The sequence below is a fragment of the Bufo bufo genome, chromosome 6 (assembly GCF_905171765.1).
Source record: "Bufo bufo chromosome 6, aBufBuf1.1, whole genome shotgun sequence".
NCBI lineage: Eukaryota > Metazoa > Chordata > Amphibia > Anura > Bufonidae > Bufo > Bufo bufo.
This window is the reverse complement of record NC_053394.1, coordinates 324,141,841-324,286,019: the sequence shown is the minus strand read 5'-3', so window position 1 is coordinate 324,286,019 and position 144,179 is coordinate 324,141,841. Positions and strand designations below refer to the sequence as shown.

Sequence of the window (144,179 nt, the reverse complement as noted above, 5' to 3'; positions counted from 1 at the left end):
CATAGTGTTGTTTTGGATCTGGTCAAGCTGCCAGTTCGGTTGATGTACTGCTCCAAATCAATGCTAAATGAATACGTGCACGGAAAGATCAAACTGAGACACACACAGCAGGGGGTCAAAGCAAGATCTCTGGTTTATTATGGAACAGATGACATTATATAGGGCAGCAAATATAGAACAGGAAGAAGCGGGGGAGGTAGGGTGGCGTATATCTTTGCTATTTGCTAAAAACTCTGTATTTTCTGTCACATCTATGTGCAAGAGGAAGTTCCCCCCTCCCCCCTTCCAGATGGGGGAAGCTGCTTGCTTGAGATGAACAGAAACTGTCTTGAGGCACATAATGAAGCATGAAAGTAAGAGTCTTGTTCTAGGCGTTGGCTGGGTGCCTGGCTGCCATTTTAGCTAAAGTATAGTTCTCAACAAGCAAGTATCCATTTTGTCTCAATATTCCATAACAATGTAAGAGTGCCCCAATCCTAGAGCCATAGTGCCATCATAAATAGTGCCCCATAGCCAGAGCCATAATGCCCCATAACTAGAGCCATAGTGCCGTCATATACAGTGCAAGAGCGCCCCATAACCAAATAGTGCCATCATAGAGTGCCCCATAGCTAGAGCCATAATGCCCCATAACTAGAGCCATAGTGCCGTCATACACAGTGCAAGAGCGCCCCATAACCAGAGCCATAGTGCCATCATACAGTGCCCCATAGCTAGAGCTATAATGCCCCATAACTAGAGCCATAGTGCCGTCATACACAGTGCATGAGCACCCCATAACCAGAGACGTAGTGCTGTTATACACAGTGCAAGAGTGCCCCATAACTAGAGCCGTAGTGCTGTCATAAATAGTGCCCCATAGCCAGAGCCATAATGCCCCATAACTAGAGCCATAGTGCCGTCATACACAGTGCAAGAGCGCCCCATAACCAAAGCCATAGTGCCATCATAGAGTGCCCCATAGCTAGAGCCATAATGCCCCATAACTAGAGCCATAGTGCCGTCATACACAGTGCATGAGCACCCCATAACCAGAGACGTAGTGCTGTTATACACAGTGCAAGAGTGCCCCATAACTAGAGCCGTAGTGCTGTCATAAATAGTGCCCCATAGCCAGAGCCATAATGCCCCATAACTAGAGCCATAGTGCCGTCATATACAGTGCAAGAGCGCCCCATAATCAGAGCCATGGTGCTGTCATATACAGTGCAAGAGTGCCCCATAGCTAGAGCCATAATGCCCCATAACTAGAGGTATGGTGCTGTCATACATAGTGCAAGAACGCCCCATTGCTAAGTGATAGAAATATTTACTAAGTGTGATTAAATATAAGGTAAATAATAATCAATCACATAGCCTGCACAATATAGTTTGGGGGGTCGTAGCACATGGCCGACACTGGTGGTACAAGAACGATATAGTGACCTTACAACATCCTACCTGGATGATGTTCTCAATGGAGTTAACTGTCTGTATGCAGAAACGTTTCTACCTTTCAGCCCCCGCTCTTAAGGATGCCCAGCGCAGCCCTCATGTCTCTGAGGTAATCGCTCAGGAATGCAGCCTTTCCAGCACAATTGGGGAGTTTGTGTAGTTATCTAACTAACCCTAACTGACTACATTACACGGAATATAATAATTAAACCAGATAGAACTAATTAGTACTTCATTATGTATGTAAAATACCCTTACAAGGCACTCTGTTATATAGCGCTGACATATTCCGCAGTGGAGCTCACTATCAGTATGTCCTTGGAGGGTGGGAGGAAACCCCCACAGACACAGGAAGAACATACAGACTCCATGCAGATGTTGTCCTTGGCTTCCTTCAGCCGGATAGCTAGTATCTGATCAGACAGATCAGTGGGGGATCTCCCTTTGACAAATCACAAAAAAAAGTATTCTGGGTCCATGAGTGAAAAAATAAAATAAAATGAATGACTGATGGCTCAATAGGGCAGAGCGGAGAGGTGCGCCAGTGTTCATTTCCTATGCAGTGTGCACCATATTTATGACCCTGGCACAAGTTGTGTGGGGGAATATGGCTCAAATAAAAACTATTGGAATACCCCCCCCCCCCTTCCCCCCTTATGCTAAGTTAGTTTCCTGGACAAGGCTGATGGGGAGATTGAGGAAATGCAGAAGACGCTGAGGCCAGTACAGATGCCACTGGTTTGGAATGGTGTACCCTGCCTTTCAATCAAACGCGAGGATAAATCTGCATGAATCTTTACTTGAACATCGCCACCCAGATGACTCTAGGGGAGGTACATCCACATGGCACAGGTCCGCTGCAAATTTTCCGCATAAAATCCCTTATCTGCTGAAATTCCACAAAAGCCAAATCCCCACTAAGGGCTCATGCACACAAACCTATTTTTTATTCCGTGTCCGTTCCGATTTAGTTTTTTGAGGGCTATACGTGGAACCATTCATTTCAATGGGTCCGCACAAAAAAACGGAAGTTACTCCGTGTGCATTCTGTTTCCGTATATGTCCGCATGTCCGTTCCGCAAAAAAATAGAATATCTCCTATTATTGTCCGCATTACGGACAAGGATAGTACTGTTCTAATAGGGGCCAGCTGTTCCGTTCCGCAAAATACGGAATGCACACGGACGTCATCCGTATTTTTTGTGGACCTGTGTTTTTTGAGGACCGCAAGATACAAATGGTAGTGTGCATGAGCCCTAAATGGTGCAGAAATTGCTGCAGCTCTCACTCCGAATTGGAAAAGGCATAAATTGATGTGATGAAGACTTAAAATCCACCGCACGTCATTGTGGAAAGCTTCTGCAGCGTGCGGAGAAGATGTTTTAAATTAATCTCATCCACTTTGTTGCTAATGTAAATGCTGAGGACTTTCCGCATGCAATTCCGCTGCATAAAATCCGTAGCGTTTCCATAGCATGTGGCTGTACCCGAAAATCTGCGCCCCAGGTCAAGCCATGTGTACACATACCCTTAGATCTTAATTTTCTTCACATTGTTAAATATGGTTTATACACAGTTTACATGGGGGTCTGTTGAAAAAGCTATTGTAAAGCAGCATAACGAGATGGCTGACCTGTTAGGCCTCTTTCACACTGGCGTCATGTTTTTTGCCCGGATAAGATGCGGGTGCGTTGCGGGAAAATGCGTGATTTTTCCGCGCGAGTGCAAAACATTTTAATGCGTTTTGCACGCGCGTGAGAAAAATCGGCATGTTTGGTAGCCAAACCCGAACTTCTTCACAGAAGTTTGGGTTTGGGTTAGGTGTTTTGTAGATTGTATCATTTTCACTTATAACATGGTTATAAGGGAAAATAGTAGCATTCTTAATACAGAATGCATAGTACAATGGGGCTGGAGGGGTTAAAAGAAAAAAATTATAATTTAACTCACCTTAATCCACTTGATCCCGCAGCCCGGCTTCTCTTCTGTATTCCTCTTTGCTGTGCACAGAAATAGGACCTTTGATGAGGTCACTGCGCTCATCACATGGTCCATCACATGATCTATTACCATTGTGATGGATCATGTGACGGACCATGTGATGAGTGCAGTGACGTCATCACAGGTCCTTTTCCTGTGCACAGCAAAGAAGAAGACAGAAGAGAAGCCGGGCTGCGGGATCAAGTGGATTAAGGTGAGTTAAAATCTTTTTATTTTTTTTAACCCCTCCAGCTCTATTGTACTATGCATTCTGTATTAAGAATGCTATTATTTTCCCTTATAACCATGATGCGTGAAAATCACTGCTCATGTGCACAGCCCCATAGAAATGAATGGGTCCGGATTCAGTGCGGGTGCAATGCGTTCACCTCACGCATTGCACCCGCGTGGAAAACTCGCCTGTGTGAAAGGGGCCTTACATGTGCACTTGGCAGCTGAAGGCATCTGTATTGGTCCCACGTGACCACATTGCTGAGAAAAATTATGTGTTAATATATGCAAATGAGCCTCTAGGAGCAACGGGGGTGTTGTCGTTACACCTAGAGGCTCTGCTCTCTTCACAACTGTTGCTCACCCTGCACTTTGATTGACAGGACCAGGCAGCGTGAACGTGGTCACGTGGCTGATTCTGCTTTGTTCTCTGCTTGTCAGGGAAGGGCAAGATTCTCTGCACTAGCATGGCAGTATAGCTGAGAAGACTCCTTCTACAGAGGAAGTAAGAATAGTCTATTTTATCAGCTGCTGGAGAGGGAACGAGATTCATTCTGTCCACAGCCAACCTCTAGTTTCAGCACCAAGGTCTACAAAATTTAAGCCAAAAATAATGAAAAATATATTTCTATACTGATAGTGTTGAGCGAACCAAGTGTATGGGCTTACCGGAGGTAGTATGGCCACTCGGGCCAGCCTCAAAAGACTGACTTAAAACTGCGCCCCCGGCTCCACTAAGCCATGCCCTCGATTAGTTAGGTCACGCCCCTCCCACTCCGCAGCCGACGGGAATTTAAAAAATTAAGGTAAAATCAACTTTGTATCAGCTGTATGGGTGGGAGGGAGGGTGACTTTTTCCCTGCAGCACTGTGCTGTCTGAGCGTGAGCTGTTCAAAAGGATATCCCTGTGTCCGTCCAGGCCCAGCACTGGATGGAGGACAGGGAGTCTGAAAGCTGGACTGTCAGACCTAAAACCGGATGTCTGGCCACCCTACCTGGAGGTGAAATTCGTTATGTCTGAAGTCTCGCGTGACTTCATTGAATAACTTCGGACCTCGATTATTCAACTTAAACTTGTGATCCAAAGTCGGGTTTGGTACCCATTGTGGGGATTCGCTCTGGTAGACAGGGTGTGCGGACGCAGTACAGAGGCAAATTACCTGTTCTTAAATTATACTTCTGTGTTTATTCACACATAAAGCAAAATCAAAACGTCACTTTGCAGTCTTGGTGTTAGTTCACACACAATGGAAAGTCCACATAGCAAAAATCACCTTGTTGGCAGTCCTGCCTTCAGCAGTCCATAGCAGGCTTTTAGGGGGCCCGTTTCTCCTACTCATGGGTCTCAGCCCTCCAGCACGGTACAAGCCTCAGATCCCAGCACACACACAGCTCCAGTGTCAGAGAGGAGTAATCCACCACACCTGGCAGTGCTGGCTGGTTTTTTATAGGCCTGTCAAAACCCGGCCTGGACTGTGTGAAGTAGTCACCCACCCAGCACTTTGACTACTCCCAGTAAGAGCCATCCCGGATCAGCTATTTACAGCCATACTATATAGCAAGGTGTCAAACAGCAACTGCTGCTGACACAGAAAACTGACTCTTACTCTACCGAGGCCAGGAACCTCGGTGTCACATACCTATCATCTACGATGATTCCTTGTACCTTCTTGCACCAAGTATCAGCTGGTACTGAAGCCAACTTCGCATCCCAGTTTTAAAATGGTTTTCAAGTTGAATAATCGAAGTCCGAAGTTATTCAACGAAGTCTCGCGAGACTTCGGACATAACGAAGTTCATCTCTGTGAAGCCCATACATTTGAATGCTGTACGGAGATGGGTCTCATCTGACCAGAACACCTTTTTCCACATGTTTGCTGTGTCCCCTACATGGCTTGTGGCAAACTGTATATGGGGCCTCTTATGGCTTGCTTTAAAAAATGGCTTTCTCCTTGCCACTCTTCCATAAAGGCCAGATCGAGTACACAACTAATAATTTTCCTGTGGACAGATTCTCCCACCTGAGCTGTGGATCTCTGCAGCTCCTCCAGAGTGACCATGGGCCTCTTGGCTGCTTCTCTAATTAGTGCTCTCCTTAACTGGGCTGTTAGTTTAGGTGGACGGCCATGTGTTAGTAGGTTTTCAATTGGGCCATACTCCTTCCATTTTCAGATGATGGATTGAAGACCTCCGTTTGATGTTCAGAGCTTGGGATATTTTTTTTTATACCCCAACCTTGCTTTACACTTCTCCACAACTTTATCCCTGACCTGTCTGGTGTGTTCTGGTAGGTTTTCATGTTGCCGTTTGATCACTAATATTCACTAATAAACCTCTGAGACTTTCAGAGAACAGCTGTAGTTATACCAAGAATAGATTACACACAGGTGGACTCTATTTGCTAATTAGGTGACTGGTCACACTGCATTTTATTTAGAGGTATCAGAGTACAGGGGGCTGAATACAAATGCACGCCACACTTTTCGGATTTGTATTTATTAACATTTTTTTAAAACCATGTATCAGTTTCTTTTCACTTCACACATACTTTCTACTTTGTGTTGGTCTATCACATAATATCCCAATAAAATAAATGTAATTTTGTGGGTGAAACGTGTTAAAATGGAAAGGGGTATGAATACTTTTAAAGGCACTGTATTGGATAACCACTGAGATGCTGCTGTTACATGTAGCTCCAACAGAGGGACTCAAATCCTTGTTCAGGAAAGCCAGGGGAGGAGATTTGGCCCAGACAGCAAGTGTGTAGAATACGCCTCCAGTGTTTGCAGGTTTGTAGCTTATCCAAAGCCCAGTTACCAGAGTAGCCAGAGTGGAGAACCGGAGCTGAACAGACTATATAAAGGACAATATAAAGGAAACTTTAGAACGACCCATTCTTTTAGAAATGTTTATAAAGGCATGCATAGACTGCATAGCTAGGAGCTGGATTTTTATACACCTGTAGCAATGGGACTGAATTCATTGATCAAGAGATGTGTCCTAATACTTCTGCCCAGTGGCGTACATAGAGAAGTAAGGGCATAAACCATTTTCAATGATCCTTGGGCCATTTTTCCACTGTCTCATTTGCTGTTCCTTTAGAGGGTAGAGTTCTGACCAAGTTTTCACCCCAGTAGAAGAGGGGATGATCCCAACTGGGCCCCCTCTTGCCCTGGACCCCATAGCAGTTGCATGCTCTGCCGCTATGGTAGTTACTCCCCTGCTTCTGCCCATATAGTGTATGTCCCTCTTATAGATCCACTCCTGTGTTTGGCTAAAAAAAACTGTATTAAAAACTACAAACAGTGCATGTGTAATTCCAGTCTATTCGTTTAAGTTGTAATACTTGATAATACCACAAGGTGTCACAATTGTTTCATTAATTCTAGCAGCTGCACAATAGAAAAAAAGGCCATTTGTTGACTTTTGTATCTATTACAATGCTGCAAAATGTCGGCATCTTCCAAAAATTTCAACTGAAAGGTATGCATTAGAGCAGGTCTAGAAAATGGGGCACTGGTCACTACAGGTTGTAAGAATCAATCACTAGATACTTTATATAAACATTGACTCAGATTTACTATTGTGTTTTTGCATCAAATTTGGTGCAAATAGAGTGACTCGGATGGGATGCAAGGGGGATGGGAATGATAGTTGTGGCCATGAGGGTAGTACTAGTAATCACAGTTCACAGTAACAATTTCTTCCTCTAGCTGTCCCTGAGGCATTCTCTTTCTTCCCATGGGGCACACCCTGGTATTGGAGCTCCTGCCTGGTGGTAATTGGATTGCCTTTGATGTTAGATGTTGGTCTGGGTGCGAAGCAGGAGAGCAGGTGCAGTGGCTATTGAATGGGGGAGACAGTAGCCTGGCTAGTTGGTATCAATAAATAAGTCTCTCTTTACTAAAATGCAGAATATGAGTAGCAGTACATCTGACAATAACAAGGCACTGTTTCAAAGAATATACAACAGTACAATCCTTCCACAATAACAGCATTTGGACAGCAGTAATGATGGAGGTTATAGTACTCCTTTCCTGGGTCTCTCTCTAAAGACTGTCTCTGCAGAACCTGAGGCATGCAATGAGGTTCTTGGTAAACTTTTGCAATTCCCGTGCTGAGGGATGCTGATTTGAGGTAACGACTGACCAAGCCATCTCCAAATGCGCAAGCAACATTTAATCTGTTAGCCATAAATGTGCACAATACTTTGCTGATTGACTCCATGCATGGACCTGTAAATTCCGATTTCCTTCTCCCTGGAGCACTTTTAATGATAAATTAGCTTCCTTTGATGTAGAAGTCTCAGCCATGAAGGTTTTCTGAGCTTGGGCCCAGCTCTGAGGAGCTTGCACAGGTAGGTCTTCACTGTTCCTCAAGCAGAAATAAACTGACTTACTAATCAGGAGGCAGACACAAGTTCATCTCCTGGCAACCTAAGACGATGAGCCAATGTGTTAACCCTTAATTGTCCATACAATGCCATTGGGTACCCACATATAACAAATCACAGCATTTAACTTTAAACACATTACAGCACTTTGCTGTAATCCAGTTCTAGGGTTCTGCACAAAATGCAGCACAATTTGGCACAAAAAGTCTATTATTTTAGATGTTTAATAGGTTTTTTTTCACAGTGCTTTACAATGGGATATGGCTTAGGAAGATGTTTGCTAAAGTGCAACTTTTTTTCATTAAAGCACTGTGAGTGTTCTGATAAATTTATACTGAACATCTAGTGTTTACCCTATCCTTACCCTTTAGTAGGGACACCTATCGGCTTGCTGTTCTATTTTATCCTATACATTTGTTATATAACACATTACCCTGTGGAATAAAGTTTTTGCAATAGCTAAGCCATCTCCCTTCTCTGTCTCTGTATCAGTCATGGCAGTGGGGCTGTCCTAGCTATTACATGGAGTCAACCAGCCAGCTCACTTCAAGCATGTCATTGGTCACATGCGGGCATTGAAAGCTCCATTTTTGTGACGGATAAACCTAGAAGTGTAGGGTGCACCGATTGGCTTGGACCCTCCCTCGTTGCTCTTAACTATTAATTTGCTTATTCTCCAGAGTAATACAACAGATCACTAAGTGAACGCTATAATTTAATTCAGCTCAGCTAAATCTATAAGACTTCGAAGGGAATTTATCATAGAGCAGAAGATTTTTTATTTTTTGCCTCTTGCTTTCTACAATTTTTTATTTATTTTTTACAAATCTTTTTTTTACAAATCTCGGGAAAATAACTTTAGGATTCAAATTTCTTTGTCTACTGACTACATGTGTACAGTCGTGGCCAAAAGTTTTGAGAATTACATAGATATTGGAAATTGGAAAAGTTGCTGCTTAAGTTTTTATAATAGCAATTTGCATATACTCCAGAATGTTATGAAGAGTGATCAGATTAATTGCATAGTCCTTCTTTGCCATGAAAATTAACTTAATCCCAAAAAACACTTTCCACTGCATTTCATTGCTGTCATTAAAGGACCTGCTGAGATCATTTCAGTAATCGTCTTGTTAACTCAGGTGAGAATGTTGACGAGCACAAGGCTGGAGATCATTATGTCAGGCTGATTGGGTTAAAATGGCAGACTTGACATGTTAAAAGGAGGGTGATGCTTGAAATCATTGTTCTTCCATTGTTAACCATGGTGACCTGCAAAGAAACGCGTGCAGCCATCATTGCGTTGCATAAAAATGGCTTCACAGGCAAGGATATTGTGGCTACTAAGATTGCACCTCAATCAACAATTTATAGGATTATCAAGAACTTCAAGGAAAGAGGTTCAATTCTTGTTAAGAAGGCTTCAGGGCGTCCAAGAAAGTCCAGCAAGCGCCAGGATCGTCTCCTAAAGAGGATTCAGCTGCGGGATCAGAGTGCCACCAGTGCAGAGCTTGCTCAGGAATGGCAGCAGGCAGGTGTGAGCGCATCTGCACGCACAGTGAGGCGAAGACTTTTGGAAGATGGCCTGGTGTCAAGAAGGGCAGCAAAGAAGCCACTTCTCTCCAAAAAAAACATCAGGGACAGATTGATCTTCTGCAGAAATTATGGTGAATGGACTGCTGAGGACTGGGGCAAAGTCATATTCTCCGATGAAGCCTCTTTCCGATTGTTTGGGGCATCTGGAAAAAGGCTTGTCCGGAGAAGAAAAGGTGAGCGCTACTATCAGTCCTGTGTCATGCCAACAGTAAAGCATCCTGAGACCATTCATGTGTGGGTTTGCTTCTCATCCAAGGGAGTGGGCTCACTCACAATTTTGCCCAAAAACACAGCCATGAATAAAGAATGGTACCAAAACACCCTCCAACAGCAACTTCTTCCAACAATCCAACAATAGTTTGGTGAAGAACAATGCATTTTCCAGCACGATGGAGCACCGTGCCATAAGGCAAAAGTGATAACTAAGTGGCTCGGGGACCAAAACGTTAACATTTTGGGTCCATGGCCAGATCTTAATCCCATTGAGAACTTGTGGTCAATCCTCAAGAGGCGAGTGGACAAACAAAAACCCACTAATTCTGACAAACTCCAAGAAGTGATTATGAAAGAATGGGTTACTATCAGTCAGGAATTGGCCCAGAAGTTGATTGAGAGCATGCCCAGTCGAATTTCAGAGGTCCTGAAAAAGAAGGGCCAACACTGCAAATACTGACTCTTTGCATAAATGTCATGTAATTGTCGATAAAAGCCTTTGAAACGTATGAAGTGCGTGTAATTATATTTCACTACATCACAGAAACAACTGAAACAAAGATCTAAAAGCAGTTTAGCAGCAAACTTTGTGAAAATGTCATGGTCTTACCTTCTTGCTGTTCTCCTTCGTTTGACATGTGCTGGCGGCCATCTTGGTTTCTGGGTTTCTTGTAGCCTTCCACCCTGCGGCTCCTCCTTCCCACTGGGAGGAGCTGGATGCCTAGCTCATATATATAGGAGGTCTGTGGCCTCAGTTCCTTGCTTGGTCCTCTTGTGTTCACATGCTTCTAAGACTGCTGCTGCTTCTGGTTCCTGATCCTGGCTTCGTCTGACTACCCTGCTGGTTCCTGATCCTGGCTTCGTCTGACTACCCTGCTGGTTCCTGATCCTGGCTTCGTCTGACTACCCTTCTGGTTCCTGACCTCTGGCTTCGCTAAGACTCTGCTCGGTTTCACCATCCGTTTGGACTTTTGCTTTACAGCTTTATTTTCAATAAAGCCTTCTTATTTTCTCTTATCTCTTGTTGTACGTCTGGTTCATGGTTCCGTGACATTAGGACCAAGCCATGAATTCTGACGGTACAGGGCCATCCTCGCTACCCACGCTGGTTGCCAGACTTGATCAGCAGGATCACCTGTTGGGTCGGTTCGCTGTGGCGTTGCAAACCCTGCTTGAACGCACGGCTCATTTCGCTCCCGTTGCCGATGGGTCGGTTGTCGCTCCTGGGCTCGCTCCTACTGCCGCTCCGGTTGTTGCGCCAGAGTCTACCCCGACACCTGTTGTTGCGCCTGCGGTGTTTCGGGGTATGACCGGTTCTGCCCCTCTTCCACAGCGCTTTGGGGGAGAGCCAACTCAGTGCCGAGGTTTCCTTAACCAGGTGGGCATTTATTTCGAGTTGCTGCCACATGCCTTTCCTACTGAGAGATCAAAGGTGGGCTTCTTGATCTCGCTGCTCTCGGACAAGGCCTTGGCCTGGGCCAGCCCTTTATGGGAGAACAACAATCCGGTGGTTGCCGAGTTTTCCGGTTTTGTTGCTTCTCTTTGGAAGGTATTCGATGTGCCGGCTCGTGCTGCCTCTGCTGCGAAGCTCCTTATGTCCATCAGACAGGGTTCACGATCCGTAGCTGAATACGCCATTGAGTTTCGTACCCTGGCAGCAGAGGTGGGCTGGAATAATGAGGCTCTGGTCGCTGCTTTCTCTCATGGTCTCTCGGATGCCTTGAAGGATGAGGTTGCAGCTAAGGACCTACCAGTTGAGCTCGAGTCTCTTATTTCTTTCCTGATTTTGATTGACACCAGACTCAGGGAGAGACCTTCCTTTAAGGAGAACCTGCGGAGGTCTTCTAACAGATTGGTGCCTACGTTTGCTGTCCCACCCGTGCCTCCCTCTCCTCCCACGCCTCCTGGGGATGACTTGTCTGGGGGTGAACCCATGCAGCTGGGGTTTGCTCGCCTGTCCGAGGGGGAGAGGGCACTCCGGAGACGCGAGGGCCGATGCATGTACTGTGGTCTCGGTGGGCATTTTCGGTTGGCATGTCCGAACCGTCCGGGAAAACGCTCGTGCCTGAGATTCTGTCGGGGGCAGATCTTGGGTGGAGTCTCCTCGTCCCCGGTTTCCCGTGTTGACAAACCACTGATCACTGTTGTCCTCTCCTGGGTCGGGGGCTCGGTGACGACCCAGGCGTTGGTGGACTCTGGTGCTGGTGGTTTGTTCATTGATAGTGTGTTCGCTGCCGCCAATTCCATTCCTCTGCAGGCTCGAGGTTCCCCACTGGCTCTTGAGGCGATAGACGGCAGACCCCTTCTGCCGCCACACGTGATTCATGAGACCCTTCCAGTGGGGATAGCCATTGGTGCCGTTCACAGAGAGTCGGTCTGCCTCCAGGTTATTTCGTCTCCACACTACTCGGTGGTCTTGGGGTACCCCTGGCTCCAGAAGCATAATCCGACTTTCGATTGGAGATCGGTCGAGATCCTCTCGTGGTCACCGCAGTGTGGGGCTAGTTGCATCCATGGGTCTGTCAAGTTGCTGTGTACTTCCTCGGACTCTCTGTTGCCTCCTGAATACGAGGAGTACCGGGATGTATTCGATAAGGTGCGCGCGGTTGCCCTACCTCCGCACCGCCCATACGATTGTGCCATAGAGTTACAATCTGGTGCCGTTCCTCCTCGTGGCAAAGTCTATCCACTGTCGGTAGCGGAGAATGAGGCCATGGAGGAGTACGTGAGGGAGGCGCTTTCACGCGGACACATTCGCAAATCTTCGTCCCCGGCAGCGGCTGGATTTTTCTTTGTGAAAAAGAAGGGTGGTGAGTTGAGGCCTTGCATCGATTACAGGGGTCTCAATCGCATCACGATCAAGAACGCTTACCCGATACCCTTGATTTCCGAGCTGTTCGATCGCCTTAAAGGGGCCACGGTCTTTACCAAACTCGACCTGAGGGCGGCATATAACCTGGTAAGGATCAAGGCGGGCGATGAGTGGAAGACCGCGTTTAACACCAGGACCGGTCATTATGAATCCTTGGTTATGCCCTTTGGGTTGTGCAATGCGCCCGCAGTCTTTCAGGAATTCATCAACGATGTTTTCTGTGACCTGTTGCAGCAGTGTGTGGTGGTCTATTTGGATGACATCTTGGTATATTCTGAATCCACGGAGGCCCACATTCTGGATGTCAGACGAGTGTTGCAACGGTTACGAGAGAACAAGCTGTTCGGTAAGCTTGAGAAATGCGAATTTCACCGATCCCAGGTAACCTTCTTAGGTTACATCATTTCCGCTGAGGGGTTCTCCATGGATCCTGAGAAGGTTTCGGCTGTCTTACAGTGGCCCCAGCCCAGTGGTCTTCGTTCCCTGCAGCGCTTTTTGGGCTTCGCCAATTATTATCGGAAGTTCATCAGGGACTTTTCCATGCTGGCCAAGCCTCTCACGGATCTGACCAGGAAGGGCAGTAATTCCCAGGTCTGGCCGCTCGAGGCCATCCGAGCTTTTGAGGCCCTAAAGTCCGCCTTTGTGTCGGCTCCGATTCTGTCGCATCCCAACCCTGGGTTGCCCTTTGTCCTCGAGGTGGACGCGTCTGAGACGGGAGTAGGCGCCCTTCTGTCTCAGCGTAGAACACCAGAGGGTCCTCTGCTTCCTTGTGGGTTTTACTCCCGGAAACTGTCTTCCGCGGAGTGCAACTATCAGATTGGTGACAGGGAGTTATTGGCCATCGTGCAGGCCCTTAAAGAATGGAGGCACTTGCTCGAGGGTTCGGTGGTTCCGGTTCTCATCCTGACGGACCACAAGAATCTGACCTACCTTTCTGAGGCCAAGAGATTGACACCACGTCAGGCCAGATGGGCTCTGTTCTTGTCACGTTTTAATTACGTGGTCTCCTACCTACCCGGTTCCAAGAACATCAGGGCGGATGCCTTATCACGGCAGTACTCCGAGCTGTCCAGGGAGGAGTCGATTCCGACTTCGGTCATACCTCCGAATCAGATCCTGGCCGCCATTCGCACCAGCCTGACCTCTCCCCTGGGTGAGCAGATTTTGGCGGCTCAATCTGGTGCTCCCTCTGGGAGACCCAACGGCAGATGTTTTGTGCCTGAGGAGTTGCGCACTCGGTTGTTGCGAACCTACCATAACTCCAAGACCGCGGGGCATCCTGGAAAGAATCAGCTGTCCTGGGCTGTTTCACGTCTGTTCTGGTGGCCTTCCCTACGTTCCGACATCGCCGCATATGTAGCGGCATGCTCCGTTTGTGCCCAGAGTAAGTCCCCTCGGCACCTTCCGTTGGGCCTTCTGCAACCCATAGCCACCGGGGAGCGCCCATGGTCACACCTGGGGATGGATTTCATTGTGGACCTTCCTGCATCCCGAGGCCATACGGTCATTCTCATGATTGTGGATCGGTTTTCCAAAATGTGCCACTGTGTTCCTCTCAAGAAGTTACCCTCTGCACAAGAGTTGGCCACGATTTTTGCCAGGGAGGTCTTCCGGTTGCACGGTTTGCCCAAGGAGATTGTGTCGGATCGGGGGAGTCAGTTTGTGTCCAGGTTCTGGCGCGCCTTTTGCTCCCAGTTGGGGATTCATCTCTCCTTCTCCTCGGCATACCACCCTCAGTCCAATGGGGCCGCAGAACGATCCAATCAGGCCTTGGAGCAATTCCTTCGTTGCTATGTCTCCGACCACCAAGACAATTGGGTTGACCTCCTGCCTTGGGCTGAGTTTGCCAGGAACACGGCGGTGAACTCTTCCTCTGGGACGTCTCCCTTCATGGCCAATTATGGGTTCCAACCTGCCGTGTTACCGGAGGTATTCTCTCCCCAGGATATTCCGGCTGTGGAGGATCAGCTTTCCGTCCTACGTGCTTCTTGGGTACAGATCCAGAAGTCCCTTGAGGTCTCTGCGCAGCGCCAGAGACTCCAGGCTGATCGCAGACGAGCGCCTGCTCCTTCCTACCAGGTCGGAGACCGTGTATGGTTGTCCACCCGCAACCTCAACCTTCGAGTGCCCACTCCCAAGCTGGCGCCTCGCTTTGTTGGTCCCTTCCGAGTGCTTCGCAGGGTAAACCCGGTAGCCTATGCCCTTGCGCTTCCTCCCGGCATGCGGATCTCCAACGTGTTTCATGTCTCCCTGTTGAAGCCACTGGTGTGTAATCGTTTCACTTCCTCGGTTCCTCGGCCTCGTCCGGTCCAAGTGGGCAATCGTGAGGAATATGAGGTGAGCAATATCCTGGACTCACGCCTGGTCCGCGGTCGGTTGCAGTTTTTGGTCCATTGCCGTGGTTATGGTCCAGAGGAGCGTTCCTGGGTTCCCTCCGCAGATGTCCATGCTCCTGCCTTGCTCCGAGCCTTCCACGCACGCTTCCCTCAGAAACCGTTTTGTGCTCCGCGGAGGAGGGGCCCTTGAGGGGGAGGTACTGTCATGGTCTTACCTTCTTGCTGTTCTCCTTCGTTTGACATGTGCTGGCGGCCATCTTGGTTTCTGGGTTTCTTGTAGCCTTCCACCCTGCGGCTCCTCCTTCCCACTGGGAGGAGCTGGATGCCTAGCTCATATATATAGGAGGTCTGTGGCCTCAGTTCCTTGCTTGGTCCTCTTGTGTTCACATGCTTCTAAGACTGCTGCTGCTTCTGGTTCCTGATCCTGGCTTCGTCTGACTACCCTGCTGGTTCCTGATCCTGGCTTCGTCTGACTACCCTGCTGGTTCCTGATCCTGGCTTCGTCTGACTACCCTTCTGGTTCCTGACCTCTGGCTTCGCTAAGACTCTGCTCGGTTTCACCATCCGTTTGGACTTTTGCTTTACAGCTTTATTTTCAATAAAGCCTTCTTATTTTCTCTTATCTCTTGTTGTACGTCTGGTTCATGGTTCCGTGACAGAAAACTAATATTTGTGTCATTCTCAAAACTTTTGGCCACGACTGTACATATGCGTGGCTAAATATTTCTTTACACAGATGATGCATTGCCAGATGTTCTGTGCAATCCTACCATAAGGCTTGTGTCACACATTTTAGCAGTTTTGATACCGCGTTTTGAGCCAAAGCCAGAAGTGGATCCAGCAGGAACTATAAATTCTTCCTTTGGCTTTCGCTCATAACACTGTATCTAAAACCTCCACAAAAAGCTGTGTGTAACACCAACACCCTGACGCAGATAGTGCCGCGTGCCCACGGGATGCCACGGGGAACTGGACACCCTCCGGAATATCAGCCTAGCAACGTTTTTTGTCCGGCCGATTCCCGTCATAAATTCTGGAGTGTGATTGGATCCCTGCCACATACCATTATAGTCAATCAGGTCCGACAGGCGTGTGGCACTATCCAGGTATGCTGGATCCAGAGAACTCCGACAGCCTGTTCTCTGCTGGATGTCTTTGACGAAAGTGTGAAACTAGCCTTATAGTATCAGAATATCTAGAATTTTGATGTGGAATTTAGAATTGTCAGAAAATCTATGGATAAGGGGTGAGCTGGATTAGTAAGTTCTGCCGTCTTGGTTCAGTCATATGGCAAGATTTTATGGGTTTTGTGGTCGTCCCACCACCTGGAACTTGGATACCAGCAATTTCCAACCCCAGCAAAAATATTTCTATGGCCATTTATAATTCACAAGAATTCAGATCAGATGGTCAGACTACATGTTATATTAATGCTGTCTGGAAGAGGGTGTTGTAGATCACTTGCTTTAAGGGTACGGCCACACAATCAGGTTTCTGCATGCAGTTTTGGAAGCCAAAATCAGGAGTGAATTTAAAAAAAGAGCAGAAGTTCTATCTGTCCTTTACACTTTCTCTTCTTTCAGATGAACTCATGATTTTGGCTTCCAAAACTGCATGCAGAAACTTGACCATGTGGCCGTAAGACATGTATGATGCCCTCCCCTCATTAATACCCTAAATTTCTACATTTGTCAAAGTCACAGATTTTTAAAGAAGAGATGGTCAACCGATGAGAGGCTCAGTGGGCATACAATCTATCATAGGCCAGTGATCGTGCTCTGAATGTGAGATTGTTACTTAAGCCACAAGGGGTCACTCTTGTGTTACCTGTTTGTTGTTCCGTCTGGCTCTTCTTTTATTTCCTTTATTCTATTCTATTTTGTATTACCCGCTCAATAAGGTCTCTAGAATGTAATCTTTATGACCTTAATTAAAGATCAGAAGGTAGCAGAGGTGGAACAGAGGGACATTAATGGTTAAGTAAGACCTCTGCAGTGTGTGACCAATACTCAGGATTGTTCCACCTCCAGAGCACATCTGCATTTATTAATATACACATTTTAAAAAATGAAATTCCCTTTTACTTGCCCTTACATACCCTGTAGCAGCCATATTTGTTTCTCTGCGAAGAACACCAACAGTGGAAAGCTAGTGAAAAACTAGCTGGTTCCGGAGGCCGAAAATAGTCAGGAATAGATGCTGGAAGATGTAAATCACTTTCTATGAGGAGGACAGGAACTTCTTCATGGTCCTTCATAGCACACAGTCTACCAGAAAGATATAAAGAAGTCGCCCTCACCGAGCAGCTCATCCTGGCACAGGTAAAGAACGGTACAAAACATGTAGGACCGCACTCATGGGCACAACTACCAGGGTAGCAGACATAGTAGCTGCTACGGGTCTCAAAAGCTAAGGGGGCCCATATGAACTCTAACATTTGGTGCAGTTAATAATGAAGTGTATGTAAGATGGCATGAAACACTGAATGCGGCCTCAGGGTTAGCTGTGCTGTATTATTCCTGTATTGTACGTCCTGGGTGCATTATACCTACATGTGACATCACTGTGTGATGAGGAAACAGGTACATGGTGCTCTTTTGTGACATCTCTGTTTTTAAAATACATGTGCTGTATCATCACTGAGAATATCTCTGTATTGTGACGTCACTATGTGCATTTTGCCAAAATTGTGACACCACTGTGAGCATTATCCATGTACTGTGACATCACTGTATAATACATGTGCTGTATCATCAGTGAGAAGTATACCTCTATATTGTGAAGTCACTGTGCATTTTGCTAATATTGTGACACCACTGTGAACATTATCCCTCTACTGTGACATCAATGTGCACCTTATTAATGTATGATGACCTCATTTTCTATATTATGCCTGTACTGTAACATTATCCCATGTGCTTTTTAGGTAAACCAACCATGAGATTTCCGGACCTGCTGATGGAAATGGCCAAAGCGAGGGCCATACCAAGTTTATGTAGGGAAGCTCTACTAGCCGATTAGTGCATGCACTTCAGTAAGTTTGTAAGAGGGTCAGACCATTTGCGAATCTGCAAAATATATATGACATCCATGTGACGCCCGTGTTGCCTCTGTTTTTTGTTTTTTTTGCAGACCCAGTGACTTCAATTGTGGCCAAGAATAGGGTACCAGTGGTGACCTGTCTCCCTAGCAGCATGCTTCTGGGTCAGCTGCCGTACGGGTGACAGGTCATCATTGTGGCCAGTGATTGGCTGCTGCAGTCACGTGACACATGTCAACAGGATGTTGATACCAGAGCATTACAGAGCTGCAGAGATGGCCGGGGAGCAATGGAGCTGGGACCCAGTATCGGGGACCAGGTAAGTATGAACCCCTATATGAATCCCAGCGAGGATCAGCCACTCTTTAAGGTCTTTTTAAATCCTGGATAACCCCTTTAAACTTTACACGATTGTCATTGAAATCAATGAGTTTGTGCAATACATGGACAAACTGGGTCTTCCGGAGATAGAGGTGCTCTGTGTTATGGCTTGCTGGGTGTTGTAGTTTTGCAACAGCTCTATACATAGATAGTAGCTAACAGATTCTAAGTTCAGTAGATATAACAGCAATTTCTTGCCTTCGTTCCTAACATTATCTTCCACATGGTGCTATAGAAATGTAACCTAGATTCCTGCACACAATTCTGCGGTCTCCCTCTGAGAAGTTATATTGAACATTTGTAGTGTCCCACATATGTGTGTATGGTCCACTCCAAATTGTTATATATAGTATGATGTCATTTTTCACTATTCCTTTGTCTATGCTGCTGAATCCATATTATAGGCTGGTAACATGCATTACATACTTCCACCACTAGAGGTCACATCACACCATTTATATAGTGCAGCCACAGGAAGTTAGAGGGGGATAAGGAGTTTGGAGGAAGGAGAGGAGACAGACTTGTCTCTGTTCTCCCGGGCCTAGCCCGGGGAACCAATTTACCTCAACCTTTGAGTCCAAGATTAGGACTATCTGATCATACACTGTAGATTACCCTTCCGGGGTATAAAGTGAATTATCACTTTGAGGAACGCAACCTTTTAAAATAATGAAGTACAGAGTTTGCTTGCCAAGAGGGAGATCGCCCTTGGGTTGCTGGATTACTGAACTATAGACTATTGGCAAAGGAAGATAACTGCCGTTTATCAGGTTTTAGTCACTTTTGCATTAGGTGGAGAGTTTCTAAGCTACAGGCTGCCCACCATAACCAAGGACAGAAAGGCCATCTGTCAGAACACTTACTTACAGAGGATCTAAACTACTATTGAAAGGCTGAGTAACAAAAGCAAGATCAGGAACCAAGTACAAGTAAGAATATCACCTCTACTAAAGTGAGCTGGAGCTAACCTATTCACTTCACCTCAAGGAGCCTGCTAATTTGGATTTGCAGCTTTATCATTTTTCGCCATCTGTATGCAAGACAAAGTGATGATATTGAATGCCTTACTACAGCATTAGTGTTACAGGGAATCAGACATTGCTTATGAACCTGGAGATGTTCATGGTGGTCTCCTGCCCGCCAAATGCCCATAAGTGGTTTACTGTCATTGCTTTGCAATAATTCCTCGTGTATGTGACTACACTGTGTAAAAGTGGAGATGGAGAAATAATTAGTCACCGGTGACAATGAAGCTTTCCCTCCAGATAGACTGCACCTATTGACCTCTGATATTGGAGGCTGGAATTTTGCATTCATGGAAAATACGTTTCTTAGTGACATGACATCAGTGAAGATTCTTTGGTCACTATAAATTCAGTTTGCGGCTCATTAAAAGTCTTATTACGTTCCTTATTCCATTTTTCAAAATGGGACGGGATCTCATCCGAGCTGTTCAATATTTTATAACACTTGGAGATTAAATGTTCTCCAGGCGTGTCGTTTAGTACTGAAGAATTAGTTATGTTTTATCTGTTTGATGTAAACCAGATAGCTGTTAAGTTAGAACTTTGTTTGCAACTCCTCAATGCTGCCAAGATATTGGTACCTAAAATTGGCTCCAACAAGATCCGCCGTCAATTAAAGACTGGATAACAGAAGTCCAAAAGATACGTGATTTCGAGAAACTTAGATGGACATTGGCGCAGAAATTGTCAAAGTATAAAGATATTTGGGACTCATGGGATAAATATTTGACTCCAGAGAAACACTTACAGTTGCTTTCTGATTCAAGTATATGATTCTAGTAGAGTAATAAATGATAGAGTATCTCCATTGTAAGATACTTATTCATGCTATTCAATTAGATGACTGGTATTGTTTTCTTTTTTTCATGTTTTCCCTTGTTTTTGTTTTGTTCCTTCCCCTCCTTACTTTCTCTTCCCTTTCCTCATGTATCACTACCCTTGCCCTTTTTCATATGTTTTGTCAATGCTTTTATTTTCAATATCTGAATCATTTTATATTTTATAAGCCATGATTAATGCTCTGAAGTGAATGTAACTTTGAACATATACTCTGTACTAATATTTTGTATTGATATATTCTTGCTTTTATTAAGAGAATTAGATGAAAACATAGAAACATAGAATGTGTCGGCAGATAAGAACCATTTGGCCCATCCAGTCTGCCCAATATACTAAATACTATGGATAGCCCCTGGCCCTATCTTATATGAAGGATGGCCTTATGCCTATCCCATGCATGCTTAAACTCCTCCACTGTATTTGCAGCTAACACTTCTGCAGGAAGGCTATTCCATGCATCCACTACTCTCTCAGTAAAGTAATACTTCCTGATATTACTTTTAAACCTTTGCCCCTCTAATTTAAAACTATGTCCTCTTGTAGCAGTTTTTCTTCTTTTAAATATTCTCTCCTCTTTTACCTTGTTGATTCCCTTTATGTATTTAAAAGTTTCTATCATATCCCCTCTGTCTCGTCTTTCTTCCAAGCTATACATGTTAAGGTCCTTTAATCTTTCCTGGTAAGTTTTATCCTGCAATCCATGTACCAGTTTAGTAGCTCTTCTCTGAACTCTCTCCAAAGTATCAATATCCTTCTGGATATATGGTCTCCAGTACTGAGCACAATACTCCAAATGAGGTCTCACTAGTGCTCTGTAGAGCGGCATGAGCACCTCCCTCTTTCTACTGGTAATTCCTCTCCCTATACACCCAAGCATTCTGCTAGCATTTCCTGCTGCTCTATGACATTGTCTGCCTACCTTTAAGTCTTCTGAAATAATGACCCCTAAATCCCTTTCCTCAGATACTGAGGTTAGGACTGTATCACTGATTTTATATTCTGCGCTTGGGTTTTTACGTCCCAGGTGCATTATCTTGCACTTATCAACATTAAATTTTAGTTGCCATATTTTTGACCATTCCTCTAGTTTTCCTAAGTCCTTTTCCATTTGGTGTATCCCTCCAGGAACATCAACCCTGTTACAAATCTTTGTGTCATCAGCAAAAAGACACACCTTACCATCGAGGCCTTCTGCAATTTCGCTGATAAAGATATTAAACAATATGGGTCTCAGAACAGATCCCTGAGGTACCCCACTGGTAACAAGACCTTGGTCTGAATATACTCCATTGACTACAACCCTCTGTTGCCTGTCCCTCAGCCACTGCCTAATCCATTCAACAATATGGGAGTCCAAGCCCAAAGACTGCACTTTATTGATAAGCTTTCTATGTGGGACAGTATCAAAAGCCTTACTAAAGTCTAGATAAGCGATGTCTACTGCACCTCCTCCATCTATTATCGAAAAAATCAATAAGATTAGTTTGACATGATCTCCCTGAAGTAAACCCATGCTGTTTTTCATCTTTCAATCCATAAGATTTTAGATGTTCCACAATCCTCTCCTTAAGTATGGTTTCCATTAATTTCCCCACTATTGATGTCAGGCTTACTGGCCTATAGTTGCCCGATTCCTCCCTACTACCTTTCTTGTGAATGGGCACAACATTTGCTAATTTCCAATCTTCTGGGACGACTCCTGTTGCCAGCGATTGGTTAAATAAATCTGTTAATGGTTTTGCTAGTTCAACGCTGAGCTCTTTTAATAGCTTTGGGTGTATCCCATCAGGCCCCTGTGACTTATTTGTATTAATTTTAGACAGCTGACTTAGAACCTCTTCCTCTGTAAAGACACATGCATCAAAAGATTCATTAGTTTTCTTTCCTAACTGAGGTCCTTCTCCTTAATTTTCCTTTGTAAAAACTGAACAGAAGTATTCATTGAGGCAGTCAGCTAGTTCTTTATCTTCTTCTATATACCTTCCTTCTTTTGTTTTTAATTTGGTAATTCCTTGTTTTAGTTTCCTTTTTTCATTTATGTATCTGAAGAATGCCTTCTGGCCTTTTTTCCCTGACTGAGCTAATTTCTCTTCTGCCTGTGCTTTGGAAGCTCTTATAACTTGTTTGGCCTCTCTCTGCCTAATCTTATAAATTTGTCTGTCATCCTCGTTTTTTTTTTTTTTATAATTCCTAAATGCTATCTTTTTGTTTTTAATGATTTTGGCCACTTCTGCTGAGTACCACAGTGGTCTCTTCCTTTTTTTTGCTTTTACTGACAAGCCTAATGCAATTTTCTGTTGCCTTCAACAGAAAATCATCTCATTGATTCAGATTATCATAGCAGACTTTAATATGCTATTTAAAATAAAAATATTTACAAGATTCATTGGTCACGTGGCCCTTTTAAAGTGTAGGTCCACGTTGGATTTATTTTATAAAAAATATTGATAAATTCACCTGGATTTTGGGTATAGAGCTGAGGACATGGGTTGCTAGATGGCCGCTAGCACATCTGCAATATCCAGTCCCCATAGCTCTGTGTGCTTTTATTGTGTAAAAAAACGATTTGATACATATGCAAATTAACCTGAGATGAGTCAGAGACAGGACTCATCTCAGGTTAATTTGCATATGTATCAAATCGTTTTTTTTACACAATAAAAGCACACAGAGCTATGGGGACTGGATATAACGGACGTGCTAGCAGCGATCTAGCAACCCATGTCCTCAGCTCTATACCCAAAATCTCAGTGACAGGTTCCCTTTAAAACCTTCTATCACTTGACATAACTTTTTATTATATTATGGCAGCGGTAGGTCCTGTCCAGGAGGACATAGAGGGTGCATCTGCCACCTTTAAAGGGAATCTGTCACCATGAAAATGCAGTAGGAGCTGAGCAGATTGATATATGGTTTATGGTAAAAGATCCAATAAAACTTGTCATTTATGCATTTAGATACCTGCTCATTCTGGAATTTGAACTCAAGGTGTCAGTCCTATCAGTGACTGACAGCTATCTGTGTATACACAGTCATAGGGAGAAGGCTGTCAATCACTGATAGGACCGCCTCCTTGAGTTCAAAATCCAGTTTTATTGAATCTTTTCCCATAAAACTACAGTATATAACAGTCTGCTCAGCTCCTCCTGCTCTATAATCTGCTGCCAGCTGCTCAGACATCATGTTCAACATCACAGGTTCCCTCTAAACAAGTAGTTGAGATGGGAGACAAAAGATTCCTCATGAAATATACAAATGATGGGCATATGAGTCTGCATGGTGCTCCTTACAGGCCAAGGGCACTCATGTGATGGCTTTTCAGACTGCACTCATCAGGTCCTTTTTGAGTAGGAAATCTTATAAATGCCCTAAAATGAACACAGGTCATATTTTATCAATATGACATTTTAGTGACGTTTTCTAGGGGTGTTGTAGCACTAACACAGTATTATGTGCCCCTTATTGGAATGCAGTGGCCCTAGGGGGTCTTAAGTAGGGGGAACCAGTCTATAATAGGACAACCTCTTAAAGCTGCAGGATTCAAAAGCAGTAAAGAGTCTTTATCAGCATGCTCAACCCTATTAAACCAGGCATATTGCCTGGTAGGGTTGATCATGCTGATTAAAATAATACCTTATTTATCTTTGTAGGGTGCAGCGTTGTAGAGATATGAGGATTTTTATCTTTATGTAAAACATGCAGTTGGAGCACCAAGGGGCGGGATGTAGTGCTTTGAGCACCACTACAGCTATGCCCCTAGTGCTCATTACACTTTCTTTTCCCCTTAGATCGACAGGGCTAATAGCCATGTCTAATGGCGCCTGCGCGGTTACTCACAAATAATCAGTGTTGATATGTTCTATGGAGTCACTGGTGTCAGTAGGATGATAAAGTGCTGTGGCTTTTATGTATGCCATCATTGGTGGCAGTGGAGCCTCGGCTGAGGGGAGCTAGCGTGGCGCCAGGAGGAGAGAATACTTACCTTTCCATCCTGTGTTACTCCACTATGTTTGAAGTCGCTGGATTATCAGTCCACCTGAAAGTGGGGGTGCCGGCCACTTTCTCTCCTTTCTGCACAGCGCTCACTCACCCCTGCAGAATCTCCACTGGCACTGATGATTGCATTCCCGTGACCCACAGCATATTATCAAAATCATGAGTTCCTAGGGGAACACGCTGACATCAATGACTCCATAGAACATATTAATGCTGGACCACCAATGAGTCACAGCGCAGGAGCCATTAGACACGGCTATTAGCCCTGTCAATCTCAGGGGAGCGGGGAGTGTACTGAGCATGAGGGCCATTGATGTGGCAGTGCTCAAAGCTCTCCATCCCACCCCTTGATGCTCCAACCACCTAATTTGAATAAAGGTGAAATTGTCATATCTCTAAAATGCTGCATCCTACAAAGAGAAACGAGGTATCATTGGAATCAGCATGATCAACCCTACTAGGCAGGTAAATGTCTGCCACCATCTTATTATTTTTGTATCTGTGTTTGCCAGAGTTAAGACAGTCACCTGCTCTTCACAAACACACTTAAGGCTACTTTCACACTAGCGTTGTTTAAATCCGGCGTTCAATTCTGACACCGGAACTGCCCGCTGGACCGGAAAAACGTGTGAAAACGGATTACATTTGAATCCTGATCAGGATTTTGATCACAATGAAAAAATGCACGGATCCGCCTTTTATGGACTTTAACTTTTTTTTCACATTTTTCGGGTTTAACATGCAAAAACCGGATCCGGTTTGACTGAACACACAGCGCCGGATCCGGCGTTAATGCAAGTCAATGGGAAAAAGACCGGATCCGGCGTTCAGTCAAAGTGTTCAGGATTTTTGGCCGGAGGTAAAAATACAACATGCTACGGTTTTCTGAAAAGCCTGATCAGTCAAAAAGACTGAACTGAAGACATCCTGATGCATCCTGAACGGATTACTCTCCATTCAGAATGCATTAGGATAAAACTGATCAGTTCTTTTCCGGATTTGAGCCCCTAGGACGGAACTCAGCGCCGGAAAAGAAAAACGCTAGTGTGAAAGCACCCTAAAGGGGTTGTGTTACAAAACATATTCTACATTTTTCAAACCAGCACCTGCATCTCAATACTTTTGTAACTGCATGTAATTAAAAATTTTGTATAGCCAGAGAGCTATTCAATAAAATGTATCAGTATAGCGCCACCTGCTGTTTGTTCTTTTTTATACACTGCTCAAAAAAATAAAGGGAACACTTAAACAACACAATGTAACTCCAAGTCAATCACACTTCTGTGAAATCAAACTGTCCATTTAGGAAGCAACACTGAGTGACAATCAATTTCACATGCTGTTGTGCAAATGGGATAGACAACAGGTGGAAATTATAGGCAATTAGCAGGACACCCCCAATAAAGGAGTGGTTCTGCAGGTGGTGACCACAGACCACTTCTCAGTTCCTATGCTTCCTGGCTGATGTTTTGGTCACTTTTGAATGCTGGCAGTGCTTTCACTCTAGTGGTAGCATGAGACGGAGTCTACAACCCACACAAGTGGCTCAGGTAGTGCAGCTTATCCAGGATGGCACATCAATGCGAGCTGTGGCAAGAAGGTTTGCTGTGTCTGTCAGCGTAGTGTCCAGAGCATGGAGGCACTACCAGGAGACAGGCCAGTACATCAGGAGACGTGGAGGAGGCCGTAGGAGGGCAACAACCCAGCAGCAGGACCGCTACCTCCGCCTTTGTGCAAGGAGGAACAGGAGGAGCACTGCCAGAGCACTGCAAAATGACCTCCAGCAGGCCACAAATGTGCATGTGTCTGCTCAAACGGTCAGAAACAGACTCCATGAGGGTGATATGAGGGCCCGACATCCACAGGTGGGGGTTGTCCTTACAGCCCAACACCGTGCAGGACGTTTGGCATTTGCCAGAGAACACCAAGATTGGCAAATTCGCCACTGGCGCCCTGTGCTCTTCACAGATGAAAGCAGGTTCACACTGAGCACATGTGACAGACGTGACAGAGTCTGGAGACGCCGTAGAGAGCGTTCTGCTGCCTGCAACATCCTCCAGCATGACCGGTTTGGCATTGGGTCAGTAATGGTGTCGGGTGGCATTTCTTTGGAGGGCCGCACAGCCCTCCATGTGCTCGCCAGAGGTAGCCTGACTGCCATTAGGTACCGAGATGAGATCCTCAGACCCCTTGTGAGACCATATGCTGGTGCGGTTGGCCCTGGGTTCCTCCTAATGCAAGACAATGCTAGACCTCATGTGGCTGGAGTGTGTCAGCAGTTCCTGCAAGACGAAGGCATTGATGCTATGGACTGGCCCGCCTGTTCCCCAGACCTGAATCCAATTGAGCACATCTGGGTCATTATGTCTCGCTCTATCCACCAACGTCACGTTGCACCACAGACTGTCCAGGAGTTGGCAAATGCTTTAGTCCAGGTCTGGGAGGAGATCCCTCAGGAGACCGTCCGCCACCTCATCAGGAGCATGCACAGGCGTTGTAGGGAGGTCATACAGGCACGTGGAGGCCACACACACTACTGAGCCTCATTTTGACTTGTTTTAAGGACATTACAATCAAAGTTGGATCAGCCTGTAGTGTGTTTTTCCACTTTAATTTTGAGTGTGACTCCAAATCCAGACCTCCATGGGTTGAAAAATTTGATTTCCATTTTTTTATTTTTGTGTGATTTTGTTGTCAGCACATTCAACTATGTAAAGAACAAAGTATTTCAGAAGAATATTTAATTAATTCAGATCTAGGATGTGTTATTTTTGTGTTCTCTTTATTTTGAGCAGTGTATTTCTTGTCCATCTCACTGAGCTGGTCGAATGCACTCAGTTTAAATTTTCAATTGCCACCAGCCATATGTTCTGTTAGAAGTCGTGACACTTGGGGTGAGAGTTGCAGCAGAAAGGACACCCCCCCCCCTCCCCGAGCTACCAGACAAGATAATCTAGAAGAGAAATCAGAGCAATGAATGGGGAGATCTCTGGATCCATGTGAGGTACAGGGCTGGTTCTAGCTTTGTTAGAAGGAGATTGCCATGTATTATATGATGTCTGATTTTCATTTTTGCCTCAATCATGGCATAACCCCTTTAAAGACGACCTGTCACCTACCCTGAGGTGTATTTTAGTAACTACTTGTATCCCCCTTTTAATAACGACTCTGAAGCTTCTATTCATATGACTCTGTTGTGCCATTCCTCTGTTGTTCTTTTTAGAAATCTATAGAAATTAATTGCCAGCAGTCTACAGTAAAGATCCAGCTGGGCATTACGAGTTGGAGTGTGTCCCTGCACAAGTGCACAGTCTGACACTGGCAGCACTGTAGGGACTATGTAGGGACACACCCCCAACTGGTACCACCCAGCTGGACCTTTACTGCTGACTGCAGGCAATTCATTCATAAACTTCAAGTAGGATAAATGGATGAATGGCACAACATACAGCTATGAGAATAGAAGCTCCAGAATCATTATTTAATGGGGAATACAAGTAGTTACTAAAATACTTACATGTCAGGAGATATAGCAAAGGGTACAGGTCCTCTTTAACCCCGAGTGCCTTGTTGATAAGCTCTTGTGGACTATCATATATAAACCCCTGCTGTGTGCACATGAATATGGTCTTACGAGGAATGATTGAGCACTGGCAATTATTTTGCACAATACATATAAACTATTGTACACTGACGTATGGAACTCTATTGATACTTGATGGTTATACCCTTGAAACGCACATTGCCGTCTGTAAAAATTACCATCCATCCCATCATCACATGTATTTGCTGTCATTCTCCGCCAGCTTTTCAGAAAATGTGTTTTCTATACAAACCCAGTGAAATGGCATTTGCAAAATCCTTCTCGGTAATATTATGCGATACCAGGTTATTATATCTCCATTAAACATAAATACGTGTACAATATACGCGTCCATTAGAGTCTCTGGAACTGAGCTAGCTGAGGGAACAATTAGGCCCGCAGCACGTCAAACGTATCTCCTAGAATCTGTGTTCGCACCTGCAAACATTGTGCATTTCCCGGCAGATTCTTGGTGTGTGCTGAGAACGCGTTTATTGCGTTGTGCTTGGACGGCTTTTATGGGAAATGACTTTCCACTGACTTGTGTCAGCAAATATTTACTGGCTATGGCTGTGCAGCGAGCCCTGGTGTGTATGCAGGCGGTGCAGATGCTGCAGACTCTTAACCGCCCAGTAAAACTCTCCTTCATGCATTGGCCACAATTCACTCAGGGAACTGCGAAAGATTGTCCACAATAAACTATCATGGGGAAAAAGGGGCTGTCTCACTTCAGTAAGTGGCATTTATCATGTAGAGAACGTTAATACAAGCCACTTACTATTGTACTGTGATTGTCCATATTGCCTCCTTTGCTGACTGGATTAATTTTTCTCTCACATTATACACAGTTTATTTCCATGGTTACAGACCACCCTGCAATCCATCAGTGGTGGTCGTGCGCTCCCATGATCCCGGCCACCAAAGAGGCTGACTGATGGATTGCAGGGTGGTCTGTAACCATGGAAACGAGCAGTGTATAATGTAATGTAAAAACGAATCCAGCCAGCAAAGGAAGCAATATGGACAATAACAATACATTAGTAAGTGGCTTGTATTAACTTTCTCTACATGATAAATGCCACTTACTGAAGTGAGACAACCCCTTTAAAGGGAACCTGTCACCGGGATTTTGTGTATAGAGCTGAGGACATGGGTTGCTAGATGGCCGCTAGCACATCCGCATTACCCAGTCCCCATAGCTCTGTGTGCTTTTATTGTGTAAAAAAAACGATTTGATACATATGCAAATTAACCTGAGATGTGTCCTGTACGTGAGAGGAGTCCAGCGTGAAGGAGCCCAGCACCGCCCCCAATCCGTAAACCATGTGGTGAGCATGGTGACGTCAGCACAGGTCCTGCTGAATGAAGATAGCAGGTTCTTCTATCCTTATTCAGCAGGACCTGCGCTGACGTCACCACGCTCACCACGTGGTGAGCGCGATTACGTTTTCAAAGATCCTTTTGCAGGTCCTGCAAGAAGGAGAAGAAAGAAGACGATGCCGGCTGCGCGATCAAGTGGATGAGGTGAGTTATGTTTTTATTATTTTTTAACCCTCAATTGACATTATACTTAGCATTCTGTATTAAAGAATGCTATTATTTTCCATTAGAACCATGTTATAATGGAAAATAATAAATTCTACAGAACACCAAACCCAAACCCGAACTTTAGTGAAGAAGTCCGGGTTCGGGTCTGGGTACCACATTCATTTTTTTCTCACGCGCGTGCAAAATGCATTGCACTCGCACAGAAAAAACGGAACAACGGAATGCAATCGCAGTCAAAACTGACAGAAATTGCGTGCAGACTACTGCGATTTTCCCTGAATGCACCGCATCCGGCACTCACCCGCAATGCCCGTGTTAAGGGGGCCTTACAGAAAAAGGTGCAGCCATATTGCACTTACCTTAAATTTATTATTACTTATCACATTATCATTTTCATAAATTTGGTGCAGGTGAACACAACAACTCCAATCCTTAAAACTGCATGTAACTTCAAATATACCTACAATGAAGAATTCCCTATGTGTTCCAAGCTGGAATGGTGCTTTGAAGACATACAGTATATGAATTATTAGACAGCTAAGGTTACATGGAGCCTGTCACGTTGAACCTGAAGTCTGATCTGTGGGCAGCGTGGCATAGGAGGACCTGAGCAGGCTTCTATATCATTTTGTGGGGAAAAGTGGGGCCACTCACTGGACTTCTAAGCCCAGGATGAACAGGAATTAAATTGAAGACATGACAAGTTTATACTGAATAAAACTATTTGAATATTTGTGGTAGAGGCTTAAGGTAATTGACGAGGAGGAGCGCCCAAACCACTGCCCTAAGCTGGCTGAGTTGTGCCAGGAGCGTGGGTAAGCCTAGAAGTGGGCATACCCTGAAGGGGACTGAGGAGAGAGAGAGAGAAAAGAAAAAGGGGGGGAGGGTGGGTGTGATCTGGAAGCGCCCAGAGGAGGCGGGAGCCGGTGCTTATGAGGGGTCAGACGCCCCTCCCACAAATTCAGGCTGACATATCAGCCTTCCAACTTGTGGTAGAGGCTAATGGAGGAGTGCCCAAACCACTGCCCTAAGCTGGCTGAGTTGTGCGGGGAGCCAGGAGCGTGGGTAAGCCTAGAAGTGGGCAAAAAGAAGCGAGGAGACCGGAATAGCGGAAAACCATTGAATGCGCCTCAGAGCACGAGATTACGAAAGCCTGGGATATCTCGACCTTCGGGTAAGGAATGTACTTAGCAAAACAAGAAGACCGCCACCGCCCCATTTCCGATCACGTGGGCCGGGACCCCCTTCTTTTTGGAAGCAGCCGAAGCTTCCCCGATACGGAATGAGTGACCGGTGATGGTGAGTGGGTCATACCCGAGACCTGACGCCAAGGTCCTAAAATGGGATATAAATTGGACAGAAGACAGGAACCTTCGCGAAAGGCAACAGCTGGAAATCAGGGTGAGCGTCCTGCCGCAGAGCCAACGACTTGACCTCGGAGGAAGGCCCGTGCCGACTAGCTTTGGTGGAAGGTAGATGGAGGACAAAATGGTCCTATGCCCAGGTCAGTTGCTGTCTCAGCAGCCCCTGATGCCTGGAGGTGGCGCGGGTGACTTCGCCTGGCCCGGGGAAACCGCAGAATCCAAGGTACACTGCTGCTCTGATGACTAAGCTGCGAGAGGGCCCAAAAGGATGACCAGGGAGTCAATGGTGGACTGTAACTGGGACAGTGACTGCTGGATGGACATAAACCCCGAATGGACACCTGACGGCTCGGGCTGGTCATCAGCAGTCTATACAAATCCGCCTTACGAGCGGAGGCCGGGTGTGGAAACCCTCTCCAGCTTCGGAATCATCCAACCTCTCAAGGACATAGGGCCCGACCGGCCTGACACCGAAGATTCTGGGACTGACATGGTGACATCCATGTCTGAGCCTGTGACATGCCTGACCTGAAGTTGCTAGAGGCGGCCTGTAAAAGATGTTTAAAGATCCCGACCTGGGAAAAGTGTCGGATAAAAGCTGCCGGCTAGAACCTGGAAGAAAAAGGGAAGAACATGCAGGCTGACCAGACCCCGGACCAAGGTCCGAACGGTGCAAAGTAGATGAAGTGAAGCCCGCGCGCCGGGGAATGCATGAGCGTAGAGCTAGGTCGTGCGGGAGGCAGCGGATGGGAGGACTGGCCAGGAGATGGAAACAGAACTACCAATAGGCGACAAGAGTGACCAAACCAGGACAGAACCACAGGAAGTTTGTGAAGCGACCCCTGAACCCTGGGAGACCGGCGCCGATACTGGGGGAGCCTGAAAAGCGATCGAAATGATGACCCGTGGAGCCTAGGCGACCCGAGGTGAGGACAGGAAACGTGACCCGAAGGAGGGTGATGAATGAACGCGGCCTGTGTGAGTGAACGGGGCGTGCCTAGCCGAGGGGCAAATGTGGACCTGACCCAGACAGAACCTGAAAGTGCGTAAACCGAGATGAGGGCAGCAGGAGTGACGACGGACGGATGGCCGGGACTCCAGTTCCGATACTCTTGCTTGGACGTCAGCCACCGAGTCGACCAGTGAATTCGAGGTGGACTGTAGCTGCACCGGCGAGAGCTGGATAGATGATGTGTCCGGTTGAACCCCGGAAGAGTTTGGGCTGGTCATGAGGAGTTTATATAGCTCTGCCTTTCTGGCGGAGGCTCGATGCGGGATGCCCCTCCTGTCAAGCTTCGCCAGCAACTTTGGAATGGTCCAGCTCCTTAGTGACGATGGACCGGCTTGGCCTGAAACGACTGTTTCAGGGACAGAAAGGCTGTCCCTATCTCAGAGGCCCGAGACATGATTGACCTGTGGAAACATAAATTGCGGAAAAAGGGTGATGGAGTAAAAGGACCGAAAAGGTGTGAGGGCAAAGATATAAACGTACCCGAATACAGACCACCTCCCCGGATAGATGAAGAATCTAATTAACTGAGAAGCATCGACCCGTTGGGCTCGCCGAGGATGTCAGTGAGCACTTACCTGTACAGGACGGACTGGAACCAGGGAATAGGCTAGAACCTGAAAGAAAAAGGGGGACAGGCGAACTTGAGAGTACAGAACGAGGGATGACCCCAGACCTGTTGAGCCAGGCGAACTAGCCAGGATGGGGCGTACCCCTGGAGTCAAATAAACAATTTGAGCGTATCAGATTGGCCATTGATAGAAGAAGGCCACCTGAGCGTACCAGGTGGCAGAAAGGAGAGATGGCGCGTTGCAGCGGCCCGCGCAGGGGGCGGAGGACATTACATGACGGACCTGAGCCAGGTGGACAAAGAGCGTGGAAGAAACCTGAGGATCAGGCGGAAGAGTGGCCCCGTAGGCTGCGCTAGATCCGACAACCCGACTACCAGCTGGTGGAAAGGAGCGAGGAGACTCACGTACCAATTGAAGGTGAGTAGGCAAGGAGGACCTGGGCGTACCAGGAACGAACTGTGCCCTGGGCGAACCAGGGGTTGACAATGTGACAAAACAAGACAAGCGACCGTGCCCAGTGAACAATCAGGGGCCTAGGAAGTGGCTACGGACACAAGGACAACAGTGACCTGGGCGTACCAGGCAGACGATGACAGGCCTGGGCGTGACCAGGTGGAGAAAAGCGTAGAAAGAGTGCCAGGGCGATCCCAGCAAGAGGGAGACGACCTGAGCGTATCAGGGAGGTGGTTCATTTAAAATATATTTTTTTTTACGCAACCCACAAGATAAAATATTACAGGTGCAACTGCCACACCAAACCCCCATACCCGGGATGTCAGCAGGCAGGACCACAGGGTGAATAAAAGTTAAGGCATGCCCCAATGTCGCCCCCTGCCACCAGATATGCGCAGCAGGATCCTGAAAGCGGCTACCTGGGACCCAGCGTGGCATGACCCCCGAAGGAGGCCGAGAGTCCCACCAGCCACTGAGAGAAGAACGGCGGGCCCTAGATGTGGCGCTCGGGACCCGAGCCCCCCCCCCGGGAGCCAGACGCCAAGCGGAGGACCGCAATAGCAAGAATGGGGCCAGGAGGCAGACTGCACATGATGAATCCCACAGAAAGTGAAGAACAAGAATGCTTGACCTGGCCTGGCGTGACACAAACAATGATATACAAAAACAAAGAAGACAGGAAAAAAAATAAAAATAAAAAATTGTACAAACAATATGGCCATGACAAGATCTCCAGGCTGACTGGGCAGCCAACTGAATATCTGCTTAGCGGTGCACTGGAACACAGGGGTAGCCTTACACCATCCAGCAGATCGACAACCAGAACCAGACGGAAACCTGGAATCGCAGGCAGCAGAAAGGCAAAGGGAGAAAGACAAACATCCCAAATGTGTAAGTTAATCACCCAGAATCACCATTCACTTGGCTGTGATCTAAAACCAACCATAATGTCAGTCAATGATTGCACGCAGTGGATGAAGATATGGCTTAGCAAGTGATGAAGGAATGCACTATAATCGGATACTGGCTGCTGGAAAAGACAGGAGCGACCTTGATCTCTCCAAGATGGACATTCAAGAAATGTGGTCATGTTGACAATAACTGTTATACAGGGGTCAATAAGATCAATGTATGTGGATTCAGAGTAAAATGATAGTCTGGTGCTGACAACCCAAATGCAATCTATGGCAGATTTCCAAGCCACATAAGCTAGATAGAATAACCTACACATGAAATAAAAAAAAAAGAAACAGGACTTGCCGATGCAGTGCAACATAGCGATCCACGGCGTGCGTTCCACACTGGAACGCATGCCGACTCTGCGACCGGAAGTAGCGCTGCCAGAAGAACATGGGGGCGCCAGCCGGAGGCAACTTGGTGGAGCAGGGAACGAGGGAAGGAGACTCACCCGACCTACAAGAGACGTGGGAGGCGACGTACGGGCGGTGAGCAGGCCACTTGAGGACTCCAGGTGAGAAAGCGAGGCGGCTCTTGACCCGGCGGCTGTGATCTGGAAGCGCCCAGAGGAGGCGGGAGCCGGCGCTTATGAGGGGTCAGACGCCCCTCCCACAAATTCAGGCTGACATATCAGCCTTCCAACATATCAATCTGCTCAGCTCCTCCTGCTCTAAAATCTGCTGCCTACAGAGCACATTACTGTACATGATTAATGTGACAGGACCCCTTTAAGGCAATATGTAAAGTAAATGTTATAATCAACAAAACTCCTCTGCATAAAAATATGAATTCAAAAACTTTTCGCTCACTACTTGATGAACAGAGGAATCAGAGGAGAAGTTAAATATGAAAATGATATTACAAAGATGCTCAAAGTATTCACGTTATTGACCAAGGGTCCTTTTTACATGGGATGTCATCATTGCGGAAGCAGAAAGTAGAGAACAGCAGGCAGCGCGGTATCAGAAAAGAAGCGGCAGGGGATCAGTGGGGATGCTTTTTTTTTTTTCCTAGCGTATACTATGGTGAGATGTTTTAAAGATTTCTTCTCCTCTAAAATAGTCTCAGACAAGATTTCTCACTGGTTTATATCCCAAAGTTAAAGGGGATGTGCAGTGCAAAGATATTGATAATCTATCCACAGGAAAAGTCATCCATATCAGATCAGCGGGAGTCCGACTCCTGGTACCCCCGCCGATCAGCTGCTTGAAGAGGAAGCGGCGCTCATGCTGCTTCTGCTTCAAAATAACCTTTGCACTGTCTCATCTGCAGCAGCGGCTGCACAGTGTAATTAAAACTGCTCATGCCATTCACTTGAATGGGACAAGGGCTATAATTACACTGCGCTGCCTCTACAAGATCACCAACCCACAGGTCATTTTGAAGCAGAGGCTACTCTTCAATTAGATGATCGGGGGTGGTACTGGTAGTTGGACCCCTGCCGATCTGATATTGATGACGTATCCATTCTGTCTCCATTGCTCGGCTATACCTGGTTGCACTAGCAAAGCAATGATAAAGTCTCCCTGGATTTGTTTAAATAATTTTCTGAGCTGTGTTGCTATGTAGCTGTTTCTGAATTCTGATGGGTTTAATCAAGGTCTGCTTTGTATATCCAGTCAGTTCCCTCATTTATTTGCCTGAGGCTCAGTGCACAGTTCACAGAGCAGCTCCTCATATGGTTCTGTCTGCCCGCTGTTGGTGTGGACCTTGCCTCAGGTCACCTTGTTCCATGTCTGTTGCAAGTCTATTCCTACTTTACTTTGTTTTAAGTTGTTTTTAGTATTTGTAGTACTACATGACTACTGGCTATTCCTGACTATGCTCCTACCTCTTGATGATGACCTTTGACTCTATGCACTCCAGTCCTGTCCCATGTCCACATTCCATTCTTGCTCAAGTGTTTATGTTCCTGCCCTAATCTGGTGTCCATGTTCCATCTCTTGGGTTGTTCCTGTAGTTCGTGTTTCTAGTTCCAGCTCCTGGTTTACCCCTTTCTACACCCCATGTCTGGTCTTGTTTTCTGGCCTGATATCGCGGCTGTCCAGCTACAAAACTATTCTGGGACCTGCAACTTGAGGATCCACCTTCTACATCTCAGAAGGGCTAGTTTCACACCTGCATTCAACTGATTTGGCAGGCTTATCTGGCAGAACGATCATGTCAACAAGATCCTGGACTATTGTACATGAGTAGTAATGCAGATAAAGAGTCCAGATCACTTTTATTTTTTAATGTCCCCGTTCCTCCACTGTCAGCATTAAGGCCTCATGCACACAAACTTATTAACTTTCAGTGTCCGTTCCGGTTTTTTTTGCGGACCGTATACGAAACCATTCATTTCAATGGGTCTGAAAAAAAGTGTGTCCGTATTTACGTTCCGCAAAAGAATAGAAAATGTCCTATTATTGTCCGCATTACGGACAAAGATAGGACTGTTCTATTAGGGGCCAGCTGTTCCGTTCCGCAAAATACGGAATGCACAGGGGCGTCATCCGTATTTTTTGCGGTTTTCAAAATACATATGGTCGTGTGCATGAGGCCTAAAGCTGTGCTAAAATACATTGTCGGGATTGCTGTGCATGAGCCCAGGAATCCTCTTTTTAGTAATGTTTGTATATTTTACACAAGTGGTCTTCTAGAGGTTGCAGTGTCAATCCTGTCTACCAAAGTTCCCAAAAATAACTTGGAAAACCCCTTTAAAGTGTCCACACCTGCAACTTCTATGTCTCTAATGGTGGTGATTAGAGATGAGAGAATTTTTCAAAAGTTCAATTTGGCTAATTTGCTGAATTTTACAAAAAAATTTGCCTTGTGACAAGTTACTTCATCACGAAGCAAGTAGTGGGTGCAATGACAATGACAGGGAGCTGTGATAGCACCGCTCTCCGTCATTGTACCCCTCAGATGCCACGTTCATACATGATCGTGGCATCTGAGTGTAAAAACAGTGTAAAATGAACATAAAATTCGCAACTGGCCGTCCACAGCTATCTTGCTTGAAGATCTGGCGCGAAATCTCGTCATACGTCACCACGCACAAGTTTTCAGCCAAGATCTTCAATCAAGATGGCAGATGGCGGCCCGTGACGAGCAAATGGAGGAGGTAATAATAATTTTTTTAGTTTTTTACACTATTTAAGGTTAAATCAATTCGCTTACATGAAGCACAAGGAAATTAGGCTTTGAGGCAAATCAAATTTATCCTGAATCCTTCATGGGATTTGATTCCCTCATCTCTAGTGGTGATATGCTTCTCGGCACTGTGTTTTAATTCACTTCTATGGCCCTGTGTGTAGTGTACGTGACCGTCACAGCTCCTTTGTTTTTGGGTAGAAAATCGCTGTTTAGCCCGCACAATCTGCTGCCCAGAAACGATAATTTAGGTGCCTGCATGAACTACAGTTTCACCCGATAAATAAGCACCTTTAGAGGGGCAGATTGTTGGGAATAAGTGTTCACAGGAATGTTTGTTCCCAATAATCTACCCGATTATCGGGAAGTCTAAATCCACCTTTAAGCTCAACCACAAAAAGAATATTTTAAACATGCAAAATTCCCATACAGTGTATGCACTGTGTCCCACTTTCCTGCTGCACATTTCATATGTAACACATGCAGAAATTATACCTCTTTATTTTTTGTGTGAATCTGAAATCATACCCTTGAACTGTACCAATATGCCCTGCACCAAATCATGCAGTGCTGCATTGCTTTCTTTACTTCAGCCAATCACAGATGAGGGGAGGGTTTAATACCAAGATCTTTCAGCTGGAGGTTTTCTGATCTGCTTATAAATCTTGCTAAAGCCTTTTTTGTGATTGGGTGGTAGCACCAAATCTTCTCTAAACTTTGGTCCTCTAGATCAGGGATGGCCAACCTGCATCTCTCCAGCTGTTGCAAAACTACAATTCCCAGCATGCCTAGACTGCCTACAGCTATCAGCCTACAGCAGGGCATGGTGGGACTTGTACTTTTACAACAGCTGGAGAGCCGCAGGTTGGCCATCCCTGCTCTAGATGATCTAACAGTACATCATGTAGAGTTTGTGAGAGATATCAGCACATCCAAATGTTTAAAGTCACCACATTTTTTTGCCTAGTTTTGAGTTTACAAAATTGGATGGCAAGTCTGGTCCATTTTGTTTTAAGACTCACTTTTGGAATATTGTAATATTCACTTTTTGTTAGAAAGGTCTCCAGAAAATAAGATGATCATCTAGTCTTATGCTGCTGGGGATCATAACAATCAGTTGTAAACTGTGGAGTAACCTGACAGAATGTGTTACATTTTCTTACAGTGCCTCCACATGGTACCAAATTACATTCAATGGATTGTCCATATATTGTACAGTAATGCTTGGACATTTTTGAGCCCTCCAGAGAAAGTCTTTGCATCCACTCTGGCAAATTGATGGAGATTCCAAATGAGGGACTCTTCTTTATTAACTCAAAATGTTTTTCCAAACCAGACCTGTGAATGTAGCTTCTACATGTATAAGATGACTCAAAAGGACATGTGATCGAACTATCTGTATCGATTAGCTTCCTTTAAAGACCTTTAAACTATAAAAATAAATGATTATAAATGTTACAAACTACAATGAAACACAAAGTGCAGAGAGTACTCTTGTTCTTACATTCAGGAAATATGAATTCACAGTGATCAGAAAAAGTTTTTATTATTTTTACCTTTTTTTTTTTTCCTGGAACATAATCAGTTCCAAAAACATTGTATATTCTGTATGTACTTCTCATGCATTCATGAAAAGACAAGATATTTTCGATGCATGTTTTAATGTGGAAAACAATGTTTTATGACAAAAATGTAGAACAGTGAAAGTCTTTTCTTGTCACAAAGTTTAAGGCCATTTTATATTATTCCACTTAGGAACCAGCAAGTTCCTGTTCTGTTCCTAGACATTTAGCTGATGCAGCCAGAATTCATTTTCCTCAGCTTTGCAGGTAGATTACTATCTAACATTGTCCCCAAGGTTAGCATACCCTGTGTCTTCTTCTGGAGCTGAAGATTTCCAGTAGATTGTGTCATGCACTCTGGTTTCACCTTGAAATATTTCAGAGATGTACTCTCCTCGCTGTCTTCACATGTGGAAACTGTGATCCGTTGTATTTTTAAGGGGAGATCCCCAGTGCTGCATGCCCTCTCTACACTATTGGTACACATTCTTAGTAATTTTCCCTTGGCACTGTCACTGCCTCGACTCAGTTTTTGAAGCTTAGTAGGAAGTAAACTACTGCCGACTTCAAACACATTGAGGTAGTCTAAAGAGCAAACCCTATCCCGGTTATATTTATCACTGCAGACAGAGTTTAGAGGAGAACCTGGGGCTTGTTTCTCTTCTAGTTCCTTTACACTGTAGTATGGAGTTGGGACTTCAAAGGTGGCATGAAACTGGGAGTAGTCCACTCGAAAGAAGCCCTCTTCTAGGGACATAACTGGAAGAAATCTATGTCCCCAAAGCACTTCATCCTCTGTATAAGATGTTCTTGCTTGGCAAGTCATTCCTGTAAGATAATTGACACTTCATTAGATTCATCGAATTCTTTAACATAAATTTAACATATGAGTTAAAGAGGGTTCACTTATATATGACATGTACAGAGAAAATACATGACACATTCAACTTTGTTCATATCTGCATTCCTGTTTCCATTGTTCTCTTCTGAGAGCAGAAAAATGAAAATAAAAGAAACTCTAATCCATTGCATGATGGCCATGAAAAGTACCCAATAGACCCCATTGAGGTCCATCAGGTTTCTGTCATGGAGCCCGGCATGGTGTGTTATTTTGTCCAGGATTTTTAACGGAATCTGGCAGTAGCCTCCAAAACAAATGTGGCTTCAGCCATAAGCCTCATTTACAAGTCAGTATTTTGGTCAGTGATTTCCATCAGTGTGAGTCAAAACCATGATTAGAGCCTCCACAAATATAAGGTATAAGGGAAAGATCTGCGCCTATTCTGTGTTCAGAGCCGCACCTGGTTTTGGCTCAAAATCACTGATGGAAATCACTGACCAAAATCCTGACTGTGTGAATGAGGCATTAAACTACCTTTCCTTTTTTTCCAGCAGGAGCTGTGCTGTGCCTGGTATTCACTCAGCACTAGAGTATTTACATGAGAGGAGATTTACCAAAACTGATGCAAAAGAAAACTGGGTTAGTTGCCCATAGAAGCCTTTTATTTTTCAGAACACTTTTGGAAAATAAAAAGGCGGAAGCTGATTGGCTGCAGTGGGCAACTAAGCCAGTTTTCCTTTGCAGAAGTTTTGATAAATCTCCCCCAGTGTGTCTTTGTGCATGTCTGTCTTGCTGTATAGACTTCAAAGAAGAATGGAAAATGATGTCTTCTCTGCCAAATTATTATGATACAATGAGCTTTCATTACAGCTTATTACACACATTGCAGGACAAAAATGCTGATGAATTATACAGTGAAGTCACTTAGAATTAGTTATCAAACGCTTCATTTCTGCTGCAGATTTCGAACGGCCTTTCATTTCAATTAAAATATATAAAGATTCATCCATAAGTAATAAGGAGTTTATGTAGGACATTATGAGTCTCATCATAAGAGATGTAAAAACCAGAAGATGCTATCTGAAAATGTTGTCTTTGCCTATTATATTCAAAACTCACAATGCTAATAATTTTCTCCATATGGACTCAAATCTCAATTGATATTCAGAAAATTACACTGATCGTTACTCTGGAGTAGGGAACAGATATTTGGTTAAAAGTTGCTATTACATCTTAAAGCCTTTAAATTTGAAATAGTCACTGTACTAACAAATTAAGCATAAATCATTGGTAGAAATATAAGAAACAATATATTTAAAGGCTATTTACTCCTTTGAGGGCAATTTTTTTTATAATTACATTGTACTTATGTTGAGCTAAAATAATTTTTTCACTTGGTCTTTATTAAAAATATGGAATCCTTTTTTTCTTTACATAGCTGAGATGCTGTAGTAGAAGCCTGTGGATTTTTAGTCTTTTCCGTCATCTAAGGAGCAGACAGACTCCTTATCTCAGCTCTCTGCTCTTGTAAACACTCATCAAAGCTCAATCCTTAACTTACTGATAAGAATGTGGCTTAAATAAGTGTTTATGACCTCTTAGTAGTTTAGAGATAAGGGTTATTAGATGACTGGCACAAAGTGAAAGTATCAGCCTGCTTGCTGCTGTATGTCTATGGAACAGCAGCAGTGGACAGGAAGTGGACAGGAAGAGAGAAGGAAGACTGCGCGCACCGTCTCCCGTATGACTTTTTCAGTATTTTGCGGTCCGAAAAAAACAGATCCGCAAAAAATACAGATGACGTCCGTGTGCATTCCATTTTTTACGGAACAGTTGGCCCCTGATAGAACAGTACTATCCTTATCTGTTATGCAGACAATAATAGGACATGTTCAATCTTTGAACGGAAAAACGGAAACAAAATGCATACAGAGGACATTCCGCTTTTTTTGTGGACCAATTAAAATGAATGGTTCCGTATACGGAACGCAAAAAATGGAACGTACACGAAAAAAAAAACGCTCGTGTGCAAGAGGCCTTAGAAGGACATTTTCGTTGCAGCTGACCTTGTAGCAGCAGATGACCCTGGTATACCTATTCATTGCTTCAGGCTGGCAGCTCAGGAGGCATTGAAGATTTAAATTGACCGCATGCGACCACCTCTCTGGGGTGGATAAGAAATATGGAAAAGAACAAACAGCAGGTCACACTATACCGATACATATTATTGAATAGTTCAGTGGCTATACTGAATTTTTATTTACATGCAATGACACATTTATTCAGATTGAAAAATGCTGTATATTTTTCATGGGACAACCACTTTAAGGAGACGTTCGCATGATGGCTTTTTGAGTGAAATTTTTGTGTGGACAGTCAAAAACCCATCGGCGGCCGCAGCCTCTCTGCCTCCAATACATCTCAATAGGAGGCAGTGCTGAGGATCATGGAGCAGCGGCTTAAAGCCACGGCTGTGCTGAGAAGGGACATGTCCTTTCTCAACGTGGCCGTGGCTTTAATCGGCTGTCAACAGCAAAATTCCGCTCAAAAAGCCGCCTTGTGAATGTCCCCTAAGGAAGAGAGGCTTGTATGAGCTTTGCTAATCTTGCTACTTGGATTTCAACTGTTATTGATTTACAGTGGAGAGGGCTTTGGCCTTCACCCTTTTTCTCTGTGTCCAATTCTGTCTTATCCTCCTTATTTGCGCTGGCTAATTTTCTCCATCTAACCACCCCCTCACTCTATTTCTTACCTTATCTCATTGCTTTTCAGTCTCCCTCATTCTGTCTCATATTCCTTGAAGTAAGAATATTACATTATTGATGTGCTTCTTAGCAGAATTAAACTATGTTCTGCTTTTTTTCATCATTCCTTTTGTAGCACGCTGATACAAATATTATGATGCTCTAATTCTTACCTGTAGTTTCCACAATGCCTTCCAGAATAACAACTATCTCAAACTGCTCACTCCTCAGTGATTTCTGTGAGAGATCAAAGAATGGGCTCCGGGGGTTGATCTCATGGCAGATAGTTAGTGGAGAAACTAGGAACAGCTGATCAGCTCCTGTGCCAAATCCAACATCCAGCTCACGTTGGTCTAGCGGCAGGAATTCACCTTCTGGGGTCTGTCTGGACTGAGAGACAATGCAAATATTAAATAAGTAATCATATCAGAAATTCAGCTCCAGTGTGGATGAAAGTAATGAGTAAATTGAAAATGTGTTTATTGTATCTTTTGCAGATGGCCATTTACATTTCATTACAATTCAGGCAAGGGCTATACGGTGACGTACAACTAATTAAAATTAAGAATAAGTTGTAACTAATGATACTAATTGTGGTTGTGTAGAAATCCAGCAGGGTTGGATTTCTGATGACTGTCAGAAATTTTATGTTGCATGTCTACAAGTCACCGTGTAGCCATATCCTGGTTTAGGACTGAAAAGATAATGGGGGTCATTTATCAAGCTGAAATATGCCTAAATAAGGCGTATTTCAGGCGCAGATTGTGGTGCAACGGTTAGTTTTAGGAGTAGAAAAAGGTCTAAAAGTTAGACAAATGGCCGGCGCCTCTTCATAACTTTGTCGATCCACTGCCAGCAATGGGGGTTAATTAAGACCGGCATCTAAAACACCAGTTTTAATAAATGTGCCCCCATATCTCACCAGATAGTACACATTTCGTAAATTTGTCAGCTGGACATAACATGGCAGAACCAGACTTCACCTATCCCCAGGACTTACATTAGGGCTGAATTATACAACAGCTGGACAGCAGAATAAGCAAAAAATATGAAGCATGTTTCACAAAACTATATAAGATATCAAGAGGGCAAGGAAATAGGAATTCACCAATAGATGATTGGAACAGGATGACGATGGTAGTCAGATGATGAAACAAATAAAGTTGGGCATGATATGGTAAACAGATGATTGAACAAAAAGACTATAACTCCTTTCCCTAGATCTGTCTCTCATAGCCTAATACCCGACACCACCAGGACCCAGAGACAAGAAGATCATTCTAAGCCAGGCATCTTCAAACTGCGGCCCTCCAGCTGTTGTAAAAATTCCGCTCAATCCTCACAGTTTGAGGATGCCTGATCTAAGCAGACCTGAACACCAGCAATCATCCAAGGAACATACTCTTGCAGGGAAACTAGAAACAAACAAATGTAATCCAAATGAAAAGAATAAAAACAGGCACTCACCAGCTGGTATGTCTATAGTAGATAATGTTTATATGATAAAATCGCACATAAAATAGAATATAAAATACAAAATACAATGTATCATAAAATCAATATGCACTGGGATCAATGGTCTTGGCACATATAATTCAATCTTGTTCAATCTATATATAGCTAGCAGGATGGATATATTGCTTGGTGACAATATGCTTCAAAGAATACTTGCTTCAATCAGTTAAATTAATAGAATAAACGAAATACCCGCCAAAAATAATTCATATAATTGTGCATATAAGTGATTAGTGAAATCAATATCCTGTAAATATAATAAAACAATCAATATCCTGTGAAAGGAAAATATCCTGTGAAAAATATATAAAATAAAGTGTCCTATGAAAAATAGGATCAATATCCTGTGTAAAAATGTCCTGTGAAAAAAGTCTTCTTATGTGAAAGCTGTGTCCATACAATATATCGCTGATGTGGCAGTATAGGTCAACGGATTTACTCTGTTGGTATTATAAGTTTCAACAGCATACAGAGTCCGCACTCAGGGTTAAGTAAGGCATATATATTAGAGTATAAAAGATGATCGGGTTTTGTAATTGGGGCGTCCCCCTATTTGTAAACTCTCTTACCTTACCCTTTAGAATGCCTGTCGCTTATATAGTTGATGCTCCAATAGTCGCTGGGTCCTTTGTATCTCCCAAAATAGGATCCGATACTTTTAGTTTCCTGCTTGTTGTTTTCTGGCCTCGGCGTTCCACGTGGTCTCCTTGTGTGTCACCGTCCAGGAAGCACTCTGCAGGGTTCGCGTAATCTCGCGATAGGTTGAGCCAGCTTCTCTTTCACTGGCGTTTGGATCTGTATGGAGATCTTATGTTGACCAATATTGGATAGGTCTTTGCTCGGGTTCAGGTGGGTAGTTTTGTCGCTCGCAGGACCAGCCAGACGCGTTTCGAGGGTTCTCCCTCTTCCTCAGTGGCTATAATGCGAGTACTACTACCCTCTTCTTTATATACTCCAGCTTTCAAAAACCCCACCAAAACCCTGCATGGATTTGTAGTGTCCACATTTTACCCTTTACTATATCTTCAATGCATTATGTTAATATATATATCTCTATAAACTCATTTACCTTTATTTATACAACTTATACTTTTTGTTTTTAAAACATTGGTTTTTATAAAAACTTTAGTTTTTAAAACACAATAAACTTAAAACTTAAAAAAACTTAAAGAACGTCATCCTTTGGATTCTTTTACCTTCCTTTTGATCTCTCTATACTAGATTAATGGTATATTTTGGTTAGCATTTTCTTTAATTGAATCTTCCAACTCTCAATATTTGGATCTCTCCATCTTTCTAGTTTGTGGTATAGAGATGTAAGCAATCTAATATCTGCATAAATCCTGAAAACCGCATCGAAAAATCCAAAAACGCATCAAACTCAAAAAACCGCATATGCGTTTTCTATGCGTTTTCGGTGCGTTTTTGTTCCCATATTAATCTCTATTGTCCCATATCAGTTAATAATTTTCTTCCCTATTTGGGGACAAAAATATATGTTAAAAACAAAAAACTGAAAATTTCTTAGAGAAATATTGTTGGATACTTTGGATATCTGGTTCCCCATATCTGTTAATACCCCTTCTCTCTCGTAGGTTCCTTGGACTTTTTCAATATTTGATTGTTGTATAAGGCTCCCTCCCCTTATACAACAATCAAATATTGAAAAAGTCCAAGGAACCTACGAGAGAGAAGGGGTATTAACAGATATGGGGAACCAGATACACTGCGTGCAGAATTATTAGGCAAATGAGTATTTTGACCACATCATCCTCTTTATGTATGTTGTCTTACTCCAAGCTGTATAGGCTCGAAAGCCTACTACCAATTAAGCATATTAGGTGATGTGCATCTCTGTAATGAGAAGGGGTGTGGTCTAATGACATCAACACCCTATATTAGGTGTGCATAATTATTAGGCAACTTCCTTTCCTTTGGCAAAATGGGTCAAAAGAAGGACTTGACAGGCTCAGAAAAGTCAAAAATAGTGAGATATCTTGCAGAGTGATGCAGCACTCTTAAAATTGCAAAGCTTCTGAAGCGTGATCATCGAACAATCAAGCGTTTCATTCAAAATAGTCAACAGGGTTGCAAGAAGCGTGTGGAAAAACCAAGGCGCAAAATAACTGCCCATGAACTGAGAAAAGTCAAGCGTGCAGCTGCCAAGATGCCACTTGCCACCAGTTTGGCCATATTTCAGAGCTGCAACATCACTGGAGTGCCCAAAAGCACAAGGTGTGCAATACTCAGAGACATGGCCAAGGTAAGAAAGGCTGAAATACGACCGCCACTGAACAAGACACACAAGCTGAAACGTCAAGACTGGGCCAAGAAATATCTCAAGACTGATTTTTCTAAGGTTTTATGGACTGATGAAATGAGAGTGAGTCTTGATGGGCCAGATGGATGGGCCCGTGGCTGGATTGGTAAAGGGCAGAGAGCTCCAGTCCGACTCAGACGCCAGCAAGGTGGAGGTGGAGTACTGGTTTGGGCTGGTATCATCAAAGATGAGCTTGTGGGGCCTTTTCGGGTTGAGGATGGAGTCAAGCTCAACTCCCAGACCTACTGCCAGTTTCTGGAAGACACCTTCTTCAAGCAGTGGTACAGGAAGAAGTCTGCATCCTTCAAGAAAAACATGATTTTCATGCAGGACAATGCTCCATCACACGCGTCCAAGTACTCCACAGCGTGGCTGGCAAGAAAGGGTATAAAAGAAGAAAATCTAATGACATGGCCTCCTTGTTCACCTGATCTGAACCCCATTGAGAACCTGTGGTCCATCATCAAATGTGAGATTTACAAGGAGGGAAAACAGTACACCTCTCTGAACAGTGTCTGGGAGGCTGTGGTTGCTGCTGCACGCAATGTTGATGGTGAACAGATCAAAACACTGACAGAATCCATGGATGGCAGGCTTTTGAGTGTCCTTGCAAAGAAAGGTGGCTATATTGGTCACTGATTTGTTTTTGTTTTGTTTTTGAATGTCAGAAATGTATATTTGTGAATGTTGAGATGTTATATTGGTTTCACTGGTAAAAATAAATAATTGAAATGGGTATATATTTGTTTTTTGTTAAGTTGCCTAATAATTATGCACAGTAATAGTCACCTGCACACACAGATATCCCCCTAAAATAGCTAAAACTAAAAACAAACTAAAAACTACTTCCAAAAATATTCAGCTTTGATATTAATGAGTTTTTTGGGTTCATTGAGAACATGGTTGTTGTTCAATAATAAAATTAATCCTCAAAAATACAACTTGCCTAATAATTCTGCACTCCCTGTAGATCCCAATAAAAGTATCCAACAATATTTTTCTAAGAAATTTTCAGTTTTTTGTTTTTAACATATATTTTTGTCCCCAAATAGGGAAGAAAATTATTAACTGATATGGGACAATAGAGATTAATATGGGAACAAAAATCCATAAAAAACGCACCGAAAACGCATAGAAAACGCATATGCGGTTTTTTGAGTTTGATGCGTTTTTGGATTTTTCGATGCGGTTTTCAGGATTTATGCAGATATTAGATTGCTTACATCTCTATACCACAAACTAGAAAGATGGAGAGATCCAAATATTGAGAGTTGGAAGATTCAATTAAAGAAAATGCTAACCAAAATATACCATTAATCTAGTATAGAGAGATCAAAAGGAAGGCAAAAGAATCCAAAGGATGACGTTTTTTTTAGTTTTTTTAAGTTTTAAGTTTATTGTGTTTAAGTTTATTGTGTTTTAAAAACTAAAGTTTTTATAAAAACCAATGTTTTAAAAACAAAAAGTATAAGTTGTATAAATAAAGGTAAATGAGTTTATAGAGATATATGTATTAACATAATGCATTGAAGATATAGTAAAGGGTCAAATGTGGACACTACAAATCCATGCCGGGTTTTGGTGGGGTTTTTGAAAGCTGGAGTATATAAAGAAGAGGGTAGTAGTACTCGCATTATAGCCACTGAGGAAGAGGGAGAACCCTCGAAACGCGTCTGGCTGGTCCTGCGAGCGACAAAACTACCCACCTAAACCCGAGCAAAGACCTATCCAATATTGGTCAACATAAGATCTCCATACAGATCCAAACGCCAGTGAAAGAGAAGCTGGCTCAACCTATCGCAAGATTACGCGAACCCTGCAGGGTGCTTCCTGGACGGTGACACACAAGGAGACCACGTGGAACGCCGAGGCCAGAAAACAACAAGCAGGAAACTAAAAGTATCGGATCCTATTTTGGGAGATACAAAGGACCCAGCGACTATTGGAGCATCAACTATATAAGCGACAGGCATTCTAAAGGGTAAGGTAAGAGAGTTTACAAATAGGGGGACGCCCCAATTACAAAACCCGATCATCTTTTATACTCTAATATATATGCCTTACTTAACCCTGAGTGCGGACTCTGTATGCTGTTGAAACTTATAATACCAACAGAGTAAATCCGTTGACCTATACTGCCACATCAGCAATATATTGTATGGACACAGCTTTCACATAAGAAGAGTAAATCTGTTGATTTATATTGCTACATCAGCGTTATATTGCTACATCAGCGCTACATTGTATGGACACGGCTTTCACATAAGAAGACTTTTTTCACAGGACATTTTTACACAGGATATTGATTCTATTTTTCATAGGACACTTTATTTTATATATTTTTCACAGGATATTTTCCTTTCACAGGATATTGATTGTTTTATTATATTTACAGGATATTGATTTCACTAATCACTTATATGCACAATTATATGAATTATTTTTGGCGGGTATTTAGTTTATTCTATTAATTTAACTGATTGAAGCAAGTATTCTTTGAAGCATATTGTCATCAAGCAATATATCCATCCTGCTAGCTATATATAGATTGAACAAGATCGAATTATATGTGCCAAGACCATTGATCCCAGTGCATATTGATTTTATGATACATTGTATTTTGTATTTTATATTCTATTTTATGTGCGATTTTATTATATAAACATTATCTACTATAGACATACCAGCTGGTGAGTGCCTGTTTTTATTCTTTTCATTTGGATTACATTTGTTACATCGGATGAATAGGTGAATCATCCAAAAAACAGAGCACCTTAACCACATTAACAGATACGGGTGAGCCACGATATAAATATATTTTATTGTAGAAACAAACAAACCAAGCACAAAAAAACGAAACTTGATTAAACCACTGAAATCAAATGCCATTTTAATAGGAATTTAACTAGGCTGGAAGAAGAGGCTGAAAGCATATGCAGAGCTCCGGCACACTAGGGAGCATGGGACTGGAGACTGCAGCAACGAGGTTGGTGGTACCCTGTTTCAGCACTCCCTGAGCCCCTCGTACAGGGAAGGGAAAAAAGCAACCCTTCTTTCCCTTGGGGAATACTCTGGATCGTGGGGTCCTCTGTCTGGTGATGTTTGGGGTGCCCTTGATTTTGGATAGGTGGGTAGTGTGGATGCAAGGCAGGAGGACGGAGGAGCTGAGGGGTACAAGGAGACAATGACTAATCTGGCTTGATTAAGGCAAAAAATTGTCTCTCTTTTATTGAGGTGATGATAGTTTACTACTGTAACTACAGTGTTGATAAATGTGCTGCTCTGGATTTTGCATTGGCACATGAACTTAAAGTTACACCTCTGGTGGACACAATCAAAATGTTTTTCTTTTAACAAGTCTATGGAAGATGTCCATAAAATGGTCACAGTGCAAATACAAGCAGTCAGTTCAGTCCCCACATATATCGCAGAGTTGGCATTTTTCTGTGATGCCCAACTGCAGAGTGCAGTCCTAGAACAGATATCTGGTTCATCTCTGTAGTGTGGCAGGCGTCAGAAGCAATATAACCCAAACCACATGCAGCAAAGTATACAGCCGTAGGTATGCGTTACCTTTCCTGGCCTTCTTGTCCATGCACTGTCCTCTTTAATGGTTCTCAACCTTCTGTAAAAAGTCTGTTTCTCTCTCCCTCAGAAGTTGGTTCTTAGCAGTGTGGTTTTCTGTCAGCTTGAAATCACACAGAGGTGGTGCATCCCTGGACAAATTACGTGTCAGCCTTATACAGGCTTCTGTTCTTTCCTACTTGTTAGCACCACATACTAAACAGGTCCTATGTCTTGGCCTGTTTATCAAGAAATCCCAAACACGTCTTTACCCTTGGCTTGCTTGCCAGGAACTCACCATCCAGGGGACATGGGACTTGTCCACTACCCATTAATTATTACTATGAACTGCCAATTAACTACTTCCTACCTATATAAACCCTTTTGAGATACATTGTGCATAGTAAACTCACATTAGCCATTTGTACCACTGAATATGCATAGTTAGCATCACAGTAAAACTTTCAACAACCTTAGCATTGAACCATAGCAATATCCCTTTGAGCGTGAACTATAGTATTAACCCTTTTAGCAGTCAACCAAAGGGTCACTGCACAAAGAAAGGATTACTGGATGAAACACAAATAGCATGCGCTATCACCAGCAACAAGCTGCATGACACCAGGAGTTTGAAAAGCAAGATAAGCAATCAAGCAAGTCTCTGGATATGAATAAGAGATACTTATCAGTGGTTATGTGACCTAACTGATGGCTCAGCAGTGACACAATTTCCCAGCAATTACTCCAACAACAAACTAAAAGGCAAAAGATGATGGAACAGCAGGAAAACTCCTGCTGTTCAGAACAACCTTTGATCATACGTGGTGGATTTCCTTTTGAGTGAAATGCTGCTAGACTTATAGTTACATAGTTAATACGGTTGAAAAAAGACATAAGTCCATCATGTTCAACCAAGGGATAGGAGGGGATGTGAATCCCTGAAGGAAGTGAGACTCAGATTTCTACACATTTCCATAAGCATTAATGTCATTTGCTTTTAAGAATTCATCTAAACCCTTTTTAAAACTGTCCACTCATCCTGCTGTGACCACGTCCTGAGGAAATCTATTCCACAGATTCACAGTTCTTACAGTAAAGAAGCTTTGACGCTTCTGGAGACTGAACTTTTTCTTCTCCAGTCGGAGGCAGTGCCCTCTTGTCTTTTGAGGGCATTTCATGTGGAACAGTTTTTCACAGAATTTTTTGTATGGCCCATTTATATATTTGTATAGGTTAATCTTGTACCCCCTTACACGTCTCTTCTTAAGACTAAATAAATGTAATTATTTTAATCTTTCTTTATAACTAAGACCCTCCATGCCCCTTATCAGTTTAGTCACTCTCCTCTGTACTCTCGCGAGCTCGAGAGCATCCTTTCTATGTACTGGTGCCCAGAACTGAACTGCATATTCCAGATGAGGCCTGACCAATGCTGTAAAGTGGTAGTATTACATCCCTGCCCCACGAGTCCATGCCTCGCTTAATACATGACAATATCCTGGTGGCCTTAGAAGCAGCTGATTGACATTGTATGCTGTTATTTAATCTACGATCTACAAGGACTCCCAAATCCTTCTCTATAAGTGACTCTCGCAGCGTTACATCCCCTAGGACAAATGAAGCACAGAGATTATTACTACCAAGATGCAGAACTTTACGTTTATCCACATTGAACCTCGATTGGCAAGGTGATGCCCAATCACTCAGATTGTTCAAGTCAGCTTGTATTTTAAAGAACTTTTTCCATAGACCTGTTAAAAGATAAACATTTTGATTGTGTCCACCAGAGGTGTAACTTTAAGTTCATGTGCCAATGCAAAATCCAGAGCAGCACATTTATCAACACTGTAGTTAGTAAATTTGGGGCATCTAAATACCACCCCCAAAAATGCCCCCAAATTCAGGAATGCCCACTTATGGATAGGGCTTGAAGACCTGCCCATTTTCAGCCTGGAACAGCCGATTTTGCTAGGACTGCCTCAGTCCCTGCAAATATGAGGCTGTTGGCAACTATGGCCATGTCTAATGTGTCTGGGCCAAAAATCAGTCACAAATTGGCACATCAAGGGTTTCTACGTTTTTTCCGACATGCTTGACAAGGGGTGGAGGCTTAGCAGATAGTGGAGGGGCATTGTGGGAAAGGGGCTAGTCTAAGATGAGCCATTTTTCTCCAAAATTGTCCCACAATTCTGGAGTAAAAATCTGTCTCAAAATAAGCCAACCAACAGTTGGTATCAAGTCAGAGGAAAGTGTCTTTTCATCAGCCTAAGCCACTGTGATAAATCTGGTGCAGGTTTAGGCAACCAGTCTAAGTTTTGGCCATCTTAAGGACTAATAAATCGGGGCCTATGAATTTAGAGGGTCTGGGTGTCACTGTATGCTCAGCACTCCCTATAAATATTATACCCAGGAGTCCAGTAATGTTTCACCCAGCTTTTTTGCCAATCAATTGGGAAGTGAGCTGTTTTAAGGAGGTTGGTTGTTAGGATTCTTGGAAATCCCTAATTTTAAGTAATCCTAATAGCGATAGGTTTACTTTTAATACTTTTGGATAAGGCTTCGTTCACATCACCGTTCTGGCTTTCCGTTCTCCTGCTCCGTCTAGGAGCAGGAGAACGGAAAGGATGGAAAAGGCACATAACTGACGCCAAGCTGAGTCAAACGGAGCCTAAGGACCCCATAGACTATAATGGGGTCCGTTATGTTTCCGCTCAGAAGATGATTTTTAAGCGGAGACAAAAGTTGTGCATGCAGGACTTTTGTCTCCGCTTAAAAATCATCTTCTGAGCGGAAACATAACGGACCCCATTATAATCTATGGGGTCCTAAGGGCTCCGTTTGACTCAGTTTGGCGTCAGTTATGTGCCTTTTCCGTATTTTCCATTCTCCTGCTCCTAAACGGAGAAGGAGAACGGAAAGCCAGAACGGTGATGTGAACGTAGCCTAAACAGCATTATTTCAGATCCCACTTCAGTTATTACAGTAGAAGTACAGTAAAAGGCTAGATGGTCAATTAGGCCGTCAAAGCCTATGGATGGCCTTGTGGGGAAGGATACCTGCTGTTCTGGTTACCTCCCCTCTGTACTCTTACTGAAGGCTAATAGCAATTCATTCATAACTTCTAGTAGGAATAATAAAGGAATGGCACAACATAGAATCAAAAGAACAGATGCTCCAGAATTGTTATTACGTGGAATGCATAAAGCTATTAAAACAGACAGGTCAGGAGTGGTAAAAGGTCCTCTTTAAGGACGCAGTCTAATTTGAACTTCAGGACGCAAACATTTTTTTTTCCCCCCACATTTCAAAAGCTGTAATGTTTTAATTTTTCTGTCAACATAGTCATTTGATGGCTTGCTTTATTTTTTTTTATAATAGCACCATTTTGGGGTACATATAATGTATAATTTTTAAACTTTTTGGCAGGTAAACTCAAATCACTGTAAATCCTCTATAGTTTTTAGGGTTTTGTGTTTACAGTGTTGTTCTGCAGGTCAGTATGATTATGAAGATACCAAATTATAGTTTTTCTTTTGCTTTACTACTTTTAACAACTGCTTTGTATTGCCATATTCTGAAACCCATAACTTAATTTTTCTGCCAACAGATCTGTTGTGAGCAGCTGTAGTTTTTATTGATACCATTTTGAGATACATGTGAATTTTTCATTTTTTTTATTCAAATATTTGGGATGCAGAGGACCAAAAATGTTAATTCTAGCATTGATAACATTACATTTTAATATTTAAAACATTTTCAGAGGAGGAGCTACCAAGCATGTTTAGTTTTTAATATCAGTTTTTGATGAAGCCACAGCCAGAAGTAGATCCAGCAATGGTTAAAAAGTCATTCCTATATATTTTCCATTCCTCTTGAATCCACTCCTGGCTTTGGCTCAAAACACGACAAAAAAAAACAAAAAACCTGCAGCTTCTTTTCTTTCTCCAAAAAAACGCCATGTGTGAAACCACCCTTCCTTCTTTCAGATGGATAGGGAAGGACTTATCTTTCCCCTTTTTTGCTGGATATGGCTTTGGCTTAAAAAACTGCAACAAAAACAAGAACTGTGTTTTTTTTAGAGCCGCGTGTGAAACTACCCCAAGGGCCCATTCACGTGGTGTAATTAGCCGACAGAATTTTTGAACAGACACTATGCCAGAATTCAGTCGGCGGCCACATGATGTCTGCCTCCCACTGTTTTCAGTGGAATGCAGTGCTGCGGTTTGCGAGCCAGAGGTTTAAAGCCATGACTGTGCTAAGAAGGGGCTTCTTGACGCAGTGTGTGGACATATGGCGCTTGAAGGTGGTGGACATCTGCTTGAGGTTCAGCTCCATTCATTGGAGCTGAGCTGCATGTGAGTCTGTGTCATTCGAAGTGAACAACTGCAGCAACTGAACGTACCCCTTAGGCCTATTGCACACGACCGTATGGCTTTTTCAGTGTTTTGCGATCCGTTTTTCACGGATCCGTTGTTCCGTTTTTTGTTTCCGTTGTGTTTCCGTTTCTGTTCCGTTTTTCTGTTCCGTTTTTCCGTATGGCATATACAGTATACAGTAATTACATAGATAAAATTGGGCTGGGCATAACATTTTCAATAGATGGTTCAGCAAAAAACGGAACGGAAACGGAAGACATACGGATGCATTTCCGTATGTGTTCCGTTTTTTTTGCGGACCCATTGACTTGAATGGAGCCACGGACTGTAATTTGAGGGCAATAATAGGACATGTTCTATGTTAAAACGGAACGGAAATATGGAAACGGAATGCATACGGAGTACATTCCGTTTTTTTTTCGGACCCATTGAAATGAATGGTTCCGTATACGGAACGCAAAAAACATCCAGTAAACGGGAAAAAAAAACGTTCGTGTGCAATAGGCCTTAGGATGTGTTGCTGATTTTTAAGCAAATTTCCATTGAGATTCCACACTGACAACTGCACGGAATGCATGCGGGAAATGTGTCCCATTGTTTTCAATGCTAGTGCACGCCCCCATTTATGCAGCCTCATATTATTTCTACTTGGTTTTCCAAACCATGATAAGAAAGGGCATGCCAGGGGACACTGCTGGAAACCATGGCAGGAGCCAATTCGCAGATTATTCCCATTGAATGGATCCTCTGCATTCATACAAAAAAAAACTCAAGGTTTTTTGCATGGAATCTGTGCTGAAATCCACATCTTAACAAATGCTGTCTGAAGAAGCCCTAATGGTGTAATCAGACATGCAAATTTGGGGCAGCTTTTTGAGCCCAAGCCAGAAATGGATGCAAAAGGAATGGAGCCCCGAAAGTGGTGAAGGGCGCACTGCACATGCACTGGCTCAGCTATATCCGTGAAGTGAATGGGAGCGGTGGCCGGTCATGCGCGGAGCACTCCGAATTCACTTCTATGGGGAGAGCATTTGGTGGTGGCTGGACTGGAGTCCTCCAGCCAACACTTTACCCGCTCCGTTCTCCATATACTGTAGGTGTGGGTCCCAGTGGGGGGACCCGCACCTATCAGACAATGGAGGCATATCCTAGCGATATGCCTCCATTGTCTCAGATGTGAATACCCCTTTAAAAAAATTGGAAAATCTTCAGCTACTCCCTTGGTAAATCTGTGGCTGCATTTTATTCAGATGGGTATAATCTACTCATAGACTTTACAATAATCTGAAAAACTTTACATTATTGGTTGATGTATCAGCAGTAGGTGACATTTGTGTCTGAACTTTAGCTACTTGTATATGATATTTAAAGTCTAATGTGGGAGGTGCAGATAGCCGGCCATATCATGGAAGGCATAAAACCAAAAGAATAGCTCAACTGCACTGATGGCCAAATCTGCAGAGGATGGGCTGCCACCCTGCTGAGAACCAGTTATACTGTACATGGCCAGCTTTACTGAAATAGGTCACCATTCTGAAAAGACCGGATCATAGCAGATAACTTGAATAGCACTGTGCTGGAGCTGAACTTGAAAATCGTGTGTTTCATTTCACATAGGCAGTAAAAGATTAATGGAGCATGAGAAATTTATATCCACCAAAATGTGTACGGAGGGGAAAAAAAACCTGTGAGAGAAATTAACTATTTTCCCTCATGCTATGAGCTAGGCACTTATGAGATGGCGAAGCTGCCAACTTTCAAAGAACAGTCAGAATATTTAAAGACTTGGCTTCAAAATGTTTTTTTCTCTGCTTCTTGTCACGTGGTGTCTCATAGGTTAGGCTACTTTCACAATTGCGGCAGAGTGATCTGGCAAGGAGTTCCGTCGCCGGAACTGCCTACCGGATCCGGCAAAACATATGCCAACTGATGGCATTTGTAAGACTGATCAGGATCCTGATCAGTCTTATAAATGCATTGAAATGCCAGATCTGTCTTTCCGGCGTCATCCGGAAGGACGGATTCGGCATTCCGGTATTTTGAATACTAAAACATTCCTATGGAAAAAAAATGCCGGCAAGTGTACCGTTTTTTGGGCCGGAGATAAAACCGTAGCATGCTGCTGTATTATCTCCGTCCTGATCAGTCAAAAAGACTGAACTGAAGACATCCTGTACGGATTACTCTCCATTCAGAATGCATGGGGATGAAACTGATCAGTTCTTTTCCGGTATTGAGCCCCTAGGACCGAACTCTTAGTGACTGAAATAAATAGATATTCCCTAGCATGAATTTGTTATGGGAGTCATCTGTTAACCCCTTAAGGCGCAGCCAGTTTTTGTTTATGCGTTTTCTGTAATTTAAAATTTTCCATTCAAATAGCTATATAATGGTTTATTATTTGTGGGCCAAGATGTTTATATTTAATGGCACCATTTAATTTACCATAGCCTGTATTGGTAAATGTGAAAAAAAAGTCATTGAAAATGAAAAAAAAAAAAATTATGTGATTCTGCGATATTTTTGGGGAGTTTAATTTTTACAACATTCCCTATGCATAAAAATGAAAACATTATATACTTTCTATTATGTGTCACTACTTTCAAAATATTTTTCTGTCTTCAGCTGTGTGAGGGTTCATTTTTTCCAGAGCGAGCAGTTGTGTTTATTGGTACCATTTTGGGTTACTTTTTATTCAATAAATTTTTAGCTGGCAACATGACCAAAACACAGCTATTTAAATTGTTTTTCCGATACAGCGTTCGCTGCTCAAAATATTTTATTATTTTAATAGATCAGACATTTTTGGACGACAACACCAGTGATGTTTATTATTATTTATTTTTATGTGTAAAATTGTAAAAAGCATATTTTTTTCCTTATCTTTTTTTTAACTATACTTTTTAGTTCTTTTAGGGGACTTGTACCTGCCTCAGACTATGGTCACTGCAGGTGTCTGCTGTTTTATATAGCCAAATATAGGCGGTGTGGAGAGGAAAAAAGGAAGGAAAACCTTTTTACACCCGTGGAAAAAAAGTTTGAAACACGTAACAGGTCATTACTCGTGTAGAGGATAAGGATTAATTCTTATTTGTGTATAGAATAAAAAAGACCTTCACCTGGGTCTATTCGAAGAGCTCGGAGTTTAGGAGAAAACACCTCAGCTCTATAGTGGTGATGTTGGAGATCATAAAATAATAGTAATGATGAAATAATAAAATCAAATGCACTCACTTCACAGGGGGGGCAGTCACCAGGATAAACTCAAGACACCTGGGACTATTTTCCCCCCCAGCCAGGATCGCATGTAAAGATGTGAATAATTGAACGCCGCCTACACACGTGGCTTCTGGTCAATCATTTTATTAATACAAGGCTCAACGCGTTTCGAGGGTCTGAGGCCCTCTTCTTCAGGAGAAATAGATAAATAAATAAATAAATTTGATTACAATAGTATACATATAGAATTGATGTTTAAATATACATACACATACACATATGCATGTATACATATATATATACACACACACACAAAATTGTGTATATGTATGTGCAAGCGTATATACACACCACTACACAACCACACTTATGTGGAGGGAACTTTGCTTCAAAGTCTTCATTGGGTCGATGGGATGGATCATAAAAATATGTATATGGATAGATCATAAAAATATATGTATATGGATAGTCTATAATATATATCAAGTCTAATCATAATATATGAGCACATACACCTAATAGGATAAATAAATAGAGAAAACTCAATAAAACCTTGATAGAAAATATAAAAGATACATAATAAATATTAAATAATAATATATATAAACATTCATATGTAAAATGGTGAATACATATATGCTGTCCAACCAAGGTACAGATATAGATAAAGGATATACAAGCACCTAAAATCTACATAGAAATAACCTAAAATAAAATTAATAATGAGTCCCAAAAAGAGATTAGGGTGATCTCTACTTTCAGGAGTGCTTTAGCAGATTCTGAGACCAGTCTGGAGTCATTGGGATGAGTTACTGCAGTGGAGTATTTATAGTTTGCACGTGTACTTCGATTGTGGTCTCTGGAAACTCCTACTTCCTGTTTGTGTGAATCGAATTAAATCTTTTTCTGATGGTTTTTATTTTATATCTGGTCTGTGATATTTTCTTTTTTTGTATTCCAATTACATGGTGGTCCCTAATTTTATTGTTTTAGATCTACAAACATTCTTTTGAAAGGCATGCTGGATATTTCTAGTTGCGATGCGTTCCACTGTGGAACGCACCGCCATTTACTTCCGGTTGTTGGTATAGGTATGGGAGCTGGATTTAAGAAGTTGATATATATATAGATAAGTAAGGGTCTTTATCTGGGGGGGCGGTTGTGGGGTAGAAGGGAGAGGAAAGGGCCAGCTTCACTCCACTGCGGTGGCTTGAGTTATCCCCACAGTTGGGGTGTCGGCATCATCTGTAACTGCGATGCGTTCCACTGTGGAACGCACCGCCATCTTCTTCCGGTTTCGGGATGAAGTGAGGGGAGGAGAGGCCGGCATCCATGTGGTGGGTGGGGGTATATGCAGTGCGTTTCACCTTGGAACGCAAACCTCTTCCTGGATCGCTATATCATAAGGATATCTAGTTTGTAGGGGGATATATCTTGATTGGATAAAATAATTATGTGAAACAATACTCATAATGAAACATTGAATATAGGAATTGTGGGGTCCTACTATGAAAGAATTATTATGAATAAGGGGTGGATTTTAATGAAGGTATGATGAAAAAGGAGGGGGGAGGGGGGGAACAGGGGAGGGGTTGAACGGCAAGGGTGCCGATAATCATATGTATAGACTCATTTAGGGATATGTATCCATACGTGTAGTAGGACTATATGTAGAACGCAAATGCATGAATTGTATACACCATGGGGAGGTGTGTTACATGTGGAATACATGAAACCAGATATTTGTTATATTTCAATAGTTCACATATTCAAGGGATTCGTTTAAACCAAATGGTGTTAGAGTGTTAAGACAGAAGATCCAGTACATCTCCCTGCGACATAGAGATTGGTAGGATTTCATATCCTTTTCTAATAGTGTGACTGTTAGGCCTGATGGATCTCCCTCATGAAACATTGCAAAATGCCTAGATACACTGTGAGTTGTGACCTTCCTTGTGATGTTCGACCGGTGTTCATTCATCCTTTCACGTGCTGATTGAATAGTACGTCCTACATAGAAAAGATTGCATGGACAGCGTAGAAGGTAGATGACATTAGTTGACCCACAATCTAACCTGTATTTGATGTTGAAGACTTCATTGTTGGAGGGAATGGTTACTTCTTTTTTACCGTCTGTTAGCATGTTACAACATTTACATCTTGTATTGTTGCATTTGAAATTTCCCAAAGGTTTTCTTACAATTTTTTCGATGGTCTTACTTTATTGGGAGGGGCTTCTCTCTATTTTTGGGCAAGAAGGGGCTAATAGATTCTTCAGGGTTTTTGCCCTTCTGAATATAAGAATAGGTTTCGGGGGAATCAGTTTACCCAATATGGGGTCTTTTAGTAGGATTGGCCAATTTTTTGTTAAGGTCTGCCTAATAAGGGAATGTTGTGAATTAAAACGGGTAATTAGACTCGAACCTTGAAACTTGTCATTATTTTTTCTTTTTTCTAGTGTGGAGAATTTTGGTTTGGGTTTAAGACTTTCCTTTTGTGAAATTTGGTATATTCTCTTACTGGATTCCATTAATAGTTTTTTCGGGTAACCTTTTTGTTTGAATCTTTCCTTTAGTTCCCTAACCTGGGTCTTCATAGTTCGGTCATCTGTGCAGTTTCTTCTGATCCTTTTCATTTGACTGTAAGGGATGTTTCGCTTCCATTTGGAATGGTGACAGCTCCTATAGTCAAGAAAACTGTTTGCATCTACACTTTTGAAGTGAGTCTTACTGATGATTTTCTTATTTTTAATACTAAGGTGTAGGTCTAGAAATACCACCTCAACTCTATTTTGTTCCATAGTAAAGGAGAGATTCCAATGGTTGCCAGACGAAGATAATATCGTCTATGAATCGACGGTAGAACTTGATATGTGGATGTGTCAGCAAGCCAAATTTCTGTTCGAATGCTCCTATAAAAAGGTTCGCATAGGATGGGGCAAATTTAGTGCCCATTGCTGTTCCCTGTGTTTGAATATAAAATCTTTCATTGAATGTGAAATAATTGTGTTGAAGTATAAATTCAATTGATCTGAGAAGAAATTCTTTTTGATGATCTGGCATGTGGGCATCTTGACGTAAGGTCTGGGAGATGGCAGCAATACCTAAAGTATGTTGGATGTTGCTATACAGGGCTGAAACATCAAGGGTAACCCAGATATAATTCTCCTCCCACTGAAAAGATTCCAAAGATTCTATGAGGTGTGATGTATCTCTTATATACGATGGGAGCAGGGGTACATACTTCTGTAGATAACTATCTACATAAGCAGAAAGGTTAGCTGTTAGACAGTCCACTCCTGAGATAATTGGTCTCCCAGGTGGGTGTTGAAGATTTTTATGAATTTTGGGCAGAAAATAAAACCTAGATATTGATGGATGTGCAGTTTTTAAAAAAGATCTTAGTTTCTTATCAATAATTCCACCGGAATATCCTAAGTCTATTAGATCAAATAAAGATTTCTTGAAGGCTTTTGTTGGGTCCTCTTTTAGTAGTTTATAGTATTCAGAATCTGATAAGATTCTTAGGGATTCTTTTAGATAATAGTCAGTATTCATAATTACCACCCCTCCACCTTTGTCTGCACTCTTTATAACAATTTCTTTATTGGCCTTAAGGCTTTTTAGGGCTTTCTGTTCATTCGAATCTAGATTTTTTCGGGGTATTTTTGAATACGGATCACCTTTTCTACTGTCTCCTTTTTGTTCGGTAATTGCAATCTTTAAGTCTTCCAATATTATATTATAGAAGCATTCTATGTGGGCTCCCCTGCTCTCTAAGGGGTAGAAAGAGGATTTTCCCTTAAGATCGCATGGGATGGGTGGACAGCTCTGGGTGGAGGGTTCTAATGGATCTTCCACTCTAGTTTGTATATATGTTTTACCTGCAAAGTGCCTTTTAAGGGTAAGTTTTCTCATAAATTGATTTAGATCAACAAAAAATTCAAAAGGGTCTATTGTATCTGTTGGGCAAAAAGAGAGGCCTCTACTTAATAATGCTATCTCATTTTCTTGTAACATGTGCTTGGACAGATTAAATATCCCTTTGGATCTTTCTGAGAGGCTTCAAGATGGTGACTGGATTAAGTGGGACTGCTTTTCTTCTTCCGGGCTCTTGACTTCTTTTTTACTGGTGTTTCTGCGTTTTCCTCCTCTACAACCTCTTGGTCGGAAATGGGTCTTTTTCGGGTGGTTACCACAGGTGAGTAGAATTGTGTGATCTTCATTGACCGAAGGTTCTGATGGGTGTTTGTTATATTTGAATCGATATGTGTTAGTAATGGACTTAGGAGCTGTGCTGCTTCCCAGGTTTTTCGTAAAGGGATTAAGGGGCTCTGGACTTTTGTTGCTGTTGGCGAGATCCGGTCTAAAAAAGGACTTTCTCCTAGGTTGGGCGGTAATGCCCAAAAATTCTCGGGACTACTGATGGATACTGAGTGTGTAGAAATGTCGATGGATGTGGATAAATGGATAGACTGTGGCATAGATGAAGGGATGGGATGTATTTCTACTATCTGTGGTTTAATGACTAGAGGTCTCTTCGGTGAGGGCGGTAAGTGTGGTTTATATGGTCTCAGGTCACCCAATGGAGTGCCATAGACAGGTTTTCCTTCCTTTTTTCCTCTCCACACCGCCTATATTTCCTCTACAGTGGGCAAGGGCAATCCTTGACCCACTGAAACACTTGAGCTGCCTATCTTGTTTCATAACAACAGACGAGCATAACTCCATATATACATATATATATATATATATATATATATAGTTCTTGATAGAACCCACCTCCGCCCCCTGGCGCCTCTGATAGCCTCTACTCTAGGTACCTATTTTGTAACTCCTGGTCTGCTTCCAAAACCAGGTAGTTCAAATTGTACCGTAATCCTCTTTTTGTATTTCTACATTTTGTTTTATATAGCCGGCACCTGCCGCTTATGGAGAGAGCTTAGCACATGAGCCTGCTCCATACAACCACTTGCATATGATGTACAGGTATGTCATATAGCATTAAGGGGTTAAACGGGTATTCACATTTCAGTAGCACCCATAGAAGTGAATGTGAATAGCACAGCAAACCACACTGGTTCTGTAACTTGTCAGATAACTCATATTCATCTATATGGGAGTTACAGAAATGACATAGCACCCTGAGCTTGGTTGTTTCTGTAAAACAGTTCACCTGTCGCTACCTTAACCACCTCAGCCCCTATAGCTTAAACACCCTTAATGACCAGGCCACTTTTTACACTTCTGACCTACCCTACTTTCACCGTTTATTGCTCGGTCATGCAACTTACCACCCAAATGAATTTTACCTCCTTTTCTTCTCACTAATAGAGCTTTCATTTGGTGGTATTTCATTGCTGCTGACATTTTTACTTTTTTTGTTATTAATCAAAATTTAACGATTTTTTTGCAAAAAAATGACATTTTTCACTTTCAGTTGTAAAATTTTGCAAAAAAAACGACATCTATATATAAATTTTTCTCTAAATTTATTGTTCTACATGTCTTTGATAAAAAAAAAAAATGTTTGGATAAAAAAAAATGGTTTGGGTAAAAGTTATAGCGTTTACAAACTATGGTACAAAAATGTGAATTTCCGCTTTTTGAAGCAGCTCTGACTTTCTGAGCACCTGTCATGTTTCCTGAGGTTCTACAATGCCCAGACAGTACAAACACCCCACAAATGACCCCATTTCAGAAAGTAGGCACCCTAAGGTATTCGCTGATGGGCATAGTGAGTTCATAGAACTTTTTATTTTTTGTCACAAGTTAGCGGAAAATGATTATTTTTTTATTTTTTCTTACAAAGTCTCATATTCCACTAACTTGTGACAAAAAATAAAAACTTCCATGAACTCACTATGCCCATCAGCGAATACCTTGGGGTGTCTTCTTTCCAAAATGGGGTCACTTGTGGGGTAGTTATACTGCCCTGGCATTCTAGGGGCCCAAATGTGTGGTAAGAAGTTTGAAATCAAAATGTGTAAAAAATGACCAGTGAAATCCGAAAGGTGCTCTTTGGAATGTGGGCCTCTTTGCCCACCTAGGCTGCAAAAAAGTGTCACACATGTGGTATCTCCGTACTCAAGAGAAGTTGGGGAATGTGTTTTGGGGTGTCATTTTACATATACCCATGCTGGGTGAGAGAAATATCTTGGTCAAATTCCAACTTTGTATAAAAAAAATGGGAAAAGTTGTCTTTTGCCAAGATATTTCTCTCACCCAGCATGGGTATATGTAAAATGACACCCCAAAACACATTGCCCAACTTCTCCTGAGTACGGAGATACCACATGTGTGACACTTTTTTGCAGCCTAGGTGGGCAAAGGGGCCCACATTCCAAAGAGCACCTTTCGGATTTCACCGGTCATTTTTTACACATTTTGATTTCAAACTTCTTACCACACATTTGGGCCCCTAGAATGCCAGGGCAGTATTACTACCCCACAAGTGACCCAATTTTGGAAAGAAGACACCCCAAGGTATTCCGTGAGGGGCATGGCGAGTTCCTAGAATTTTTTATTTTTTGTCACAAGTTAGCGGAAAATGATGATTTTTATTTATTTTTTCTTACAAAGTCTCATATTCCACTAACTTGTGACAAAAAATAAAAACTTCCATGAACTCACTATGCCCATCAGCGAATACCTTGGGGTGTCTTCTTTCCAAAATGGGGTCACTTGTGGGGTAGTTATACTGCCCTGGCATTCTAGGGGCCCTAATGTGTGGTAAGTAGGTAAATGACCTGTGATATCCGAAAGGTGCTCTTTGGAATGTGGGCCCCTTTGCCCACCTAGGCTGCAAAAAAGTGTCATACATGTGGTATCGCCGTATTCAGGAGAAGTTGGGCAATGTGTTTTGGGGTGTCTTTTTACATATACTCATGCTGGGTGAGAGAAATATCTCGGCAAAAGACAACTTTTCCGATTTTTTATACAAAGTTGGCATTTGACCAAGATATTTATCTCACCCAGCATGGGTATATGTAAAATGACACCCCAAAACACATTGCCCAACTTCTCCTGAGTACGGCGATACCAGATGTGTGACACTTTTTTGCAGCCTAGATGCGCAAAGGGGCCCACATTCCTTTTATGAGGGCATTTTTAGACATTTGGATCCCAGACTTCTTCTCACGCATTAGGGCCCCTAGAATGCCAGGGCAGTATAAAAAACCCACATGTGACCCCATTTTGGAAAGAAGACACCCCAAGGTATTCAATGAGGGGCATGGCGAGTTCATAGAATTTTTTTTTTTTTGGCACAAGTTAGCGGAAATTGATATTTATTTAATTTTTTCTCACAAAGTCTCCCTTTCCGCTAACTTGGGACAAAAATTTCAATCTTTCATGGACTCAATATGCCCCTCACGGAATACCTTGGGGTGTTTTGCGGATCCGATCCATGTATCAGTGGATCCGTAAAAATCATACGGACATCTGAATGCAGCCTTACAGGGGGGTGATCAATGACAGGGGGGTGATCAGGGAGTCTGTATGGGGTGATCACCTCCGTCATTGATCACTCCCCTGTAAGGCTCCATTCAGATGTCCGTACGTGTTTTTCGGATCCGATCCATGTATCAGTGGATCCGTAAAAATCATACGGACATCTGAATGCAGCCTTACAGGGGGTGATCAATAACAGGGGGGTGATCAATGACAGGGGGGTGATCAGGGAGTCTATATGGGGTGATCACCCCCGTCATTGATCACCCCCCTGTAAGGCTCCATTCAGACGTCCGTATGCGTTTTGCGGATCCGATCCATGTATCAGTGGATCCGTAAAAATCATACGGACATCTGAATAGAGCCTTACAGGGGGGTGATCAATGACAGGGGGATGATCAATGACAGGGGGGTGATCAGGGAGTCTATATGGGGTGATCAGGGGTGATCAAGGTTGATCAAGGGTGAATAAGGGGTTAATAAGTGACAGGGGGGGTGTAGTGTAGTGGTGCTTGGTGCAACATATTACTGAGCTACCTGTGTCCTCTGGTGGTCGATCCAAACAAAGGGGACCACCAGAGGACCAGGTAGCAGGTATATTAGACGCTGTTATCAAAACAGCGTCTAATATACCTGTTAGGGGTTATAAAAATCACATCTCCAGCCTGCCAGCGAACGATCGCCGCTGGCAGGCTGGAGATCCACTCTCTTACCTTCCGTTCCTGTGAGCGCGCGCGCCTGTGTGCGCGCGTTCACAGGAAATCTCGGCTCACGCGAGATGACGCGTATATGCGTCGCTGAGCCCAGGGCTGCCACCTCCGGAACGCGAATCTGCGTTAGGCGGTCCGGAGGTGGTTAAAGGGGTTCTGCAGTTCTTTTAAACTGATGATCTATCCTCTGGAAAGATCATCAGCATCTGATCGGCGGGGGTCCGACACCCGAGTCCACCGCTGATCTGCTCCAGCAGCGCCGCGGCCTTCTCACTGTTTACCGCAGGCCCAGTGACATTGCGACTAGTATCACTGGCCTGGGCGGGGCTAAGCTCTGTTCACTTGAATGGAGCTTAGCCCCGCCCAGGCCAGTGATACTAGTTGTGACATCACTGGGCCGGCGGTAAACAGTATTTTACTAGAGCTGGCAGCCCCTTGCATTGAAAAAGAGAACCCTCAAGGGGCAATATCTTAGGGCACGTACATATTGCTCTTGCTTCCTGCAGCCATTAGAATCTCAAACATTGCTGACCACCAAAGCTGTAGGGACCAATAGATGTAGTGGATGCATTGAAAGTGACTCGATTATGGTAGACAAGATCTCGAGGAACTCCTTGCCAAACAAAAACTATTTTATAAGATATGTCATCAACTGCAGGACGTCTGGGTGATCTATTTGATTACCTGCAGATGTGGTATACAGTACGTAGACAAAACAATCAGGGAATTGTTAGCATTAAGGATCTTTTGCGAGATATCAGAAGAGAGGATGATACCCCCATGGTGCATCATTTATGAGATAAGCATGGTGGGGATGTGAAGGTCCTCAGACTCCAAGGTATCAAACAAGTGAGGCAATCACCTGGAGGGGGTAATGATAAAAGAGTACTCTACAAAGAGGCGGAATGGATATTTAATGGGAGTCTGACACTAGCGATGTCCCTGTCCAACTGTTTGCATAGACACATAGCTGTAGTTCACCTGTTTTGCTTTTGTTGATCTAAAGCTCTGTTCCCGAGTTATGATACTTTTCCCTAATATACAAGTTAGGCCTTTGGCCCAACAAGGGCATCACATTGCTCTTGTTGCTCCCAAGCTCTACTTCTTTCTGTGGTCAGCACCTCCCTCACTGCTTTGATAGACAGGCCCAGGCAGTGGCAAAGCAGTGAGAGACAGGCTGGCCACTCTGGCAGAGTGAGGGCGCTGCGCAGGCGGGCCATCAGCCCTGACTTTTTCATCATTATTTACGGCAGGAACTGGTGTCTACAATGAGTGACATCTATGACAGCTCCGAACTGCCATAGATTTCCTTCCAGCACACGGAGAGCCAGAGGAGGCAGGGAGGGCCTGTGCCTTGTCATAAACTCCATGCCTCGTCTGGCAGCGCAGGCGGTATAAAGAGCAGTGTAGCACACGCCGGCCTTGAGAAGTCATTGTTTTGTGCTTTTACTGTTCTTTCTAGGCAGTGAATTACATCGCGACTTTGGCCATGTTTATGTGCTGTGTAGCACTGCGGCCCTGTCACAAAGTTGTCATGTAGCTCCAGCCTTAGCGCTCTTTCAGTAAAGCGAGTTTTCCGTCCAGATATGATGCGTGTGGTGAACACATAGTATCTGGACTGAATCCTGACCCATTCATTTCAGTGGGTCTGTTTACATGTTTTTCACGCATTGTCATTGCCTTCGGGAAAAATCTCAGCATCTTCTATATTGTGTGTGTGAAAAATAGTGCGTTTTTCACACAGCTCTGGCTCCACAGAAATGAATGGGGCTTGTGTGAAAAACGGAGGGCAACCAGAAGCAAATGTATTTTTCTCTGATGGTTGCTAAGAAATGTAGACTGTTATTTTTCAGTTTTTTTTCACGCATGCAACCTGGATACAATCCGGATGGAAAAAACACTGAACACAAATGCAGAAAAAACCCTGATTCAACTGTGTTTGCAGAGCAGGAAGTGCTATGCGCTTCCTGTTCCGGCCCGGCGGTCATGTGACCGCCGTGACCGGAGAGTGCAGGAGCTGTGTGAGGTCTTTCAGAGACCTCGATCAGCCCTGCACTGAGGCTGTACAGCGCTGAATTATGCTGTACAGCCTCTCTGGGGGGTGCATTTCTTCTGTAATTGGGGCTACTATGTCAGCCCCAGTTACAGGAGAAATCAACAGTGAAAAAAAAAAGAAAAAGTGAAGTAAATGTCCCCCAGAGGTCTTGTATGACCTTATGGGGGACAAAAAGTGTAAAAAATAAAAAAATAAAATAAAAGGGTTGAAAAAATAAAATAAAAAAAAGTTTCACATGTAAAAAAAAAAAGTCCCCAAGTAAGGAATAAAAAAAAATAATTTAAAAACAGAAAAAATAAAATAAAATAGACATATTTGGTATTTCCGTGTCCGTAAAAACCAGCTCTAAAAATATCACATGACCTAACCCCTCGGGTGAACACCGTAAAAAATAAACTGTGTCAAAACAAGCAATTTTTGTCACCTTACATCACAAAAGGTGCAACACCAAGTGATCAAAAACGTGTATGTCCCACAAAATGGTACCAATAAAACCGTCACCTCATCCCGCAAAAAATGAGCCCCTACATAAGAAAATCTCTCAAAAAATAAAAAAAACTATAGCTCTCAGAACATGGACACATTAAAACATAATTTTTTTTTTCAAAAATGCTATTATTGTGTAAAACTATAATAAATGAGAAAAAGTATACATATTAGGTATCGCCACGTCCGTAACAATCATCTCTATAAAAATGTCACTTGACTGAACCCCTCAGGTGAACACTGTAAAAATAAATAAATAGAAACTGTGCTAAAACAACCAATTTTTTGGTCACCTTGCCCCATAAAGTGTTATAATAAATGATCAAAAAATCATATGTACCCAAAAATAGTACTAATAAAACTGGCACCTTATCCCATAGTTTCCAAAATGGGGTCACTTCTTGGGAGTTTCTACTGTAAGGGTGCATCAGAGGGCTTCAAATGGGACATGGCATCTAAAAACCATGTGGAGTTCCTTTTCTTCTGTGTCCTGCCGTGTGCCCATACAGCAGTTTATGACCACATGTGGGGTGTTTCTGTAAACCGCTGAATCTGGGTAATAAATATTGAGTTTTGTTTGGATGTTAACCATCGATGTGTTAAAGAAAAAATTGGATGAAAATGGAAAATCTGCCAAAAAAGTGAAATTTTAAAATTTGATCTCCATTTTCCTTTAATTCTTGTGGAACGCCTAAAGGGTTAAAAAAGTTTGTAAAATCGGTTTTGAATACCTTGAGGGGTGTAGTTTCTACAATGGGGTCATTTATGGGGGTATCCTCTATGTAGGCCCCACAAAGTGACTTCAGACCTGAACTGGTCCTTAAAAAGTGGGTTTTGGCAATTTTCTTAAAAATTTGAAGAATTGCTTCTAAACTTCTAAGCCTTCTAACGTCCTAAAAAAATAAAATGACATTTCCAAAATGATGCCAACATAAAGTAGACATATGGGGAATGTTAAGTAATAAATATTTTATGAGGTATCACTTTCTGTTTTAAAAGCAGAGAAATAGAAATTTAGAAAATTGCGAATTTTTCAAATTTTTGGGTAAATTTGGGATTTTTTCATAAATAAAGGTGAAATATTTTGACTCAAATTTATGACTGTCATGAAGTACAATGTGTCACGAGAAAACAATCTCTGAATGACTTGGATAAATAAAGGCGTTCCAAAGTTATTACCACATAAAGTGAGATATGTCAGTTTTGCAAAATTAGGCCTGGTCAGGAAGGGGGCAAATGGCCCAGATGGCAAGTGGTTAAAGTGAATGGGCTTAGGCTGCAATACCCAGCACAGCCACTATACAAGGCATGGCGCTGTGCTTAGTATGCTGTGAGTAGGCTGCAGCCCTCACCGGCGTCTTCAGATGGTTGATCAGCGGGTTCTCGGTTGTTAGACCCCCCACTGTTCAGATAATTGACTAGGTTATCAATATTCTACTTCTGGAAAACCCCTTTAATATGGACATATATGGGTATTGTAACCCTCCAGGAAATAAAAGTCTTCAGAGATGTACAGTAGATGACTGATACCAGGATCTAATAAAAATAAGCATTTTCAGATTTTAATATCAAAGTTCATGGTAGAATATAGAGACGGATATTACTTTACTGTTAGCTTACTGAAAAATGAATCAAAGCGCAGAAATAACATAGAATACCAAGTTATTAAAATGGCTGCAGAAAGCCTCCTCCGGCCTGCCTATGGGCCTTGTGCCATCAACACTGAAGATTCATCTTCTTCCTGTACTGTAGTTATTATTACTATGAACAGATGCAGATATTAAGATTACAGTTTATTGGAAGCAGATAGTTGACATGAATCCGCCGGCTTCACGTTGTCATGCTGACAGATGGAAAAAAGGGCAAAAATATAAGATTAGTCTGATTTTCTCATGCTGGCTGAAAGGCCTCAGGCACATGCAGTAGCACTGAGCTGCAGGCCAGTGGCGTAGAGCGGGGGGGGGGGGGGGGGGGGGCAGGGGTGCGGTTGCCCCGGGCGCCGGACAGCAGGAATTTCAATGAGGGCAATGGGAGCCTATGGCTCCCGTCCCCTCCGTCCTGCCTCATATGCTTCAGGCCACCAGGCCTGAAGCCTATAAGGCAGTAGAGCGGCGCAGGATATCGAGATTACCTCACTGTGACCTCCCACGCCGGGTCTCGCGAGATTATGTGATGATGCGGCGCAGGAGGCCACAGTGATGTATTCTTGACCGCCTGCGCCGGGACGCGCGATCTCAGGCCAGAAGCAGTGATGGAGTGAGGAAGAGAGGTGAGTATTTTTTTTATTCATATAAGTACCCTAAGGAAGGCAGCACTGGGGGCACTATGGAGGAGGGGGGCATTATGAATACTACAAAGGAGGAAGCATACCAATGTAGGCAATTATGTAGAAAGAATGGGGACCATTCTATATCACAATACTAATACAGAGGGGTCCATTATAATAATAATAGTACAGAGGGGGCCATCATAACACAGAGGGGGACATAATAATAATAATAATACAGAGGGTATCATTATAATAATAATAAAGAGGGGGTCATAATATTATTATTATTATTATAACCCCCTCTGTATTATTATTATTATTATTGCCTCCTTTGTATTATTATTATTATAATGACCCCCCTTTATTATTAGAATGGCCCCCTCTGTATTAGTATTGTGATATATAAAGGCCCACTCTGTATTATTATTATTAATACAGAGGGGGCCATTATATATCACAATACTAATACAGAGGGGGCCATAATAATAATAATACAGAGGGGGCCATATGCCACGGCCTTTGGTGTGCGCTGTGACACTTATGCCACGCTTGCTGTTGCCTGTGGCAACGTGTTGCTGTTTCAGCATGCGGGGGCAGTGTCACAGCCTTTGTGGTGTGTGCCGTGACATGGTTGCCTTGCATGTTGTTGCCTGTGGCAACGTGTAGCTTTTTATGCTGGTGTGTGCACTTCCCCTTTCAGTTGTTTCCTCCTCTGTCCGGTGCTGGAGGGGTTAACTACCTTGTTGGGCGTGGTCACTAGGTGCTTCATCTTACCTGTGGCTAGAGGCCAGGAGTCAGTGGTATTCCAGCCATGGTGTGTGTTGGAGTTATGCTCCTGGTCTTCATGTTTCATCTCCCAGAGTGAGGGCCTCCTAGTGGGACATCGAGGTCTCCAGCAATGTCTTCCCTCCCTTACATGTGTTGTATGTTTGGTGTGGGGTTATGATTTGGTGTGTTGTAATGTCTAGCTTGGTGTTCCTTGTCTGGTATGTTTGGTGATATCTTCCAGCATGGTTGACTGACTTCCTAGCCTGTATGCAGTGCCGCCTGGGGCTGCCATGCACCTTGAGGCATGGGGGTCCTGGCGGAGTCTGGTGTGCTGGATACCTGTGTGAGTTGCTGGTACGGTGTCCTGTTTGGTGTTAGGGCTCCAGTACGTATTCACGGGTTCCAGTCTTGGTGGCAGCGGCAGGTAAGTGTGTCGTCTTGTTTTCTTACCTGCCGATTCTCTTGCTGCATATGGTCTTTTCCTTTCCCTGCTTCTAGTCCTTTTGAGACTTCTTTTCTTCCGTGTCCTGGAAGAACAGGGCACCTCTCCTCAGCTCCTTTGTGAGGGATTCTCAGGGCATTAGGTATCCAGGGTATGAGCCGTCCTACCATCCAGGTCCGCTCATATGGTGAGGAGTTAGGGCTAGGTATAGGGATGCATTAGGAGGTGACCTGCTCCCTTATCCTTGTGTTCAGGCCTAGTTGCTTTCCTTATCCCCCAGTCATCGTACGGTGGGGGGGGGGGGGGGGGATTTTCCCCACTCCCCATCGTGACATAATAATAATATTATTATTATTATTATTACAGAGGGGGCCATTATAATAATAGAGGGGCCTTGTTACTGCTGGGGGCACTATAGAAGGCCTTATTTTTACTAGGGCCCTATAGGGGCATTTTTATTTAGCACATATTAATGGGGATGCTATTGGAGGTACTCTAGGGCAGTGTTCCTCAACTCCACTCCTCAGGGCCCACCTGCCAGTCACGATGTAAGAATATCCCACAGAATGAATATCTGAGGTAAGTCCTGATGCATTGATACTAATTACCGTATTTTCCGGTGTATAAGACGACTTTCTAAGGCCTCTTTCACACTGGTGTCGCCTGTGAGGGGCGGATAGGATGCAGGTGCGTCGCGGGGAAATGCGTAATTTTTCCGCGTGAGTGCAAAACGTTTTAATGCGTTTTGCGCGCGCGTGAGAAAAATCTGCATGTTTGGTACCCAGACCCGAACTTCTTCACAGAAGTTCGGGATCGGTGTTGTGTAAATGTTATTATTTTCCCTTATAACAAGTAAATTAGGGATGGAGGGGTTAAAAAAAAAAAAAAAAAAAAAAGATAAAAAATTATTAAAATCACCGTGGTGATGGACCATGTGATGAGCGCAGTGACGTCACCACAGGTCCTTTTCCTCCGAGGTCATAAAAGAAGAAAGAAGAGAAGCCGGGCTGCGCGAACAAGTGGATAAGGTGAGTTTAATAATTTTTTATCTTTTTTTTTTTTTTTTTTTTTTTTAACCCCTCCATCCCTAATTTACCATGTTATAAGGGAAAATAATAATGATCGGGTCCCCATCCAGATCATCTCCTAGTAACCATGCGTGAAAATCGCACTGCATCCGCACTTGCTTGCGGATGCTTGCGATTTTCACACAGCCCCATTCAATTCTATGGGGCCTGCGTTGTGTGAAACGCACAATATAGAGCACGCTGCGATTTTCACGCAACGCATAAGTGACGCGTGAAAATCACCGCTCGTGTGCACAGCCCCATAGAAATTAATGGGTCCAGATTCAGTGCGGGTGCAATGCGTTCACCTCACGCATTGCAGCCGCGCGGAAAACTCGCCCGTGTGAAAGAGGCCTAATACTAGAAATTCTCTTCAAAAGTCAGGGGTCGTCTTATACGCCGGGTATAAGGCAGCACAGGGGAGAAGGAAGCAGTCCCTCCCTCCCCCCTGTGCTGCCCGCTGCCACCAATGATGAGAGAGGGGCGGAGGAGGGGCCTGTGGCTTATTTATCGCAAAAAAACTATTTTATAGATCTACAAATTATACACCGGGGCTGTCGCCGTTTTGTGCCCAGCCGAGCCCCGAATTCTGGATACCAGCGCCGCTCTTAATTTATTCATTGCACTTCTGTTTTTTTATCTTCTGAAGCCGCTCGTAATCTCGCGCATGCGCAGTTAGTTGGAGCACTCGCTCGTTCTTGCTGTGAGGGCGGAGGAAATAGGAGACAGCGCCAACTAACTGCGCATGCGCTAGATTACGAGCGGCTTCAGAAGATAAAAAACTCAAGTGCAGTGAATAAATTTAGAGGGGTGGCGCTGGGATCCAGGATTCGGGGCGCGGCTGGGCACAAAACGGTGGAGGCACAGCCCCTTGGGCACAAAGGTACTGGTAATTTGCATATCTATAAAATTGCTTTTTTGCAATAAATATGGTAAACCACAGGTGGGGTTAACAATAGTACAGTATATGTTTTATTAGAACAATGAGATTTTTATTTAGTGTGCGTTGGAAGAGGGGTAGTCTTATACGGCATGTATAGCCCAAACCATATATTTTAAATGGAAAAGTTGGGGGTCGTCTTATACGCCGGAAAATACGGTATATCACCTGCTCAATACTAAGGAAATTCTGAACACAGGACCGGCAGGTGGTCCCTGAGGACTGGAGTTGAGAAACACTGGTGTAGGGAATGCTATTACCATTGAGGACAGTTTGGGAGAATGGTATTATGGGGGACGATCTGTCTGGCTCTACCACAGTATTGGAGGTAGCAGCAGGATGACAGTGTTGAGGCATCAAATGGGGGAGGACGATAGTAAAATGAGGAATCAAATTTTTTTTTCTGTGAAACTCTGCAGAGATGAGACACGGCTGAAAGAAGGTGTCATGGCGGTCTTATCTCTGAATGAAGACGCTGAGGAAAGAATCTACATCACAATCACAGGAGATGTCACTGGATGTAAGAGGTATTTGCTGCTGTATTCTACTGTATATTTTGTAGCAATGTATGAAATGTCCATCCAAATATGTGTACAGTAGGGTTGAGATGGATACAGAATTTGGCCCACACTGCCTCAGCCCGGCCCCAGACTTCAGGTCACACTGTGTGTGTTCTGAATTCTGGGTCCTCACACCCATCTACTGCATTATCCGTACTCAGAGTTATCGCTGTGTTGTCTGTGGTGTTATGTAGGACTGCAGGTGACATCTATTACACTATCTGTACTCAGAGCATAGGCGTGCGCATGGGGTGCGCCTGGGCACACCCTAATCAAGCCAACTCGAGGTTCTGTCAGGGCCGGGAAGTGCTGAAAGCGCTATACTCACCTCCTTCCTGGTCCTCGGCGCTCCACTGTGAAGGCTGCGCACAGTGTGAGGCCGCGCTGTGACCTCACACTGTGCGCGGCCACACAGCAGACTGTACAAGAGGATTACCGAGAGCGGGCGGTGAGGAGCAGCGGCGTCCGGAGCAGGAACGGTAAGTGTTTTTATTTTATTGGGGGGCTGAAGAGGGGCATTTGAGGGGCTGAAGAGTGGCTGCTGGGGGGCTGAAGAGGGGCTGCTGGGGGGCTGATATGAGGCACTGGGGGCTCCTATCTGAGGTCTGATTGGGGGTCATTCATATTGGGGTCTGATCTGAGGTCTTATTGGGGCTGTCAGCTAAGGTCTGATTGGTGGTCTGACCTCAGGTGTAATGAAAAATATTTTTTTCTTATTGTTCCCTCTAAAACCTAGGTGCTTCTTCTGGGCCGGAGCGTCTTATAGGGCAAAAAATACGGGCAAGTTTAAAAATTATTTCTTCTCCCTTCATTATATTGATAGTGCGAGTCTGTATGTATGTATGCAGAGTGTATTTGTGTATACAGGTAGGTATGTATGTGTGTGTGTGTGTTTGTGTATATAATATACCGGTATACGTAGTCTAGGTGACAAACTAGTGAAATCAGATGTTGGGTCGTCCAGAGTAAGGCCTCGTGCACACGACCGTGCCGTTTTTTGCAGTCCGCAAACCACGGATCCGCAGAAAACGGAAGCCGCCCGTGTGCCTTTCGCAATTTTCAGAATGGAACGGGCGGCCCATTGTAGAAATGCCTATTCTTGTCCGCAAAACGGACAAGAATAGGACAGGTTATATTTTCTTTGCGGGGCCATGGAACAGTGTAACGGATGCGGACAGCACACAAAGTGCTGTCCGCATCTTTTGCGGCCCCATTGAAGTAAATGGGTCCACACCCAAGCCGCAAAAAATGCGTCTCGGATGCGGACCACAAAACTGTTGTGTGCATGAGGCCTAAGTTGTAGCACCTACTGTGGTTCTACCCGAAAGGGTTGCTATCCGTGCCACAATTGTGTCAATTGCCCCCTTCTGATACGGGGAGGGTCCTTTTTGAATCCTGCTTCTGGTAAAACGATTAGAATCCAACAGTACTTGACGTGCGACTCGACATTTGTAATATACTTGCTATCATGTCCGTGTAATATGTGGTATGTTGGGGAAACCACATGGGACGTTAAAACACGTCTAAATCAGCACAGATACACAATCAGGAAACGGAAATTAGATTTACCTGTATCCAAGCACTTTAAGGATGCAGGACATACTGAGTGAGATCTAAGATTCAGAATACTGGAACAAGTACCAATGCTTAGAAGGGGTGGTGACAGGACTATGCGATTGAAAAGGAGAGACTTATATTGGATCTTTAAATTACAGACTCTTAAACCTAGGGGTCTTAATGTTGAATTTAAGGTAATATGAACATCTCCCCTTTCTTGAGTTCCTTCCTCTAATTTCTTGTGAGGTTTTTACAGGTGCAACATTATTATTTATTTAGGTTTTTAATAGTTTTTTTTCCTGTCTTTATACAGATGAATATACCAATGTTGATATTGATGGATTGCCTCCTTGGAAGCCAGAAGACAGCAGGACCAGACAGGCTGATGCGGATATATTTTTTCCGTTTTTTTTATGTATATAATTGTATGGGGACATGGGATGCCACAATTGGGAATAGACCCTATTCTTATTAACATGAGGCTACAGACTCATCGCCCATCACCCTTAGGGGGCTTTTGACGCGGGGGGAGGAATGACGATGAGGGTGATTGCCTTGGATTTAAATGTAAAGCCTTTTGAGGATGGATGTCATTTTCAAATATTGGGCAGATTTGTCCAGGACCAGGATGGGGATGCGGTGTCATGTCAAGGTGACACCAGCATCCCTTGATCCTAATAGGGTGCAGTGTCCTCTGTCGGGTTGGTCCCTGGAGGGGACTCTGTGCCCCCTGGTTGTGAACCTTGCCCCGTCTGGTGTGATGAATGTACCATGGTGAATCTAACATTGTGAGGATATCACCTGGATCCTATGATATACTGTACAAGGGCTGTGACTGAGGGTAAAGGTGGTGATGCCCGTTCCTTGATTTCAGCCTACATTCCTCTATAGGGTTAATAGATTTTAGTGAACAGAGATGGAGTGTGTGGCGGTCATGTGCCGCGATCATGTAATTTTGAGAAGCGCATCCAACTCTTTGTGGGCTGGAGTTTGCGCAGTAACATTTTACTGCCGGGTCGCCATCTTGGTTGTGGTATCGTATGTCCTCCATGTGAAACATAAGTCTCGCGAGAATATAAGTATTTGACGCCTGCGCAGTGCACCTTATGCAATGCCGACTAGGTCCTGCCGTCTTGAGCTACATGTGAGAGATCCTGTAACTGCTTATTTAATTTTAATCACACAATTATGTACACCTGTGGTTGGACTTATTACAGTTAAGGTTATTTTACTATATGGATTGCGCTAAATGTAATTTTATACGGAATATTGGCACTTTGCACTTTATGTATGACCTTCATGGAATTCTTGATATGGAATCATGTACACTTTTATGAAATTATTTCTAGAATTATGTATTTTGACACAGATTTTTTTTTATTATATTGAGATTTAATTATAATCACTATACTTAAAGGGGTTATCCGAGTTATGAAAAAAAATAATATAGCACTGAATATCTGAGCTAAGCAAGTTTTATGCAAAAAATATATATATTTCCTCATTTCCCTGGTTCTTTTCTGGCTCTTTGTTTACATGCAATAAAAACAATCTCTGCCCCTCCCCCTGCACTGCCAAGGGAGTGAATACAAGAACTGCCCTGAGTGACATGTCTGCCTGCTGGGAGACTCTGCAGCTTGTTGTATGTGTAAGACTACAAGTCCCAGCTGTATAATGACACTGCTAATACACACAGGATCTTCCCCCTACCTGTAATGCTTTGCAGAACTTCTCTTTCAGCTCCTGTGCCCAGCATTTGTCTCCTCACTGCCTGCAGCTACACAGTAAACACTTCAGCCCTGAGTCTGTGCAGCTGAAGGGGTTAACAATCCTAGCAGAGAGCAGAGTGAAGGGGGTGTGGCCAGCAGTGACGTTTCGTTTACAGGCTTGTAAACGACCTTTATCAAAGCAGGGAGAGAAGCTGACATCTCAGGTCATGTGACCCTCAGTGAAATCTGAGAAACCAGCCACTGGAGATAAAGTGAGTGAACTGGAAAGCTGTTATATTTGCCCAGTTAGGAACATAGAAAGAACAAAAAAATAACTCTGACAACCCCTTTAATGATGTATGCTATAAAAGTACCTGATTTTGCACATTGTAACATGGCTTGACAAAGGCTCCATAGAGAGAGCTGAAACATTGCTGTCACATGGGTTAATAAATCACCAATTTTTTTTCACTTATTTCTAGTGCTGCCTTCGCCTTTTTTCTATGTAATAAACCTCTATAATGACCCCCCCCCCCAATTCCTGGGCCCCTCATATAAATTATACTTACCCTGCTCCCCGGTACCCACGACGCTCCTGATCCCCACACAGCCGCTGCATCTCCCCAGACCTGCTGGCCTGTCCCTGCCAACACCACTCCCACTTTTTTAGACCTGGCATGAGCAGAGAGAAGTCGCAGATTGTGGCGCAAAGGACCTTTGCGAAGCAATCTGCGCGAGAAATACACCTTAATTTACGAGTTTTTAATACTGATGACCTGTCTTTAGGATAGGTTATCAGTATCTGATCAGTGGGAGTCTGGCAGTGGCATTATATTCATTGGCAACAGGGCCCTAGGCACAGGCCAGTTCTATTCAAGTGATCTACAGTACCAAGTACAGCCACTTTCCAATGATTGGCATTGTGTTTGGTAAGCTGCAAGGAGGCCCCGGCACTCACTAGAGAGCTGCAACTAATTCAAACAGCTGATCAGTGGGGGTGTCGGGTATTGAACCGCCACCGATCACATACTTATCTGTATTAATCACTCGGAAAAAACATTTAAAGAATGACCTAAAATAAACCACCCCAGGGAGGCGTTGATCCAGCCACCAAGTAGTTGGATATTGTAACATGTATTAGTCAGGTCCATAAATATTGGGACATCAACAGGATTCTAACATTTTTGGCTGTATACACCACCACAATGGATTTGAAATGAAATGAACAAGATGTGCTTTAACTGCAGACTGTCAGCTTTAATTTGAGGGTATTTACAACCAAATCAGGTGAACGGTGTAGGAATTACAACAGTTTGCATATGTGCCTCCCACTTGTTAAGGGACCAAAAGTAATGGGGCAATTGGCTTCTCAGCTGTTCCATGGCCAGGTATGTGTTATTCCCTGATTTATCCCAATTACAATGAGCAGATAAAAGGTCCAGAGTTCATTTCAAGTGTGCTATTTGCATTTGGAATCTGTTACTGCCAACTCTCAAGATGAGATCCAAAGAGCTGTCACTATCAGTAAAGCAAGCCATCATTAGGCTGAAAAAATAAAACAAACTCATCAGAGAGATAGCAAAAACATTAGGCGTGGACAAAACAACTGTTTGGAACATTCTTAAAAAGAAGGAATGCACCGGTGAGCTCAGCAACGCCAAAAGACCCGGAAGACCACGGAAAACAACTGTGGTGGATGACCGAAGAATTCTTTCCCTGGTGAAGAAAACACCCTTCACAACAGTTGGCCAGATCAAGAACACTCTCCAGGAGGTAGGTGTATGTGTGTCAAAGTAAACAATCAAGAGAAGACTTCATCAGAGTAAATACAGAGGGTTCACCACAAGATATAAACCATTGGTGAGCCTCAAAAACAGGAAGGCCAGATTAGTTTGCCAAATGACATCTAAAAAGTCTTCACAGTTCTGGAACAACATCCTATGGACAGATGAAACCAAGATCAACTTGTACCATAGTGATGGGAAGAGAAGAGTATGGAGAAGGAAAGGAAACTGCTCATGAGCCTAAGCATACCACCTCATCAATGAAGCATGGTGGTGGTAGAAACATGGCGGGGCATGTATGGCTGCCAATGGAACTGGTTCTCTTGTATTTATTGATGATGTGACTGCTGACAAAAGCAGGATGAATTCTGAAGTGTTTCGGTCAATATTATCTGCTCATATTTAGCCAAATGCTTCAGAACTCATTGGACGGCGCTTCACAGTGCAGATGGGCAATGACCCAAAGCATACTGCAAAAGCAACCAAAGAGTATTTTAAGGGAAAGAAGTGGAATGTTATGCAATGGCCAATCAATCACCTGACCTGAATCCGATTGAGCATGCATTTCACTTGCCGAAGACAAAACTGAAGGGAGAATGCCCCAAGAACAAGCGGGAACTGAGGACAGTTGCAGTAGAGGCCTGGCAAAGCATCACCAGGGATGAAACCCAGAGTCTGGTGATGTCTATACGTTCCAGACTTCAGGCTGTAATTGACTGCAAAGGATTTGCAACAGGGTATTTATTAAAAAGTGAAAGTTTGATTTATGATTATTATTCTGTCCCATTACTTTTGGTCCCTTAACAAGTGGGAGGCACATATGCAAACTGCTGTAATTCCTACACCGTTCCCCTGATTTGGATGTAAATACCCTCAAATTAAAGCTGACATCATGCAGTTAAAGCACATCTTGTTCATTTCATTTCAAATCCATTGTGGTGGTGTATAGAGCCAAAAATGACTGGACTGTAACTGTCTTTTATCTGCACTGAAAAATCAAGGTAACATTTTAACCGAGCTGGAACTTTTTCTCTTTTTATAGAGCCAAAAATGTTACAATTGTGTCGGTGTCCCAATATTTATGAAACTGACTGTAGGTGCTCTCTGGTTGGCATTTGCAAGGAGATAAGATGGTTGTGTAGTTTCCACCAAAGTAGTGTGTGTAGATATTTGTACAGCTATGCGCCTGTTCCAGACCAAAACGAGTAAGGTGATCCTGGGTAGGCAGTGCATTTTAGAGCAAACTGCTCTGTGTGAAGATGGGTAAAGTAAGAGATCCACTGGCCAAGGCAAGGGTGACAGAGATCTCCCTACAGTCATTTGTGTGGCCTAAGAAGTCTGGGAAGATGCCAAAGAGTGAAAATCACCCCAGTAGCAGAGAGATGCAAAAGGACAGCCATAGCTCCTATTCAATTGCTAGGTTTGTACCCTAAGGGAACCATTATGCTTTATTTGCCTGTATGGCAAGAATGTAACCAGTAAGACTTGTGCCTCTCTGTGAGAATTTTACTCTAAAAAGTTGTGTTATCAGATCTGGAGATATGCAGTAAAAACTGTTTATCTTGCTTTTTCTGAGATTTTGGACCTCTTACAAAATTACCTGTTAATAGACTGTTACCTTAAACTTGTAGGGTTTGCTGACCCCTGTGGTGTTCAACTTCCAACGGCAGTAGGGAACCCTGTGATCAGTTTAGTACCAGAGAAGCCTTCTATTAAAATGAGATTACGTGGACAGCCTGTTTAATTCTTTATTAGAGTCCAGCTCTTTTGTATACGGAGAATATGTCTCACGGATGTAGTAGGGGAGAACACCAAAAGACAAGAAGGAAGGGGAAAGACACTAGGCCTCACCGCTAGGGAAGGAAATGGGTCGCCACCTATAAAACCCTGCTCCTGGCCCTAACGCCTATCTGTATAGGCACCTCTCGATTGTAGAGATGCCCATAAACAGGAACCTAGAAAACCCTGGTGACCCTCGGATGCCCTAAAGGTAATGATTGGGCAGAGACAACCCGTTCCTTCCCTGGTGAAGGAACCAGGGTCTCGCTGAGGCCTAGTAAACAACCGGGGGGCGGGGAGACAAAACAACTACCGGAACACAACTTCTGAGGACGATGGATGAACAGGACTTCAACAAGTACCACACTCCAGCTCTTCCAAAACCAAATGAAGCTATGCAGAGCAAGGAGTGATGCGTAAAGTCAGACTAAATAAGGGGACGCAAGGGTCACATGATCCACACCTGAACAGGAGGTGTGGACATACCAGAAACACACAGACAAAGTGAAACCAAAAGAGGCTGTCAGATCACTCATATGCAGTCAGTTTTTCAGGCCTTCCCCCCCCCCCCCCACCTTCTACGGGTGACCTCCGGGCACCCAGGACCAACCTTATCAGGATGAGCTCTGTGGAATGCTCTCGTTAGAAAACTAGTATTAACATCGGTCGCTGGAACCCACATCCTCTCCTCTGGTCTGTACACTCTCCAATGATACTGGAGGGATCTTCGGAGAACTCGGGAGTCCACAATCCTGCTGATCTGAAATTCTAAATTGCCGTCCACCATGACAGGAGCAGAAGGTAAGGAGGACGGCTCAACAGGTTCGACACATTTCTTTAACGATTTATGAAATACGTTATGGATTTTCAAAGCCTGAGTAAGTTCAAGATGGAAGGCTACAGAGTTAAAAATGGCAGTAATCTTATATGGACCAATAAATCTTGGGCCCAACTTCCAAGAAGGTACCATAAAGTTTAATGTTTCTTGTTGACAACCACACAGAATCACCCACTCTCAGGTCCGGACCACTCATACGTCTTCTGTCAGCCACACGCTTATACCTATTGCCCATCTTTTTCAGGTTATTTTGGATTTTCCGCCAAATAGAACACAAAGTAGAGAGAAATCTTCCTCCTCAGGAATGCCAGAATTTTGAGCACCAGAAAATGTACCAAACTGTGGATGGAACCCATATGCCCCAAAAAACTGCGGCTTATCAGTGGATTCCTGTCTATGGTTATTTATAGCAAACTCAGCTAACGACAAAAAAGAAGACCACTCTTCCTGATTCTTTGAAACAAAACATCTCAAGTACGTCTCCAGATTCTGATTAGTGCGCTCCATCAATCCGATCAACTGAGGATGAAAAGCCGAAGAGAAGGACAATTGTACACCCAGACAAGTACAGAACGCTTTCCAGAATCTGGAAACAAACTGAGTCCCTCTATCGGACACCACATCAGAGGGAATGCCATGTAGTTTCACAATGTTATCAACAAACACCTGTGCAAGAGTTTTAGCATTGGGTAGACTAGGTAATGCAATAAAGTGTGGCATATTACTAAAACGATCGACAACCACCAGAATCATGGTTTTTCCCAAAGAATTCAGTAAATCTGTTATAAAAATCCATGGACAAATGGGTCCAAGGTTTGGACGGGATGGGCAATGGAAGCAGAGATCCGGAAGGCCGAGTATGTGTCACCTTAGCACGTGCACAGGTACCACAGGCTGACATATAGTCCTCAATACACTTACGCAACCCCGGCCACCAGAATCTGCGAGAGATGAGATAGACAGTCCATCTGCTCCCAGGGTGCCCAACAAGCACCGTACAGTGATGTTCCTCGAACACCCTGTGACGTAATTCGGAAGAAACAAACAATTTCCCCGGAGGACAAGAGTCCGGAGTATCCTCCTGTACCTCCAACACCCTGGCCTCGAGATCAGGATAAAGAACGGATATGACTACCCCTTCAGATAAAATGGGACTAGGGTCATTAGACTCACATTCCCCCCCCCCCAGGAAAGCTACGCGACAAAGCATCCGCCTTGATGTTCTTAACCCCAGGGCGGTAAGTGACGATGAAGTTAAATCTGGTGAAAAACCATGACCATCTGGCATACCTTGGGTTCAGTCGCTTAGCCGACTCCAGGTAGGCCAGATTCTTGTGATCCGTAATTACCGTAGTAGGATGAATTACTCCTTCCAACCAATGATGCCATTCCTCGAACACCAACTTAAAGACCAGCAATTCCCTATTCCCCACATCATAATTCCTTTCAGCAGTTCAGAGTATTTTAGAGAAAAATGCACATGGGTGCCATTTACTGGGTGAAGGACCCTGTGACAAGATTGATCCTACCCCTACCTCGGAGGCGTCAACCTCAACAATAAATGGCTGAGACACGTCCGGTTGCACCAGAATAGGGGCAGAAGCAAAACATTCTTTCACAGCAGAAAAGGCCTCTAATGCCGCATCAGACCAAATAGAAATATCAGCACTCTTCCTAGTCATGTCTGTTAAAGGTTTAACCACCGATGATTAGTTCAAGATAAATTTACGGTAGTAGTTGGTAAACCGCATAAGCACTTTCAGATTTTCGGGTCGATCCTAGTCGAACACGGCACGAACCTTCTCGGGATCCATATGAAAACCTGAGGATGAGAGCAGGTACAGTATTTTTCGCCCCATAAGATGCACTTTTTCTCCCCCCAAAATGGGGGAAAAATGCCCCTGCGTCTTATGGGGCAAATGCTGGCAGTACGAGCGAGCATGGGAGGGACTGGGAGGAGCTGGGGGCCGGCAATAGCGGCGGGGCGGTGCAGTCACTGTAGAATGCAGCTTCTGTAGAATGCCGGCAGGCCGGGCGGGACGGCAGCGTAACTCCGTGATGTCACGTGCCTGCGCCACCCACTTTATGAATGAAGCAGGCGGCGCAGGCAAGTGACGTCAGTGAATGATGCGCCGGCCTGCCTGCGTTGTACAGAAGCTGTTAGGATGTACGGTACTATTAGGAGTGAGGGGGCATGTGTAATCACTTTTAATTGAATAAGACACTTTTATATTTGTATACTGGAGCGGCGGGCAGAGGGGGGGGATCTGTGGATGGCACAGTTAAGGGGTGGGGGGTCTGTGGATGGCACTGTTATGGGCTGGGGGGGTGTGTGGATGGCACATATATAACAGTGCCATCCACAGATCCCCCCTGTAACAGTGCCAGCCACAGATCCCCCCTGTAACAGTGCCAGCCACAGATCCCCCTGTAACAGTGCAAGCCACAGATCCCCCCATAACAGTGTCCGTCATCCACAGATCCCCCCATAACAGTGTCCGTCATCCACAGATCCCCCATAACAGTGTCCGTCATCCACAGATCCCCCCATAACAGTGTCCGTCATCCACAGATCCCCCCATAACAGTGTCAGTCATCCACAGATCCCCCCATAACAGTGTCCGTCATCCACAGATCCCCCCATAACAGTGTCCGTCATCCACAGATCCCCCCATAACAGTGTCCGTCATCCACAGATCCCCCCATAACAGTGTCCGTCATCCACAGATCCCCAGTAATAGTGCCATCCACAGACCACCATTAGTTCCAAACCCACCAAAGCAAACCTTTTGGTTAAAAAAAATTTTTTTTCTTATTTTCCTCCCCAAAAACCTAGGTGCGTCTTATGGGGTGAAAAATACGGTAACCCAGAAATTGCACTTCCTGTACAGCAAATACACACTTTTCCATCTTAGCATACAACTTATTCTCTCTTAGGATCTGTAACACCTCTCTCACATGATCTTGATGAGTCTCCATATTAGGCGAATAAATTAGTATGTCATCAATGTATACAGATGATGAAAGATGTAATTGACAAAGTGCTGAAAAACCGCAGCATTGTTTAACCCAAAGGGCATGACCAGGTTTTCAAAATGACCCTCAGGGGTATTAAATGCGGTCTTCCACTCATCCTCCTCCCTGATCCTTACCAGATTGTACGCCCCCCCTCAGATCCAATTTAGATCCGGAATTAAAGGAAGGGGGTAAGGATCACGGACGGTAATACGATTGCGCTCACGGAAGTCCAGACATGGCTTCAGGGTACCATCCTTTTTCTTTACAAAGAAAACCCAGCAGCCACTGGAGACTTGGATGGTCTAATATGTCCCTTTGCCAAACTCTCGGTGATATACTCTCGCATGGCCTTTCTTTCGGGTTCCAAAAGATTATACAACCGAGATTTGGGCAATTTAGCCCCGGGAATAAGATTGACGGGACAGTCATACTCCCGGGGCGGAGGCAACTCCTGATTACCACTCTCAGAGAACACATGAGAAAATTCTGAAATGAACGAGGGTACAGTTTTAGTGGTAACCATAGAGAACGATGCATTAAAGGGGTTGTCCCGGATCGTCACATCACTGTGATAGAAACTGCACTTCCGGATGAAAATTTGTGAGATAAAAAAGGGCCATTAGAAATGTCTGGTAAGGGAAGGACAGGCATGAATGTAATATTTGGGGACCCTTGTACACATACACCAATGTCCCCAATCTCGGACAACCCCTTTAAGACAGTTGTCCATGCAAAAAATCACTCCAATTGAGAATCTGTCTCGATTGCCAGTCGATGGTAGGGTTATGTTCGCTTAACCATGGTAGACCTAACACCAACGGAGCAGGCAGACCCTCCAACACATAACCGGAGATAGATTACTGATGAAAATCACCTACTCTTAAATGAATGTCATTCACTACCTGCGACAGGCATTGGGTGAGAGGTGCTGAGTCAATTGCAAAGACAGAAATACTTTTCTCTAATGCATTAGTAGTCAACCCGTGAATGCGAACAAACTGTCCATCAATCAAGTTAACTCTTGCCCCACTGTCGATTTTCACAGTTTTGGACTCTAGCGCCACCTCAGCAGACAGGAGAAAACGGGTACTACCAGTAGGTTTTCTTGTTCCACACCAACAATAGTAATTTGGGGATTAAACGTCTTTATCTTTTTGTTTACACCTTGATGCTGCAAGTACGGACAAATATTCACAAAATGTCCCTTCTTGCCACAACAAAAGCAGACCCAAGCTTTTGTCAGTAGTTCCAGGAGTAGCTCCTAACTGCATAGGCTCACAAGGCGCAACCACCAGCGTCTCTCCACCATAAGTGTCAAAAGAAGCAGTACCCCTGTTGGACAGCACGTCCTAAAGGTGAGGACCCCTAGGTCTCTCCCTCAGGCATCTATCAAGACGTACAGCAAGGTACATAGCTTGTCACGAGTTGGAGGTCCCAGGAGAGACCACCGCGTCGTCATGCAATAAACAAACGGAAATCAGGTACAGACACATAAGAGTTTATTGCACAAACAGAAACATGGAAAGCAGCACAGATAAAACATGAGCTCTATGTACCGTCAGCACAGTGGGAGAAAACCCCCACTGCGCCACTGTCTAGTAATACTCCAGAGGGGCGTAACTAAGCAACTCCTGGTTTTCACTAGAGCCCTAGATGGTAGGGTTAGACTTAGCCGCAGGAAGTTGCCAGGGTCCACTCTGGAGCGCGAACTAGACAGTGACAGCAGGGACGAATGGACAACAGGTACCAGAAGGTACCGACGGCACATAGGCAAACATAACAGACAGGTAAATACAAAACAGGGCAAATAATAACACAAGCAGGAGTTCATGCAAGGGAGCAGGAGTGGCAATGAGCAGAGAAGGACTTGCTCCACCAGTAGTAAACTGCATGGCCTTGTCATGCCACTCTGCTGCAAAGGCTTGCTGAACACAGACAAATGAATACAAAACAGGGGAACTAATAATACGAGCAGGAGTTCACGCAAGGGAGCAAGAGTGGCAATGAGCAGAGAAGGACTTGCTCCACCAGTAGTAAACTGCATGGCCTTGTCATGCCACTCTGCTACAAAGGCTTGCTGAACACAGACATCAGAATAAACACAAAGTAACTAAAACATAACAGGCAGAACAGATAACAGACAGACGACGTTAATGAACAAGTAGGGAAACCCACAGAGCACAGACAGACAGACACGGATCCCATGGGTCAGCAGCATGGGAGAGAGAGTACAAACCAGGAGCAGGACAAGACAACACACACCAGGAGAGCTGACATAGAACTGAGGAAACCTCAGCCTTATATACAGGTTCCATGGGTGCAGCAGAGAGACCACACCCATGGAGCAGACAGAGGATTAACTCCTAATAGGCACACAGGGGAGTTAACCCATAAAGAACCACAAATGACACAGGAACGGAACTTCAGCGAGGAGTGCCGAACAAGCAATGACGGAAGGTCACAGCCAGAGATAGTGGCTGTGACACTCCCACCCCTCAAAGCCCCCCCCCTCTCCTCCCAAACAGAAAGGGGAAGAAGTGGGGCAACAAACCAAACAGAACCAGGCAAAGGGACAGAAATCAAAGGGGTGACGAGGTACAAGGGCAGGAACACATACGACGACCGCAACCAGCCCAACCCCTGAAAACCAGCCTACACGGAGGGTCCGCAGCCAGTACGCCAGGGGAAGATAGCCAGCCAACACGGCATACACGTCAAGTGAACCGCACCAAGAAGTTACCTCCCCCTCCACTCTCCCTCTGGAGAATGACATGTCTGCCAAGAACTAATTGGTCAAACATGCTGACACCCCCTTCCAGAGGATTGGGACCAGGAACAGGAACCAGACAGGAATACAAAGAAAATCTGAATCAAAGGGCTACTGAGGTACACAAGCAGAACACATAAGACGACCGCAGCCAGCACGCAGCCCCTAGCAACCAGCCTACACGGTAAACGCAGCCAGTACGCCAAGAGGAATGCAGCCAGCCTACACGGCCACAAAAGTCATCGTGAACTGCAGTGTGCTAACACCTCCCCCTACACTCTCCCTCTGGAGAATGGCATGTCTGCCAAGAACTAATTGGTCAGACATGCTGACACCCCCTTCCGGAGGCCCAGGACCAGAAGCAGATGCCTGCGCCGATAACTGAAAACACGGCCGTAGGCAGAACTGCAAGCTAAAAAGGTTACACCGGACGTCGCCCCTGGCAACCAGCATACACGGAAAACACCGCAGCCAGTACACCAAGGCAACCAAATCCGATACCTAAAGGCAGCATAACAAGGGAAAAACAGAATGCACACACACCACAGATAAGCAGAAAACAGAACAAAAAAAACTCTGTGAAAGTTCACTTGTTCATTCTGTCACTGTAACGGTCACGTCCACACACACACAGGGGAAAGGGTAGTGACCACTGCGCTCCACCCTCACCCCTGGCCCTGCCTACTTGCCTCACGAGTCCTGATGACAGGGGACAACTGGACGGCAGTCCCTAACTTAGGATATGTGCAGGGAAGACAGACAAGACAAAATACGGAACATGAACGGACCGGGTCAGAACCAAGAGAGCTACGCAGTACAACGGATAAAGCAAAGAATGGTCAGGAGAAGCCGGGGTCAAATACCAGGAGAGTAGCGAAGTACAAGAGGAGTCCTAAGAGAGTAGTCAGGTGGGAGCCGAGGTCACAATACCAGGATGTATGCGCAGTACAGGAGGAGCAGGCAGAGGATCGTCAGGGAACAGGATCAGGTAAATATTCAGTAGTCCAACAAATAGCCAGGAACCTAGAAATTAATAGGCAACCTGTAGCCAGCAGGCTGCCTGTATTTATAAAGAGACATGATAAAATGACATGGGTAAAACACATAAATAAATGATGCCATAGACATGGTTAGGAGCGGAGGACAGAAAAAGAGACACCACCCTGGGAGCAAGAGCACACGGATCTAAAAGACATGGTACAAAAAGAGTGTAGGGCACATGAACATCAATGTGAAGTCAATGCTCAAATCCATGTGCAAGATACAACTAAAGTAAAGTACCAGGTGAGCCACCTGTCTGACTAATGAACACCTCTGTATAAATAATCATTGGTGTGCAGACAGCCAGTATGCTATGAAATTATTGTGCTGCAGACCAATGAGATGTAGAGATGGATAACAATAATGAAAGTAACCAGAGGGAAACAGCGGGAGACAGGAACTCACCAGAAAAAAGAACCGTGTGCCAGAACGACCAGGGTGGCGCTACCCCAACGCGCGTTTCGGCGTACCTTCGTCAGGGCACAATGAGCTCCGTTTTCTTTGTTTCTGCCATTTAGCTCGGGAGCTTTTTGCCGAGTTTTATCTTTGTGTGTCCCCATTGGGGGTACTTTGGGTGGACAACGTGTTTCCGCCCTTCTCCTCCCCCTTTTTTGGGACACCCTGGGTTTATTCTATGTTTCTTTGCCTGTATTTATAGTGGGGAGTGAGGGTCATGTGACGTGGCCAGCGTCACATGACCGACAGACCAACCAGTCGAGCACCGAGTGATCAGCTCGGCGCTCAAGGCAGACTAGGAGCAGGTAGCCACCCAGCTAGTAAAGCCGCCCTGGGAATGAGGTCAAACACAGAACCTCATTCCAAAAGCTAAGCAACAGTTCTGCGGGCAATGGGGGACCGAGTGCACCTTCGGACCCCCGTGACAGTCACGAATTGGAGGTCCCAGGAGAGACCACCGCGTCGTCATGCAATAAACAAACGGAAATCAGGTACAGACACATAAGAGTTTATTGCACAAACAGAAACATGGAAAGCAGCACAGATAAAACATGAGCTCTATGTACCGTCAGCACAGTGGGAGAAAACCCCCACTGCGCCACTGTCTAGTAATACTCCAGAGGGGCGTAACTAAGCAACTCCTAGAGCCCTAGATGGTAGGGTTAGACTTAGCCGCAGGAAGTTGCCAGGGTCTACTCTGGAGCGCGAACTAGACAGTGACAGCAGGGACGAATGGACAACAGGTACCAGAAGGTACCGACGGCACATAGGCAAACATAACAGACAGGTAAATACAAAACAGGGCAAATAATAACACAAGCAGGAGTTCATGCAAGGGAGCAGGAGTGGCAATGAGCAGAGAAGGACTTGCTCCACCAGTAGTAAACTGCATGGCCTTTTCATGCCACTCTGCTGCAAAGGCTTGCTGAACACAGACAAATGAATACAAAACAGGGGAACTAATAATACGAGCAGGAGTTCACGCAAGGGAGCAGGAGTGGCAATAAGCAGAGAAGGACTTGCTCCACCAGTAGTAAACTGCATGGCCTTGTCATGCCACTCTGCTACAAAGGCTTGCTGAACACAGACATCAGAATAAACACAAAGTAACTAAAACATAACAGGCAGAACAGATAACAGACAGACGACGTTAATGAACAAGTAGGGAAACCCACAGAGCACAGACAGACAGACACGGATCCCATGGGTCAGCAGCATGGGAGAGAGTACAAACCAGGAGCAGGACAAGACAACACACACCAGGAGAGCTGACATAGAACTGAGGAAACCTCAGCCTTATATACAGGTTCCATGGGTGCAGCAGAGAGACCACACCCATGGAGCAGACAGAGGATTAACTCCTAATAGGCACACAGGGGAGTTAACCCATAAAGAACCACAAATGACACAGGAACGGAACTTCAGCGAGGAGTGCCGAACAAGCAATGACGGAAGGTCACAGCCAGAGATAGTGGCTGTGACATAGCTGCTTCCAATGACTCAGGATTTTCATGAAAAGCCGTGTCCTGCAGTCTCTCAGAGAGACCCTGACAGAATTGGTACGGAGAGCAGGATCATTCCACTCTGTATCGGTAGCCCATCTCCTAAATTCAGAGCAATAAGTTTCTGCGGAACGTTCTCCCTGCCACAAACCCCGTAACTTGGTCTCGGCCTGAGAGATCTGAGTCATCGTAGATAAGACCCAAGGCTCTAAAGAATTAATCTACCGACCGGAGGGACGGTGATCCGGTCGGCAGAGAAAAATCCCACGATTGGGCGTCCTCTTTAAGCAACAAAATAATCCTACCCACACGTTGACACTCATCCCCAGAAGAGTATGGATGCAGCCTAAAGTATAATTTACATGACTCCCTGAACCGGATAAAATTGTCACTACCCCCTGAAAACCTGTCCAGGAGAGCCACCTTCGGTTCAGGGCAGGCCTGGGACCCACCACCGGAACCAAAAGTTTAGCCGGTATTTTGTCAGGTCCAATTCCTCCACGCCAGACGCGTTTCGAAGGTTATCCTCCTTCTTCCTCAGTGGCTCAATGAGCCACTGAGGAAGAAGGAGGATAACCTTCGAAACGCGTCTGGCGTGGACGAATTGGACCTGACAAAATACCGGCTAAACTTTTACTATTTGCTGGACTGAGAAAGCGCTTTCCAAGGATAAATGAACCGCGGTTTTCTTTGGACACAGTGCAGCGATTGACGGGTGAGATTCAACCACCATTGCTGATCCAGACAGGTGGAACACCTACTTTAATCAAGGAAATCCGATGTGGATTTGCAGCGTGACATAGCTAGCGCTCTCGTTTACAGCCGGACTTGCACAATTATAACATTAGTCTGCACAGTATTCTTATCAAGCAACAAGGCAGCTTTTGATTGTGCTGCCCAAAGGCAAGTCCACCCTGAATCCACACCACGTTGGACGCCACGGTGGAAATAGCAGGACTGTACGTGAGTAAACCAACCTAACACTGCTACATCTATATGTACTGCTGCTTAATTATTTTACCGCATCCACTGCAATAGCGCTGTTGAATCCAAAGCTCGCCTAATCAGATATCTGCTGAAACCTAGTGTACCTCTAGGAATTGTGTGGATTAAGCCGATTTCCAGGTCACTTGTTATAACACTACAGAAAGACTGAACTTTAGGAATAGAACTACTAGTGGGACGAAGTATCCATATAATATTGCAGACTCTCCAGAGACACTTTATATTTCTAGTTCTATTTTTATTTTTTCACACTTAAATGATTTGAGCACTGTTATATATATATACATATACTATTGATATATTTATCTTCCAGGTATCATCACCCAATGCACTATTATGTTATTGCTTTGTAACATCCATCATCACTTCTGATTTAATGTTTTGCCAGCACCTGGTACTTATATTCACTTGTTGATATATTTATTTTTACTTTATCTGTGGAGACTCATTCGATATTAGCCACTGTTCTAGCTAACAGAGGATAACAAGTCTGCTAGTCCATATATAGTCTGAATAGACTTTGTTCAGTTACACAGTCTGACCAGTCTCTGTTCCACTCACACTTGCTGGACCGGATCCCCGGTTCTCTATCTACTAGTTACAACAGTGGACTTATATTTTATATTTTATGTGAGTTTTATCTATTTTAATACCTATTTTGGGGACAAAGCTCTGTTTAGGTTATATATTATCATTTGTGTATGGTGACATTGTATATTTCGTATACTGTCATCTATTCGTACATATATATTGTCATTAATAAATTACTGTCGTTTTGCTTGAGTCGCTTTGCCAACTCTGTGAACTAGATATATGAGTGCCCATCCTTTTTATATAACAATTGTTCTTTGGTGACCAGGGTACAACATCTATTTGGTGCACCTTGCCATCTTGAGTCAGAGGTGAGCCGTCCTTTACCTTTCTTTTACTCATAAAACAGGAACTGACTGTACTTCACGTACAGCCTCTTTTATTCACAAACCAAAAACATAGTACTGCCAACAGGGTTTTGAAATACAACCAATCAATATGTTACAACACATACAATGTAAGTACAGCAACCAATCGTTCACGCCCCCAGAGGACCAGAAGGGAGACTGCGACACAGGACAGATACAACATATCCCCACAATGCATCATGGTTTCCTCCTCTCTGTCCCGGAGACAACCGAGGAGCAATCAAATTATCTCTCAGGACAAAGGGAAATCGCCAATACACATGTGCAGACAACAGGACAGACATCACCATTTAAACACACAATGGGACAATGGCACAATAGAAACACACCCAGCATTTTCCTCCCAAGCTGACAAGTTACACTTATTATAAATTGTTACAACTTTTGTGAGTTTACATTGTCCATACATATAACTTACATCAATTTAAACAGTATAACTTGGGGACAAACCTATCCAAAATTCACTTGAATAGGTTCAGGGGTTTAAAAGTTAGTATGGGCCATAATCCTGAGGCAAGAGGCTGGTAAACAGGCCTCTCCAAAACCCAGTGGCGAGGTTGGTTTCGCCACACATCTCCCCCTCCCAGGGAAGACTAACCAGATACCTGACCCCACGGTCAGTACCTGAGTTAGTCTGGCAGTCCAACCACAACCCAATACTGGACCTGTTGAATCTTGGGGCCTGGCTCTGTTCTGTATGTCCGCAGCTGTTGAGTGGGCATCTGCTACTCCTTGCTTCCTTGTGGTTCTCCAGCTTGGAGCTGTAGGTACTTGGTGGGCAGAGGCCGACTGCGCTCTGCCCAGATGCCAGCTCTTCCGCTGGGGTAGCCTGTGGGAAGTCCGGCTCTGGAGAAGAGGATAGGGGAGGGCAGAGGCCGACTGCGCTCTGCCCAGATGCCAGCGCTTCCACTGGGGTAGCCTGTGTAAAGTCAGCCTCTGGAGAAGAGGATAGAGGAGGGCAGAGGCCGACTGCGCTCTGCCCAGATGCCAGCTCTTCCGCTGGGATGTGGTCAGGGAATCCTATCCCCAGGACCTTGTTGCAGATCGGCTGTGGAGAGGAGGAATCGCTTACCTCCTCCTCCTGGCATTCCTGCAGGGTTGGTGGGGGATCTGAACCGGCCGTCCAGCATCCCGGTAGGCCTGGTGCAGAGACCGCGGTCCCATCTGCACCATCGGAGTTAGGGGTGCTGTCCCCCTGTGGTTGGGGAGAGAGATCAGTGGGTATCGCAGGCTCATCCCCTGCCCCCAGAACTCGGTTGGGAAGTACCTGGGAAGGGGAGGGCTCGCTTACCTCCTCCTCCTGGTATCCCTGCGGAGATGGCTGGAGATCTGGACCGACCGTCCAGCATCCCTGTAGGACTGGTAGAGAGACCTCGGTCCCATCTCCACCTGCCATCTGTGGGTCCTCCCAGGACCAGTCTGTGAGGTCCCTCAACATTTGCGAGTAAGGACCACCTGCGTCCACACCTGGCAACTCCGGCTGCTGTTGAGGGTCTGGGCCAGCTGCCCAGCATCCCGGTGGAGAGACCTCAGTCCCGTCTCCACCTGCCTGTTGTGGTTCCTCACAGGACCAGTCTGTGAGGACCCCTACCTCTGTAGCTGGTACTGAAGCAGGGGATACTTCAGTCGGGTGTTCCCAGCTGTAGGGTTGTAGGTCTGGGACTGCCACCCAGCTCTCTGGCAGTGTATATTGGGACCGAATTGAGCTGAAGAAGTATTGGTAGTCCTGCTCCAGCTCCCACTCCTTTGTCACTAGAGATGCCAGGTCTTGTCTCACCTCTCTCGCTGTAGCCCAATCATGCATAGCCTCCCTGTAGTCATAGATATCCCAGAACCGGGACCCTCCAGCATCTCCGAACTCCGGTTCTGCGAAGGCCTCAAACAACAGGCCAGGGCCATCATAATTCTCACCCTCGGGTCTGTCGTGCTCTGCCATCCCGGGGGAGTGCCGAATCACATATCACCAGAGTGCCTGGTAGGCGTCATCTAGCCAAAGCTCCTTCCATACCAGGCTCTCCAGTTCTGTCACCCACTCATTCAGGGGCTTCTCTCCCAGAAGGGGCATTCGCAGGGCCACTCGCATCCGCAACTGCTGTTCCTCACTGGGGAGACACTCGCCTTGCCGCCGCTGGGCATTTTCCAGGGCATCATACCAGACGCCTTTCCGGACTGCATCCCTCCAGTCCGGGTCATCCTCCTCCTCGTAGTGGAACGCTGTTCGAAGACTAGTCGATTCCATCCTGCTGTAGCCAGGGGCGCTGTACGGATACTAGCGTTACCCTCAATTTAGTAAATCCACGAACGGTGTCTCCGAGCTGCTTCTCCTCACACTAGGACGCCATCCCACTGCTTGCCACCAACGTAACGGAGAGGTAGCACGATCCACAAGGTCTCCGCTGGTAGACAGGAAACAGGAGCAAGCTCTTACAAGAGCTTATACTCAGGGGAGTATTGTGATATAGAAATCCCCAAGAGTGTAGTTATTCCATCCCCCAAACAGGAGCCAAGACTTCATGAAGGTATAAAACAGGAACTGACTGTACTTCACGTACAGCCTCTTTTATTCACAAACCAAAAACATAGTACTGCCCACATGGTTTTGAAATACAACCAATCAATATGTTACAACACATACAATGTAAGTACAGCAACCAATCGTTCACGCCCCCAGAGGACCAGAAGGGAGACTGCGACACAGGACAGATACAACCTATCCCCACAATGCATCATGGTTTCCTCCTCTCTGTCCCGGAGACAACCGAGGAGCAATCCAATTATCTCTCAGGACAAAGGGAAATCGCCAATACACATGTGCAGACAACAGGACAGACATCACCATTTAAACACACAATGGGACAATGGCACAATAGAAACACACCCAGCATTTTCCTCCCAAGCTGACAAGTTACACTTATTATAAATTGTTACAACTTTTGTGAGTTTACATTGTCCATACATATAACTTACATCAATTTAAACAGTATAACTTGGGGACAGACCTATCCAAAATTCACTTGAATAGGTTCAGGGGTTTAAAAATTAGTATGGGCCATAATCCTGAGGCAAGAGGCTGGTAAACAGGCCTCTCCAAAACCCAGTGGCGAGGTTGGTTTCGCCACACCTCGGATGCCCTAAAGGTAATGATAGGTCAGAGACAACCCGTTCCTTCCCTGGTGAAGGAACCAGCGTCTCGCTGAGGACTAGTAAACAGGGGTGGGGGGAGACAAAACACAACAACCGGAACACTTAACTTCTGAGGATGATGGATGAACAGGACTTCAACAAGACCCACATTCCAGCTCCTCCAAAACCAAATGAAGCTATCCAGAGCAAGGAGAGATGGGTAAAGTCAGACTAAATAGAGGGAGGTAAAAGTCACATGATCCACACCTGAACAGGAGGTGTGGACATACCAGCAACACACAAAGTGAAACCAAAAGAGGCTGTCAGATCACTCATGTGCTGCCAGTCTTTCAGACCTTCTAACACCTGTCACAGGTATAAAAATATGGCCCTCCAACAATTCTAGTTAACTTAAAGTATATCCTATGAAATTATTGTTGAATATAAAGTAAAGACTGATATAAAACTATACATTCATATTGATACTGGGCTAAATCAGCTTTTGACCCTACAAAAAGTATATGGACGATCTGAAGGGGACTTGTATTTGAACAGTGAGACAAAATGAAGAACTGTGCAATCAGTAAATGAGCCTGGAGTTATGGCTTCCACACTAGTGGGTCAGACATGTCGCCTGAATGGAGATCAGGCTAATTCAAAAACATAATGTTTGGAATTAAGAGGATGGTGGGAGGCCTACAACTGAGATGAGAAAGCAGGTGTTTCCTTGTTCATTAGGGTATGTGACTGGCAAATAGGAACCCAAGCATACATGTAATTTTGTGCTGAAGAAAACAATGATCAGCTCACCATGGGTTAGGGTTGGTAGGAGTGAACTACAACCATCGCGGATCCATTATCCTTTAAGTATGAGAAGTATGAATGCTCCTCAGTACGCAGTGCACCATGAAACCAAATTCTGAGACCATGGAAATACATTTATGGATAGAATCCATCTGACATTAGGGCTTGTTTTATGAATTTCGTAGCAGTCACCTATGGACCTCAATGTCTAATGGACACCAGCTGTTATCTCTGTGGAGGCTGGAGATAAATAGGAATTGTGTCCCACAATATGAAAATAATGCTGAGAATGAAAATAAATGATGTACAGTGAGAAGCATTGTTATATTTCAGGCCCTAAGCATGGCTTCAAATGGGATGAAGCATTTACAGAGCTGTCAAGGGCCTTATCATTGCATTGTATGAGATTTGAGCTGTCAGGTGTAGCAGTGATCCTGTTGACTGCCGCTGAGAAATGATCTACAGTAAATGTAAAGTAGGACATTATTTTTCATAAAATGAATCAGAGCTGACAACGCAGGAAGAAAATACTACCACACTTTACTGTATTCTAATAATACCACATCTTCTTGGATGTCCACAGTAACACATGTACTGGCAAATCAGCTGACAAATCTTCACAGTCAACTACTGTATATGGTGCCACAGATTGCTACTACAAGAGGTTAATCACGACTAAAATATTAATTTAATGTTGCTGAATTAAATGTTGTGATTTGTTGTTAAGGCACATATTTCTTTATGCACTATGTATACCGAAAAGCAATGTATGGGCAATATACTGTTAACACTGGCAGATTTAGTAAGGTTACCAGAGTGATGGACTTTGATCACCCCCTGGTTAGTTAGTCAGTGTTTTAGCAGAAAGGAGTTACAGACAAGGCCTACATGTGCAAGACCCTGCAAACTCAGGCAAATTCCAAAGAACCTTTATCTCTAAGGCTATAGCTGCTAGAGAAGATACTTCAGAGTACCCCTGAAAAAAGAGAACAAGCAACTTAGAAGGTCCAGAACCATGAAGGCCGTGCAAGATAACATCAGTAAGGTATTACTCATTTATAGCATGAAGACTTTAATGCTGTGGAAAGGGTTCATCGCTTCCGGCACCCACCACATTTTGAGATGAACTTGCCATCTAAATCTAAATTCTGCACCCCTCATCCCTCAGAAAGAGTTGACTAGAACAGAGTAACACTTCTTTTGTTATTTTGGAGAGACTGAAAAGTGCTCCAAGTGGTTAGGATATATATTTTGTAAGGGATCATGTACTTGTGGTGGGGTCAGCAATGACAGACTCTCAGACTCCGGGGGTTAAAAGTCCAAATAGTGCTTTATTTGCTCCTCAGCACAGCGCAATTCGTGGCATCCAAGTAAGGGTCCATTCACACGTCCGCAAAATGGGTCTGCATCTGTTCCGCAATTTTGCGGAACAGGTGCGGACCCATTAATTTTCAATGGGGTGCTGTCCGCATCCGCATTTGTGGATCCGCACTTCCGGAACCACACTTTCGTTCCGCAAAAAAATAGAACATGTCCTATTCTTGTCCAAATTGCGGACAAGAAAAGGCATTTTTCTATGAGAGTGCCGGCGATGTGCGGTCTACAAAATGCAGAATGCACATAGCCGGTGTCCGCAAATCACATACAGACGTGTGAAAGGACCCTTAACAGTCACTTGGCTGAAGCTGCAGCACATAACACAAAAAACATCAAAATAAAACACTAACTAGACAGGTTGTCTCTTTGTCACCACTACAGCGCAGTTCACACAGGGAGAATCAGGATCAGAGAGCTAGCAGGTCAGCTAGCTTCCCAGGCTTTCTGACACTGACTGACAATCTGAGGCCTGATTTTATTTCCCATTAATGATCCCAGCAGTCACATCTGAGATCACCTCAGGCTAGGGGAAATAGCCATGCGCCGAGTTGGAAGGGTGTGGACTGGTGGATCCCACTTCCACCTACCCACCAGTCCAAAAAATGGAGCCCACAACAGAATCTAACCAAACCTGTCTCAGCAAAACTACATTTTGCTGAAACCACTACAGCTTTCTGGATTTCATTTACTTCACCTAGCTGAGGATTCTGGGTGAAATATACACTTCCAGCACTTTACCGTACACCTTACCACTATATATATATATATATATATACACTGCTCAAAAAAATAAAGGGAACACTTAAACAACACAATGTAACTCCAAGTCAATCACACTTCTGTGAAATCAAACTGTCCACTTAGGAAGCAACACTGAGTGACAATCAATTTCACATGCTGTTGTGCAAATGGGATAGACAACAGGTGGAAATTATAGGCAATTAGCAAGACACCCCCAATAAAGGAGTGGTTCTGCAGATGGTGACCACAGACCACTTCTCAGTTCCTATGCTTCCTGGCTGATGTTTTGGTCACTTTTGAATGCTGGCGGTGCTTTCACTCTAGTGGTAGCATGAGACGGAGTCTACAACCCACACAAGTGGCTCAGGTAGTGCAGCTTATCCAGGATGGCACATCAATGCGAGCTGTGGCAAGGTTTGCTGTGTCTGTCAGCGTAGTGTCCAGAGCATGGAGGCGCTACCAGGAGACAGGCCAGTACATCAGGAGATGTGGAGGAGGCCGTAGGAGGGCAACAACCCAGCAGCAGGACCGCTACCTCTGCCTTTGTGCAAGGAGGAACAGGAGGAGCACTGCCAGAGCCCTGCAAAATGACCTCCAGCAGGCCACAAATGTGCATGTGTCTGCTCAAACGGTCAGAAACAGACTCTATGAGGGTGATATGAGGGCCCGACGTCCACAGGTGAGGGCTTACAGCCCAACACCGTGCAGGACGTTTGGCATTTGCCAGAGAACACCAAGATTGGCAAATTCGCCACTGGCGCCCTGTGCTTTTCACAGATGAAAGCAGGTTCACACTGAGCACATGTGACAGACGTGACAGAGTCTGGAGACGCCGTGGAGAACGTTCTGCTGCCTGCAACATCCTCCAGCATGACCGGTTTGGCATTGGGTCAGTAATGGTGTGGGGTGGCATTTCTTTGGAGGGCGCACAGCCCTCCATGTGCTTGCCAGAGGTAGCCTGACTGCCATTAGGTACCGAGATGAGATCCTCAGACCCCTTGTGAGACCATATGCTGGTGCGGTTGGCCCTGGGTTCCTCCTAATGCAAGACAATGCTAGACCTCATGTGGCTGGAGTGTGTCAGCAGTTCCTGCAAGACGAAGGCATTGATGCTATGGACTGGCCCGCCCGTTCCCCAGACACCTGAATCCAATTGAGCACATCTGGGACATCATGTCTCGCTCTATCCACCAACGTCACGTTGCACCACAGACTGTCCAGGAGTTGGCAGATGCTTTAGTACAGGTCTGGGAGGAGATCCCTCAGTAGACCGTCCGCCACCTCATCAGTAGCATGCACAGGCGTTGTAGGGAGGTCATACAGGCACGTGGAGGCCACACACACTACTGAGCCTCATTTTGACTTGTTTTAAGGAAATTACATCAAGGTTGGATCAGCCTGTAGTGTGTTTTTCCACTTTAGTTTTGAGTATGACTCCAAATCCAGACCTCCATGGGTTGAAAAATGTTATTTCCATTTTTTTATTTTTGTGTGATTTTGTTGTCAGCACATTCAACTATGTAAAGAACAAAGTATTTCAGAAGAATATTTAATTAACTCAGATCTAGGATGTGTTAATTTTGTGTTCCCTTTATTTTTTTGAGCAGTGTATATATATATCCTAACCAAACTCACTTCTGTGGAAGCTGAGCTTAATAACCGTCTCAGACCTCCACCGATACAATATTGATGACCTATTCTGGGGATAGGTCATCAATATTAGAAGCCTGGAAAACCCCCTTTAACTAAACCTGTTGATGATATATTTGTACATGCCGCACTAGTAATGAATGTGTAAATACTTGATGACTTTTGGTACAGTGTGTTATGGATAGCCCACCCAGGCAGACAGATAGTCCACCCAAGTCTGAAAAGCAGCACCCCATTGCAATGCATTGTGGGGTTAACCTCTTCAGCCCCCAGTGCTTAAACACCCTGAAAGACCAGGCCACTTTTTACACTTCTGACCTACACTACTTTCACCATTTATTGCTCGGTCATGCAACTTACCACCCAAATGAATTTTACCTCCTTTTCTTCTCACTAATAGAGCTTTCATTTGGTGGTATTTCATTGCTGCTGACATTTTTACTTTTTTTATTATTAATCAAAATTTAACGATTTTTTTGCAAAAAAATGACATTTTTCACTTTTAGTTGTAAAATTTTGCAAAAAGAAAAATACATCCATATATAAATTTTGCTCTAAATTTATTGTTCTACATGTCTTTGATAAAAAAAAAATGTTTGGGTAAAAAAAAAATGGTTTGGGTAAAAGTTATAGCGTTTACAAACTATGGTACAAAAATGTGAATTTCCGCTTTTTGAAGCAGCTCTGACTTTCTGAGCACCTGTCATGTTTCCTGAGGTTCTACAATGCCCAGACAGTACAAATACCCCACAAATGACCCCATTTCGGAAAGTACACACCCTAAGGTATTCGCTGATGGGCATAGTGAGTTCATAGAACTTTTTATTTTTTGTCACAAGTTAGCGGAAAATGATGATTTTTTTTTTTCTTACAAAGTCTCATATTCCACTAACTTGTGACAAAAAATAAAAAGTTCTATGAACTCACTATGCCCATCAGCGAATACCTTGGGGTCTCTTCTTTCCAAAATGGGGTCACTTGTGGGGTAGTTATACTGCCCTGGCATTCTAGGGGCCCAAATGTGTGGTAAGGAGTTTGAAATCAAATTCTGTAAAAAATGACGAGTGAAATCCGAAAGGTGCTCTTTGGAATATGGGCACCTTTGCCCACCTAGGCTGCAAAAAAGTGTCACACATCTGGTATCTCCGTATTCAGTAGAAGTTGGGGAATGTGTTTTGGGGTGTCTTTTTACATATACCCATGCTGGGTGAGATAAATATCTTGGTCAAATGCCAACTTTGTATAAAAAAATGGGAAAAGTTGTCTTTTGCCAAGATATTTATCTCACCCAGCATGGGTATATGTAAAAAGACACCCCAAAACACATTCCCCAACTTCTACTGAATACGGAGATACCAGATGTGTGACACTTTTTTGCAGCCTAGGTGGGCAAAGGGGCCCATATTCCAAAGAGCACCTTTCGGATTTCATTCGTCATTTTTTACAGAATTTGATTTCAAACTCCTTACCACACATTTGGGCCCCTAGAATGCCAGGGCAGTATAACTACCCTACAAGTGACCCCATTTTGGAAAGAAGACACCCCAAGGTATTCCGTGAGGGGCATGGCGAGTTCCTAGAATTTTTTATTTTTTGTCACAAGTTAGTGGAAAATGATGATTTTTTTTTTTTTTTTTTTTTTCATACAAAGTCTCATATTCCACTAACTTGTGACAAAAAATAAAAAATTCTAGGAACTCTCCATGCCCCTCACGGAATACGTTGGGGTGTCTTCTTTCCAAAATAGGGTCACTTGTGGGGTAGTTATACTGCCCTGGCATTTTCCAGGGGCCCTAATGTGTGGCAAGTAGGTAAATGACCTGTGAAATCCGAAAGGTGCTCTTTGGAATATGGGCCCCTTTGCCCACCTAGGCTGCAAAAAAGTGTCACACATCTGGTATCGCCGTACTCGGGAGAAGTTGGGGAATGTGTTTTGTGGTGTCATTTTACATATACCCATGCTGGGTGAGAGAAATATCTTGGCAAAAGACAACTTTTCCCATTTTTTTATACAAAGTTGGCATTTGACCAAGATATTTATCTCACCCAGCATGGGTATATGTAAAATGACACCCCAAAACACATTCACCAACTTCTACTGAATACGGAGATACCACATGTGTGACACTTTTTTGCAGCCTAGGTGGGCAAAGGGGCCCAAATTCCTTTTAGGAGGGCATTTTTAGACATTTGGATACCAGACTTCTTCTCACGCTTTGGGGCCCCTAAAATGCCAGGGCAGTATAAATACCCCACATGTGACCCCATTTTGGAAACAAGACACCCAAAGGTATTCAATGAGGGGCATGGCGAGTTCATAGAAAAAAAAAAATTTGGGCACAAGTTAGCGGAAATTGATTTTTTAAATTTTTTTCTCACAAAGTCTCCCTTTCTGCTAACTTGGGACAAAAATTTCAATCTTTCATGGACTCAATATGCCCCTCAGCGAATACCTTGGGGTGTCTTCTTTCCAAAATGGTGTTATTTGTGGGGTGTTTGTACTGCCCTGGCATTTGAGGGTCTCCGCAATCATTACATGTATGCCCAGCATTAGGAGTTTCTGCTATTCTCCTTATATTGAGCATACAGGTAATGAGATTTTTTTTTTCCGTTCAGCCTCTGGGCTGAAAGAAAAAAATGAACGGCACAGATTTCTTCATTCGCATCGATCAATGTGGATGAAAAAATCTCTGCCAAAAAAAGAAAAAGGAGGGGAAAGGCGTCTGCCAGGACATAGGAGCTCCGCCCAACATCCATACCCACTTCAGCTCGTATGCCCTGGCAAACCAGATTTCTCCATTCACATCAATCGATGTGGATGAATAAATCATTGCCGGGATTTTTTTTTTTTATATATACAAAGTGTTTGCCAAAGTATATGAACACCGCCACCTCCTCAGCTCATATGCCTCGGCAAACGTATATTTTACTGCAGAGGAGAAATCTCGTCTTGCAGCGCCGCATACACCGACTTGCGTGTAATCTGACAGCAGCGCAATGCTTCTGTCCGAATGCACATCAGTGCTGCAGCTAGTCGATCGGTTGGTCCACCTGAAAGGTAAAAAAAACAAAACAAAAAAGAAAAAACCAGGCCGCAACGCAATAAATTTATTAACTGTTGAACAGAACATAGAAACTTTTTTTAAACTTTTTTAACTGAACGTTTAACTTTTTTACTTACCGGTATTTTTTTTTTTGTTTAGTTTTTTTTACCTTTATAGAACAAACCTCTCCTTCCCCATGGGACAATGTGCAAAGCGCAAATCGCCCAAAGATGTGGCGAAGTACGTTATGCACTTTATCCCAGGTGAAAGGAGAGGTTTGCAGCAGCTGTGAGTGAATGGGCCCTAATAGCCCTGTGTGCCTGTCCTGGTGAGATGTGATCCCTATGCTAGGTGTACCTGTGTGTGGTACTTCCGGAAACACTCTCCATAGCATAGGGCAGGGTGGTCAGCACAGTCAGGACAGAAATAGCGGGTGTCACGCCTTATTCCACTCCTGCTACAGACACGACATCTTTTTCGGGGTGACGGTTGGGTTGAGGTACCAGGAACGACACTGGGGAAATGTCGCTCGTGTAGACGGCTAACTACACTGGTGGATGGGGCCACGGAACCTCCTGGGTAAAGGAGGTTCTCGATGATCTCTTCCTGAAATTTGAGGAAGGATCCTGTTCTCCCAGCCTTACTGTAGAGAACAAAACTATTGTACAGCGCCAATTGAATCAAATATACAGACACCTTCTTATACCAGCGTCTGGTTCTGCGGGAAACTAAATACGGAGACAACATCTGGTCATTGAAGTCCACCCCTCCCATGAGCGCATTATAGTCGTGGACACAGAGGGGCTTTTCAATGACACGGGTTGCTCGCTCAATTTGGATTGTCGTGTCTGCGTGAATGGAGGAGAGCATGTAAACGTCACGCTTGTCTCTCCATTTCACCGCGAGCAGTTCTTCGTTACACAAGGCAGCCCTCTGCCCCCCGACTAGTTCGCGCGGTGCCACAGGCGCAAATCCGTTCTAGAAACAAATGCCTAAAGAGGGCCACACTTGTGTAGAAATTGTCCACATAAAGATGGTACCCCTTGCCGAATAAGGGTGACACCAAGTCCCAGACTGTCTTCCCACTGCTCCCCAGGTAGTCAGGCCAACCGACCGGCTCCAGGGTCTGATCTTTACCCTCATAGACACGAAATTTGTGGGTATAGCCTGTGGCCCTTTCACAGAGCTTATACAATTTGACCCCATACCGGGCACGCTTGCTTGGGATGTATTGTTTGAAGCCAAGGCGCCGGGTAAAATGTATTAGGGACTCGTCTACGCAGATGTTTTGCTCAGGGGTATACAAATCTGCAACTTTCAGGTTGAAATGGTCTATGAGGGGCCGAATTTTGTGGAGCCGGTCAAAAGCAGGGTGGCCTCTGGGACGGGAGGTGGTGTTGTCGCTAAAATGCAGAAAACGGAGAATGGTCTCAAATCGTGTCCTGGACATAGCAGCAGAGAACATGGGCATGTGATGAATTGGGTGCGTTGACCAATATGACCGCAATTCATGCTTTTTTGTCAGGCCCATGTTGAGGAGAAGGCCCAGAAAAATTTTAAGTTCGGAAACTTGGACTGGTTTCCACCGGAAAGGCTGGGCATAATAGCTTCCCGGGTTTGCGGTTATAAATTGTGTGGCATACTGGTTGGTCTCTGCCACGACTAAGTCCAAGAGCTCCGCAGTCAAGAACAGCTCAAAAAATCCCAGGGCCGAACCGATTTGAGCCGTCTCAACCCGAACTCCAGACTGGGCGGTGAAAGGGGGAACTACTGGTGCGGCTGAAGTTGGTGACTGCCAATCAGGATTTGCCAGCACCTCAGGGACTCTAGGGGCTCTACGGGCCTGTCTGTGCGGTGGCTGCGACGGGGTAACTATTGCACGTGCCACCATACCAGCTTCAACTGCCCTTCTGGTGCTCGCTACTTCACCAGGTTGTACGGCAGTGCTGGTACTAGGTCCAGGAAGGGCTGCGCTGCTGGTGTATGCCTCACCACGTGATCCGGCAGCGACAGCCCCACTCTGCTGCTCTTGAAGCGGATCCTGCGTAACCTGTGGTCTAGCGACATGGGGCCGGGTACGCCTGGTGCTGCCAGGGACCTCAACCTCCTCGTCCGAACTTTGGGTCAGAGAGCCACTGCTTTCTACAGGTTCATATTCTGACCCGCTAGATTCGTCAGATGAGGGTTCCCACTCCTCATCCGACTGGGTCAGAATCCTGTAGGCCTCTTCAGAAGAATACCCCCTGTTTGACATTTTGGACTACTAAATTTAGGGGTATTCCCTGAGACTAGTAAACTGCAGAAAATGGTGGCTCACTTCAGGCAGGGTTCTGGAATAGGTGCTACTAACCCGATAAGAGGAACACCCAACCTCTAATGGTAATTAGTAAAGTAATTTAAAAGTGAAGGGCGAGCACTCAACAGTTGGACCACAATAATATGATTAAAAATTTATTAAATCACAATAATACAACGCGTATGTAATGACTAAAATCTACAAAACTAAAATAGAATCTGTAGACATAAAATCCTAAATGACACAAATGAAGGTAAATAGTAATAGAAGTCCCTTAATATCAATTGAAACTGATAGACAATAAGAGCCGCAAATGGCTACACTTGATTTCCAGTGCGCACGCTGAAATAGCTGGTGGTAGCAAATCCTAGTGTGCTGTTACTATATTATCAAATCCAATGCGCATAGATGTATCAATTGTGTAAAAGACCTGAGGTCCAATGCGCAAACAAGAAGTACTAGGAGTAGCTAATTCCCATGTACTGCTGTTGTGCTTCCAAGTCCAATGCGCCTAGCAATGTGGTAGAAAGTTCTCGCGTACTGATACTAGTAGTTAGCAGACAAATTCCTGCTTATGTAACAACCCATGTCTTCAATAGACTTTTGTATCATGGATATACACGCTGAGCAAATAGTTCGTTCGTCACATAAAGGTTTCGACCGAAGTCTTCCTACCTTCCCCTCGGTTCGTGTAACAAATTGTCTCTATCTACGTGCCGTATAGACAAACTGCATGGAACGCTCCCGGTCTCTCGCTTGTGATTGCTGTCGCAAGTTGGTCCAAGATCTCGCGGTATTGTAAGCGTGATCTGTATCCGGACGTCAGAGAGCGGAGATTTCTGTAGTTCCTATGCTCTGCGTGTTAAACATCCAAATTCATCTATTCAGATGTAGTTTGCATGGCCATGCATTAGGTGCGGAGGTGCTGTTTCAACAGGTGTGCGGACCAGACGCGTTTCGAGAGTCCTTCTCCCTTCGTCAGTTTCGAGAGTCCTTCTCCCTTCGTAGGTTTCTATATTCCCTGAGACTACCCAAGAAAAAAAGCAAGCCTGTCTTACAAAGGGGAGGCTAGCGAAGTACCGGAGGCTGCTGCGGTTATCAAAACTGATTTTTTTATCGCCGCAGTGCGTGTAAAATGAATGTGCAGTGATCAAAAAATATATATTTTTTGTCACTGCGGTGGGGCGGGCGTGGGTGAACGCACGTGTGGGCGACCGATCAGGTCTGATCGGGCAAACACTGCGTTTTGGGTGGAGGGCGAGCTAAGGTGACACTAATACTATTATAGATCTGACCGTGATCAGTTTTGATCACTTACAGATACTATAAAAGTACAAATGCTGATTAGCGATACGCTAAACAGCGAATAAAAGTGACTGCGGTGCGGTGGGCGCTAACTGACGCTAACTACCTAACCAAGGGGCCTAAACTATCCCTAAAACCTAACAGCCAATACCAGTGAAAATAAAAAAGTGACAGTTTACACTGATCACTTTTTTTCCTTTCACTAGTGATTGACAGGGGCGATCAAAGGGGTGATCAAATGGTTAATTGGGGTGCAGGTGGGTGATCTGGGGCTAAGGTGTAGTGTTTGGTGTACTCACAGTTCAGTCTGCTCCTGTGCTGGATCCAACCGACGAAAAGGACCAGCACAGGAGCAGACAAGCCATATAACAGATCATATTTACTAATATGATCTGTTATATGACTTTTGATTGGATTTTTTGAAAATCGCCAGCCTGCCAGCCAATGATCGTTGCTGGCAGGCTGGTGACGAAATACTTCTTTTAATTTTGCCGGCCCGCGATGCGCATGCGCGGGCCGGCTTTGAGCGAAATCTCGCGTCTCGCGAGATGACGCGTATATGCGTGACTCTGCGCAGCGCTGCCACCTCCGGAACGCGATCCTGCGTTAGGCGGTCCGGAGGTGGTTAATGAACAAAGCTTTCCTGGTAGGAAAATCTGGACACCCGAGACCCCCACTGATCAGCTGTTTAAGAAGGCAGTGGGGCTTCTGTGGGCGCGGCGGCCTTCCCTCTGTTTACCAAGCACAGTAGGAGAAGCATTCCGGAAGGAAATCACAATGTTCCAAATGTAGTGTGAATCCAGTCCAATGAATGTATTGTATTGTGTGCTTTCTGCTCACAGAAGTGCGGCTGTGCAGTCAACCTTACAATTCAATCTTCTACGTCCGGATAAGAAAATGACTTATCCAAGGTCAGAAGGATGTGGCAACTGGGTTTTTATAGTCATTCCGTAGCAAATCCCTGCCTGGAAGGATACATACAATCAATAAGATATCCCTCTCCCCTCTTCTTTTTGGTCAGGGGGATCTATAGCACCTATATCACAGAGTGGGCTATAGACTAATAATAACAGAATATAGAAGTCCTCTCTACCTTCTATCTCTTGGAGCCTCGATGTGTTACCATCCACTGCCTGCTGATCATATGATCATTATTAGAGATGAGCGATTGAGTATTGGAAAATTCGATTCGGCTGCTTCACAGAATTTTACAAAAAATTAACTTCATGGCGAAGCACATTTCTTTGTAAGTAGTGGGAACAAAATAAAATCATATTTGCCTGATCCATTTGCTCGCGACGGGCTGGCCACCGCCATCTTGATTGAAGATCTGGCACGAAATCTTGCGCGGCCCGTGATGACGTCATCATGCCGGCCGTCATACGTCACTGTGCACAAGATTTTGTACGAGATCTTCAAGCAAGATAGCCGCCGCCGGCCCATCATGATCAAATGGATGAGGCAAGTATGATTATTTTTTTTGTTTGTTTTTTACACTACGGTATTTCAGGTAAAATCAATTTGCTACCATGAAGCACGAGGACATTTTGCTTTGTACCAAATTAAATTTTTCCCGCTCAACACTAAGCATTATCCCCTTGTATGCAGAAGCTGGCAACCCAATGGGCTCCTGTCTCTCAGCTGGCAACATGCACAACTATAGCTCAGTGGCCAACTTTCAAAACTCGTGTCTTTTAAAGGGAACCTGTCACCGGGATTTTGGGTATAGAGTTGAGGACATGGATTGCTAGATGGCCGCTAGCACATCCGCAATATCCAGTCCCCATAGCTCTGTGTGCTTTTATTGTGTAAAAAAATCAGATTTGATACATATGCAAATTACCCTGAGATGAGTCCTGTATGTGAGATGAGTCAGGGACAGGACTCATCTCAGGTTAATTTGCATATGTATCAAATTGGTTTTTTGACACAATAAAAGCACACAGAGCTATGGGGACTGGATGTGCTAGTGGCCATCTAGCAACCCTAGCAGGTTCCCTTTAAAGGGCATCAGATTTGTACCTATGACACTGGCTGACCTGTTACATGTGCACTTGGCAGCTGAAGGCGTCTGTGTTGGTCCCATGTTCATATGTGAATGTGACCAAATTGCTGAGAAAAATGATGTTTTAATATATGCAAATAAGCCTCTAGGAGCAATGGGGGCGTTGCCATTACACCTAGAGACTCTGCTCTCTCTGCAACTGACGCGCCCTCTGCACTTGAAAACGTTATCATACCTGGTCCCGTCAATCAAAGTGCAGAGGGTCCGGCAGTTGCAGAGAGAGCAGAGCCTTTAGGTGTAATGGCAACGCCCCGGTTGCTCCTAGAGGCTCATTTGCATATATTAAAACATCATTTTTCTCAGCAATGCGGGCACTAATGAACATGGGACCAACACAGATGTCTTCAGCTGCTAAGCGGACATATAACAGGTCAGCCAGTGTCATAGGTACAAATCTGCTGACAGATGCCCTTTAAGGTGAGAACGTCTCCAACTATATTTAATATCTTGTCTATAAAGTGGAAAATTGTGATATCTTGAGTATATCATTCCTTCACAGTCCACGACCCCTGCACTTATAGCCTAGGAAGCAGCTGACTAGGATTGAGCTTAACTAATAGAACTGACCAGAACCAATATATAAGCGACCTGCTGACAGATATCCTAACTTTTACCACCCCTTTTAGGGCTCAAGCACACGGCAATTTGCGGACCCCAATGCATGGGCAACATCCGTGTGGATTCCGCAGATGGATCCAGACCCATTAAACTTGAATGGGTTCGTTATCAGTCCGCACCATTAAAAAATACATGTTCTATTTTTTGTGGTGTGGAGGCACGGAGAGAAACCTCCGTTCAAGTGAATGGGTCCCCATTCATGATGCGGTGAGCACACAGCTGGTGTCCGCATATTGCGGCTGTGTGCATGAGGCCTAAGACACACATTGGATACAACAAAATTCTTCAATGGAGAAACTCAATGAGCAATCAGATTTTTAGAATCTCCCCTTTTTATATCATTGAAGCTCTGTTCCCTTCTGCTTCCTGGCTTTGGCGAAATTTCGCCTGGATTCCGGCACGTATTTTGTGCTCAAATTCACATGCAATCCGATTCCCATACGTGTGAATGTGACACGTCTCTTATTTCGGGTGGAAAACACAAGGATTAGCCCCAATAAATTACAATGTTATGGGTCTAAGGCCTCATGCACACGACCGTATTTTTTTGCGGTCCGCAAAACGGGGTTCCGTTTTCCCGTGATCCGTGACCGTTTTTTTCGTCCGTGGGTCTTCCTTGATTTTTGGAGGATCCACGGACATGAAAAAAAAGTCGTTTTGGTGTCCGCCTGGCCGTGCGGAGCCAAACGGATCCGTCCTGAATTACAATGCAAGTCAATGGGGACGGATCCGTTTGACGTTGACACAATATGGTGCCATTTCAAACGGATCCGTCCCCATTGACTTTCAATGTAAAGTCTGGAGTCCCTTTTACCATCGGATAGGAGTTTTCTCCAATCCGATGGTATATTTTAACTTGAAGCGTCCCCATCACCATGGGAACGCCTCTATGTTAGAATATACTGTCGGATATGAGTTAGATCGTGAAACCTCATTTCCGACAGTATATTCTAACACAGAGGCGTTCCCATGGTGATGGGGATGCTTCTAGTTAGAATATACTACAAACTGTGTACATGACTGCCCCCTCCCCAGTTTGAATATCATTGGTGGCCAGTGCGGCCCCCCCACCTTCCTCCCTCTAGTGTAATAATTCGTTGGTGGCACAGTGTGCCCCCCCCCGCCCTTCCTCCCTCTATTGTAATAATTCGTTGGTGGCACAGTGTGCGCCCCCCATTGGCCCCCCTCCCTCTATAGCATTAACAACATTGGTGGCCAGTGTGCGGCCTCCCATCTACCCCCCCCCCCCCCCCCGATCATTGGTGGCAGCGGGTTACTAGCAATAGTACAATAGTAAAAGATTCATACTTACCTGGGAGCTGCGATGTCTGTGTCCGGCAGGGAGCTCCTCCTACTGGTAAGTGACGGCTCATTTAGCAATGCGCCGCACAGACCTGTCACTTACCAGTAGGTGGAGCTCCCGGCCGGACACGAACATCGCAGCAGCCGGTAAGTATGAATCTTCTACTATTGTACTATTGCTAAGTAACCATGGCAACCAGGACTGTAGTAGCGTCCTGGTTGCCATGGTTACCGATCGGAGCCCCAGCGATTAAACTGGGACTCCGATCGGAACTCCGCTGCCACCAATGATGGGGGGGGGGGGGGGAGATGGGAGGCCGCACACTGGCCACCAATGTTGTTAATGCTATAGAGGGAGGGGGGGCCGATGGGGGGCGCACACTGTGCCACCAACAAATTATTACAATAGAGGGAGGGAGGGGGGGGGCGCACACTGTGCCACCAATGAATTATTACAATAGAGGGAGGGGGGGGGCCGCACTGGCCACCAACCTATTATTACAATAGAGGGGGGGGGCGCACTGGCCACCAATGATATTCAAACTGGGGAGGGGGGGGAGGGTCTGCCCCCTGCTGCCTGGCAGCCCTGATCTCTTACAGGGGGCCGTGATCAGCACAATTAACCCCTTCAGGTGCCGCACCTGAAGGGGTTAATTGTGCTGATCACGGCCCCCTGTAAGAGATCGGGTGCTGCCAGGCAGCAGGGGGCAGTCTTGTACACAGTTTGTAGTGTATTCTAACTAGAAGCGTCCCCATCACCATGGGAACGCTTCTGTGTTAGAATATACTGTCGGTTCTGAGTTTTCACGAAGTGAAAACTCAGCTTTGAAAAAGCTTTTATGCAGACGGATCTTCGGATCCGTCTGTATAAAAACTAACCTACGGCCACGGATCACGGACACGGATGCCAATCTTGTGTGCATCCGTGTTCTTTCACGGACCCATTGACTTGAATGGGTCCGTGAACCGTTGGCCGTGAAAAAAATAGGACAGGTCATATTTTTTTCACGGCCAGGAAACACGGATCACGGATGCGGCTGCAAAACGGTGTATTTTCCGATTTTTCCACGGACCCATTGAAAGTCAATGGGTCCGCGAAAAAAAACGGAAAACGGCACAACCGCCACGGGTGCACACAACGGTCGTGTGCATGAGGCCTAATCCTGATGCGGATCCACGGCAGCGCCAAGTCCTGCCCTTCAGGATACACCTCAGTCTTCTGCCACGGAAAATACACAGCGCCAGAAAATATTCTGTCATGTGAACATGTGTTCTGCTTTGATGGCAAGAATAGTGCCGCATGCTGCTCTGTACTTGAACGGCAGTGTGAACACAACCCGATACGGTACACTTGTATGAAGCCCCTATGGACACACATCACCTAGGTATATTTTGGAGAAGTGCTGAGTTCCCATCCTCCTGTGATCAAGCTTCTCTTGGCCCCGATAGGAGTGAACTGCTAATCATCTTACACGTTTGGAGGTTGTCTTGGAGCGTCTCAGGCCGAGCACAGGCAGTCTCTGCACCGGGGACAGGGAATGAATAGATGAGTGAACACAAGAGAAGACTGGCAGATATACACATTCCTGCGATTGGAAGAACTCCGCTCCTAGGTCTGCAGTGCTGGATTACCCAAAACACCACTTGTGCTGTATTATGTAAAAACCCTAGCCTGCACGTATTCTTACATAACGCGCTGCTCGCATTTTATCCCAGATTGCACACAATCTGGACGACTCCTGCAACGCACTCTGCTGCTTGTTAAAGGCAAATGTGACTGGGAACATATTACATATTTAATGTGCTGTTCCATTAAAGTCTGTGATTTTCGCAGTGTGTTAGGTGTAACACAGCGCATTGCTGCATCATGTCTCTGCTCGCTAGATTCAGCTTTACGTAAAAGCCGAGTGTAAATTACTGCTGAGCCGGCAGTGTCCATCATGATTTATCCCTCAATATGGACTGTTTTAGGGAAATTTCTATCCCAACCGATTTAATACATTTATGTTTTCCAGTTATATAGGCTGGAGATTAGGAGTGTTTTTGGATTGAATTATGTCAGTGAAATGTATTATTTTGAAATTATTTTTACTGTAATACTGTAGAATACAGGTTACTTACAGTTCATATTTCCCATGGGTACAACCTCTTATAAATACATGTATCAATGGCACCGAGGCATGAACGATGGCACGACTGACAGTTATGGAGAGGGGGCGGGGGACCAGACCACGAGTAATGGAGAACGACAGCAAAATGTGCAATAGAGGCTCACCCCACTACACTACTGGGTTCAGGACATTACTATTTCAGGGTTCAGTCTGTGCCTTGTGCTTGTGTATTTCCCTAATGGACAAAGCAATATCACAGTACAGGGACAATGCCGCAATACAGAGGTAATGCACACAGCAATGTCAAGGTAGAGGGATACTGCACACTGTGAAGTCGTAGTACAGGAATAATGCACACAGCAATGTCACAATACAGGGATAATGAAGACAATTAGGGCCAGTTTTAGGCAAAGTGTATCCCTGGGCAAAATTAAAAGTGGGGCCCCAAATCCTGAAATATTGGACCAGAAGTCTGACAGAACCTTGTAGGCACGGACAGCGGTTGCAACCACAGCAGCTGAGTGTAGAATGCCACATTATCTCTTTAGCCTTTCTACTGTAAACTGTTGACCCTGCAGCCTCTTTGGGTATGTTCACACAGGGTATTCTCTGTGCTTAAAAAAACTTAATGAAGAATCCGCATCAGGTTTTTTTGGATGTGTTTTTTTCTGATGCATTTTATAACATACTTTTTGATGCAGTTTTGCTGTGGATTTTCATTAATGCCCATTTTCAAAGGGAATTCTGGACATGGAACCCGAATGAAGAATGGCCAGGGAACTTCATTTTTTTTCAAGGTGCAGTTTCTAAGCAGAACAAAAGGGGCTGTCCCATCTGAGCCCCTGAAGTGAAGGCAGAGCACAGTGTGCATGGATGGTCATCCTCCATTATACTATGAGTGTTCTGATAATAGTTGATCACTGGCAATTCCATGTTATGGGGGATCTGCGGATGACACACTGTTATGGGGGATCTGCGGATGACACACACACTGGTATGGGGGATCTGCGGATGACACACTTATGGGGGATCTGCGGATGACACACTTATGGGGGATCTGCGGATGACACTCTGTTATGGGGTATCTGCGGGTGACACACTGTTATGGGGAATCTGCGGATGACACACACACAATGGTATGGGGGATCTGCGGATGACACACTTATGGGGGATCTGCGGATGACACACACACTGGTATGGGGGATCTGCGGATGACACACTTATGGGGGATCTGCGGATGACACACTTATGGGGGATCTGCGGATGACACTCTGTTATGGGGTATCTGCGGGTGACACACTGTTATGGGGGATCTGCGGGTGACACACTGTTATGGGGGATCTGCGGGTGACACACTGTTATGGGGGATCTGTGGGTGACACACTGTTATGGGGGATCTGTGGGTGACACACTGTTATGGGGGATCTGTGGGTGACACTGTTATAATGTGTGACATAGCTTTACAGATTCCTTTATTAGGGTCCAGTCACACGTCCGTAGTGTATTGTGGATCCGCAATACACCCTGCCGGCATCCCCCATAGAACTGCCTATTCTTGTCCGCAATTTTTTGTGGGGCCGCGGCACGGAAATGCAGATGCAGATAGCACACTTTGTGCTGTCCGCATCTTTTCTGTCCCCATAGAGAATGAATGGGTCCGCACCCGTTTCGCAAAATTGCGGAACGGATGCGGACCCATTTGCGGACGTGTGAATTGACCCTTAGCAGCCCTGCCCTTTGCACAGACAGCCCTGCGGTAATTGAACGTCACAAGCACGCTGTTTGGTTGTGTCCTAAAAGTGCTGCAGACCGAGCTCACACTGGAGTCACAGGAAGCACACCAGACACATATCTCACAGAGGGGGCACACACCGGGATCAGAGAAGACACAGGGAGCAGACACCGGGATCAGAGGGGACACAGGGAGCACATGTGAGGGACACAGGAGGCACAGGGAGCACACAGAACTCCTACTGAAAGCACAGAGGCCACACGGATCGCACGCAGGGAGTGCACACAGGGGTCGCAAGGAGCGCACACAGGGGGCACAGGGAGCAGACACCGGGATCAGAGGGGACACAGGGAGCACATGTGAGGGACACAGGGAGCACGCAGAACTCCTACTGAAAGCACAGGCCACTCCTAGGGAGAGTAGCAGCAGTGCTGAACTTTCTCCATTTATAGACAATTTGTCTTACCGTGGACTGATGAACAGCAAGGCTTTTGGAGATACTTTTATAACCCTTTCCAGCTTTATGCAAGTCAGGGGGTGCACGGAGCGCATGAAGGGAGTGCACACAGGGGTCGCAAAAGGAGGACGCACAGGGCGCTCCCAGAGGGGGCACAGGGAGATCATAAAGGGAACTCACAGATCAGTGACCATCAATACTTGAGGGCAGTGCAGGGCTGTTACAATGAGAGTGACCACCTGCAGCCCTGCACCCCCTCCACAGACACTGCTGCATGCTTGCATGGAGTTACCAGGTGCTTTCATAAGACAGGGTCCTGGGATCTCCTGCAGTCCAGCAGCTGAGGTCAGAGCCAGCAGAAGGCCCAGTCATCCCAGTCTGATGTTTGAGCCTTGCAGCCTGGAGCCAGTGCAGGTAATGGACGGGGGCGGGGCCATGTTTAGCCCCGCCCATACAGAACATCCGATGTGTGTGGCAGCAGAATTCTAATGCCTGCAGTGACCGAGGTCTGGTGAGATGGGGAGACAGCAGGGGAGTGCCAGTCACAGGGAGCATGTGGATAATGCACATGACAATACCACAGTACTGAAGCAATGCACACAGCAATGTCAAGGTACATGGAAAAGGCACACAGCAATATTACAGTATAGGCATAGCCCACAAAGCAGTCTCACAGTACAGGGATAATGGACACAGCAATATCACATTACAGGGATAATGAATACAGTAATTCCACAGTACAGGGATATAATACACAGCAATGTCAGAGTACAGGGATAATGCATACAGCAGTATCATAGTACAGGTATAGCCCACAAACCAATATTACAGTACAGGGATAATGCACACGACAATACCACAATACAAAAATAATGCACACAGAAATGTACCATTACAGGGATAATAAATACAGTAATGTCACAGTACAGGGATAATGCACACAGCAATGTCACAGTACAGGGATAACCCACAAAGCAATGTCATAGTATAATGAGATTGCACACAGCAATGTCACAGTACAGTGATAATGCACAAAGCAATGTCACAATACAGAAATAATGTAGACAGTAATGGCACTGTTAAAGAGTAACTGTAGTTTGAAAACCTTTGATATGTCATAGAGATATATCGAAGGTTTTGATTGCTAAGGGGTCTGAATGCAAAAAGCCCTGTCACACTAGGAGGCAGCAGCTGTGCAATGTGTGCCCCACTGCTGAAGATTACCACTGGTTACCACTGATCAAAACCTTTGATTACGTCACTATGACCTATCAAAGGTTTTTCGAAATTGTGGTTACTCTTTAGGCCACTTTCCCACGAGCAAGTTTTCCGCGCGGGTGCAATGCGTGACGTGAACACATTGCACACGCACTGAATCCGGACCCATTCACTTCAATGGGTCTGTGTACATGAGCGTTGTTTTTCACGCATCAGTTCTGCAATGCGTGAAAATCACAGCATGTTTTTCACGCAGTCCTGGCCCCATAGATGTGAATGGAGCTGCGTAAAAAACGCATTGCATTCGCAAGCAAGTGTGGATGAGATGCGTTTTTCACTGATGGTTGCTAAGAGATGTTGTTTGTAAACCTTCAGTTTTTTATCACGCGCGTGAAAATCGCATCGAAACGCATTGCACCCGCGCGGAAAAAACTGAACGCAATCGCAGACAAAACTGACTGAACTTGCTTGCAAAATGGTGCGAGTTTCACTGAACGCATCTGGAGCCAATCCGTCACGACCATGTGAAAGAGGCCTTAGGGATAGTAACTCAATGGCATTTCAGTAGAGGAATCATGCACACAGTAGTGAGACAATGTTTTCAGTGCACAGTACAGGGAAAATTCACAATGTGATGTCAGAACTAGAGACAATTAGCACAGTGATATCATAGTACAAGAAGGGCCTTGTCAAGGTTACAGCACAATCCAGGCAGTAATGTCTTCATGCACATAGTAATCTAGCCCAACACTGACCACTGAGACATTAGATACTGCTGCAGGCAGTAGTACTGTATATTAGAGTTGTTGTGGGTATCGAAATTTCGATACCCAATCGATACTTTTGTTGATTTCCATTTTTTCCATACTGGGCTGCGTTGCTGCGCAGTCTAGTATCACAGAACATGAGCGCGCTGTTGGGAGCGCGCTCATGTTACCTCAGCAGCACAGGGGAGAAGGAAGCAGTTTCTCCCTCCCCCTGTGCCGCTGCTTCTGCCACCAATGAGAAGAAAGGGGCGGGCGCACTGCGCCACCAATGATAGGTTTTAAATGGTTCCGGACTACATAGAGCGGCGCCCAGGGATGTCCCTGCACTTACTATTATTCCTGGGCGCCGTTCCCTTCGCCCGCTGTGCCTCCATTACTATCTCCTGCTCCGTATGCTAAGTACTACTATCGGAGCAATTTGGAGACATCAGCTTCTCTCCTGGGCGTCTCCTTCTCCCTGCTGTAGCGCTGTCCAATCGCAGCGCAGTACATCACAGCCAGGGAGAAGGAACGCCCAGGAGAGAAGCTGATGTCTCCTGCCCATTGCTTCGACAGTAGTAATTAGCATACAGAGCAGGGGACAGTAATGGGGGCACAGCAAGCGAACGGAGCGGCGCCCAGGAATAATAGTAAGTGCAGGGACATCTCTGGGCGCCGCTCTATGTAGCCTGCTCATAACAGGTCCTCTTTAACTTTCAATACAAGAGGCAGGTGTCAGCAGCAGAATCGCATAGCCGACACCCTGCCTCTGACAGGGTGCTGCGATCAGCGGCAGTTAACCCCTCAGGTGCGGCACCTGAGGGGTTAACTGCCGCTGATCTGCTGCCAGTACCCGCTTCCGTATTAAAGGTTAATTATCATTGGTGGCACAGTGCGCCCGCCCCCTCAACCCCCTAGTATTAAAATCATTGGTGGCAGTGGCCACAGAGTTCCCTTCTCATTGGTTACAGTGGCCACAGGGTCCCCTCCCCCTCATTGGTGGCAGTGGCAGTTCCGATCGGAGCCCCAGCAGTGTAATACTGGGGCTCCGATCGGTTACCATGGCAGCCAGGATGCTACTGAAGCCCTGGCTGCTATGGTCAGCTCCCTGCTTCTGTGTGTACTATGCACAGGGCAGCAGGGAGAGTATGAGATCCTAATCACCCTAATAGTTCTCTATCAGGGTGAATAGGACAAGGGTTCTAGCCCCTAAGGGGGGAAATAGTTATTAAATAAACTGTAAAAAAAAAAAAAAAAAACAACACACCAAGTATAAATCACCCCCTTTCCCAATTTTACATATTAAATATATAAACAATAAATAAATAAAGATATCACATCGCTACGTCCGAAAAGTCCAAGCTAATAAAATATAAAAAAAATCTATGCTGTGAACGCCGGAACAGAAAAAAAAGAAATAAAAACTGCGCGATTCGCCATTTTTTTAAATGGGGAATGCATGTGTCTTTTTTGGTGTTTTATTTTTTTCGCGTGGTATCGAATGGTATCGAGTATCGCAATACTTTTTTATGGTATCTAAATCAAATAAAAAATTTGGGATCGCAACAACTCTACTGTATATACTGTATATTCTGCTCCTCAGTACACTATAACCTGTTAGATACGTGGACCGTTAACTGATAGCCAGGTCACATGACGGCTCACATGACTGACGCCATGTTTAGCCCTATACAGCTCTCTTATGGATGCATTTCACAGGACTAATTTTTCTTCTTTAGAGAAGAGTCTACTATATGGATATACTGTAATAAAGGTATGTGAGCAAAATTTGAAACAGATGTATATTATAAAATTGCTCAGCATCCTATTCTTTAAATAAATAAATGTAATCATTAAAACCGGAATACCGCTTTACATTTTTCTGGAACGTATGAAATTGCAGAGCAGTTGCCCCTGGAATAACAGCTGGTTGAGAAATGGGAGCTCGATGGTGGGACTTCAAGGTTAGGGCTTAGTCACATGACCGTATATTTCTGTCCACACCCGTTCTGCAATTTTTCGGAAAAGATGTAGACTCATTCATTTCAATGGGGCCGCAAAAGATGCGAACAGCACTCAATGTTCTGCCCGCATCCGTATTTCTATTCCGCGGCCCCGCAAAAAAGATAGAACATGTCCTATTCTTGTCTATAATTGCGGACAGGTATATGCATTTCTACACACTAGACAATCCCATCCGCAAAATGCAGAATGCACAGGGCCGGTATCTGTGTATTGCGGATATGCAATTTGCGGCCGGCAAAAACGGATACGGACGTGTAAATGAGACCTTAGATGGAGATGCCACTTGTTGATAACATTTGCCACACTGGAAAGGAGCTGAAGAACACTACTATATGTGGTGGTCACCACTAGTGTCCATCCTTCATCTCCAGTGGTTGATCCAAGTGACCACAGATGAATCATCGTACTATTTCACGATAATATCAAGCTGGATTCTCAGAAATACAGGAGAGACTCTACAGCTTTAAGTCATGGGCACCTTTATCCTTGGAAGGGTTCTGAAAAATGTAGAAGAATTCAGCATTTGATATTTTGGGGAATTGTAAACCTTCAAGGAGAGAAAGGAGGAGGAACTCCAGCTTGTTCTTAACCAGTTCATGACCTGCCCTAATCAATCCTTGATAGAAATTGTGGTAGACAATCTAAATCACACTACCATGGTTTAATATTTTTCAAATGTGTTAAGGCCTTTTTAGCCGGGCCAAAGATTGGTCCAGTGATCCTATGAATGCTCATTCCTGCTGACTGACCTACATACATTTGCCACCTATCACCCAACTTTTGAGAAATCGCTTGTTTGTCGGGTGCCCCAGTAGTATCAGCACATCGTCCTGTGTAGACTAAATCTGTATGGGAATTTACGATCATAGTAACGATTTTTCATTCCCATACAGAGGGGATAACTGCTGCATTCAATGGGCAGGCAATGCTAGGAATAAACAGTTCATTCCCGATCATTGCCCTGTGTATTGGCCCATGTCAATGAGCCCTTATATGCTCCACAGCCCATTATAGGAGGACATGACATAGGCATAATGATGCACTTTGAGGAAAGTAATAACCGCTTTATTTGTGAACGTTATTTGTGAAATTAGGCTGAAATGTCATGGTCTAATCTATTATAGCCTATAATGATGTAGATACTGATGGATGATGATACCTGTTGATCAATATATATGGCACATGTGACAGCTAAATAACCACTGTCCACATATGTTCCGGATATGTAAAACTTCACTTTCAGAGCGCTGCCTTCCATAAAAACTTGACTGATACCAGTTTGAAAGACGGGTCCAACTGGTTTAATTGGCTCAATGATAGAAAACAGAGGGTGGTTATTAACGGTACATACTCAGATTGGGTCACTGTCACTAGTGGGGTACCTCAGGGGTCAGTATTGGGCTCTATTCTCTTCAATATATTTATTAATGATCTTGTAGAAGGCTTGCACAGTAAAATATCAATTTTTGCAGATGACACTTAACTGTGTAAAGTAATTTACACTGAAGAGGACAGTATACTACTACAGAGGGATCTGTATAGATTGGAGGCCTGGGCAGAGAAGTGGCAGATGAGGTTTAAGGCCTCTTTCACACTACAGTATGTCCATTTCAGTGTTTTGCGTTCCGTTTTTAAAGGATCCGTTGTCCCGTTTTTGGGTTCCGTTGTGTCTCCGTTTCCGTTCAGTATGTCCGCAAAAACCTTTCAGTATGGTTTCCGTATGGTTCCCGTATACGGTCCGTTTTTCACGGATCAAAAACGGAAGCCACCTGTATTTGTGCTCAGCCAAAGTTTGGCAACAAGAAACACATGGCCACAGTGGGCTGGGCCTAGCATTTGTTAATGACTGATCCGCAAAAAACGGATGACATACGGATGACATACGGAGGCCTTCCGTATGCATTCCGTTTTTTTGCGGACCCATTGACTTTAATGGAGCCACGGACCGTGATTTGCGGACAAACATAGGACATGTTCTATCTTTCCACGGAACGGAAAAACGGAAATACGGAAACGGAATGCATACGGAACACATTCCGTTTTTTTGCGGACCCATTGAAATGAATGGGTCCGTATACGGACCGTATACGGACCGCAAAAAACGGACCGCAAAACGGAAGAAAAAAACGGTAGTGTGAAAGAGGCCTTAGTCTGATTGCCTGATTGGAATCGGGAAGGAATTTTTCCCCCTTAGGCCTCTTTCACACTACAGTATTTTGCGTTCAGTATACTGGACGTTTTTTGAGTTCAGTATACGGAACAGATACTGAACCATTCATTTCAATGGTTCAGCAAAAAATACTGAAGTGTCTCCGTGTGCATTCCGTTTCAGTATTTCAGTATTTCCGTGCCGTGGAAAGATAGAACATGTCCTATGTTTGTCCGCAAATCACGGTCCGTGGCTCCATTAAAGTCAATGGGTCCGCAAAAAAACGGAATGCATACGGAAGGCATCCGTATGTCATCCGTTTTTTGCGGATCCGTCATTAACAAATGCTAGGCCCAGCCCACTGTGGCCATGTGTTTCTTGTTGCCAAACTTTGGCTGAGCACAAATACAGGTGGCTTCCGTTTTTGATCCGTGAAAAACGGACCGTATACGGCAACCATACGGAAACCATACTGAAAGGTTTTTGCGGACATACTGAACGGAAACGGAGACACAACGGAACCCAAAAACGGGACAACGGATCCGTGAAAAACGGAACGCAAAACACTGAAATGGACATACTGTAGTGTGAAAGAGGCCTTAAGTGGGCAAAATCGGCTTCTACCTCACAGGGGTTTTCTGCCTTCCTCTGGATCAACTTGCAGGATAACAGGCCGAACTGGATGTCTTTTTTCGGCCTTATATACTATGTTACTATGCTAATTGGAATGAAACCACATGAAAGTATAAAACATGGAGAAGTGTGAATGCTGTCTGCTCCTGGAGCTGGCAGCTGTTCACCTCTTGCAGTCCAGTTGACTTGATCTGCCTGCTATTGAGTTGTGCCAAATATCACAGTGCAACCCAGCCAGGGGTGCAGCATCCCTGTATGTGAGGGTCTCCTCAGAGTTATTACAGTACTACCTCAGAGGCACGCTCTTTTCTTCCTTCCACTTTTTTCCCTTCATTTTCAGTATGTGAATGATAATATTAGTCCCTAAGCATGAAAATATATTTTAAAACGCCTATCCCAGCAATATACTGTATAACTCATAGGATAGGATAAAGGAAGTGTGCTCTATGGGGTACTATCTGTCTATCTCGACACGTGTTAGAAAATAGTCCGAGTGGCACTGCGTTTAACTTCCTCTGCCAAACATGCAATGTCACATATGCATAACGGGTGCAACATTCAGCAACCTGGCGGTGCTCAGCCCACAATAGACTTGAAAACGTACCAAATAAAAAGATATACAGACGGCACTCACCAATGAGTGCAAATCTTTTATTTTCTCCAGAGCTGAATACATCAAAGCTGAGTGTATAAATGGCTTGGGGCGGACAGACATACAGTGCAGTGACAGGATATACGACGGTGGTCGTTTCGCGCCTCAGCGCTTCTTCAGTAACATAGCGGCGCCACTGCGCCAGTTTTTGAATCCCGGCTCCCATACATCACGTGCGTGACGTCACCATCGCCGCCGATGCACGGCGCTTACATGTGACGTCACACTGGGGCCGATATTACATAAAGTGTTGCAAAACACATATTTTTTAAAACATGATCTTTCATCAAGGCATACTAGATATTACAGAAACACTCCCAGATCGATTTTTACATTTAAACCCAAGGGGCCCATTGCGCTTCAGCGCAAAATCAACTTGCTTTCTCTTCTAAGGAGCTTACGGTGTCTATCTCCCCCTTGTGGGCAGTTCGGTACAATCTCAATGCCAGCAAATCTCAGAACGCTACTACAGATGTGTCATCGCTACCGCTCCCTTATTTCGCAATTCGTTACTAACTAAACGCAATTTTATCTCCTCCAATCAATACACACCAATGGCGGTGTTGAGTTAAAGTTAATATCGCTATCCGGCTCCTGATACAGCCCGTAGTCATCTCGACACTATACAGGAGCCGGGCGATAGCACCTCAACACTAAATCATTAAAAAAAAAATGGTCCTGTACCCCACTGCACCCGACTACTGTCCTGTGCCCCACTGCACCCGACTTTACTGTCCTGTGCCCCACTGCACCCGACTTTACTGTCCTGTGCCCCACTGCACCCGACTGTACTTTCCTGTACTCCTGTCCTGTAAAAAATATGTTCAGTACATATAAGGCTACTTTCACACCTGCACTAGGTGCGGATCCGTCTGGTATCTGCACAGACGGATCCGCACCTATAAATGCAAACGATGGTATCCGTTCAGTGCAGATGCGTCTGCATAACAGCTTTTTCAGATCCGACAGTATATTCTAACACAGAGGCGTTCCCATGGTGATGGGGACGCTTCAAGTTAGAATATACTAAGAACTGTGTACATAACTGCCCCCTGCTGCCTGGCAGCACCCGATCTCTTACAGGGGGCTGTGATCCGCACAATTAATTGTGCGGATCTCAGCCCCCTGATCGGGTGCTGCCAGGCAGCAGGGGCCAGACCCCCCTCCCTCCCCAGTATAAAAAGCATTGGTGGCCAGTGCGGCCCCCCCTCCCTCCCTCCCTGCCCAGTATTAAAAGCATTGGTGGCCAGTGCGGCCCCCCCCTCCCTCCCTCCCTCCCCAGTATTAAAAGCATTGGTGGCCAGTGCGGCCCCCCCTCCCTCCCTCCCCAGTATTAAAAGCATTGGTGGCAGTGGCCACAGGCTAACAACCCCCCTCCCCACCATCATTGGTGGCAGCGGAGCGGCATTTCCGATCGGAGTCCCAGTTTAATCGCTGGGGCTCCGATCGGTTACCATGGCAGCCAGGACGCTACTGCAGTTCTGGCTGCCATGGTTACTTAGCACTTTTAGCAGCATTATAAAGTAAAACTTTTTGGTGTGCACACCTTCTGCTGGTCTTGCATCTAAGTTTATTTAACAAATAGCACTGTGAGATAACATACTCCTAATGATTAAAAATTTAAAAATAAAATAAAAAAATAAGCATAGAAAGATAGCCTAATCGCCTAATTAAATAAAAAAAATACATACAGTACAAATATATATTACTGTATATGGTGTTACTTTACACCCTACCCCCCACTCTCAGTATGGCTACATTAGAATCTAAGGCCCCTTTCACACGGGCGAGGAGGGGCTGGAGGGGTTAAAAATAGGGCTGGAGGGGTTAAAAATAAATAAAAAATAATAAATTACTGTACAATGGACTAACTGTGCATTCATATATTTATGTATTGATAACAATTATGATTCAGTACATCGAGAATATTAGACTATATATTTGCATATGCAGCTCTATAATATATCTGTATACACCGCTCCATTATGTCTTTAGATCTGTGATACAAGTGGATTAGATTTGGATAACACCTGGTGATACATTGTACCGGATTTTTTGCGGTCTACTGCATACAGATATATAATAGAGCGGTGTGTAGAGATATATAATGAAGTGTTGTATACAGATATGTAATGGAGCAGTGTACAGTATACAGATATATAATGTAGTGGATACAGAGTGTATTTATTAGCTATGTTCCTATAGTGTCTGAATGTTAATACAGTATCGAAAAACAACATGTACAGTATGGATACATTTGTATTTAGCAAAGCCTTTTGATCATTTCATCCTTGACGGCACCCCCCACCGACCCCAACCCCCCCTTCTGCCAGGACAATTCCCACACCTATTCTTGCTATTCTTTATGTTGGATCTCTTTCTCCACAATTGCGCAATGGAAACCTAATATGAATTATGATGTTAACACTGACACCATTAAAACAAATAATATTGTTACATGAAAAACAAAAATAAATAAATCAATACAGCTGCAGCGCTGGGTAAGTTTTAAAATACACCAAAAGTTTACAGGCAAAAATAGACCAATATATACAGCGTTGCTGCTATATTAATTTATTATATATAAATATATTTTATATATTTATATTATATATAAATTTACATATAGTATAATTAGTGTAATATTGTATAATTATTTTTTAATACAGATGTTATCTATCTTTCTATCTATCTATCTATATCTATATATGTCCATTATACTGTACAATAGACTATATCTAAATCACCATACCTCATATGGATCATGGAATAAATAATTATACAATATTACACTAATTATACTACCGTATATGTAAATTTATATATAATCTAAATGCTGTATTAACATTCAGCCACTATAGGAACATAGCTAATAAATACACTCTGTATCCACTACTTCAGAGAAAAACAAATAATAAATAAAAATAAATATGGAAAACTGCATCAAGATACAAAACAATATACACTTAAAGGATAAAAAAACAGATAAATGCAATAATATTGATTGTGTATCTGACATACTTGAAGCAAACTATCTTATTACTTGAAATTGGGACATTCTCTAATAACTTTCTTATCCCCTAAACACTGAAGGTATATAGATGCGAATCGCGATTCATATGCTAATGCCGCCCTTCATTAAGGTTAAGTACATACAAAAGGGTCGACTAATGGTGTACATTGCAGTATTAACCTCAGTATCGCTGACTACACTGCCTGCGCCTGACTCTGTTGAACAGCTAGAGAGGTTAAAAATAGGGCTGGAGGGGTTAAAAATTTATAAAAAATAATTTAACTCACCTTAATCCACTTGTTTGCGCAGCCCGTCTTCTCTTCTGTCTTCTTCTGTGCTGTGCACAGAAAAAGGACCTTTGATGACGTTACTGCGCTCATCACATGATCCATCACATGATCTGTTACCATGGTGATGAATCATGTGACGGACCATGTGATGAGCGTAGTGATGTCACCACAGGTCCTTTTCCTGTGCACAGCACAGAAGAAGACAGAAGAGAAGACGGGCTGCGCGAACAAGTGGATTAAGGTGAGTTAAAAAAAATTTTTATAAATTTTTAACCCCTCCAGCCCTATTTTTAACCCCTCCAGCCCTATTTTTAACCCCGCTAGCTGTTCACCAGAGTCAGGCGCAGGCAGTGTAGTCAGCGATACTGAGGTTAATACTGCAATGTACACCATTAGTCGATCCTTTTGTATGTACTTGCAACCTTAATGAAGGGCGGCATTAGCATATGAATCGCCATGCGTGAAAATCGCACCACATCCGCACTTGCTTGCGGATGCTTGCGATTTTCACGCAACCCCATTCTTATATGTGAAAAACTTGCATTAATTTTTCCTATTTACATACATTTACATATATTTTATAGATTTATTTATATAAGGACCAGTCAGAAAAGAAAATGGCAGTCTACATTTTTTGATGCATGATAATATATATATATATATATATACATATATATAAATATATATATATACATATATTTATATACATGCACAAACATATATATACATACATGCATGTATACACAGACACACACACACATATATACACATATATGCACACATGTATATACACATATATATTAAATTTTACTACTGAAAAATGCTAGTAGAAAGGGGATTAAAAGGTTAATCGACAGGAGGCCAGTGGGGTGCTGCTCAACACCTAATGTCTTTTTATAGCACGGTCATGGGAACCAATCACAGGCCGGTTCTCACGGAAATTAAGGTTAAATACCTTGTTAACCAATATGACATAATTGTTTTGACAAGCTGTCATCACCAATTAAGCTGGATTGCCATAGAACCGGCCTGTGATTGGTTCCCATAACCGTGGGAACTAGAATGTGATTGGCTAAATATTCTGTATTGAGTGATCCAGAGCTATAAAAAGACCTGGCAGTGAAGAAAATGGCAGATTACTGTTATTAGAATACAGAGATGCTGCCATTTTATTTTATATTAATTAAATACAATGACATTAGGTGTTGAGCAGCGCCCCACTGGGCTCCTGTCAATTAACCTTTCAATCCCCTTTCTACTAGCATTCAATTATTTGCTCAGGGGATGAAGTGGTGAGATCGGTTATTTACAGTTCTGTATGGCACTTTCTATGGTTCAGTTCAGCGCCTCTGTTTTTTTAATTATTCATAATGGGGCAAATTTGGACTGGCGATCAGTTTACAGTACTTTATGCGGGACTTCTGTAATGGAATAAGCCTTGCCACCTACAGTACTCCTATCTCCACAGCGAAACTTTGATATTTACTGTATAGCGCACGGGAACTAACTAACTGACTGTAGTTCCATGCGCCATCTGGTGTTCACAAACCAACATTGCACCCTGAATTTTCTCAATGGCTATTTACGCGATTCGGGTTTGCTAATTGAATTGGAAATCGCTTTGCGCTGCCGCGATTCTGAAGGGAGCGCTAGTGATGCTATATCTGTATTTCCTCCATGTTCAGAATTTACATGGTCAATAAGGCGTGGACGCCCCTTACTTGTGCTAAGTGAATTTATATGTTCTCTAACTCTTTCATTGAGACACCTGATGGTCTTTCCTATATAGAATTTACCACATACCCATAAGATCAAATAGACCACAAATTTGCTTTTGCATGTGATTAGAGTGTTAACTTTATGTTGTAATCCACCAAAGGAGAGAACCTCCCACCGGGGGTTAAACTTAGAATATGAACAATTGCCGCAACGGCGATTTCCCTTGGGTCGCCAGCCTTCTAACCAGGTACCAGATCTATTTTCTATAAATCGTCTCCGGACCAACCTATGTTTTAACGTATGGCACCTCCTAAATGCTATTATTGGTCGGGCTCCTTTGATATCTCTAAGATTATCGTCACCTTCTAATATGTCCCAATTATCTCTCACTATTTTTTTAATCCAGCCATGGGACTGTATTTAACCACCTCAGCCCCCTTAGCTTAAACACCCTTAATGACCAGGCCACTTTTTACACTTTTGCACTACACTACTTTCACCGTTTATTGCTCGGTCATGCAACTTACCACCCAAATGAATTTTACCTCCTTTTCTTCTCACTAATAGAGCTTTCATTTGGTGGTATTTCATTGCTGCTGACATTTTAACTTTTTTTGTTATTAATCGAAATTTAACGATTTTTTTGCAAAAAAATGCAATTTTTCACTTTCAGTTGTAAAATTTTGCAAAAAAAACAACATCCATATATAAATTTTTCTCTAAATTTATTGTTCTACATGTCTTTGATAAAAAAAAAAATGTTTGGGTAAAAAAAAAAAAATGGTTTGGGTAAAAGTTATAGCGTTTACAAACTATGGTACAAAAATGTGAATTTCCGCTTTTTGAAGCAGCTCTGACTTTCTGAGCACCTGTCATGTTTCCTGAGGTTCTACAATGCCCAGACAGTACAAACACCCCACAAATGACCCCATTTCGGAAAGTAGACACCCTAAGGTATTCGCTGATGGGCATAGTGAGTTCATAGAACTTTTTATTTGTTGTCACAAGTTAGCGGAAAATGGGGTGTCATTTTACATATACCCATGCTGGGTGAGAGAAATATCTTGGCAAAAAACAACTTTTACCATTTTTTTATACAAAGTTGGCATTTGACCAAGATATTTCTCTCACCCAGCATGGGTATATGTAAAATGACACGCCAAAACACATTGCCCAACTTCTCCTGAGTATGGCAATACCACATGTGTGACACTTTTTTGCAGCCTAGATGCACAAAGGTGCCCAAATTCCTTTTAGAAGGGCATTTTTAGACATTTGGAACCCAGACTTCTTCTCACGCTTTAGGGCCCCTAAAAAGCCAGGGCAGTATAAATACCCCACATGTGACCCCATTTTGGAAAGAAGACACCCCAAGGTATTCAATGAGGGGCATGGCGAGTTCATAGAATTTTTTATTTTTTTGGCACAAGTTAGCGGAAATTGATTTTTTTTTTTCTTCTCACGAAGTCTCCCTTTCCGCTAACTTGGGACAAAAATTTCAATCTTTCATGGACTCAATATGCCCCTCACGGAATACCTTGGGGTGTCTTCCTTCCGAAATGGGGTCACATGTGGGGTATTTATACTGCCCTGGCATTCTAGGGGCCCTAAAGCGTGAGAAGAAGTCTGGAATATAAATATCTAAAAAATTTTACGCATTTGGATTCCGTGAGTAATATGGTGAGTTCATGTGAGATTTTATTTTTTGACACAAGTTAGTGGAATATGAGACTTTGTAAGAAAAAAATAATAATTTCCGCTAACTTGGGCCAAAAAAATGTCTGAATGGAGCCTGACGGGGGGTGATCAATGACAGGGGGGTGATCAGGGAGTCTATATGGGGTGATCACCCCCCTGTCATTGATCACCCCCCTATAAGGCTCCATTCAGACGTCCGTATGTGTTTTGCGGATCCGATCCATGTATCCGTGGATCCGTAAAAACATACGGACATCTGAATGGAGAATGACAGGGGGGTGATCAATGACAGGGGGGTGATCAGGGAGTCTATATGGGGTGATCACCCCCCTGTCATTGATCACCCCCCCTATAAGGCTCCATTCAGATGTCCGTATGTGTTTTGCGGATCCGATCCATGTATCCGTGGATCCGTAAAAAACATATGGACATCTGAATGGAGCCTTACAGGGGGGTGATCAATGACAGGGGGGTGATCAATGACAGGGGGGTGATCAGGGAGTCTATATGGGGTGATCACCCCCCTGTCATTGATCACCCCCCCATAAGGCTCCATTCAGATGTCCGTATGTGTTTTGCGGATCCGATCCATGTATCCGTAAAAAACATACGGACGTCTGAATGGAGCCTTACAGGGGGGTGATCAATGACAGGGGGGTGATCAGGGAGTCTATATGGGGTGATCACCCCCCTGTAAGGCTCCATTCAGACGTCTGTATGTGTTTTGCGGATACGATCCATGTATCCGTGGATCCGTAAAAAACATACGGACGTCTGAATGGAGCCTTACAGGGGGGTGATCAATGACAGGGGGGTGATCAATGACAGGGGGGTGATCAAGGGAGTCTATATGGGGTGATCACCCCCTGTCATTGATCACCCCCCTGTAAGGCTCCATTCAGACGTCCGTATGTGTTTTGCGGATCCGATCCATGTATCCGTGGATCCGTAAAAATCATACGGACGTCTGAATGGAGCCTTACAAGGGGGTGATCAATGACAGGGGGTGATCAGGGGTTAATAAGGGGTTAATAAGTGACGGGGGGGGTGTAGTGTAGTGGTGTTTGGTGCTACATATTACTGAGCTGCCTGTGTCCTCTGGTGGTCGATCCAAACAAAAGGGACCACCAGAGGACCAGGTAGCAGGTATATTAGACGCTGTTATCAAAACAGCGTCTAATATACCTGTTAGGGGTTAAAAAAAAATCGCATCTCCAGCCTGCCTGCGAACGATCGCCGCTGGCAGGCTGGAGATCCACTTGTTTACCTTCCGATCCTGTGAACACGCGCGCCTGTGTGCGCGCGGTCACAGGAAATCTCGCGTCTCGCGAGATGACGCATATATGCGTGACTGTGCGCAGGGCTGCCGCCTCCAGAACGCGATTCTGCGTTAGGCAGTCCGTAGGCGGTTAAAGGAAAACACAAAGGGTCGTGAATTGACCTGCCTCATTCCACTATCGCTAACTGCTGATTTAAATGTGTGGCCTTCATCATTGTGTCATTCAATAGATTTACGGGATAGACTCTGGACAGTAACCGCCTTTTTAAGTCCAGGGCCTGCCTACTAAAATCTTCCTCTGTTTTATTGATACGCACACGACCAAAACCACAAACCACGGATCCGCAAAAAACGGAAGCTGCCCGTGTGCCTTCCGCAATTTACGGAACGGGCGGCCCATTGTAGAAATGCCTATTCTTGTCCGCAAAACGGACAAGAATAGGACATGTTATATATTTTTTGCGGGGCTACAGAACGGAGCAACGGATGCGGACAGCACACGGAGTGCTGTCCGCATCTTTTGCGGCCCCGTTGAAGTGAATGCTAAACTGCAAAAACTGCTCGGATTCGGACCAAAACAATGGTCGTGTGCATGAGGCCTTAATCTCACAAATTGGCCATAAGGGACCGCTTTTTTAATGCTGCATGGCTACATGCACATGAACGTTGTTTGTTTCCGTGTCCGTTCCATTTTTTTGCGGATAGGATGCGGACCCATTCATTTCAATGGGTCAAAAAAAAATGCAGACAGCACACCGTGTGCTGTCTGCATCAGTATGTCCGTTCCGTAGCCCCGCGAAAAAAATAGAACATGTCCTATTCTTGTCCGTTACAATGGATCCGCAAAAAAAAAAAATGGTGGCATACGGATGTCATGCGTTTTTTTTGCAGATTCGCAATTTGCTGACCGCAAAACACATACGGTCGTGTGCATGTAGCCTATGAGTGATAGCTAGAGTAATGTAACAATGAATTGGTGGCCGTGGGTTTACGAAACCCCTCGGTAACCAACTCATTGTTTCTAACTGTTATTAATACATCCAGAAATTCAAGCTGTAAGCCCCCAAATGTGTACGGAAACACCATGTTCATCTTATTATTTTGGTTTAGATACTCTACAAAGTTTCTGAAGATAGTTTCTGTGCCTGACCACACAATAAATCTGTCATCTATGAACCTTAAATATGTTTGTATATAGGGAAGAAAAGGATTGGTGACAGAGTATATAATCTGTCTATCTATCTATCTATCTATCTATCTATCTCATATCTATCTAATATCTATATCTATCCATCTATCTATCTATCTATCTATCTATCTATCTATCTATCTAATATCTATCTATCTGTTTGTCTATCTATCTAATATCTATATCTATCCGTCTATCTATCTATCTATCTATCTATCTATCTATCTATCTATCTATCTATCTATCTATCTATCTATATTAGTAGACCCTTCGTAACTAGATAGACAGCAATGGTTATCCTTTCTCCAGACTGGCCTGGATGCCCAAATGCAGTATATTCATTGTATTGACTTTCCTAGTAACTGTAGTAATGCTATGACATCTCTGGCGCTGCCAACAGTTGGGGATGAACATTCAGGGGGCCCCAGAGCCACATACAGTTGCAAGAAAAAGTATGTGAACCCTTTGGAATGATATGGATTTCTGCACAAATTGGTCATAAAATGTGATCTGATCTTCATCTAAGTCACAACAATAGACAATCACAGTCTGCTTAAACTAATAACACACAAATAATTAAATGTTACCATGTTTTTATTGAACACACCATGTAAACATTCTCAGTGCAGGTGGAAAAAGTATGTGAACCCCTAAACTAATGACATCTCCAAGAGCTAATTGGAGTGAGGTGTCAGCCAACTGGAGTCCAATCAATGAGATGCGATTGGAGGTGTTGGTTACAGCTGCCCTGCCCTAAAAAAACACACACCAGTTCTGGGTTTGCTTTTGACAAGAAGCATTGCCTGATGTGAATGATGCCTTGCACAAAAGAGCTCTCAGAAGACCTACGATTAAGAATTGTTTACTTGCATTAAGCTGGAAAGGGTTATAAAAGTATCTCCAAAAGCCTTGCTGTTCATCAGTCCACAGTAAGACAAATTGTCTATAAATGGAGAAAGTTCAGCACTGCTGCTACTCTCCCTAGGAGTGGCCGTCCTGTAAAGATGACTGCAAGAGCACAGCGCAGACTGCTAAATGAGGTGAAGAAGAATCCTAGAGTGTCAGCTAAAGACTTACAAATGTCTCTGGCATATGCTAACATCCCTGTTAGCGAATCTACGATACATAAAACACTAAACAAGAATGGATTTCATGGGAGGATACCACAGAGGAAGCCACTGCTGTCCAAATTAAACATTGCTGCATGTTTACAGTTTGCACAAGAGCACCTGAATGTTCCACAGCAGTACTGGCAAAATATTCTGTGGACAGATGAAACCAAAGTTGAGTTGTTTGGAAGAAACACACAACACTATGTGTGGAGAAAAAGAGGCACAGCACACCAACATCAAAACCTCATCCCAACTGTGAAGTATGGTGGTGGGGGCATCATGGTTTGGGGCTGCTTTGCTGCATCAGGGCCTGGACAGATTGCTATCATCAAAGGAAAAATGAATTCCCAAGTTTATCAAGATATTTTGCAGGAGAACTTAAGGCCATCTATCCACCAGCTGAAGCTCAACAGAAGATGGGTGTTGCAACAGGACAACGACCCAAAGCATAGAAGTAAATCATAATGGCTTAAACAGATAAAAAATACGCCTTCTGGAGTGGCCCAGTCAGAGTCCTGACCTCAACCCGATTGAGATGCTGTGGCATGACCTCAAGAAAGCGATTCACACCAGACATCCCAAGAATATTGCTGAACTGAAACAGTTCTGTAAAGAGGAATGGTCAAGAATTACTCCTGACCGTTGTGCACGTCTGATCTGCAACTACAGGGAACGTTTGGTTGAAGTTATTGCTGCCAAAGGAGGTTCAACCAGTTATTAAATCCAAGGGTTCACATACTTTTTCCACCTGCACTGTAAATGTTTACATGGTGTGTTCAATAAAAACATGGTAACATTTAATTCTTTGTGTGTTATTAGTGTAAGCAGACTGTGATTGTCTATTGTTGTGACTTAGATGAAGATCAGATCACATTTTATGACCAATTTGTGCAGAAATCCATATCATTCCAAAGGGTTCATATACTTTTTCTTGCAACTGTATGTCCCCCCTAGAGTCCCGGCCTGTGAGCCGCCACCTAGGCGCTCTAATCTATGACTGGGGCACGGGTTATAAACACCCAGCCTGTAGCCTACTTCTACACTGCTTGACTGAGCCACCTAGCTGTTATGACATATAATAGGTAATTGATTATTATGTTCATCAAAGTGCTTTCACACAGCCAGTGTTTGATCAATGATTTCCATTGGTGAATGTGAGTCAAAACCAGGAGTGAAGACTACACAGAGATATGGTACAATGGAAAGAAATGTATCTAGGTATATGTAATATATTTGGATGCAGATGCTAAATCTGTCTGTATACTTCAGATAAATACCTGTTATTTGTTTTTGACCTTTACCTGATTGTGGCTCACAATCATTGGTCGAACACTGACTAAATACTGACAAAGTGTCAAAACCAACATAGCTATAAAGCCTCATTCACACGTCAGTGATTTCCATCAGGGATTGTGAGACAAAACCAGGAGTGGAGGCTTCCCAGAGATAAGGTATAAGGGAAGGATCTGCTCCTGTTCTGTGTTTAGAGCCGCACCTGGTTTTGGCTCAAAATCACTGATGGAAATCACTGACCGAACACTGATGTGTGAATGAGAAATAATTCTCTAACAATTGAACTTTCTATACAATAGTGACCTGTTATCAGTTCTCTCTAAAATGCTACTGTCTAATTAACTAATTATCTGCTGGCCAGGATAGAAGGAAATGTAATATTGGTGGGACAGTGTTCCCACTAGTTTATAGGCTTAGTCACGGATTGCAATCCTAGTGTAAAGAGGGAACATCGTAGTCCATAACATATAAAGCATATGGTACTGGCACAGTAGGAGAAATCTGTCCTTACCTTTATGAGCTTGCATCTTATCTGAGCAGAGACCATATGGCTATTTCTTAAGTTGCCCACTCTGAACATTAGACACATCTTCCCATCACGCTGGGAGATGACAGCACTGTGGCTGAACATCAGAGTCTCTGCTCTCTTCTTTGGCTGTGACATCTTTATGAACATGCAGCCTATAAGGAAGGCATCCACGATAGATCCCAGCAAAGACTGGAACAAAAAGAGTATGATCCCTTCAGGGCATTTCTCAGTGATGTACCTAAAACCGTACCCAATAGTAGCTTCTGTCTCAATGAAGAAAAGGAAGGCAGAGGGGAAGTTGTAGACATTGGCTACACAGGGAGTGTAGTTGTCATCATGAGGTCTATTAATGTCCCCTCTGATATAGGCAATAATCCACCACATTGAAGCCATTACCAGCCACGCCACCGTGTACGTTAAGATGAATATTAGCAGGTTCCATCTCCACTTCAGGTCCACCAAGGTGGTGAACAGGTCTGACAGGTACCTACTTGTCTCACCACCCAGATTCCCATGTTGAACATTGCATCGTCCATTCTTGTCCACGAACCTCTGTCTTTTTCTTTTGACAGAAGGAAAAAATCCACCTCCCACTGTGGTCGTTACGACATGGTATTCTTCACCAAATTTCCTCCTCAAGGCCGACATCTTGGTTTTTTTTTCTCCCCGCACGTCAAACCGGTAGCAGCGTCCAGTGAAAAGTTTTTTTATTTTTGATTTCCTTCTGTCAACCCTGGAGATAATGCTTAGTGGTCTGCATCTCTAGAACTGGTGGTGCAGTATTAGGTTGCTGGGCATAGTCTAGTGAGCAATCTGTATATGAATCGCCCCGTTTAGTCTGGCTGGTTGCTTATCCCTTTAGCTGGATTCTCTGACTGTGTGCATGGAATAGGAAGATACTGTTCACAGCCTTGTTCAAGAGAGCGCAATGTGGACGTGTTCTGTGTGCTTGCCTGAAGCCAATCATTGGATTCCTATTACAAAAGTAATCATTGGCTGTGCTAGCAGATGGCCACTAGGTGGTGCTGTAGATAAAGCAATGTTCAAGGGAATGGGTTCATGAAGAATGCAATGTCTAAAGCCTAAAATCATCCAAATGATCCAGCAAACCATTCCAAACTACAACTTTCATTTCTTCTGATACAAGCATAAATGCATAAAGACTATATAAATGCATACAGACTATATATATATATATATATATATATATATATATATATATATACACATGCACATTTTACCTATGTATCTAGGTATATATAATATCTTTAGATGCATATACTAAAGATAAATTCTGGCAGATCCTGCCAATTTCTGCGGGATTACCTGACAATCAATGTTTAGGAGGATTGTTTCGCTGTCAGGGGAAACAAGATTTCAACCCTCCTGATCCTTTGGTGATAAGGGCTCACAGAGGAGTCTGGCAGCAGTTTATCCCCTAATCCCTATTGGAATAAGCATACATGTTGAGCCGGGAGAACTAATCGACAGCTATCTTATGTATGTGGACAGCATTCAAATCCCACACACGGAGGCATGATATGTGGTTTAAAAATATGAAGACAGTATTAAATGTGTGTAATTGTAACAATGATTTCTTTCCCAGGAAAGACATAAATGGAACATATCACCATGAAAAGGCAGTGTAATCTGCCATTAGCATGTGATAGAGCAGGAGGAGCTTAGCAGATTGATATATAGTTCAATGGGAAAGTATTCAGTATAACTTGTATTTTATACATTTATCTCCTTCCCGACCGCCTAATGCACGGATGCGTCCTGGCGGCGGTCGATTCATTCCTCCTGGACGCATCCGTGCGTCATCTCGCGAGACGCGAGATTTCCTGTGAACGCGCGTTCACAGGAACTGCAGGTAAGCGAGTGGATCTACAGCCTGCCAGCGGCGATCGTTCGCTGGCAGGCTGTAGATGCGATTTTTTTAACCCCTAACAGGTATATTAGACGCTGTTTTGATAACAGCGTCTAATATACCTGCTACCTGGTCCTCTGGTGGTCCCTTTTGCTTGGATCGACCACCAGAGGACACAGGCAGCTCTGTAATAAGTAGCACCAAGCACCACACTACACTACACCCCCCCTGTCACTTATTAACCCCTTATTAACCCCTGATCACCCCATATAGACTCCCTGATCACCCCCCTGTCATTGATCACCCCCCTGTCATTGATCACCCCCCTGTAAGGCTCCATTCAGACGTCCGTATGTGTTTTACGGATCCACAGATCCATGGATCGGATCCGCAAAACACATACGGACGTCTGAATGGAGCCTTACAGGGGGGTGATCAATGACAGGGGGGTGATCACCCCATATAGACTCCCTGATCACCCCCCCTGTCATTGATCACCCCCCTGTAAGGCTCCATTCAGACATCCGTATGTGTTTTACGGATCATCGGATCCGCAAAACACATACGGACGTCTGAATGGAGCCTTACAGGGGGGTTATCACCCCATATAGTCTCCCTGATCACCCCCCTGTCATTGATCACCCCCTTGTAAGGCTGGCTCCATTCAGAGGTCCGTATGTGTTTTGCGGATCCACTGATCCATGGATCGGATCCGCAAAACACATACGGACGTCTGAATGGAGCCTTACAGGGGGGTGATCAATGACAGGGGGGTGATCACCCCATATAGACTCCCTGATCACCCCCCTGTCATTGATCACCCCCCTGTAAGGCTCCATTCAGACATTTTTTTGGCACAAGTTAGCAGAAAAAGATTTTTTTTTTTGTTTATGTTTTTTTGTTTTTTCTTACAAAGTCTCATATTCCACTAACTTGTGACAAAAAATAAAATCTCACATGAACTCACCATACCCCTCACGGAATCCAAATGCGTAAAATTTTTTAGACATTTATATTCCAGACTTCTTCTCACGCTTTAGGGCCCCTAAAATGCCAGGGCAGTATAAATACCCCACATGTGACCCCATTTCGGAAAGAAGACACCCCAAGGTATTCGCTGAGGGGCATATTGAGTCCATGAAAGATTGAACTTTTTGTCCCAAGTTAGCGGAAAGGGAGACTTTGAGAGAAAAAAATAAATAAATCAATTTCCGCTAACTTGTGGCAAAAAAATAAAAATTCTATGAACTCGCCATGCCCCTCATTGAATACCTTGGGGTGTCTTCTTTCCAAAATGGGGTCACATGTGAGGTATTTATACTGCCCTGGAATTTTAGGGGCCCTAAAGCGTGAGAAGAAGTCTGGGATCCAAATGTCTAAAAATGCCCTCCTAAAAGGAATTTGGGCCCCTTTGCGCATCTAGGCTGCAAAAAAGTGTCACACATGTGGTATCGCCGTACTCAGGAGAAGTTGGGGAATGTGTGTTGGGGTGTTATTTTACATATACCCATGCTGGGTGAGATAAATATCTTGTTCAAATGTCAACTTTGTATAAAAAAATGGGAAAAGTTGTCTTTTGCCGAGATATTTCTCTCACCCAGCATGGGTATATGTAAAAAGACACCCCAAAACACATTGCCCTACTTCTTCTGAGTACGGCGATACCCGATGTGTGACACTTTTTTGCAGCCTAGGTGGGCAAATGGGCCCACATTCCAAAGAGCACCTTTAGGATTTCACAGGGCATTTTTTACACATTTTGATTTCAAACTACTTCTCACGCATTAGGGCCCCTAAAATGCCAGGGCAGTATAACTACCCCACAAGTGACCCCATTTTGGAAAGAAGAAACCCCAAGGTATTCCGTGAGGGGCATGGCGAGTTCCTAGAATTTTTTTTATTTTTTGTCACAAGTTAGCGGAAAATGATGATTTTATTATTTATTTATTTTTTCTTACAAAGTCTCATATTCCACTAACTTGTGACAAAAAATAAAAACTTTTTATTTTTTGTCACAAGTTAGTAGAATATGAGACTTTGTAAGGAAAACAAATAAATAGAAAAATATCATAATTTTCCGCTAACTTGTGACAAAAAATAAAAAGTTCTATGAACTCACTATGCCCATCAGCGAATACCTTAGGGTGTCTACTTTCCGAAATGGGGTTATTTGTGGGGGTTTTCTACTGTCTGGGCATTGTAGAACCATAGGAAACATGACAGGTGCTCAGAAAGTCAGAGCTGCTTCAAAAAGCGGAAATACACATTTTTGCACCATAGTTTGTAAATGCTATAACTTTTACCCAAACCATTTTTTTTACCCAAACATTTTTTTATCAAAGACATGTAGAACAATAAATTTAGAGAAAAATTTATATATAGATGTCGTTTTTTTTGAAAAATTTTACAACTGAAAGTGAAAAATGTCATTGTTTTGCAAAAATTTCGTTAAATTTCGATTAAACAAAAAAAGTAAAAATGTCAGCAGCAATGAAATACCACCAAATGAAATCTCTATTAGTGAGAAGAAAAGGAGGTAAAATTCATTTGGGTGGTAAGTTGCATGACCGAGCAATAAACCGTGAAAGTAGTGTAGTGCAGAAGTGTAAAAAGTGGTCTCGTCATTAATGGTGTTTAAGCTAGGGGAGCTGAGGTGGTTAAATTCCTGCTCATTCTGAGCTTTGAAGTGAAGGAGACGGCTCTATCTCTCAGGGCTGGCTCCAGGTTCATGTGGGCCCTTGAACGATAAATCCCAGTGGTCCCCCTTGAGGCATTTTTTTTACATTTACATGTCCCCCTGTGGCTCCCACACCGTATAATAACACCCAGTGGCTCCCATACTGTATAATTACCACTAGTGGCCCTTCAAACAGTATAATGATTCCCAAATGCCCCCCACACAGTATAATGACCCCCAGCGGCCCACCACACAGTATAATGACTCCACAGTGGCACTCCATTCAGAATAATGAACCCCAGTCGCCCCCCATTCAGAATAATGACCCCCAGTGGCCCCCACAGTGGGGGTTATACGGTATGGAGGGGGCATTGGGGGTCATTATACTGTATGGGGGTCACTGGAGGTCATTATATTGAATGGGGGCTCTGGGGGTCATTATATTGAATGGAGTGTCATTGGGAATCATTATACTAAATGGGGGGCACTTGGGGTAATTATACTGTGTGAGGGGCCCTCACAGTGTAATGACCCCCAAGTGGCCCCCTCACATACCTATCATTGCTGGAGCAAAGGGGAGCCGATGGTCCTGTCATTCACTAAACGCAGTCATCTCCCTGCGCTCCTTCTCTCCTCAGGCCCGCTTCAGCAGTGAGACAGAAGCTAGAACTGACTGGGCCCCATAGCAAATTTTAGAACCCCCTACCCAGTGGGTTCACATCACATTTTTTCTATCGGTTTGATGCATACAAATGTGCAGCACACCACATTTTTGTATCCTGCAGAGTCCAGTAAAAAATACATACATTAACGTATATGTTTTTTTTTTCAATGGAAATGTATGGTGAACGGATGTCACTGTATGGCATCAGTCTGAGGCATCTGGTAGTGTATAAATTTTTGGTATACATTAAACTGCTGGCAATAAAAATGTGATGAGAACCCAGCCTTAGTGCCAGAATAAGCACTAGTACGCATCGGAGCAGAGAGGGGAGGTGCCATGTACTGATGTACTGACAAAGCTCACCACCTGGTCCTGGTGGTCAGGGGTGAGGACTGTTGTTCTGCCCAGCAGAGCTTGAGAATCATTACAGATTATGTCTGCCTCAGTTTTGGTATTTGTGTAGTGATTAATGTGGTTATAGCACCATCTATCGGTGTTAAGTTGTATTACACTTTGTTTTTCTTGTTACAAAGACTGCTGCATTGTGGGTGGTGCAAAGCATTGAGGGAGTGCAAAGCATCCTGGGAAAGAGAAGTCTACAGTCACCAGGACACATCAGCAGAGCTGTCCTGCATATCTCCTTCTCAAACTCGACCATCCTTGTAAAAGCATATCTGGTGAGAGATCTACCTTTGTTTCAGGAATATTATGTTATGCAGAGCTGTTCAGTCAGTTGTAATTGTTACTCTGGGAGTTGTTACTACTGTTAGTTAGACATGTAATCCTATGTTAGGCAGCCATTTTACCATGTGCTTCAGTGTTTTGCAAATGTTACAGTACATGCTATTCTATATGTTATATTTATACATGTTATTTGTATTCTTGTAGTTTTACAGCACACTTGTACAGTCTCTCCCTCACGTGCATTGCACAGAGAGTACAACCTGTTGACCAATAAACAAGTTAGACTACAAAGAACAGTCCTCTTATTTGGAAGACAGGAATGATTTATGCTGAATGTCAGACTGAACACTGTGTGAACGTGTATGAAGACAGAACAGTAAAAGAGATGCTAGTCACCAGCGATAGTGGATTTGACTATACGGAGCCGCCATCACACACGCGGTCCCGCATAGAAGGTTGCAGTAACTGCCATACTGTCACAAGAAGCAAGCGCAGCACGATCCAGACCATGCTTAAGTCCGTTCCTACCTAGTCTGCACACAAATCGATGCCAGCCACAACTACCGCCCTACAGAACAGAAGCTACAACCTTTGCTTCGACTTAAATGGACAACCTTCGCGTCAGAACAGTACTATACAGACTTCACTAAGCCAGAAACCCCTAAAAGGTATGGTGATACACCACACATGCAGCATAACAACAACACACCGGGTAGTATTGGCGTTAACCAGGCTGCCGTGGACTTCGCTAAGTTCTTTGCTAAATAGAAGCTGGTTACTAAAGGACTTATAAAGTTCACTAATCACCCCAAGAACTACAGGACATGGCAAGCCTCATTCCAAAACGTAGTTAGGAGTTAGATCTCTTGGTAAAGTAGCTTGGAAGTGAGTCTGCTAAACACGCCAAAAGAATCAGAAACATTAACATAAACTATCCGGGCAAAGGCCTAAAGATGGTGTGGGAAAGACTTAATGAGTGTTATGGGTCAATAGAAGCTATAGAAAATGCTTTATATAAGAGAATTGATAATTTTCCCAGAATAATGGGTAGGAGTTACCAGAAACTCAGGGAACTCAGTGACTTGTTGACAGAGGTACAGGTTGCTCAGGCAGAAGGAGATCTGCCGGGGCTAGCATTCCTGGACACCGCCAGAGGTGTCAATCCGATTGTCCAAAAACTCCCTTATAATCTACAAAGAGGAGTGGATCACGCATGGTTCCTGTTATAAACAGGTTCGCAATGTACCATTTCCCCCCTTCAGGGTGTTTGTAGACTTTGTTGCTTAACAGGTGAGGATTAGAAATGATCCCAGTTTTGACTTTACTCTGACATGTCCCACTACCCCTGGTGTCAAATCTCATAAAACACCAGTGGCAGTCCACAAAACTAATGTTGCCTCCACAGGTTCTTCTTACAGGCAGTTTAAATCTTCTCAAGAAGAGAACATATCCAAAGATCTTACCAAACAATGCCCCCTGCACAAGAAACCACATTCTCTATTAAAATGCAGAGCCTTCAGGGAGAAGTCTTTAGAGAAACACAAATAATTCTTCAAAGAAAACATCTGCCTCAGGTGCTGCACTACAACATCGCACTTCGCCAGGAACTGTAAGGTCAGTGTGACATGCACAGAACGCGGTAGCAAAAATCACAACACGGCTTTACACCCTGGACCACCTTCTCAGGTCTCATCCCAAGCAGAGGAGCATGACGGAAATCAGATAGACACGGACATAGACACCCCGGTAGTCACATCTCAGTGTACAGAGATCTGTAAAGGATTCGTAGGAGGAAAGTCCTGCTCAAAAATTTGCCTTGCCAGAGTTTATCCGGTCAGCCACTGAGATAAGGCGATTAAGGTATATGTAATCTTAGATGATCAAAGCAACAGGGCCCGGTTCTCCCTATTTCTTAAGGACAGGCGCTTGTACTGTTGAGATGGCGGGGAGGAAAGCAACTGGGTACAAGGTAGAGTCCATGGATGTCAGACCTGCCTGTCCCTGCCAACCATACTGGAGTGCAACCATATTCCTGACAACCGTTCTGAGATACCTACTCCAGAGGTAGCAGCATACCACCCCACCTGAGGCGTATAGCTCACCTGATACCAGAACTGGATCCAGAATCCCCTATAGTCTTACTGCTTGGAAGAGACATACTACGAGTTCATAAGGCCAGAGAACAGATTAATGGCCCCCAAAACCCTCCATACACCCAGAGACTTGACTTAAGAGGGGGCATCATAGGAGATGTCTGTCTAGGAGGCGCACACAAGCCGACCTCAGTCAACAGTATGCTTACCAACACACTTGAAAATTGACGTCCTTTCCTATTCCAGCCATGTCAAAGCAGTTTCCTGATAAAAGAATTGCCACACAGCGCCTGTGCCTTGTCCTTTCGCAGATCCCTCCTGTGAAGACCACATCTGCAATGGTGAGCAAGATCACTTAGGGTGCACAGTCTTCCACAGAACAAGAGAAGACAACAGGGTTGCAATGTCCATAGAAGACAGGCTGTTCTTGGATATGATGGATCAAGTCAAAAAGCTGGGTCGCACCTTTACCGTCTAAACCCCAGAGACAACTCTTACCTAACAGCAGAGAACTTGTCTGCAGTCGATTCATCTCCCTCAAGCACAAATTTCAGAGGACACCATTTCTTTACCTTAATTGAAAGAATATTCCAGAACAACCATGTAGATATGGTACCCGCGCTCCAAGACTCCAAGGAGTGTTGATACTTACCCATTTTCGGCGTGTTTCATTCTAAAAAACCAGGGCAGATACGAGTAGTATTCGACTCAAGCGCCAGGTGCGAAGGCGTCTCGCTAAATGATGTCTTACTGTCTGGTCCAGACCTCAACAACAGACTTCTGGAGGTACTTCTATGCTTCCGCAGAGATATCGTAGCATTTATGGCCAACATACAACAGATGTTCCACTGCTTCCTTGTCAAGGAAGAACATAGAAACTACTTGAGGTAATTCTGGTACCGCAACAATGACCCCAATTAAGACATTGTAGAGTACCGAATGAGATTGCACATCTACGGAACACAGTCCTTCCCTGCAGTCGCTATCTATGGTCTTAGACATTCAGCCTGAGAAGGCGAAGCAAAGTATGGGTCAGATGTCAGATCCTTTGTGGAAAAAGATTACGTGGGCGACTGCTTGAAATCCACACCCACGAACGAGACCCCAATCAGTCTCCTGAAAAGGGCTCAAGAGATGCTCGCTTTATCTAATTTGAGGTTGCACAAAATTGCCTCCAACAGCTGTGAGTTAATGGAGGCCTTCTCACCCCAAGACCATTCAAGTGATCCAAAACGCTTGGATCTTCGCACTGACTCCCTTCCCATACAGCGGAGCCTCGATTTGCTCTGGGATTTAAAGGCAGACACATTCACCTTTCAAATCAGCAAGGAAGAAAAGCAGAGGAGTTCCATTCACCTTAAACAGCTTATATGATCCTCTGGGATTCTTAGCGCCTGTTACTATCCAAGGCAAAATTATGTTAAGAGACTTCACCACAGAGACGCCTGATTGGGATGAACCGCTTCCCGTGGAGAAAAAGGACCTGTGGACAGGTTGGAAGAAGTCTCTCGAAACTTTGTCCAGCTTCGAGAAGCTTTGACCGTATGCTTCTGTGCCATCTACTGAAGTCAATATGCAAAGACTATATATCTTCTGCGATGCTTCAGTCAAGGCGATTACAGCCGTAGCATACGTAAAGACCATTGATGTCAAAGAACAATGCCATATAGGGTTTGTCATGAGCCGGACCAAACTAGCACCACTCCGCGAACACACGATTTCCAGACTAGAGCTCTGCACTGCTCTGCATGCAGTAGAGAT

The 144,179-nt window shown here is 44.2% G+C and overlaps 1 protein-coding gene across 1 annotated transcript; it reads right to left on the bottom strand.

Annotated features, from left to right (window-relative positions):
• Window positions 1-38,713: 38,713 nt before the first annotated feature.
• Window positions 38,714-135,280, bottom strand: LOC121003893 (G protein-activated inward rectifier potassium channel 1-like). The gene is made up of 3 exons (XM_040435833.1): window positions 134,413-135,280; window positions 42,276-42,492; window positions 38,714-39,345 (listed from the first exon to the last, which is right to left on the bottom strand). Exons 1-3 carry the CDS (start codon window positions 135,076-135,078, stop codon window positions 38,744-38,746), a joined length of 1,485 nt encoding a protein of 494 aa, XP_040291767.1. The 5' UTR covers window positions 135,079-135,280; the 3' UTR covers window positions 38,714-38,743.
• Window positions 135,281-144,179: the final 8,899 nt, after the last annotated feature.

What these genes read in the sequence shown, in the direction of transcription:
- LOC121003893 (XM_040435833.1), bottom strand. Translation starts at nt 135,078, where the DNA reads ATGTCGGCCTTGAGGAGGAAATTTGGTGAAGAATACCATGTCGTAACG. An exon ending in TAAGATGCAAGCTCATAAAG is followed by an intron (nt 42,493 to 134,412) that starts GTAAGGACAGAT and finishes ATTGTCTCTCAG; the next exon opens with TCCAGACAGACCCCAGAAGG. An exon ending in AGGCATTGTGGAAACTACAG is followed by an intron (nt 39,346 to 42,275) that starts GTAAGAATTAGA and finishes ATTATCTTACAG; the next exon opens with GAATGACTTGCCAAGCAAGA.